Genomic DNA, 144,179 nt, shown 5'->3' on the forward strand with positions numbered 1-144,179 from the left:
AATAGGAGGTATTTATGCATGAAGGCACCAAACTTAATCAAGAGAGCACTTTTATTATTAGAGGAGATCAAAGTCCTTTTTTGTTTTAGACTTAGTTGAAATGTTGTACTCTTAAAACGCTGAGTCTGTGAAACTGGTGAGCTGCTTCAGTGTAACAGATCAGGCCATTGGCTGCTTTATAGGGCTGAAAAGGTGTTTTAAATCAGCTACAGGCCAGAACAAAGACCCAAGCAGAAGAATCAGTATGTGAAATGTTGGGAGAATCAGCACTTTGGACCTAAAAAATATTTGCAAGCTGCAAGACTACTATGGAGTACGTGCCTGGATTGCTTTTGTGAATACACAATGCCAAGATCCAGTTTTTATTGACAGCTCTCATTGTGTTGCAACAACACTATAGAGTACGGCAGGGACAACGTATTTTTGTAAGCCAAAACTCACTTTGTAAGTCAGTGGATTTTGGGTTAAATGCTGCAGACTTGGCGTCAGAACCAAGACGACTAATTCCCCACACGTTCCCCTTGAGATTTTCCAATGGGCTTTTTTACAGGTTTTATCAGTTTGAGAGTTAGATCAGATCACTGATGTGTAAAAACAATAGGCCTATTAAAATATTTGCAGGATTTAACATTTAAATTCAGCTTGGATTGCAATTTCCTCCAGTGGTTAATTGGGTAAAAATACTGCATGAAGTTATCCAACACTGAAATTGGTTTAATGTATATGTGGGCCAATATGCTTGACGTTTAGTTTAGGTCTAATCAACATTATGTTTATGTCATATTGAAATCATATTGATATCTATGATTGGTGTGTTTAATTAGGATCTGTTTAGGCCTACATTTCTGGTGTAATATAAATTAGTCATTAGTTCGATTGAGTTTCAGATGACTCAAAACACATTTGGTGCATCTCTTATGTGCAGCCATTGGGTTTGTGCATTGAGCTGCAGTTGATGGTTTTGAAAACTATTAAAAAAACACTTCATGTCCATTACTCATGTTGATTATTTAATACACTACTCGTTGCATGCAAAAGGGCAAAAAACATTGAAAGGATGGACCTCTTTTTATTCTATTCAGACGATTCTTAAAAAATAATGTATACAACTTCACACCAAACTACTGCATGCACCTAAAGCTGCCAAATTTATAAGATGAGAGCAAACTCTAATATTCATTCGAAATTTTTATTGATTTAAAGTCATAACTGCCAACATTTACATATTTGTGTTTATTCGGTATTCATCAAGTTGCCCACACAGCCACTATAAAGCAATAAAGATGAAGTAGGACTTGTATTATTCCTGAATAAGAAAATAAGATTCTTCCAGTAAGTCATCTAGAAGTGGATGAAGTCCTCAAAACACTCTTCTCTTCATAACTGTGGATCCGTGCATGCGTTTCTACTCCCATGTGGCAGATTTGGGGATTTTGAGAAAAATTACTAAATTATACAATGCAAATTTAACAGTATATGAAGTATTGCACCTGACAGCATGCAAGTCAGTAATAACTGAACTCATATACATGTTAAAGTTTTAAAGTTACAATAGCAAAAACAGTGTTTAAAGATCTCATGGTGAATATCAGTCATGACTGTTTTAGTGTAAGAAATCTTAACTAACGAGGGCCGTCTTGATAGCATGGGTTTCTATGAAAGGGACTTCCTAATAACATACTATTACACAGAACTAATTTCCTGTGTGATTCATGGTTAATCACACCCGACACAAAGAGTTTACGTTTCTTTCCTGCTACGTGCTAAAGCTAAACATACCCACATTCACTGTGAAAATCTGTATGGTGACTTTGAGGCAGCATCTTAACATTCATTTTCATTGGAAAAAAAATTCAGGGAACAATCTATTGAGGCAAATTTCACACACTAGCACAGCTAAACAAACATCCACTTACTTAAAGGAATACTTCACCCAAAAGACTCATGTCATTCCAAACCTGTATGACTTTCATTCTTTAAATGTTTAATATTATGTCATCATTTTGACCAACCACTCAGAGTTCATGCAAACTAAAGTTTTCAAGCTTCAAAAAAAGCAATAGGTAATTCGTGGTTTAATCTAAGTATTTTACATTTGTTAACGTTGTAACAAAATTACATTTTTGACGCTTAAAAATGTTGGTTGCATGGACTTACAATATACGGAAAAGTCTTATGAAATGACGCGATGGTGAAGGAAGGATGACAGATTTTTAATTGTTGGGAGATCTATCCCTTTAAACTCACTTTCAAACAACCCCTACCTCCATTATTCACTCTTTAATCACATTGTTTTTGCCATAAATCTTGATTATCTATACCATATCGGGACCATCAGCTGCAATGTGGAATTAAACAGCTAATGTCAAAGACACTGCAGACTGGAGTTAATGTCTTGAACCACAACACAAAGATTAACCACTACATAAGAGAGAGATAATTAGAATCGAAACATGAGTCGAGTACGGGTGAAGGAAAGGTCCAAATTTCCATATGTTTCAGCAGTGTTGACCAAATCAAATAATCTGGTGTAGACAGAGAACACAGTATGTAAGATACTACTGCACACAATCTATTTCTGGTATTCAGGTCAGGACTTGAAAGCAGCTTTATCAAATGACCTTTAACAATCACACCATTCATAATTAATTCTTACCTTTGTGTGAACTGACTCCAGTTGAAGCAGAAGCAAAAGTCAGATTTGTGAACATAACCAAACATTCACATTTTTAGCATGCATTCAGATATATAGTGTTAATGGCTCTTACAGTCATGTGGCATGAATGCATGTCAAGTACAGGTCAAGCGTAGATCTCACATGCTGCGAATGCTCAAAGACCATTTCAAACAGCGATAATAATGTCCAATTGCAGGTAAAATAATTTATGGTGACTACTTTTAGTAGTCTAGAGCTAATGCTGGGAAGTAACTGCTTACATGTTATCTGGATTATGTATTATATGCTCATAGTCAGATTACAGTTACTTTCATGGATTGCATATTATTCACACAGTGGCAGCAAATTAGTCATAATTTATCTAGTTTCTGTTATTATTATTTGTTTCTCATTTAAAGTGTAATTTTAAAAAAATACTGTCATATCAGTTAGCTATCCCTTATGAAACAAAAATATATTGCAGTATATCGGAAAATATCATGTAATATGTATATATTCTTATATATATATTTATTTTTTCCAATATATTGCAATATATTGAAATCATTTGTATATTTTGCAATATATTATATATGTATCATCAATATATTATTAAATGTATTCAAATATATAAAATATTAGAAAGGGAAAATAATATATTACAATATATCACAATATATTTTAAGAAATATATTGGTAAATATGTTTTCCTTTCATAAGGGATGAAAACTCTGGATGTGTAATATCATTGCTGTTTTTATTAGTTTATTTAGTTTGTTCATGTGCATGGATACCTTTTTTTTTATATTTAGTTGAATTTAAGTTATGATTTAAGTTATTATTTCCATTAATTTAACAAGAAATTTGCATGCTCACAGTTTTCTGATGTTGGTTAATGTCCCATTGATATGCAGGTGAATATTTAAATATTTAAATTTTTAGTGCGTTATTTTGTTTTTATTTTTATTTTTATGACTGCATTAACTATTAACTTTCTAACAACTCATTAAAACCCACTGCAGTTCTTACATTAGCCCAGGTTTGGGGTAACGCTGGAAAATAATGCCAATGCTTATTTTATTGGAAAGTTTAAAGCAAGTTAGGTAAAAAATTTAAAATAAATCTAAAAGTAATTTTAAAAAGTAATCGGAATAGGTTACTTTGAATGTGTAAGCTTGATTGCTACTAACTACAATTTTCTTAAAGTAATCTGTAATCAGTAACAAACTACAATTTGAAAGAAATACGGTCTAGTAAACAACAGTCCATTTGTGGAAGAGTTGTTGGTTAATTATGGAAATATTTATTGTCACTGATGAGATTTTTCATCTAATAATCTGACAAGCAAACTTAATTTGGTTTCTTCAATAAAAACAAGCAAATTTGTTTGAACAGCACTGCTATGTAAAATACCACGATATGGTACTACATTGACATCTAATTGAAATTCAAAAGAACCTTATCTGTTAAAGAGTATTTTGAAATGTGGACATTTTATATTTAATCCAGGGATCTATTGTGTGTGGCAGCACTTTAAATTGAACAGAATTCATCAAGGACTCAGAGGCTTTTAGCACTTTGTGCACGCATACACACACCTCGCTCTGAAAGAGAAAACAGACAGCATGCTTCATTGATTACTTTATCTGTTGAATGTCAAAGGGGAAGATTAAGGCATTCATTTCCATACAGAGATGAGAAGGTGAGAGGGGGGTGCTGATGACATGCTTTCCTCTAGTTGCAGAGCTGTTATGTAAATGATCCCAAAACAGCCACCGATGATGCACTGTGAATAATCTTACGTCTGTATTACTTACGACACAAAACCCACAAAGAAAATGACCAAAAAAAAAACCTCCTCTCCAGCTTGTACTCCGCATTAAGCAGAATAAAAGGAGAGTTTTTGAATCTCATCGTAAAATATGACTTGTTTAAAATCTAGGTCATGCTATTTTCTTTCCATTTTGTGCCACATCTCCTCATGATAAAGAGGCTGAAATCCCTTCGCCGATCTTAATAGCAGCTGCATTCTGGAAATACAACGTTATAGTGCAATTTGGTACAATATGAGAAGTCACACTGCCACAGCCATTTATCATTTTAGACAAATAATGCATGCATACCAACAAATAATGAGACCGATGGGAAGATTTGTGTTATTATTGATTGCCCCCAGGCAAACTATGATGAAGACAATAAAGCTGGCTGTTTCACGCTTTGTCGTTAATTTAAGGGGAATGAAGAAGAATTCGATTTATTTGTTGTGCTCATTTAGCTTCTGAGATTTTTAGTCCTAAAAATCTAATAAAAAACACTTTCAATATCAGGATAGAGAAGAAATGAATGAAATGAAATATGCAATAAATTAACAGCATATTAGGGGGCAATTAGGATGCGAAGAGGGATTTAAAAATCCATTCTTTCATGTCACAGCTTTCTCATAAAGGCTTTGCAAATGTGTCTTTTAGCTCTCTAGGGTGCACTGCACGTGTTGAAATATGAGATTTCAGAGTTACCGCTGAGGGGATGATGAATAATGAATAACATCTTAAATTTCAGTCAGTGTTCAGTCACTCAAAGCTGTTGTTTGACTTGTGCACAAGCTGTTTTAGCAAGAAACAACATTTATGGGGTAGGGCATGTCAGATTTGGTTGCTTAATGTCATGCTACTAATATGTACAAACATGTTAGCATTACGCAAAATCATGTCTACAACATGTTAAAACATCAAATGTAACATGATAAACCATCCTAGTAGCAACATGTTAAAACATAACATGTAACATGCTAAACTATGCTAACAACATGCTAATACGTAAGCAATATGCTAAATCATGGTTATAACATGTTAAAACATCACATGGGACATGCTAAGTCATGCTAGCAACACGTTAATACATAAGCAAAGTGCTAAATCATGTTTACAGCATGTAAAACATAACATGTAACATGCTAAATCACGATAGCAACATGTTAATACATGTTAGCAATGTGATAAATCAAGCTAAAACATGTCAGCAACATTTTTTTGCAAAGTGCTAGAACTTGTTATTGGCTTTGAGTAAAATCTTCAGACTTTTCAAAGTTATTTCAAACTTCTTTGCATGAAAAAAATACTACAGTAATTTATAGTAAATACTATAGTGTTTTTAAACCATACTATAGTAAAGTGTATCATGTATTATTTACAATGCTTTGTTAATGAATGCTACAGCATACTGTAATATTAACTGTAGTGAACTGATAAACTGTAATAAATATCGTGGTATACTTTAATTTTTACTACTGTAAACTGTAGGTTACTATAGTATAATATTCCCTATAGTTGTAGAAAATTTGGGTAAAGTAATATATTTATATTACTATAGTTGTTATATTACAGAATGACATCAACAAATTAATTCAAGTACTTTACTATAGTACGGTTCAAAAACACTACACTACTACACAAATCTTCTTGCGAATGACATGAAGGTATGGAAATGTCTTTAATCCTTTATTTAGTCAGGCTTGCACAGGTGATTGCATCCCTGCAGCGCTGCTCAAAGCTTGTGTCTTAAGAGACCTGCCTTTGATTACATGTGAACAACATCAGTCTGCGGTACACAAGTCCTCTTGACTCCTCTGAGCTCATGCTCACCACTGGTGGGCTAATATTCACGTGTTGCTAGGATACACAACTTTCAGATGAATCACAATCATTGTGGCGCATCATGTGCCATTCTTAAAATCTGCTCTATAAATATTAAAACAAAGGGAAATCTAGAAGTTTAAATGCATTTTTAATCTGCTATCAAACAATGCAAGCTTTAATGTAAATCAGTAGCAAAACTAGTTGCATTCATTTTAAATACAGTCAATGTGGTGCAACACAAACTGTTGGAAACAAATATTAAAATCACTAATTTGCAATGCTGGGTAGCGGTGCTTTAAGTGGGCCAGTACACACCGCAATATTGTTTATTTATAGAAAACATAAGGTTGTGTGACAACCCAGACAAACAACAACAACATAATAATAATAATAATAATATAAGCGCCTGTCGAAATTCGTTTATTAACTTGACGCTGTTGTACAGTTTCACAAGTTGGAGTCTAAACTGCGAAAGACTGAGCTATAAAACCTCCAAAAACAATACATTCTACTAATATTTTTGACAAACAACGTGAAATTTACCTTATGTGGATGAAAAGTAGGAAATAACATCAGAAACTGACGTTTGGGATAAAAAAAGCACACATTTTCCGCTTCGAAATCATGACGTCAGCAATTCACGCATGCGCCGAAGGGGAAACAGGGGAACTGAACTCACCGGAACACCGGTACCGCCACTTCCAAATATAGCTCTCGAGCGTACCACCACCTCTCCGTGCGCCCAGAACGTGCTTTTAGCGTACAGGTACGTTCATTTGGACATCTGTGTTAAGCCTGCGCTGCCGCTTTTCAGAGTGCCCTTCACAATGCACGCTTCCTAATTCTTCCTAGTTCGGAGTATGGAGCGTGAATCATTTGAACCGGGAGTTCGTAGCGGGTTCGCGAATCATTTGAGTCAGTTTGGAGATCGCGAATCATTTGAATCAGTTCGGGAGTTCGGAGCGGCTTCGCGAATCATTTGAGTCCGTTTGGGGATCGGCAATAATTTGAATCAATTCGGTAATTCGGAGCAGGTTCGTGAATCATTTGAGTCAGTTCGGGAGTTCGTAGCGGGATCGCGAATCATTTGAGTCAGTTCGGGAGTTCGGAGCATGAATCATTGAGTCATCTTTTTTGCATATTTTATTTATGTTCAGTAGTTCTTTCTAGCTCAAGCAAATCCACAAACTAATAAAAGGATTCATTATTAAGGTTGCCTGTTGACTGCTGTATATAAAACCCCTTCAGTATAGTTGTTGTTACCTCAGGGGATGAGAGGAGTCATCAAAAAAAAAAAAAAAAAAAACAGAAAAGAAAAGATTTTTATTTTTTTTGGCTATAATATAGTACCAGCACCTCTTTTGGGCCACTTAAAGCACTGCTGGGTAGTAACAGATTACATGTAAAAAAAAAAAAAAAAAAAAGGTACATGTAAATGATTCTTTTACATTTGAAATTCTCATAATCAGATTATGGTTATGTTTTATACATATGATACGATGATTACATATTTTTTATCAACTCACAAACCCTCTTGTAGTTCATACATGAACCCCAGTTTGGAAAAACCTGGCATAATGTAATGTTTAATACACTTCATGATGTTGATAACATCGAATTTAATATCTTTTAGGTCAAAAGTAATCTAAAAGTGATCAAAAAGTCGGAATATATTAACCAATATATTTTCAGCATCATTACTGCAGTCTTCAGTGTCACGTGATCTTCAGAAATCATTCTAATATACTGATTTGCTGCTCTCAAAAAAAGTAGGTCAGAATGATTATACTTATTTCTCTCTGATGCATGAAATATTTAATCGAATCTATTAAATAAATATATTCTTTATGTCAAAACAAGATCTTCTTCTCCACAATGATGCATTCATGTATTTTGAAACTGGTGCACATTTAACAGAGAATAATGGTGCATGCAGAGGTTGCATCCTCACTATTTTCATCAGTCATTGTGAATTAATATTTTATATAATAAACAGAAAAAAAAATATAAAGAGAAGTATTATGTGTAAGAGTCAGTGGTTGTGTTGGTGATGATGGGCTTTTAAAGATCAGTCTACAGTAGAGGCATCCGGCATCAGAGAGTTAAAATGATAAAACCTGAACATGAGATGTGCTGAGATTTTGTTATGAAATGGGTTTGATCTGCAAATATTTCTGTGTGCAGTTTCAGATAGCGAAATAAAATAATAATAATACTGTTCACCACATATCCCAGTGCCAGATACACGCTGTGACTGAACAAAGAGACACTTGAGAATCATGGGAGGAAAAAAAATAAGAGTTTATGATTCCGCTAAATAAATAAAAAATGTCAGGCACAATTGTATAAAGAATGAATTCATAACACATCGAATGCACATATCACAGCCATAAAACCATGTTTTCTAACAAGAATACAAATAGGAAATGCACTTTCCCCCTTGCATTTTAAAAGTGTTTATGTTTCTAAACCGTCCATTTTTTTTATTTGTTCGTCTACATGTGTTGAGAATCAATGATATCCAGGTACCTTGCTTCAATGATCTTCGGCAACAAGTAGTTCCTGCAAAGAAAGTGTTATGTTATGGCATATATGCATATACATATACCCCTTTAAACTATATAAAAACTGCCAGGATACCAAATCTGCATTGTGTGACAGACGTTATGCACACAGAAACAGTAAACAGCAGACACGCTGCTTTCTTATAATCTTCAAGACATTGTAAATATACACTCTCAGATAAAAAGGTACAATATCCTTTCAAAACTACTAAAACCATTTAGGGGTAAAAAGGGTTAAAAGATGTACTTTGACAGCATTGTACCTATTTTTCCCACTCTGATATAATAACTATGACATACCTTATTGGAATGAGCATGATCATGAGTAAAGGGAAGATCATCTTCATATAGGGCAGAGGGTACATCCCAAACGCACACAGGATGATCAACTGAACCATCTGCAGGCCTGTGAAATAATGCACCTTCCTCTGAGGCACTCTGCGGATGTAGTGCGTGGGTGGATACGACGTCTTGGGAACGCAGATTGAGATAAGAATGATCAGTGACAGATTTGTGTATTATCAACATATGTAGCTAACATAATCGTATTTACTTTCCTAATACACGAACCAAGAAGAATTTCCAGCAAAAAGCTGATGGTCTGTTTATGCTGAACACAACACATAAAACGACACTGAAGATACTTGATCTTAAACATACAGTTATAAAGAGTTGAATTTTGGGCAGGTGTTTGACTTGTGATATGTCTTGTAAGCACAAATCTAGTACAAAACCTTAAAAATTTGTCACATTACTTTAAAATTGTTAATGATTTCATGATGACTTTAAAGCTGTAAATCCGCATTGTTTTGGAATAGATTGGGATTATGTAACAACCTAGGATTTTTAACTATACAACCACAGATAATCCCTCACTTCACCTTATAGTACAGTATAGTGATTTATACTGATTTTCCTTTGGGGTTGTGAAGCCAGCACTATTAAATTACACAATAAATGATGTATTGTTGATAAATACTGAGTGATCTGGAGACTTGGATTGAACCCAGAAGAACATGTGCAGCTTTTAAATAAACTAAGTTACAATGAATGTTTAACTGTTTTTATTAAGTGTCTTTATTAACTTGTGTTGTGATGGATGGTGCTCTTAATATACAGTGTCACTCATCGACTACTTTATACAGTTTGTGGTTAATTTGAACAGACATCAGTGAAGAACGATGCATTTTTCCCCACACAATGGTGTAGTACAAATTGGCCTAAGAACTTTTTTAAAAATGCTTTTTTCTTCTTTTTTTCTTTTTTCTTTCATATTTAAATAAAAAATTGGTTTTATACCAGGAAAAGTCCCAGTGTTGTTCCTTATGTCCAGTTCATCCCCAATAGCTCTTCTCTACTCTTCAAATGTTTGGGGCGGCTAAGATTTTTAAATGTTTTTGAAAGAAGTCTCTTATGATCACCACTGATACATTTATTTGATTAGAAGTACAGTATTATTGTGAAATATTATTACAATTTAAAAAAAAACTGTATTGTCACCATCGTCGGTGTCACATGATCTTCAGAAATCATTATGATTTGCTGCTCAAGAGACATTTCTGATTATAATCAATGATGGAAACAGTTGTGCCGCTTCATATTTTTGTGAAAAGCCTGATGCATTTCATTTTTCAGGATTCTTTGATGAACAGAAAGTTCAAAAGAACAGCTTTTATTTGAAACATTATAAATGTCTTAATGCTCACTTTTGACCAATTTAATGGCGAATAAAACTTGTATTGAAAAACTTTACAACAAAGATCCTCCACCGAATGATTACTTCTGGCTCTCGAGGCTTACTTGTTCTTTAAGCAGAAGGGCCATTCGGTCACACATCTGGTTTCCATCAATAGACGTGAGAGCGATGTACAGGAAAAGGCCATAGAGAACGGGTTTCGGTATCCACTGCAGAGGCACCGGCAGCAAAAACACTGACAAACCAATCAGGATGTTCGCAGCCAGCGAGGTGAGTCTCGTCTCCTTCACGCTGACTATCCTGCAGGTGCACACAAGGACGTGTTTTACAACTCCGGTTAATCACACTTGATGTGTTATTCACACTCTCATATTTAAACATCATCTGTTGGTATCATGTTCTCTAAGTGTGACGGTAGGTGCGTGCGATCACGTTTCGTAGAGGTGGCCCCCCTCCACTCGCTGTTCCACCCGCGCTAGCTGACGCACATGAAGCGTGGAGTGTGGGAAAGCTGCGTGCATCCATGGCAAACCTAGCACTGACATCAGGATGTTGATTAACCCAGAGAGCATCAGGTCCCAGTGGTACGCCGTTCCCTTTAGCAGTCTGAAACACATGCACACACACCAAAAGAGATCATACGGCATCCCCTCAGCATCTTCTGAGACTGTGAATGACGGCTCACTGAGCTCTGAAAAAAACATCATTATAGCAAATAGAGAAGGTATGGCACAGAAGCATGGAAACAAACTTTTAATTTTAAAACTCAAATCTGTGACCTTGGACCACAAAACTAGTCATAAGGGTCAGTTTTTTGAAATTGAGATTCATGCATCATCCCACAGCTGAATAAACAAGCTTCCTGTTGATGAATCTGGAATATGAGGGTGCAAAAAAATCTAAAGACTGAGAAAATCGTCTTTAAAGTTGTCCAAATGAAGTTATTGGCAATGCATATTAATTATCAAAAAATATGTTTTGATAAATTTAGAATAGGAGGTTTACAAAATATCTTCATGGAACATGATCTTTAATTAATATCCTAATGATTTTTGGCATAAAAGAAAAATTGATCATTTTGACTCACATAGTGTATTGTTGGCTATTCATACCTGTGCTACTTATGACTGCTTTTGTGCTCCAGGGACACACATGCAGTGTTGGGGGTAACGCATAACAAAGTTATGTTATCAGATTACTTTTTCAAGTTATGCATAAAGTAATGCATTGATTTACTGTACAAGAAAATATCTGAGTTACCTTTTCAAATAAGTAAAAGCAGTTTCCATTTTGTTTCCCATTTATTGGCTGATTGCTCTCCTGTCCTCATGTTGAGAGAAACGGGGAGTAAGTGCAGAGGCGCTGTTTGAACATGATGTTACTGTAGATCTAGACTAAATGTCAATGTGCATTCATCTCACTTACAAAAAAACACAAAGATTCAGTATCTCTCAAAATGGATAAAAACAGTGCAACGCAAGTGCAGACTGAGAATCTGACACAAACCTGTAATAATTAAATATGTTAAAAAACACAAATATTCTTTATATGTATTCATTTCCATTTGATGGACCAATGTCTTTGCTGCTTACCTTCGTTGATCCAAATTAAACCATACTAATAAGCCAAAATGACTTTAGATATTTAAAAGTATATTCTTAAAAGTAATTTCCCCAACACTGCAAATATGACTTTTCCTGATTCACATAGTACTGATTTTCTGCATGGATACCTGTTCTCTGGGGCATTGGTGAGGGACACCACAATATTTTGGTCAATGAAGATGAGCAAGGCAAGGAGAAAGCCAAGACCACATGCACTTAATACGTTCATCCCTGTCAGCTGGTCAAAAGCTGCTACTTTGAATAGGGCTTCATTCTGGTAGTTGAAAACTGGAACTGTGGATGAACATATTTGAAGGAATGAATGTAAAGTTCACCAAACAAATGACAGTTCTGCAAATATGTACTCACTTTGCCAAAGCCTTCAATCACATTCAAACCTGTCACCTCAAAATGGATTGCGAAAGGTTTGACGTCAATGCCAATTGATCAGGATGTCCTGCTGTGACATGTTTCGAGGTGCCAGGTTTGAATCAAAGTCTGTACAATATCTAACAGATGTTACTGGCATTGCTGTGAATGGGAGAAAATGCAACATGCAATATGGCAGCTCTAGTAATGGAAGTCCCACCTTTTAATAAAAAAAAGTCAATTGTTAGACTCTTCACTTCCTATAGAAACCTGAGACTTCCACATTATATGCAATCTGGATTACTTAATCAGATTCCAAAAATAAGGTATATTTAATTAGATTATAGACGGTTTCAACAGCAACAACATAGACAAACGTTACTGCACGTGCCTGTATTGTGGACCTAACTTAACTTCCGGTAGACTTCCAAATAGAATAAATAACAACAGCCAAGTCCCTCTAGAGTAGATATTTTTTGATAATAATTTTTTGATCACTCACACGCTGCTTTATCAGGCATATAACATGCAAGTCTTCCTTCAGAAATACAGCGATATAAAAACACCTGTGCCTCGCTTTGATATTTAAAAATATCGTGGGGAAGTCGTGGCCTAATGGTTAGAGAGACGGACTCCCAATCGAAGGGTTGTGGGTTCTAGTCTCGGGCCGGCAGGAATTGTGGGTGGGGGGAGTGCATGTACAGCTCTCTCTCCACCTTCAATACCACGACTTAGGTGCCCTTGAGCAAGACACCGAACCCCAAACTGCTCCCCGGGCGCTGCAGCATAAATGGCTGCCCACTGCTCCGGGTGTGTGCTCACAGTGTGTGTGTGTGTTCACTGCTCTGTGTGTGTGCACTTGGGATGGGTTAAATGCAGAGCACAAATTCTGAGTATGGGTCACCATACTTGGCTGAATGTCACGTCACTTTCACTGTCACTTTTAAACATATAAATGTAAGGAATTATTATTAATACAAGTGCAGTACGTTACTCATGTTTATTCAATGAAGCCTTTTTGAAAATCAATCAGTTTTAAAATTGTGGCGAGTCTCCAAAAATAAATAAATGTATGGGAAACACATCCCTCAGCACAACCACCTGAGCCCAACTTCAGTCTACTCATCACTTCTGTTTGTAGAAGGCAAGGCACTGCAGCCAACAGACCGGAAGTTAACTTAGGTCCACGCGCGTGCGCCCGATGAAACCGTCTATATTACATTTTAAAATACTCGAAATCTACGGAGAACATGACATGCAATAAAAAATAAAGAAATTGTGCGTGCGATTTACTAATTCGTTCCCTCAATGTACTAAAACGTGCACACGAGTACCATTGCCTTCCATTGCCTAAATTGTGCGCACGGGAACTAATTAGTAAATCGTGGGCACAATTTATAAATCGAGTGAACGAAGTAGCAAATCGAGGGAACTAATTAGTAAATCGTGCATGCAATTTATAAATCGAGTGAATGAAATAGTAAATTGAGGGAACTAATTAGTAAATCGTGCGCGCAATTTATAAATCGAGTGAACGAAATAGCAAATCAGGGGGAACTAATTAGCAAATCGTGTGCGCAATTTGTATTTTTATATGAAGATGGTACAATATTGTTCTATTTAAATCAATGTGCTAAAATGAGTTAGGTCACAAGTACTGTAATCTAAAAGTAATCAAAAAGTAGTCAAATTATATTATATAATGGATTACATTACTAACTACAATTTTGTTAGGTAAGTAATCTTTGCAGCACACGATATAACAACATTTACAAGGTATTTTATGTAAAACGTACAAAAATGTGAGTCAGTCTTAATTTTCATTAAATATCCTTCTAATCATTTCCCTTTGTGCAAAGTTATGCAGGTTTGGAATTACAGTATGGCAGGTAAATAATAATGTTTGGTTGAATACTGATGGGTTGAATAATAATTAAATTACCGCGGGATGTAATCGCACCTAACCCAGAGTCTATTTTTGATCATTTTGATATAAGCAAAAATACTACATGATCATAAAGGGTTTTTTTTCTCAATGAGGACTCACGCTGAATGTCGATGAACAGGTAGGAGCCCACGAAGGAGAAGATGACCACAGATATTGGCAATGCACAGTCTGACACCACCTCCCTGACTTTTGCATGCAGGAATGGGCTGGAAAGAACCAGGAAAGTAGAAAATGTAAACCTCGAGTAATATATGGAAGCCAATTTCCGCCAATACATAAAAAAATATTAATAACTTTTTAACTCACAATACGCAATTACTATGCATGATTTGCATGACATAATGATATATATGAATAACATGATATAAAATCGCAATTCTGACTTTTTTCTCAGAATTAGGTAAAATTGTAATTGCAAGTTATAAAATCAGAATTGACTAATTTTGCAATTCTGATTTCATTCATTTTTTTGTCAGAGTTGCATGATTTTAAATGGTAATTGTGAGCTAGAAGTCAAAATTCCGAATTGTCAGAATGAAGTCAGAAAACACGCAATTGTGAGAATTTTGAGATATAAACTTGCAAAAGTTTATATCTTGTGATTCTGATTACTTTTCTCAGAATAATGAGATCTTGCATTTTTTCAGAACTGTACTTTATAACTAGCAAATGCAAAAATAAATAAATAAATTAAATTAAATACATTTATATCACACAATTCTGACTTTATGACTCACGACTTACAAAGTCACAATTGCAAGATATAAACACAATTCTAGAAGAAATGTCAAAATTAAAAGATATAAACCAACAATTCTGAGAAAAAAAGCATTGCAAGTTTAAATCTTGCAATTCTCAAAATTTTGAGTTTACATTTCAAACTCTGAATTGCAAGTTTATATCAAACAAAATGAAGGGGGAAAAAACATAAATAAAAAATAGTGCAGTCAAACTATTAATCGTGATTTACAAATTTTTGTTTGCATGATTTATGTGCACTGTGTTTATTATGTACAGTATATATAGATAAACAACATACTGTATATATTTGGAAAATGTTTACATGCATATACAGTTATGCTATTATATTTCTAGATATATATATGCATCATGTGTTTGTATTTATATATAGGCCTACATAATAAATTGACAGTACACATGCACAAAAACTTTTATTTTGGATATTCCCTTTCTATTTATTTTTTTATTCAGTGGTGGAAGCAGCCCTCCACAGTTATATGACCATTATTTACTGTTTTATCTGCTCTCTTTGAAGCCAGGTCATTCTGTATTATTTGAAACCAGTTTAGTTTAAATCAAGTATGTTAGATCAGAAGACCAAGCTTTAGCAACTGAGTTAACTAGCCTATAATGACCTTCTCTTGATGAGGAAGAGGGCATAGCCCAGCCACAGTGTTCCCAGCATCAGCAGCAGGCAAAGAATAGGGCGCTCCCTGGTGCACAGAACCACTGTTGCAGGCAGTGAGCCGCCTCCATACTCTGTTCCATTCAATCCCTGATGAAGGATCACACCCAGACCTTGCAGTTCCCCTGTGCTTCCATTGACTAGTGTAAGGCCATGATAATATTTATGAAATACTGAGAGAAAAGGAACATATAGTGGACAGCAATTAAGTGAATCATAAATAAATATATATTTATAAAAATAAAAAATAATAGTGCAACCACAACAACAAAAAAAGAAAAAGAAAAAAGAAACAAATCTGTCATAATTTAGTCTCTCTGACGGTGGATTTCCAAATGTATTTGATTTTTCTGAAACACAAAAAGAGATCTTAGGCAGAATGTTCATGGTGCTCTTTTCCATTCAATGAAAGCAATAAGCAATAATAATTCTAAAATGTAAGTTACCCTATTATAGGGGTGTGCATGAATTATCATGTTTTAGCTATATGTGAGCTAACATTATGGAGAATGCCCCCCACTTTGCAAAAAAAAAAAAATGTCTTGAGAGTCTAAAAGCATTTATTATGTGATAAAGCATATCAGAATGCAGTTAATACGAGATATGAAAGCAAAAATATCCCTGTATGGCTTTTTGTTTTTTAAATTTACATAGTTACATAATGTCACACACACAAAATTAGTGTGTGAGTTTGATTGCAAATGGGATATTAATATTATATAACAGTTCAACAAAAATGAAGCTAATATTGAGTGAGTTATATTTTGCACACAATATATTATTATTTTTTTGACCATGAAAATAGCTCTAATCAAATCCGGATCAGAACATTTGTGCATCTAAGAGCAACACGGTGGTGTTTCGTTTTATAAATTATTCATTTTTTTTTTTTTTTTTTCATTAATCATTGATCGATGATTCATTCATAAAGTCACCCAGTTGCTACATTTCTAAATGAATCTGCCGTTTCGAACAAATCATTTGAATAAATGAATCAATTAATCATTCATTAAGATAGGGACGGTTTTAGTGTCATATTTATTTATTCATCACTGGTCTAAACCAGCCAAGGTAACAACAAGAAGCAGAATATGGTTTAATTATCCCTATTTGAAAAATCACAATAAATATATATAATTTTTTTGCTAATTTTGATCATGTGTGACACCTACCCCACTATTTGCTGAAAACTTTTATGTTACTCTATGGATCATTTTATTATTTTTGGAATTTAGCAGCCCCAGTTTTGATTTAACTTCACTGAATAGAGCTGGAAAAGAGCTGCTTGAACATTTACTTTAAACGACTCTTTTTGTGTTCCACGAAATGGGATAAAATTACAGGTTTGCAATGCCATGATGGGGTTTTGGGTACAGTATTGTTTACAGTATTGCTTAGGCATAGTTCACCAAAAAAAAAATCATAATTTACTCATCCTTATGTCATTCTATATTTTGAGAAATGTCCCCATGTTTATTTTTCTTTGTCCAAACGTTTGGTCACTAACATTCTGAAAAATATCTTTTGTGCATCACAGAACAAAGGATGTTGATTTGAAGTAAGTAAATAATTCATTTTTGGGTGAACTATCTCTTTAAAACACACCAAACGGAAATATCATCAACAATATTCTAACATCAAAATGCATCAAGAAGACATTTACATTTTCTCCCCATTTCTTTCTCACTCACGTCCCTGTTGTTAAATCATCATTAATGATTTATTTCTGAGATATCACAAGCCTGCTCTAGTTTGAGTATTAGTTTCAGCAATGCCTGTGGTCCTTATACATATCAGAGCTCTGAACTTACTCTTTATGGTGCCTTTCAAAGCGTCGCCCACAAAGGCAATGGAGATGAACAAAGCTATCACTTCTTCTGTGGAGCTGAGAGGACACATAGCACACAGTGAACAACTGATCTTCCCTTTTATCAAAGCAACAGAGCACAAACCAAGACATAACAACAAAAAGGCACAGAGATTACCACACACACGACGGGACAGCACAGATTTGTGATGGATGTTTATGCTACAGAGAGGTCATATCAGAATGTGGTGTCTGCCTGAGGGGATTTCATACATCAATAAAAGACAACTAGATTGTTGCACTTTCTCAAGCAGATGAGTGAGGTGCATGTTTGTGTAAAACTTTCTGGTTTTTTTTTTTTGGCTGTCAGCAAGTTTTTTCGATGCTTTAAGAAGGATTTAGCTTTGTGTGTTCTAGCTAGTTGCATACTGACCGAAAACATTGAAAATTACCCCCAAGTCTAATCTCAAGATATGCGTTCTGTGCCTGTGTTTATGGGACTTTCTCTATCCGCCCGGCCAAAATCGTAGATCCAATTGCTTAGAAAACTAACATAATAGCATACTTCTCAACAATTCACATACAGTGCAAATGGTGCAGAACAAGTTTTGGGGTTAGTGATATGAACAATATAAAATTAATATGCACATTAGGCATGTGATCAGTTACAGACACAAAAAAAGGAGGAGAATGTATTGTTTGTCATATATATATATATAAATATATATATATATATATATATATATATATATATATATATATATATATATATACATATATATTTATAGCACTTCAGCTGTTTCAAGACACATTCTGTTGTATTTACGGAACCAGTTTAGATAATAATAACAATGATAATAAAAAATAATAATAATCATTCAAAATATAATTTTATTTTATTAAATTATAAAATGTTAATAATTAAATTGTATTAAATGGTAAATAATGAAAATAATAATGGCAATATATATATATATATATATATATATATATATATATATATATATATATATATATATATATATATATATATATATATATATATATATATATATATATGTATATATATATATATATATATATTTAATTTTTAATTTTTTTACACGAGTAAAATTACAATAACCTCAACTGTTAAACCTCAGAGTTTGGGAACACAAAGAAACTGTAGAGCTTTTTTGACAACAAATTAATAATTGATCCTCATCACAATTTGTAAATATATCATATGTCATATCTTGTGTTTCTAAATGCAATCCAGACTTTGTGTGGAGAAGCATCTAATGTAATCCTGCACAAAAAACAAACTAACAAACCCACAGTTCTGCGCTTCTCATTGTGATGCATGCAGCGCAGCAGACTATATTCTTAAATAATTCAATCGCAGCCTTTGTGATTCAGTTAATGCATATTATATTTAATTTACATATTGCAGTTTGTTTAGTAATTGTTCAAGGTCGTTTTGTGATTTCAGTCTTCAAACAGTCCCTCACCTCTTACCACCAAACTATTTTTCTTTTCTATTTATCTAATTCATGTTGGTCATACTGTACTTCTCAGGTCACAAAATATAAAAGTTGATATAAAATCACATTCCTGGCAGATACACAGATTGTACTACTCCACTGACCGTTTAAAGAGCTTCATAAACAGGCTGACATTGAAGATGCCTCCCAGTATGAGGAACAGACTGTTCCAGAGGCCAATGCAGGCGTAGAAAGCAGGAAAATCAAGGTCGTAGTCATCACAGATGCCTCTGATCACTGCAGTATGCAAACAAAAGAGAGAAAACAACTGTAAAGGCCTCTGAAAGAGACGGTCAGCTCAACGGTCTTCATAAGAGAGATACAGCACCGCTGATGAAGATGGCCAGAGGTGCAGTGGTCAGAGGAATGACCAGTGGAGAACCAGCAAATAGAGAGTAAATCACTCCTCCAATGCACTGACCAACGATAGTCTTCTGGACATCTGCAAAGAAAAGGTTATGAATTACTGAGTTTTCATTTTTGGGTAAACTATCTCTTAAAACAAAAGTTCTGAAAGGATGTTATCAAAGCAATGTCATAGACGATTTGGTTTCTCAAAGGACCTTTCAGAGATCAATTCCCTGAGAAACCTTATTTTTCTGAGAACACAGACATAGAAGAAGCAGAAACAAACAGATGGAAATGTAAAATAGTGTGATAATCTAACAAAACTGCCTAACGTTACCAAATGAAATGTCGACAAAGCTTAGGAGGATCCACTCCATCTATACTTTGATCATCAATCTAAATCACATCCTGATGTAGTCTTGCAAAAAACACGATTTTCTCAACATTTTTTTTTTATTTGAAGTTATGTATGAAACTTACCCACAATCAAATATTGACCTTAAAAAAAAAAAGCATGAAACTAGATTTGTTTTGTAAGCAGAGGCTCTAGTACTTTGCTTTGACACACTGCATGTTCAGATATTCATAGAGTAAAACATTCTGGGGACCATGAAACTTTTGCAAATGATCAGAAATGCTGACGGTGGATGGCAACTTAAAAATAAAAAAAATAAGGCAGGGAAAGAGCTAGAAATCTGAAGATGTTTCTACTATAAAGAACCTTTTGTGCGATGGAAAGTTGAAATGGATGTGAAAGGTTATTGATTGAACTATTGATGCCAATGAAGAAACTTTATTTTTGAGAGTGTAAAAACTTTACAGTTCACAAAATTTCTTTATAGCAGAAAAGGTTTTTGGATTGTTCAACTGTCAGGGTGTCTTCAGTCACTTTTGACAGAAATAAATCGAATTGAGATCACACTTGTTGACACATGGCTATGTGAGCACACAAAAAATCAAGGACATGATGTGGATGTGGAAGTTAAAGGATTAAAGCGTCGAAAATGTGAAAAATAACACTTTGTACTGTAGCAAAAAATAACAAATAAAATGACAGCAGAAAAATAAATCGTAAAAAGCTACCTTAAAAATCCCCTCAGAATTTTAAATAACAACCAAAAATATTATTGAACAAAAATATGCATTACATTTATATTGATTTTCCTGAGTTACATTTGAAGGCTTCGGTCACTTCGGACTTGAAAAGCTACAAAGTGTAAACCCAAAAATGAATAGGCACAGAGAGTTAAGAAATGTTTACAAAAACAGAAACCCAAAGAGGAACCCAAAATTGTAATTCTAAGGTATCAAAAAAAAAATAAAAAAAAATAAACCTTTTAGAACCTTTATTTAAGGACTGTTCTCTGAAATGTTCTTTGGAAAATTTTTCATCACTGTGAAAACCACCTTTTGCAATCTTTATTTTTTAAATCGTACCAAGAAAAATGTAACAATGAAAAAGAAAAAATGGTTCTTTTGAGAACCGTTCACTAAAAGGAACCCAAAATGGTGTTTCTGGTCCAAGGTGGTCCATCAGCTAATGACTATAAATGATGAAGCACAGACCTATCTCTCCTCGCGTGCTCTCATCATTCAGAGAACCGAACGCAATGGCCGGCAGCAGGATGGCGATGTAGAGGAAGATGGCTGTTGTGGTGTACTTCAACAAAGATCTGTTAGAGTCCAGAATACCTGGAGAGAGAACCACACAGCGACAAACACCTCAGCTCCAGCAACAGAGAGATTTCTGATATTTTTAGTTAAAGTGAAGTCAACCAGAGCCTTGAGGGAAACAGAGACTCGCCATCTGTGAAGTCCGACAGGTACAAGGGAAGCCTGCGGCACAGGTCTTCATAAACCCCACGACCTGCTCGGAGGAAATCTTTTACCTGCGTACAAAAGGAGATTTAGTAGTGGAAAAATATGCTTAAAATCTTAAGTGCATAAGTAAACCTTAACAAAAAAAGTGTTGTTGTAAAATATCACAAGATAGGAAACTGTAATTTATCTGAGATCCAGATGCCACATCAAAACAGCTGCGCCTGAAATGTTATAACTCTTATTATGCAGTACAAAAAGAAATATAATGGAAAATCTGTTCTTGAATCTCTGAAATAATTGCATAATCCCTGTGACAGAATACAACCTACACTTACTACAAAGAGATTTAGCAATTTTTAAAGAAAACAACCAATGTTCAGTAAAAGGAGATGCTTATTTATTTTTGAAAAAGAGTCTTATGCTCATCAAGGCCTTATTTATTTAATCACATAAATATTAAACAGAAATTGTTTGAAATATTATTATCATTTAAAATAAATTTTCTATTTAAATATATTGTAAACTTATCAAAGCTGCTTTTCAGCGTTATTACGGCAGTGTTCAAATCATTTCATGATGTTTCATGATTTTAACTGTTGGGTACATTTTTGTTGGTCAACAATTCTGAGGTTAAAGAGAGAGAAAAAAGTTGCAGTTTTAAAATAATACAAAAAAAAAAAAAAAAAAAAAAAAAATTCTGTTTAGTAGGCATGCTATGACATGTCCCTACCAATATCCATCGACTACTAAATAGTCCCTAGCAATAATTTTGAGCACATGACTTTCTGCAAATGGCAATAGGAGCACTGGGAGGAGCCAGAGGAGCTTGATTTTTTCACAGATTATCTGTCTCATATTCTACTGTCAGGACATAATGACAGGTTTAATAAATATGTAAAAAATAATTTTTTTACAAAAGTTCCCCTACAGCACCTTTAAACTTTGAGAAAGAAACCTGATGTATGTCGGTATATTCTGTTCGCGCATTTGGTCTTAAAGAGACAGCAGCCTATAAATACCTGCTGCTGTCTGTGTCATTAATGCCAATCAAACAACAAAACACAGCTTTAACAAAGTGTAATCAGTATTTAATTTATACACTGAACACTATAGTCCTATTTCACACTTTTTAGATTTCTATACATGAATACTAATGTAACTGACTATTTATACTGCATTCATCTTTGTGTATTTGGTATTATTTTATTACTGTATTTTCAGTTGTCTTTAATGATGTTTATGAGCTTTAATATTATTTAGTCCAGTAGTTTGTGCCATGGTATCAAAGTACTTAAAGTGTTTTATAAGTAACAAATTAAATTTTTGATAAATGATTCAATCCGAGACTCAAAGATGTTAAAATGATGAGTTCAGTGATGGGTTGCACCCGAGCAGCAACCTCCCGCTCTCTCTCGTGAGGCCAATAAGGAAGTGACTAAAACTGCAATTCATCGACTGGCCGCTTGAGGCTGGCTGCAAAAAGGGAGTCAGTCCCATAGACTCCCCATGTTACAATGCCCAACTTTACAGCAGAAAAAAAAATGTTTACAGCCTGGTTCAAAAAAAGATTTTGGTCTATATTGCTAATTTTGCCCTTCTTGACAACTGTGAGGGGGGTGAATCTTTTTAAAACTCATCCGTTTAAATTATATTAAGACTTAAAGTTCTGCATAATTAAGGGCGTGGCCACTTGAGTGACAGGTGGATTGCCGCTGCTGACAATGCCGTCGCACTAGGTGGGCGTGGCTTCAGCAATCAGCTCCCGCCTTTTTGCCCATTTTCGATTATCCGGGAGACCCGCTCTACACACTTTAGGCTTCAAAACCGCTAATGAGGAGTCTATGGGTGACGTCACGGACACTACGTCCATATTTCTTTACAGTCTATGGTTGCATCACTAGTGTAGCATAATGTGAGAACTGTGTGTGTGTGAAGTTTGCACTTCACGGCCCACAGAGAAACCCAACATTAAGTTAAAAGGCAGACTGAGCAGATAATTGGTCGGCCGAGTCCTTCTCGGCTCCAGACCTTGAGTGGTTTGTTGCTGTATGGGTCGGTCTCTTCCTCCAGCGAGGGTTTCTGGATGGCAGTGGACAGCCGCTGTCTTTGAATCACCAGCTCCTGCTTGAAGTCCTCCTGGGTCTTGGTTTCCAGGAGTTTTTGTCTAAACGAGATGTCTGAGAACAAGGTGGCAAACGTGCGGCCGAGCTCTATAGCGGTCTTTGTGCTTTTCTGTAGGGTATACGGAAGATGAAAATTACAATAGATGCTTAAAATAGATCTGAGATGCTAAAAGTAACACTACAGATTGAACTGAAACCGAAGACTTTAAGCGTAAACTTTGACACGGTTTGAAACCATTGCAAATTAGCACACAGCAGGGATAATTAAAATGTGTGTTTTTGTCACTCTAGGTGATGAGAAGTGAAAGGAGAAGCTTACTGTGCGAGGCGGTGCCAGGATGAGGATAACGTAGCGAACCTCGCAGCAGTTCACGCCCCAGTTCTGCGGCCGCTCCAGACGCGAAACACAGACGCAGCGTCTCTGAAGACTCTTCACATTACAGCTGAATGCAGAAGGGCACATGTTTTTAATCAGACATATATATGATTAAATGTGAATAAATGATTAAATAGACAGATAGATAGGCTCGGCTGATCATATTTAGTTTATCTGCATCAGCCAATAAATGTACTTACTTGATTGCTTCTAGGCATGTATTGTTGTGTTCAAAGTAAAATTGTGTCAAATAAATAATTGTGCACATCTCACTTGCCATTTTCTAACTTAAATAGGGTACTTAATATAAACTGGCAGCAGAAAGTTTGTAAAAAGATTTTTTTTTGGTTTGTTTTTAAAAGAATTCTCACCAAGTATGCATGTATTTGATCAAAAATATAAGAACAGAAAAAAATTGAAATATTATTACAATTTAAAATAACTGTTTTCTATGTGAATATATTGTACAATGTAATTGATTCCTTTGATCAAAGCTGAATCTTCAGCATCATTACTCCAGTCTTTAGTGTCACATTATCCTCCAGAAATCATTCTTATGCTGATCTGATGATCAAAAACATTTCTAATTATTGTCAACGTTTAAAAATGTTTTGCTGCATTATATATATTTTTGTGCCTAGGATGCTTTGTTGAATAGAAAGTTCACTGAACAGCATTTATCTGAAAAAAAAAATTTTTTTACATTATAAATGTCTTTTCTGTCACTTTAGATTGATTTAATGCCATCCTTGCCAAATAAAAATATGAATATGAATTTTCTTTTTTTGCACATATCATAACCTTGTTAATGGCAATGCATCATAAATACATTAAGTAGCAAAAAAAAAAACAGTTTTCATCAGTGATAAAAATAAGAAATGTTTCTTGACTGGATTAATAATGCTGAAAAATCATATTTGCCATAATGAATATAAATTACATTTTAAAATATATTCAAACAGAATCAATTATTTTAAATTTGATCAATAATTCACAATATTAAAATTTTTACTGTATTTTTAATCTAATAAACCTAACCTTGGTGAGCAGAAGACAGTGCTTATTAAAAAGCATTAAAAAAAAACATTTGGCCAACGGTTAAATCAATTTCTGTATGTAAATGTACTGTATATAAACAAAGTGCAATTATTATTTTAATGGTAGCACCATAAATAGACATAAAAGTATGCATGCATGTGCATATGCATCTATATTATAGGCTTAAGATGTAACAGGGTCCCTAGTCAAAAACATACTGGAAAAAGAAAAAAACTGGCAGGTGCACAACATATGGCTTAGATATGTAGGTATGTATTTTTAAGTGCTTAGTTATTGATGTTTAAGCTCTACATACAGCACACAGAGCCAGGACTGCTGGTAGCGAACTCCAGTGGCTGTCGCTGTCACTCCCTGAATGGTCTCGGTCAACAAGTGAACTTCAACAGACAGAGAGAGAATACAGTAAAACACATTCATGATTTTATTTAAAGACAGTGGTTCATCCATTAAGCTCATCCCCTGGACTGCTAGACTAGATGACCTGTGACCTTTGGGGCAGACGGCCCGCTGCTCACCGTTGGCCTCCTGTCCTCCGGCGTCTGTGAACAGAGCGTGCATGACCTCCTCTGCATTACAGCAGCCCTGGCCATCCATGGCCACATGTTCCAGCATTCTGCGCAGCACTTCATCCAGGGAGGATGCTCTCTCGTCCAGCAGGATGCTGGCCTGCGCCAAGAACCCATCCAGATCCCTGTGAGCTCTCACCTCCTCCTGGAAATCCACCAGCTTCACATACTGCAGCAGGAAAGAACAGCTCTAAAGGGGTCGCTTGGCAAGGAAAAGCCTGTATATCAATGATTCTTTGAATTTGGTTCTTCATTTAAACCAATTCTCAAGGCATTTGCATTACATTTACACATCATTTTATTCAAAGCGAACCCAATGGCATTGCTCACCAAAAACATCTGTGTTTGTTTGTAACATTATTAGATATTTATTTTCCTGGACCACCGAGTGATTCTGAATCAGTAAATCCATTAATTTATTTTTTATTATATATATATATATATATATATATATATATATATATATATATATATATATATATATATATATATATATATATATATATAATTTTAATTATTTTTAAATAAAACCAATTATTTTTAAATAAAAACCAAACAAACCAATTAATTGAAATAAATTACCCATTATTAATGGTATTGTTTGTGGCTTGCATATTGAATATGCATTATTTGATCAAAAATACAGTAAAAACTTGATGCTAAAAATTCAGCTCATAAATAGCAGAAATTTTAAAATAGAAAAGACATTTAAATATTATTTTTCCAAATTATTATATTATTGTATTATTGCACACATCCTTGATGAGCATGGAAGACTTGTCAGAATTAAAAGTGTACATTTATAATGTCTATGAGTTCCATCGCATTACTTTAGACCATAAAAATGAGAGCGATTCATGACCGAGAAAGCCCAACCATAAATACATCAATTAAACAACGGATGTAAATGATGAAAGAGCCTTAGTAAGAAAGCCTTACTCTTCTTGATGTATGCAGAAGGCCAAATCCTGAAGCATCAGCGTCTATTCATAGGAGGAGGGGGGGAAAGTGATAAATTGTTAAAACCCTTGTGCTGTTACATGGATGCATGAGTTTGAAGGACATAGCACTGAGCCAGGCCTCCCAGACGATGTGTTTTCATTCATTATCTCGGAGCCCTGAACCCTCTGTATTATGTCTCACTGGTTATAAATAGTCAAAGAGTCTCCAAGTCTGCAGCACAGACACGTCAGAAGAGCATTGTGGTCCCTGAACCCTGACACCGCAGTCACTTAAGAATAAGACCTGGCACAGCCTGCTTCCCCAGTGCCGTAAACACATCAGCCCAGATAGGAAAACAATACTGATTGTTTTTAAGGCCCGAAGTGAACACAGAGAATTTCTGCTGCAGATGGATGAGACTGCCGGGATCCTTCTATACCTCAGGCAACGATCACAATGATATATTTTATTTTTAGATTTTTGAAGTACTCCCAAAGAGAATTTTATCTGAGCCACAAACACACACAGATCCAAACCAGCGCTCAGATGCATCACACGCTCTGACCTGAGATGCTCGGCTGAACATTCGTCTCGTAGTGACTTCTGTCCGTCTGGACGGGGAGCGCGTCTCCTTTCCTCTGGATCTCTTCTCCGCTGTCCTCTGTTTCCGCGTCTCGCAGATCTGAGACATCACATGTCACAATAGAGCTCCTTAAGTAGGCCTTTCTTAGCTTTAAGATGATTATTATAATCTCATTTCCCTGCCTAACTGGGTTTGACGTGACCTTTTGCAGCTGGTAGATGAAATATAGCACTGTGCATTTGTATATGGAGGCTGAGAGGTGTTCACTTCCTGTTCAATGAATCAAGCTCGTTTTCATCTCGAGCGTAGAAATATTTATTTAACGCTATTTATGGCATGACAGCAGATGCATCCCCCTCACAAAAAAATATATGCACCATCTGTTAAAGCTACACAATGCACCCATGGCCTCATAAAAGAGAAACCTGCACAAAACCAGGCACACGGAGCAATATAACCAAAGCTGTCCCAATAAATTCTTTCTTTGCATGGAAGAGTATAATCATGACATGAGCTAAACTACGTGAGGAATTAACTGAGGTTGCAGCTGTTGGGGTGATGCACTGTGAAGTCTGTTTACTCGCCGTCTGATGCTATTTACTGTGCGTTACGGTGAATTTGAGCCGGTTATATTTAATAAATTCATGATCGTATGATCAAGACGTTTCCGCTTAAAGTATTTATCACGTCAGATCTCACTCTCAGCCTTCGTAAACCTGTTTTGTTTGTCTGCCAGTTAACAGAGAGCTTGCTAACTGAACTTGACATGGTAAATCTTATTTAAATAATGTTTGGTTCTCACCCATCCTTTGGAACGGGTGGCCATTTCTTGTCTGCCCAGGTGATGAAGTGTCTGTGGAAGAAACAGGTCTCAAATGATCAACATAAACACTGTCGTGCACATGCATTTCTACATATATTTCAAGGTGAAGTAGACTGAAGTAGTTGAAGTCTTTGGTTCTTTTAATTGTGATGTTTTTGGCTCACATTTAACTAAAACCCACCAATTCACGTTCTCAACAAATTTGAATATGTTGACATGCCAATCAGCTCATCAACTCAAAACACCTGCAAAGTTTTCCTGAGCCTTCAAAGTGGTCTCTCAGTTTGGTTCACTCGGCTACACAATCATGGGGAAGACTGCTGATCTGACAGTTGTCCAGAAGACAATCATTGACACCCTTCACAAGGAGGGTAAGATGCAAACATTCATTGCCAAAGAAGCTGGCTGTTCACAGAGTGCTGTATCCAAGCATGTTAACAGAAAGTTGAGTAGAAGGAAAAAGTGTGGAAGAAAAAGATGCACAACCAACCGAGAGAACTGCAGCATTATGAGGATTGTCAAGAGAAATCGATTCAAGAATTTGAGTGAACTTCACAAGGAATGGATTGAGACTGGGGTCAAGGCATCAAGAGCCACCACACACAGACATGTCGAGAAATTTGCTGAACCACAGACAACATCAGAGGAGTCTTACACGGGCTGAGGAGAAGAAAAACTGGACTGTTTCCCAGTGGTGAAAAGTCCTCTTTTCAGATGAGAGCAAGTTTTGTATTTCATTAGGAAACCAAGCTCCTAGAGTCTGGAGGAAGGGTGGAGAAGCTCATAGCCCAAGCTGCTTGAAGTCCAGTATTAAGTTTCCACAGTCTGAGATGATTTGGAGTACAATGTCATCTGCTGGTGTTGGTCCATTGTGTTTTTTGAAAACCAAAGTCACTGCACCTGTTTACCAAGAAATCTTGGAGCACTTCATGCTTCCTTCTGCTGACCAGCTTTTTGAAGATACTGATTTCATTGTCCAGCAGGATTTGGCCACAAATGGCCTGCCCACACTGCCAAAAGCACCAAAAGTTGGTTAAATGACCATGGTGTTGGTCTGATTGACTGGCCAGCAAACTCACCAGCTCTGAACTCCTACCAAGTATTGAGTACATGTACAATAAATAAATATACTTCCCAGAAGGCCAACAATTCACAAAATGGTGTGGTTTTTTTGGTCTTATGAAGTATTCTAATTTGTTGAGATTGTGAATTGGTGGGGTTTTGTTAAATGTGAGCCAAAATCATCACAATTAAAAGAACCAAAGACTTAAACTACTTCAGTATGTGTGCATTTAATTGACTTAATACACAAGTTTCACAATGTGAGTTGAATTACTGAAACAAATGAACTTTTCCACGACATCCTAATTTATTGAGATGCACCTGTAAATTCAGGATTGTGACTTTCACCCAAACACTTACTCTAGGCCCTCAAAGAGACTGGGATTTCATGGAAAATCTTTGAAATTCATCCAATTTACACCAGCCCTGATAGCGTCATGCATGGAAGGCTTATGGCCACATATTTTCTTCAGGGTGGATGGGATAAAGAGGTCATTCTCTGCTCAAAAACATATCACGGACTAGAGGATATTCTTAGCACATGTGTTTACATCTCCAATGACTGGAGCTTCACCATCATCCCGCCATCTTTAATTTAACAGACAACTTGCTCTGTTTCTATTAGTCCTCAGATTAGACGCTTCACGCCTCAGGGGATATTGCAACCCCACAGGCTTGGACAAATGGATTCAGTTATATCTTTGTGACAAATGATCATTTGTTGCACAGGAACGCTTGCTAAATAATAAATAAATAATTAGATGTGCTGCAAAAACGGGGATGACGTGAGTCTTGTAATGGCTGGACATCCACGCTGTGTGACAACACAGTCTCTTGAGAGTCCTTAATAGATGCCTTAAAGCGATGTCCTGTGTTCAACACAGCTTAAGATCTAGAGACAGCATCTGCAGCAAGCAGCCAAAGAAAATAATAAAGCAATATCACAAGAGAAAGAGTCTGTTATGACCACATTAGGCCGTAGGCACGAGGCTAATCACAGCTAATCACTCTCGCAAGTGTGAAATTGCATTTGATATGCATAGATTGAGCAAGCAAATATGGAAATAAGTAAGGGAAAGCAGAGAAGCATCTCAAAGACTGTTTGTGAGTGGATCTAGTACTGCTAGCTATGAGCCAAACCACTATACATTATCAGCAAAAACAGTAAATATTTGAAATATTTTGCTATTCAAAATAACGTTTTTTTTTATTAGAATATATTTTAAAATGTCAATTATTCCTGCGATTTCAAAGCTGAATTTTTAGCATCATTTCTCCAGCCACATGATCCATCAGAAATCATTATGATATTCTGCTTTTCTGCTAAAAAAACATCTATTATTATTATTATTATGTTGAAAACAGCTAAGTAGGTTTCTTCGATGAACAGGAAGTTCAGGAGAACAGCATTTATCTGAAATAGAAATCTTTGGTAACATTATAAATGTCGTTATCAAGACTTTTACTTACAGATTACTTACAAATAGTAGTCCCTTACTAATTACAATTCACATGACACAGTTAGAAACATAATCTGCTTTATAAAATGTAGTCTGACTACTTTTTTGATTACTTTTAGATTAATTAAATTAACTTGTTCATCACATAGACTTGAATGGGATTATTGTGTGCAATATTAATGAAAAACATTAAACAGCACAAAGAAAATGAAAACATATTTCCGTATTTGTCACCAACATCATGGAATGCATGAAACATTACATTACAGCAGGGTTTCCCAAACTGTATGTAAGTGGTGGGATCAATTAAGACTGGTTTTGTTGTCCAGGCTCACAAATGTGGTTGTGTATCAGTTGTTAACTTGAAAAGTCCCAGTGTTGTTATCATCAGCAGCACTCAGCTAATCAAACTCCACAACATCTTTAAATCTGATCATGTTTTCACTGCCGTCATGTAAAGCATGCAAACATATTTTGCTGACTATGCCAAATGCATCCCCTCTCTCTTGTTGTGATCTTTCTCTGCCGCTTGCCTCACTAGACTTCCTGTTGGCAGCCCGCTGACTTCCTGTTGCTGACTGTGCTGTCCTGTGCTGTTGACAGAAATAATAGTTCCATGAAAAGCTCTGTACCTTTTACAGGAACCACAGTAAATGGGAACTGACCCCAAATTAGTTGGGCCGTTCCTTAAGGACGGACAGGCAGAATATACTCAATAACCAATGCAATCAGCAGGAAACAATGAAGATTGATGTGAGAGATTAATTCTGTCAATCTCATGCTTTATTATTATTATTATTATTATTATTATTATTATTATTATTATTATTATTCAGGATTTGTTAGTCATTTCAATGCAATCATGTTTATTTGGAATATACAGATCATGAGATTTGCTTTGCATGTGAAAAAAATGTGCAATTTTGTTATATTAGCAGCTGAATCCTGTGCCTGACTCGTTCTTACACCAATGTACATCCAACTATATGTAACACGTACATTGGCTAAAAACTAGTTAGAGTTCTTAAAGATCTGAGAAAATAATCCAGTATTTCTCAACATTTCCAAGTGTTATGCTACTGTCTGTAACTGTTGACTGTTTTTATTGCATTGTCTATTTTTCTAAAAGCGTATCATCACTGTACCATATGCATAATAGGAATCAATGATAATGCACAATGGATTAAAAAGAGAAGCCTTTCTCTTGCCAGGTAATTTTCCAAATCTAAGCACGTTCAAGCAGAGCAAATGATTTTACAAATGACCTATGAAGAGACAAACTAATAGTGTGCATACAGTAAGTGTGCACAACTCTGTCCACTTACAGGTCTCCATCCCACTGAGCATGACTTGACTATCCCAGCATCTAATCAAGTCTCCAAGTTTACAGAGTTGATAAAACAGCTCAACTTACCGGTCGGAATAAAATGAAGCACTTCTTTGCTTTCCATCATTTTCCTCAGAAGTGCAGCCCATCAACCCATCACAAAGTTTACTGTGTGTCTGCTCACAGCTGTACCTTTAACCTCAGCCAGCACTTGAGTCTACAGTGAGTGGAGTGCAGTGAAACAGGGCGGGTTTGCTCTGCTTCTGGGTCCCAGTGCCTATCAGACACTAGACACGACTAAAACCCAACACATCTCAAGATATTAGCTCTTATTAAAGCCATTTATAACGACAGTGAAGAACTTTACTGGAATGGTAAAATAAAATAAAAACATTTCAGGGATATGCAGAGAGTAAGTATGGAATTTCTGGGTTATGTTTTTCATTAACACAAAAAAAAAAAGAAAAAAAAAAGAAAAAAATAAAAGAAAATATATATATATATATATATATATATATATATATATATATATATATATATATACACACTGTAACACAAAAACACAGATACTGTATTTTTTTTTAAAGTGAGGTCTCTCCTTCAAGGCTGCATTTATTTGATAAAAAAGGAAATATTGTGAAATGTTATTAAAATTTAAAACAACAGTTTTCTCTTTTGATATACTTTAAAACATAATTTATTTCTGTCATAATTTATTTATTTCTCTTAAACTGTATACTGTTATTTAGGAATTCTATTTTAAATTAATGCTGTTCTTTTATTATTATTTTATTTTATTTTTTTGCTTTTTTTAATGAATCTAATAATCCTGAAAAAAAAGTATCACATCAAAAAAAAAAAAAAAAAAAAAAAAAAAATAATAATAATAATAATAATAATATATATATATATATATATATATATATATATATATATATATATATATATATATATATATATATATATATATATATATATATATATTAAGCAGCTAAAACTGTTTTCAACATTGATAATAAATCAACATGTGTGACCATGGACCACAAAAACAGACATAAGGGTAATTTTTATTATTATTATTATTATTTAAATTAGATTTATATATAATTTGAAAGCTGAATAATAATAAAATAATACAATAATAATAATAATAATAATAATAATAATAATAATAATAAATACTTTCCATTGATGTATGGTTTGTTAGGACCTGACAATATTTGGCCGAGATACAACTATTTGAAAATCTGGAATCTGAGGGTGCAAAAAAACAAAAAAAACAAATAAATATCTAAATGACAATAAAATCGCCTTTAAAGTTGTCCAAATTAGCGATGCATATTACTTATGAAATATCGATCTATCTATCTATCTATAGACTGTATCATATTGTTTGTCAACACAATTTCTAGAGAGATTTACATAGAATAAGATATTTAGTCCAAACTGAGCCCTGCACTTGGTCTGCCTGAAACATCTGACTATAAACTAACTTTCATGAATTAAACAATTTCTTAAAAGCAGTCTTAAATGTGAGAGTGGATATGAATGTGAATTAATGCAGGATAAGTCATGGCAAGGTGGAAGGATAATTAAAATTTGCGGTCGAGATCATGCTACCAGTCCATGGAGAAATTAACCTGGCATCACACCAGTAATAACTCTAATCTGCTCAATTTGGTAAATTTACACAAAGCCGCTGTTGAATAACTGAAGAATATCCTCTTTAATAATATTCAAAGTGACCTGCACATGTGGAGTAACAAATACTGTAACAATCTGACAAAATCAGAAGATAAACTAGCAAAACTAAATTTAGTTTTGATTTGCCATCAACTTTCTTCATATCATATTTTGAGTAAAGCCCAGAAGGTTTACTGAATCAGAATAGAGTGAATTAAGAGCATAACATATAAAATGAAGCAAATGACAGTGTACTCAACATTATTTATTTTTATTTATAAAACTGTTATTATTTCACAGCTTATACAAATAAATAAATAAATAAATCTGTGATGTTCACCCCTCCCTCTTTCATTCCTTCATTGGTGCTTTCCATTGAATTCCTTTAGAATAATGTAATCATTCATGGCATACCTGCTAATTATTTTTGTAGAGGTTAGATGCCTTGTAAACCTTGATTTTCTGGTCTAAACTTACATCAAAGAGGTGCTTTCACAAAACACCTCCGGCGCTCTGTTAAATGTTAGTGAGTCCTAAGCATGATGCCAGAAAAACATGCAATGTGGCAGTAAAAGTTGTTGGTGGGCATGTTAATGTACAGGCCTCAGGTATACAGAGGTATCCTCCTGAAGCGTAGCAGTGTGTTACGCCTCTGGATGCTGCTAGGGGGCGACACACAGAAACAATAAGACAGGATTCGTAATTATATGACTCAAACACCAGCTCAACCAACAGTTATCACATTACTTCAAGTCATCCTGCGAGTATTTTGTTTAATAACAGGGTTGCATACATACATGCATAATTAAACTTGTGTACTGGATCATTTGTATAGAAAATAAACTCTTTGTTCTCTAGAATATTCCATTTGTTCACTAGCAATGTATATATACACGTGCATACTGGAGAGTTTTTTTTTTCACCATAGTGGCATTTAAACACAACTCCAATTATGTATTGTGCAAAAGGAATAGTTCACCCAAAATGTATTTACTGTACAGTATATCCCCCAGTATAATACTGCAAATTCCATTTACAGTAAGTAACTGTAATACCCTTTGCATTATGGGAATTTTATAATGCTAAATAGATGCTCTGTAGTGAATGGGTGCCGTCAGAATTAGAGTCCAAACAGCTGATTAAAACAAAACAATAATCCACAGCACTCCACTTAACATCTGGAGAAGACAAAAGCTGTGTGTTTGTAGGAAACAAACCCATCGTTATGGAGTTTTAAATCCAAATAGTTTCTAATTGCTAAGATATGAGTCCATAATCCATAATATTGCTTTCTCCAGTGGTTTTGTCTGAATCAGGAGAGAAATCTGCACAGTGTAAAATCAGTCGTAAACAGCTCTAAACGAATAAGTGGGTGGATTTTGATGTGATAAACAACAGAAGATTAACTTTATCATCAGAGGAAGCATTATAATGAATTATTGAGAAGAAAAGGTTTAAATCTAAAACGTCTTGATGGATTTATTTCTTACAAACACACATCTTTTCCCCAAGATGTTAACTGATGGACTGGAGTAGTGTGAAATACTTGTGGATCATTGTGATGTTTCTATCAGCTGTTTGGATTCATTTTGACGGCACCCATTCACTGCTAGCTCTTGCGCATTTGGGATGACACACTTTGGGATGCCTCACAATCTCACGCTTCCCAACTTAATCTCATGCCAAGTTACAAGACATTGCGAAATAAATAGCTGAATCTGCTCATGAGGTCCTCTGACCAGCACTGGACTGGAGAAATAAGAAATCTGACTCGTAATAACGCCGTTTTCTAAAAAGTTTCCAAAAAAAAGTGAGTTTCTAAAAAGTGCTAGTGTTCTAGAGTAAGACTAGGTCCAAGTATTTGGGTATTTGCATTATAACATTCTAAATTACTTGGAACCTCAAATATTTTTTATCAATACATGTCATCAATATGTCACTCCATCCAGGCAAACAGAGTGGCATCTCAAACATCAGTCCAGAGTTTGTTTTTTAAATGAAAATGAAGAAAATATAATAAAAGTGGTCACTGATTATGCTATTATTGCATATATCAGATGTGCCATATTTCATCTTATAATTTAACATCATTAAAAAAAAAAAAAAAAAAAAAAAAGATTTTTAAAGTCTGTGTCTTTGAAAGGTTCAAAGATATATGAACAATAACTTTTGAGAAATCAGCCAGAAGTTGAAGAATCCTCTAAGATTTTAGTGAATGTCAACAGTGCCCTCTACTGATGTAGAGCCAAAGGACCTCGAAGTAATTTATTAATGCAGACTGATTTTAATTTACAGGAGTGGTTTTCTATCCTCTGGACCCTTGGGACTGCACTTTTTCTTTCTCTTCCTAACACAGATCAGATCATCAGCTCATTAGCAGATATTAACATACAAATGTGCTGTAAGTCGCCATGGATTGAAGACCAATGGTTGCCTGAGAGCCAAAATAGACTCTAAAAAACACATTGTGTAGTGAAAGCAGCTTTGAGCACTCAAACGCTTCTTAAATTTAGAGTTCAGAAAAGAAAAAGCAACACATGAATCGGCTATACTGAGACACTCTGCTGCATCAGACATGAAGGACAATTATCACCATTCCAGATCTGCACTTTTTACACAGACTCTGTTAAAACTGTTCATTGTCCAGTCCGGCTCCTGAAGGGCCACTTTTTTTATTGTATTTTTTTTTTTTTTTCATTTTTTTTTTTTTTACTTCTAACCTGCTCCAACAAACCTGTCTGGATGTTTCTGGTAATCCTGAGAAAGAGTGCTTCATACAGTATTTAAAAGACTGCATCCTTCCTTTATTAGTCCTTCTGAGGCTGTCTGCAATCACTCCACGAGAATACTGTTAATATTATAATATATATTTATATATTGTATATATAAATTTTAATATTTATATAACTCCTTTTGTGTATCAGTGCTCATGAAACTTTTAGTGTTTTACATAATGGACAGTTTAGCATTACGTGATCCATTTACAACAAATCAGAACAAAACACAATGCATACATCTACAGGATCTTTTTTTTTTTTTTGGTCTTGCATCACAATAAAATTGCCGCGAATCTCTGCTCGAGTGCGGAAAATAATGTGCGGGAGCGCGAATCTCTGCTCGAGCACTGAATATAATGTGCGGGAGCGCGAATCTCTGCTCGAGCACGGAATATAATGTGCGGAGCGTGAATCTCTGCTTGAGCACGGAATATAATGTGCGGGAGCGCGAATCTCTGATCGAGCACGGAATATAATGTGCGGGAGCGCGAATCTCCGCTCGAGCACGGAATATAATGTGCGGGAGCCCGAATCTCTGCTCGAGCGCGATATATAATGTGGAGCGAGAATCTCTGCTTGAGCACGGAATATAATGTGCTGGAGCGCGAATCTCTGCTCGAGCACTGAATATAATGTGCGGGAGCGCGAATCTCTGCTCGAGTGCGGAAAATAATGTGCGGGAGCGCGAATCTCTGATCGAGCACGGAATATAATGTGCGGGAGCGCGAATCTCTGCTCGAGCACGGAATATAATGTGCGGGAGCGCGAATCCCTGATCGAGCACGGAATATAATGTGCGGGAGCGCGAATCTCTGCTTGAGCACGGAATATAATGTGCGGGAGCGCGAATCTCTGCTCAAGCACGGAATATAATGTGCGGGAGCCCGAATCTCTGCTCGAGCGCGATATATAATGTGCGGAGCGTGAATCTCTGCTTGAGCGCGATATATAATGTGCAGAGTGCGAATCTCTCTGCTCCAGTGCGGAATATAGCTAATCTCTCTGCTCGCGCGAGTGAACTGGGCGCGCTCTCAGATACACGTTGCTCTTGTAAGAATTTTATCTGGGCTGGCTCAGAGAGCCTGAACTTAAAACTTGTTCAGTGCAATCGCGATCATCTTTGTGAACCGGTTGAACTAGTTCACCAAATCGAACTGAATCGTTTTAAATGGTTCGCGTCTCCAATAAGCATTAATCCACAAATGACTTAAACTTAAATTTTTTAATGTGGCTGACACTCCCTCTGAGTCAGAATAAACCAATATCCCTGAGTTCATTTACTCAAACAGTACACTGACTGAACTGCTTTAAAGACAGAACTGAAGATGAACACCGAGCAGAGCCAGATGACAAACGAACACGCCCATTGCTGGACCTGTTCTCGTTCTCGAGTCAAGAACCGGTTTGCTTCGGTTTTCGGATCACCAGTACACTGAACCGAAAACCGTTTCTTTCAGACGCGTCCGATTTGAGAACCGATGAACTGATGATACTGGGCATGCTATAATTTTTCAAGTATTTTGTTAAACATCGGAAAGTGTGATAAAATAACTATATTTTATTTTGCTATTTATTTATTTTTTTAAGATGAATGTTTCTAATCTATATTTTGTAGATTATGTATAGGCCAAAGGAGTTTTCAGGGAAGTCAAGAGCTGGTTGCATCGATTTTCGGATCACCAGTATACTGAACCGGGAACCGTTTCTGTCGGACACGTCTGATTCGAGAACCGAGGAGCTGATGATACTGCACATGCATCAGCGTGAAGCAGACTGACTCACAGAGAGTCTTAAACTAACTGATTCTTTTGGTGATTGATTCTGAACTGATTCTGTGCTAATGTTATGAGCGCAGGTAGGGCTGGGCGATATGGAGCAAAAAATATATCTCGATATCTTTATAGGAAAAATAACCCCCCCAAAACTACTGCAAAAACAAATATGCCAAATATTACGTTTAGGGCCCTATGAAACGTTTAATTTTTTTCTTCACCATATGTTTTTGTTACCTTATTCTGTGCTTTAGCATATGTCATTTTTTTAAATGCATAAAAACAACTTAATTAGTAAAAACAATTCTTAAAATAGCCTTATGTGAAATGTTTTTTTTTTCCCTTCAGAAATTCTGTCTATTTACATTTTTCTGGTTATCAACTGAAGGCATAAAACATTCATGTATTTGATCTTTTAATTATTTAAAATTAAGCAAACTTTATTTTTTGGTGAACAAAGGGGATTTACTATTAAAAATAAAACATGGAAGAAATGTTGTGTGATTGTTCCTTAAAAAATTCGTTTCATTTTAATAGTAGTAATAGTGGGCTATGTACATTCTGCTGAACAATAGTAATAGATTTCTGGCAAAATACTTTTATTTTGACGGGTTTACCGTTACAGTTCTGTGTATGTGGTACTAGAGTCTAGGATGTGATATGAGTTTTACTCAAAACAAACTGTCAGATGCTCATGAACTGACTCTCAGTGCAGTTCTGGAGATGTTCCTCATGTGTTCACATCTTTATAAGTGAGAGGAAAGACGCTGAAATCACCGCAGCGTCCAGCGGACTTCCGTGTGTTTAATGAAGGAAGACGCGCTTTTTACGACTGGATTCCGCAATTCGTCCGTGTTTTCTGCATCGCGGAAATCATTGGGCCATACAGTAGACATCTGCCTGCTGTTCGCCCGACGCCTTAAAACCGAAGTATCTCCATATAATGGAGCCAGTTGTCCTTTTTTGTTAAACTTTTTTTTAGACTAGTTCTCTACACGAGAGAGGAGGGGGGGACAAAAGCAATGAGGCGGGGGGCAAGCGAGCGGGGGCGAGCACAGCACAAAGAAGGCAAACAAGCAAAGTGGCAGAATCAGAATTAAATATAAACAATCGATATATGTCAAAATCCATATCGTGTTTAAAAAATATCTCGATATATTTTAAATATCGAGAAGCGCGGGTAAACCGGCTTGAATGAAGGGCAATCTGGTGAAACGTAAATTCATTTAATAACAAATACATCGCAATGGATTATGTATAGTAGGTGGATCATGGTTTATGCGCTGATGACACCTAATTTATTTACTTTATATCTTCAAGACTTAAATCCTCATATGCACATTATTGCAGTTACTGTATTTGGGTGCGTTCTTGCAAAACTTAATTGTAAACTTTTCATGATTATGAGGTTTATAACTGACTAAAGTAATGATTACTGACTTTATATATTTGAATTTTTGATAGACTTGACCCTATTACATCATTATTACATACATTATATTCGGCGCTCAAGGGGAGAGATTCGCGCTCTGCACATTATATTCGGCGCTCCGCACATTATATTCGGCGCTCCGCACATTATATTCGGCGCTCCGCACATTATATTCGGCGCTCCGCACATTATATTCGCGCCCCGCACATTATATTCGGCGCTCCGCACATTATATTCGCGCCCCGCACATTATATTCCGGCTCCAGCGGAGAGATTGGCGCCCTGCACATTATATTCGGCGCTCGAGGAGAGAGATTCGCGCTCCGCACATTATATTCGGCGCTCCGCACATTATATTCGCGCCCCGCACATTATATTCCGGCTCCAGCGGAGAGATTGGCGCCCTGCACATTATATTCGGCGCTCGAGGAGAGAGATTCGCGCTCTGCACATTATATTCGGCGCTCAAGGGGAGAGATTCGCGCTCTGCACATTATATTCGGCGCTCCGCACATTATATTCGGCGCTCCGCACATTATATTCGCGCCCCGCACATTATATTCCGGCTCCAGCGGAGAGATTGGCGCCCTGCACATTATATTCGGCGCTCGAGGAGAGAGATTCGCGCTCCGCACATTATATTCGGTGCTCCGCACATTATATTCGGCGCTCCGTACATTATATTCGGCGCCGGAGCGGAGAGATTCGCGCCCCGCACATTATATTCCGCGCTCCAGCGGAGATTCGCGCTCCGTACATTATATTCGGCGCTCCGTACATTATATTCGGCGCTCCGTACATTATATTCGGGGCCAGAGCGGAGAGATTCGCGCCCCGCACATTATATTCGGCGCTCGAGGAGAGAGATTCGCGCTCCGCACATTATATTCGGCGCTCGACGCACATTATATTCGGCGCTCCAGCGGAGAGATTCGTGCTCCGTACATTATATTCGGCGCTCCGCACATTATATTCGGCGCCGGAGTGGAGAGATTCGCGCCCCGCACATTATATTCGGCGCTCGAGGAGAGAGATTCGCGCTCCGCACATTATATTCGGCGCTCCACGCACATTATATTCGGCGCTCCAGCGGAGAGATTCGCGCTCCGTACATTATATTCGGCGCTCGAGGAGAGAGATTTGCGCCCCGCACATTATATTCGGCGCTCGACGCACATTATATTCGGCGATCCAGGGGAGAGATTCGTGCTCCGTACATTATATTCGGCGCTCCGCACATTATATTCGGCGCTCCAGCGGAGAGATTCGCGCCCCGCACATTATATTCGGCGCTCGAGGAGAGAGATTCGCGCTCCGCACATTATATTCGGCGCTCGACGCACATTATATTCGGCGCTCCAGCGGAGAGATTCGTGCTCCGTACATTATATTCGGCGCTCCGCACATTATATTCGGCGCCGGAGTGGAGAGATTCGCGCCCCGCACATTATATTCGGCGCTCGAGGAGAGAGATTCGCGCTCCGCACATTATATTCGGCGCTCCACGCACATTATATTCGGCGCTCCAGCGGAGAGATTCGCGCTCCGTACATTATATTCGGCGCTCGAGGAGAGAGATTTGCGCCCCGCACATTATATTCGGCGCTCGACGCACATTATATTCGGCGATCCAGGGGAGAGATTCGTGCTCCGTACATTATATTCGGCGCTCCGCACATTATATTCGGCGCTCCAGCGGAGAGATTCGCGCTCCGTACATTATATTCGGCGCTCGAGGAGAGAGATTCGCGCTCCGCACATTATATTCGGCGCTCGACGCACATTATATTCGGCGATCCAGGGGAGAGATTCGTGCTCCGTACATTATATTCGGCGCTCCGCACATTATATTCGGCGCCGGAGTGGAGAGATTCGCGCCCCGCACATTATATTCGGCGCTCGAGGAGAGAGATTCGCGCTCCGCACATTATATTCGGCGCTCCACGCACATTATATTCGGCGATCCAGGGGAGAGATTCTTAAATCTTTTTGAGATGCTTTTTAAAATCATTACAAGTGTTGTCGAATGACTCTTTTGATCTGTTTTTGTTAGTGAATCAATGTTAAACATATTTAATAAGTGACAGTTCAACAGAAAATCAGCTGAAAGCATTCAGTCATCTCATACCATTGATGTCAATGTTCAATTTATCAGTTTTGTAATAAATATTTGAGAGATTATTGTTGTATCTGATTGTATTATCCTATATAGAGTGATAGTCAGTGTAAAAAGAGCAAATGGGAGAAACAGATGAACACAAAACATCTTAACAACCAAGTTAAAGAGAGGATAGACTTTATCATTCAAAAATGTGAAGGTATGGTTTGAATACTTTGGCTCCTTATGTTAAATTAAGTTTTTTGGATGTAAATGACTTAGTGATGTTTGCTCTATAGAGTTCTAAAGAAATAAAGATCACTTAATTACTTATATGAACTATGCACTTATTAATGCACTGAGTTCTACCTGTTGAAAAATAGTCTGATTTCCTTCATAAAACAGCCATTTTTTAAACCCTAGTGTTTTCATTAATGAAAACAAGTAGCCCTCAGGAAACATTCAGAACATCTACATTCCTGCGAGACACTGTTTATTTGAGGGAACGATTTTATGCAAATGTTAAAAAGAAATTCAATTTGTTAGGGTTTACAGTCAGACAGCTACCACAAACTATGACCCACTGTGTAAAGACAAATGAAAATGTGTAAAATTCAGTTCTCAAGCAAAGATGAGAAAATCAATAAAGCTAACAAACTAAACACAAGATATATAACAAATGTTATTAGCAATAGGTGCATTCATTTTTACATTTAGTTGTGCTTTGGAGTAAGCACTGTTTGCTCATTGTTACTGAGTGTTGCAATATGTAGAACAGACTACACTTTGTCCCCAACTCGAGAGGAAATTGGGTGGAGGGAGTATGACCATAGTAAGTAGCTCTCCCATAACTTTTACTAATATTTTTGCACAACGTTAGCTATCAGCAACCACCTTTAAAAACTAGGGTGCATGTCTCCTACCTGCAGTCCAACGGTTCCCTGTGACCTCTGCCATTTCACCTCTATGTGAAGAGGATCTGAAGCCGTGTGAGGGGGAAATGAAGTGTCCTTCAGGTTAACAGACAACCTTTAATACTTAGCTACACTGCCACATTCGTTAAACGTTTAACAGAAGAGTAGAAACAGAAGGATAAATGCACTGGCAACTTTCCATTAATTTTATGGATATTTCCGTTAAGCCTAAAACACAACGTAAACACAAAAATTCAAATATAGGTAATACTTGTTTAAAATATATATATATATATATATATATATATATATATATATATATATATATATATATATATATATATATATATATATATATATATTTATACTGTACTTGTGTTCTGTTTTATATTTTTCACAGCATTTAAACGGTGCAATAATAATAATTTTAGATCTAAACATGCAACTACTTGTATTAATTGCCGTTAAAATGTCAGATTCTTCTGATTTTCTCATTATGGTTTTGAATGTTAAAGAAAGTCTTGTTCATATTTCATATTTTGCATATGAATTAGCATGAATTTAACTGGAAAGTTTTTTTCTTACTTTTCTTATATCTTATCTTATTATCTTTTTATTTCACAAAACATGAATTGATGGACTGTGCGTTGTCGTGTGTATTACCTGTAGATTATTGTGATGTTTTTATCAGCTGTTTGGCTCTCATTCTGACGGCACCCATTCACTATAGAGCATGCATTGATGACACACTGATGTTTGCACAATTGTATGCAGCATATTTTATGGCTACTATATATCCTGCATGCCTGTTCTTTATCTTTTTTATTTATTTGCAACAGGGTAAAGGTGAGACTCTGGGTTGTCATCACTAGTCTTCTAAGTAACCAAGTAGTGAATTTGATGTTGTTGTATGTTACCTTTTAACTTTTTCCTGTTTCATGAATTATTTGGTTTCATAACCATTCTAAACTTATCTGAAAAGCCTGCATTATACCAAAATCATAAGTATTTCATAAAAATGATTCACTTTGGGTTTAGATGCATTAAAAAACAGGGATGGCAGGGTGGCTTTGACTCTATATTTGCATCTTGGCTTTTCCATTATGTCTTTTACTCTGATTCCTGGAAACAACTAATTACAAATATATGTATACTCAGAAACTTGTTCCCTTTAATATATTTTTTTCTCCCAATAGTTGCTAAAAATCTATTTCTCAGCTGTAAATACATGAAGGAGCATGCCACCTACATAAATCACTTTCTCTGGTCTGATAATTGCCATATCTGCAAGAAGTGCATTTATTCATTACACCCTGAGGAAAATTGAGTTACTTCAGCGCCTTCATTAAAATATGTGGTTACCACAATGCTGTGATTCTCAGGACAAGAGCATAATGCACACATTTCTAAAAGCATCTGTCAATGAGGTACAGGGACAAGTGTTGTGGGATAGTAATGCTCTTAGGGATTTAATCTACAGTACATTACTCTAACGCCTTTTGGTAATTACATTGGATGTAATTTCAACTATTGTTTTGAACAACACTGATTATTTTGGGTTGCTTGGCGGTTTTAAAATCTTCAGAATATGCCCTCTGTTATCATTATGCATATGACGTCGAGAAGATGTAATATGTGCTCAAAGCGTTATGAGGGAGCAGTATGGAGAAAAAAAAATAATGACAAATATCTTCGAAACAAAATAAAAAATAGTGCATTGTATTAACAGTGTTTGCATTTCAATTTCAAATATTCAAACATTTCAGGTTCAACTTGAAAACTAACTCATCTTCTGAAACGACACACAATGCTCCATTACAACACCAAATCATCTCAAAAATTGAAAAGTCATCCATAGTTTTATAAAATTTTAAATCAATCATCACTCTTGATTTCACCAACATTAAAAAAACTTGGTGCTTTGGCAAGGCTTTTGCTCTATTTTCCTTTTTCTACTGGTATATATTGCCAATTTTGCTTGTCCCAAAACAAAATTAAAAAAATTGACAAGCAGAAAAAAATCTATTTACAACAGTTAAAAATGTCTTTTGATAACGTTAATAACAGTTGTAGTCTAGGACATTGCATAAAAGCATGAACAATTGTTTCCCTTTGAAAGAAAAGGGACATTCCGAACTAACTTCTGGATTTAAAACAGAAATAAAAGAGTTTACAGCAATGATACGAGAGCTTATACGAGAAGGGTCTGGCTGCAGACTTGCACTTGCATTCTCAGGCTTGCACTTTCAGACACTTGTACTTCTGCTAGTGACATCACTTGCAGTCTTTATTTTTTTATTTTGTTCTATTTATTGAAAACTGTTTGTTTGAATCTCTCAACATTTTACAACAGTAGCCAGGTGGTGAAGACAAGAAAAATTACAATGTCACTTGCAATCGCTACTTGCACTCTCCGCTACCTGTGACGTCATTTGCAATCAACACAAATCGTGCGTGATGCCAATGGAGACATGACGCTGTGGTGGTGATTAAACGATTACACCTAATTTAGTTCTATAACGTACAGGGTCCTGCAAGGAAAAGACAAGACCAGCAAATCCGTGGCAAAACTCAATATGCTTCTCTATATTGTTAAAATACATACAGGTACGCAGGTGAGCCCAGAATAAACGCAACGCAAAGTTTCGCGTAAAGCATTTTTCCATATGAATTTTCTCAAGAATTGCTTTGGAGGACACAAGCTAACCTGTGCCACAGAAAGGAGGCAACCAGATTGTTTACAACAAGAGTACATCCTCATATTTGGAATCAATTATTTTAATTTTTCCAGACATCCTTTAATTTTTTTTCACACACCCCTTTCCAATTTTTCTGTTGAGTTACATGATCACCCAACAAAACACCTAAATATTTAATCCCTCTTTTACCCCAAACTATCCCATCAAGAAGGTTTGGTTTGCCATCAACCCACTGACAAACCAACAGTGTCTCACATTTTGTCCAACTGATTTCATCAAAGGATAACGACATAAAATCTCTAATTAATTTAAGTAAAATGTGTACATCATTCTGCCCACTAATAAAAACCATCACATCATCAGCTTAAGCTGACAAAACAATGGTATTTTTTACAATTCAGTAAACATAAGCCACACAACTTTTGTCTTATTTGTTGTAACAGTGGTTCAATGGCCAAATAATATAGCATCCCAGATAAGGAGGATCCCTGTCTTATACCCCTTTGAAACTGGAAAGGAGCGCATAAGCCACCATTTATCTTCAGTAAACTCTCAACTTTACAATAGAGTACTTTGGCCTTGTCTATAAAATCTTGACTGAAACCAAAAGCTCTCAAAGTCCCCAACAAATAGTAATGTTCGACTCGGTCAAAGGCTTTTCCTTGATCCAAAGAAATCAAGTCAATGTCTAACTTTAACAATTTTGAAACTTCTAATACATCACAAATTAGTGAAATTTTATCAAACATTGATCTACCACGAACACAAAAGGTCTGGTCCGAATGGATGACCTCATCCAATACTCCAGTCAGTCTGTTAGCTAAGGCCTTGGAGAGCACCTTCAGACAAGCTGTCATTCAGTACCTGTAATATATCCACTCCCAGCTCCTTCCAGAGTTATTTATAAAAATCAACTGGGAGACCATCCACTCCAGGAGCCCTCCCAGACTCCATGCCTTGAAAGGCCTTATGCAGCTCTCCCAAGCTCAACGCTCCTGAAAGGGCTGCATTACCCTCTTCAGACATCTGGGGTAAGAAAGTAAAAAAGGCATTTCCTTCATTGTCCCCCGACTCAGACTCACTTCTGTATAGATTCTGATGAAAACCAACTACTCTCCTTCGAATATCAACAGGTTCTACTAGCAACCCCCCATTCTCAGAGCGCAAAGCTTAAATTAAACGTCTTTGCCCATTCTGATAAAAATTTCGGAAGGTGCATCCATTTGGGCTATCCTCTGAAATCTTGACCGGACCAGTGCCCCTTGTATTCTATACCCCAGGAGATCATCTAACCGAGCCTTTTTCCTTAACCCAATTTCTAAATATTGATTGTCTCCAGTGGATTCTGCTAACTGTTGACATTCATTTATTTCTTTCTCCAAAGATCTTTTTATCTCTCTAGTAACATTGTGAGTGTACTGCTGACAGAACGGTCTAATTGGAACCTTGTCAGAGTCCCACCATTGTTGTACTGATTGAAATTTGTGCTTTGTATTTCTGTATTCCTCCCAAAAAAAAATAAAAGAGCCCCTAAAAAACTTATCACTCAACAGAGAAATATTAAAATGCCAGTAAGCACTTCTAGGTTTGAGAGAGCTTAACATGAAACACCATTGCACCATTCCATGATCTGAGGAGCCTATAAGAATAATTGAACATCTATTAAAAATATTAAGATGAAGCTTAAATCCATAAACTCTATCCAATCTAGCAAACGACATTGCATTATCTCTTGTATGAACCCATGTGTATTGTCTCTCAGTTCCATTTAATTGCCTCCAGATATCACATAGTTCATGCGTCTTTGTTATGTGGATGAGCCGTTTTTGGGAAGAAAAATGAAGTTCAATGTGGTTTCTGTCTAATATGTGTTAAGTACAATTAAAATCACCCCGCCAAAAAATTAATACTCTACTACAGTTTTGCAAGATAGAATATAATAGGTCTAAATAAACCATCCTTTCAACTGCAACAGTTGGAGCATAAACACAAATAAAAACAAACACATTATTTTCGAAAGAAGGTCTTACTTTTAAAAGTCTGCCTTTAATGATTTCATCAACTACATATGAAACTGGACAAAAACTTTTTGCAAACAAAACAGCAACTCCAGCTCCAGCAGTTGAAGTATGATGGCTCAGTACAGAAGTACCTTCAAACTCCCTCGCCCAATCAGCAGCATTTTTTACATCACTATGTGTTTCTTGTAGTAGGATATCATCTAGGTTCTTCTGTTTCATCACTTCATTCAACATGGCTCTTTTCCTAATGTTTCTGGCACCGTTCACATTCAAGGTAGCCAGGCTCGGAATGACGACCCGGAAGTGGCCCAGAACTGGATTAAAGACTGTATCAGGCCACACATGGGCCATAACCGGCCCAAATCTCAGCCAGTTAATCAGCCTTAACTGGCCCTGATCTGGGCCAAAATAGGGTTCATTATTGGTGCCAATTCTCAGCCTTAAGTATACCAGAATCCCCAAATCTGAGCCACACCTGAGCCTTAGCCCAGACCCAACCTAGACAGCAAGCAATGTCGGCCCAGATCCGGCCCGAAAGGATTTCACGCGGGCCAGATGTGGGCCGGATCTGGGCCAACACTATATTGCTGTCTGGGAATTTTAATATTTCATATCATTACCTTGTATATTACGTAAGTGAACCCAACACCTGCGCACTTTGGGCCATCATGTTTCCAAAACAGGTAGCACGAGGCCCCAAAGTCAAAAATAAAAAAGTAAAAGAACAAACATAAAAAAAAACATGAGAAAAAGAAAGATTTACTCGAGTAAATCCACCCACGCTCACAACAGTCCACTCGCACCCAACACTAACGCCGGAAGCAGAGAGAGAGAGAAGAAACCAAAGAAAACGTACTGCACACACTCCACTCACGTTAACACACTTGTTAAACCACTCTTACGTTCTACAACGTAACATAGGTGTTTTATTGTTGTGTGATCCTCCTTTACAAGGGCGGAGCTGTCATTGAGCCATAGTTCTGCTTCCTTGTGGAAAGGTAAGGAAGGTTTTTGCTGTTCTCTGTCCTTTATTCGTTATACACCCCATCCATGCAAGTTAAAGAACTATACTGTTGTTAAGATGTTTATTAATGTATATGTGTGAATATATTTGACGAATGGTTTCTTAATGGTAATATTAGTTTGTTTTATAAATTGCATGGCAGAGCATATTTTTATGTATACTGTTGTGTCTTTGAGCTTGACTTGAGTTTTGCGTTTTATTTTTTCACTGTATATTTACAAAAAAAATTAGGCAGCTGTTTGGCAGAATAATTTTGTAATAAACACAGAAAAACTGACAAACTGTACATTTTAATTTATAAAACTCATTTATAAACAAGAAAGTCTGAACCGTAAATTCAACAACACACACTGCTACTAAAATCTGTTTTGTCTCTTTAACATATACTGACAGCCACCGTAGTAACACAGGTGGTTAAACGCCACGTAAAGAATCAAAGTTCATTACAAGCAGCGATGAACTGTTAATAAACAGGTGTGTGAGTCATTCAAGGAAACACAAAACACTGTTATAGTAACACACATGACACTTCAATAACGCAACAAATATTCACTGAACAACGGAAGATGTGACGTAAAGCCCTAATGTACATACAAATCTGTGCAAATGTAAAGTGTCACACAAGGAATTCTAGGAATATCAATTAAGGACTGTAGATTATATATATATATATATATATATATATATATATATATATATATATATATATATATATATATATATATATATATATATATATATAATTTTAATTTAGTAATTTACTTAAAAATGATCAAGAAAACACGTACTGTTCCTGTAAACACTCAACAGGTGATTTATTTAAACAAGCAGTTTATATTAGCTGAAGTATTCCAAGATTTCCTTCCAAAGTCGCAAATTTAACTTATGCATAAAAATACCATTTCCAAGTCAAAGAGAATAAAATCTTCACTTCCTGATGAAATAGCCTTCTAAATCTAAATATATGAATATATATATATATAATTTTATATATAAGTTTTGATATATTTATGGTATTAAATGTACAAAATATATTCACAGAACGTGATTTTCGCTTTATAACCTAATGATTTTTGGCATTAAAGAAAAATTGATAATTTTGACACTTACAATGTTTTGTTGGCTATTGCTACAAATCTCATTGGATTTACACATCGAATTTCGAGTTTGCAGGTATGAAACTGAATTCATACAAGTCTAAAAGGTTGAAATCCATTGCTATAGAGCATTCTTGGTGGTTTCCATTGCATTGTCATGTGGTGGCTTTAGTGCATTGCTATACAGTTACTAAATGTTATGGGTGGTTGATAGGTGGTTATTTACTGGCCAAAGTAAAAATCTAATAAAATCAAATAATGCTTTATGGTATTCTGGTCTCTGCATATAGTTCAGTTATCTCTCTCAGTACAAGTGTATTTTATTTATTTTTGCCTCTATTTATCATCCACCAGGTGATTGCATCGAAAATTACAAGCACTCCTCTGGTCAACAAGCTCTATAATTTTTGCATTTATCATTCAGCTCTAGAGCCTAAACAGTAAAGGACAAGATGTGTTTTAAAATGTGTTTTAAGATAAAATGCTTTAATTGCTTCCACACTAAACGCAATGACCGCCACAGCAATAAAATGACCAACAGCAACTCCAAGGCATCAGGGGAGTCCCCTGTAAATACTCTAGCCTCACAGCCAAACCTGAGACATGAGCAACAAAGCAAACAAGACTGCAGTGAAACTGCGAAGACAACTGGATCCAAACGAGGGCAGGCTGAAGGTATCCCAAAGGAAGATGTTATTGTGCTTAAAGAGTGGAGTTTTAAGACCAGTGAGTCATCAATCACTAATGGCAAAACAGGTCAAATGACAGCAAGACCTCAACCAGTCAATGCAAAAGAGCCAATCAAGATCTTTGTGTCTGAAAAGGGGGACATGATGGATAGAAATGAAGAGAGGTCACTGGATAAACGCAGAGAAAGCAACGAATATAGTACTAATAGATTAAAGAGGAAGAACACAATGACCCAAGAGAAAGACTCAAGGAAATCATCAACCACTTCCTCAAAAAAACTAACATTAAACAGGCCCAGAAGAAAACTTAAAAAGGACCTAATACCGAACCCTGAGGTCTTCCACAAGATTGACACACATGCAATCAACGCTGGAAGAGAAGTGAGAGAGATCAGATGTCTTATATGCATGTCTTTATTTTTGGAGGAGCGAGTAGTTAATAGGTGTTTATTTGGATTTGTAATTTGCAGCTCAGAATCAAGAAGATCTTTTCGGTGCAAGCAATCACCAAGACAATCACAGAGGGGGCATGTAGTGATTTAGACAAACTACGTGCCATCTGGATCTGGCTTTGCCACAACATTGGTCAGTCTTTCTCTCACACACATACTCAAGCACAACAATTATCTTCCACATCAGCAATCAAGGGTTTGTTTCTTTTTTGAGATTTACTTATTTGATAATGTCCTTTTCCTCTGACCAATAAAAGCTTGGTGTACCTCAATCCATGATACTGCAATGCTACTGCAGGATTCAATTTATATACAGTATATTGGCAGTGGTGTATTTGTGCCTGGAGAAGTGGATATACTCTTAATTTACTTCATTTTTAAAAGACCAAGCAAAGGATAAACACCCTGTTTTACAAACAGTGACATGTAAAACTGGTCTTGCATATTTAGTTCACTCCAAAATGTGACTATAAATGCAGACATTGAGCCAAAAACTCATTATCCAAACACCAAAGACTTACAGCCATTTTAGACACTTTCAAAATTGGAAATACAATTTTAAAAATACATGAATTATGTGTCCATCTTGGTTTCCACAGATTTGGAAGTATTTCATTGCCTCATGTTCAGAAAATATTGAAAATCTTCAGAAACTTTTGAAAAGATTCTGGAAATTGACTGAAATGTTTTACTTCTTTTGTTGCTTACTTTGCAGCCCTAATGGGAAGTCTACTGTGCATGATGTTTATGTAATCTTCTCTTATATATCATTTAAAATATGCTTCTGTTATTAAAACCATTTCCCTTTAGAAAAATTATGAATCATTGTTGCAGTGCAGAGACAGACAGTAAGATATGTCAGCACTGCCATTACGTGATCCATTTAAAAAAAAAAAAAACTGCAGGTTGCCAGAATGGTTAGTGGTAAAACTTGAAAACTAGGCAAACATCTGCTGTGGTAACACAAGTTACTGTAACAGATACTGTGTTTTACTTACAGAGTATGATGTGAATGGCCTTCTGGGCTTTTCTGAGATGGTTTACTCTCCTGAGCAGGTCATTTCGACTGGACGAGCTGTGTGCTCTGGTTACTCCAGCGTCTGTTTACAGATGTGCAGGTAATACAAGCAATTTATCCAAATGTGTCTGGTGATTTAGAAATATACACACACAATTTGGACACTTTATGCGATTTATGAAAGTTATTGTATTAAATAACAAAATATCAAACTGAATGGTAAGACAGAAATAGTACAAAAACACTTTTTTCCAGAAAATAATAAATAAATATATTTATTTACAAAACTTTTGTGAATGACATACAATCCTGTAATTATCAGACAAGTAGGTTTACACTTTATTTTAAGGTGTCCTTGTTACAGTGTAATTATACATTTAATTATAAATACATAGTTACACATTTTACTGAGTAATATTAATTAACTACATGTACTTACTGCATGGTTAGGTTTGGGTTACGGTTAATTGCATGTAATTATGCATTATTTATTACAATAATAAGTACATGTAACATGTAACAAGGACACCTTAAAATAAAGTGTTACCAAAAGTCACTGTAGTCTGATTACAAGTATTTATAATGTAACAATTTATTTACAAGTACTTCATTTTTGGAATCTGATTCCATCTAATTGGTTACTTCCCCATCCTGCTGGAAACTTTTATATAGTCTTTTCCATCTTGTGGTAAAAAAAAATCCCCCCGCCATAATTGCAATCCCATTTCAGAAATTATTAAATGGTTTAGCAAAATGTACAGTAGAATTTATTGCCTGATTATTTGGTTATTATTAGTTGGTAAAAAGAGCAGTGAGAAAAAAGATGCTGAAAAAGAAGTTAAATCAAATCAAATGATTAATTCTAATACAGAACTAAACTCTTTTGTCATGCAGGCACATTGAATTTTAACGGTGTGGTTTCTTAATTACGCTATCTGTTTAGGGAAGCTGGTATTGAGTGCAGAGAGGTGTCAGGCTACGGTAAAGGTGCAGGTTACCGGCCGGGTAAGAGTTACAAGAACACAGAATCCAACCACAGCTGGAATGCAGTGTGTCTGGAAGGACAGTGGTACCTGTTGGATGCCTGCTGGGGCGCTGGATATGGGGACCTAGACAACAGAGCCTTTATAAAGAGGTGAGACCGGACCACAGAACAGACCACTTCAAGAAGTCTTTGTAACTGCATTAGTATCCAAAATATTTCCGATGTACAGTTATATACAATGCAAATGCACTGACCATTATTTCATAATGAAAATGATTAAAATTTCAGATATGAAGAGTACTACTTTCTGACCGATCCAGAGACCTTCATCGACTGTCACTATCCTGAGGAAGAGGAGTGGCAGCTATTGGAAAGCCCCATTAAGGTTGAAGAGTTTGATAAGAGGGTGCTGAAAAAGCCTGACTTCTACAAACTAAACTTAACTCTCAATCACCCAAAAAACTTCCTTATAATTACAGGTAAATCAAGTTTAAAACACACATACTATTCTCTTAGACATTAGCTTTTTGTAATCATGTTTCATATAGTTTTAAATAAATGTTTCATGGCAGAATAATAATAAATAATAAATATAAATATAAATACATATTTTAAAAATATATATAAAAACATACTATATTCATTCATAAATACCAAGTTTTTGATCCACACCACAAAACATTGCACAATCTGAATTAACCTTGCCTTGTCATAAAATGTCAAATAATTTGATACTGACCAGATTTGATCAAATCTTGAAAATGGGTTGAATTGACCCTAATTTTCTATACTATATGCCCCCAAATAAAAACATTTGACTTCGGAAATCCAAACACAGTCATTACAAAAATGGTATCAATTACATTTTTTATATATTCTTGAATGAACTACTAGATGACTTTAATGTCATTGATCCATCAATTGAAGTATTGCTGTGACTAATTGGCATCTTTTCCATCTGCGTGTCCCAGAGAACGGCGAGGCGACGGTATCGATGAGTTTCCCTCAGCTCGTCCATTTCACCTATCGGATTTCCCAGCTCAGCGGCAAAAAACCACAAGAAGTGAGCAAATCCATCGGCTTTCTCACCAGCACGCAGCAGAGCATGAAGCTACGCCTTATGCCCCCAAAGCCTGGCACGTATGAGCTCGAGCTTTTTGCTCGAGCTGGAAACGCAACCAAAACAAACAACTGGATCTGTTCCTTCCAGCTGGAATGTCCATCACCCAAGACCTCAGAAGAGCTGCCCGAGAATCCCCATGTGTGCTGGGGCCTGCAACCAGATGCAACGAGTTTAGGACTCGGGCATTGCAATTATGGGAATGACATAATTTCACTAGAGTCTGGATCCTTCAGGTTGGTCTTAAAGACTACTAAACCACTTATGGTGTTGTGTGAACTGAGCCACAAGAACCTGGATAAGACTTTAGCCAAGAAGTGCTTGGCCATTCAGACTGAGCCCGACCAACTCACATGCAGCGTTCTCTGTCCTTACTATGGTTACTACCGTCTGGCTGTGTTTGTAAGGGACTGGGCAAATGAAGCAGACAGCTTCGAGATAGCAGGCAACTTTCTTCTTCACTGCACAGCTGGTATTGTAAACCTGAATGAGCTTTTTCCCAGTGGCCTCAACAGTTACTGCGGTCCTGGTATCAAGACTATGGAAGCCGGCCTCTTTGAGTTCAGCCATACAGAAGCTCTAGTTTACACACAGCAAGGAAACTGCGACATCACCTTCCAAAACCGTAAAGATATAGATCTCCTCTGCGAATTAACTAAAGAGCAGGGTGATCAAGCAGCAAGTCAAACCACCATTTCAAACCATATCCTCTTCACTCACAATGGGAGCAAAGTCACCATAAGCATCAACCTACCTGAGTCTGGAGTCTACAAGCTTCGCCTCTATGGAAAAACATCATTAAAACAAAAATACCACCTGCTGTGTGATTACATCCTGAAGAACACTTCTATCAACAAGTGGCCTCCATTTCCACGCATGTACGGAGCCTGGAAGAAGGGCAGTGTGCTGTTTGAACCTCGTGCGGGGCGGCTAGATGCCTTGTCCTGGGTGAAATTTCGTGTACAAGTCCCAGAGGCCCGAAGAGTGAGTGTGCTCAGAGATGAGAGTGTGGATCTACAGCTCAGTGAGAGCGGGGTTTGGGAAGGGAAGGCATTCACAGGCAGAGGACCAGAGCTCCACCTTGCTGCCAGCCTGAGCGAGGCCTCAAATACTATGTCCTTCCTGATGACCTTCAGTGTGGTGGAACCAGAACATGAGAAAGCATCTACAGCTCATGCACATTAATATCAAAAGCATCTATGAGGCTAGGCTATGTCATGAAGCCCTATTGTGACTAGTTGTGTCCCAAATGGCACACTATATACTCTGCACCATCTAGAGTATGACATTTATGAAGGTTATTTTGTCATCCAGATTTGGAGTCTGATAGACTCCTCCCTTGGCTACGTAACTTGGCGACAGTGCAATACATGACATTTCCAGTATTTCATACTTCATTTTGTTTTAGTTTATTAAGTGCATCATCCTGGTTTTTGATGTGCACCTTTTCTTTTCGCAATACGCGAGCCGACATTATCGAGTATGTCACCCACTTTGCAAAAGAGAAACAAAAACATGTCGAACATCCAAAAGCTTTCACTGCATGATGAAGCCTATAAGAATACAGTTAAAATGACCCCTTTAATTCAAGTTGGAAAAAAAAAATCCCTGTATAGTTTTTTGTTTTAATTTTTAGTTATGTAATATCACACAAGCAACAGCTGTTTTCCTTAATATTAGAGCGGTAGTGTGAATGCAAAGGTGATACAAACAAACAAGTTAATACTGAGGGAGTTACATTTTAGACACAATATTTTCTGTTGTTGTTGTTGTTGCAGGGCCAGAATATTTGTGCCTCTCAGAGGAATGCTGCAGTGTCTAATTCCTGAATGAATCTTTTTATGAACAAATCATTTGAGTGAATGATTCAGTGATCCTTTTATAAAGACTATCCGTTGATTTGTTTAGAATTTAATCAGCCCTTTTAAATGAATCGTGTGAATGAATAGGGACTTTAAGCAACAGCCTCTGGTGGAACGGCAACAGCGACTGGAAGTTTGCTGTCACACCGCCGTAGCCAAGAACGTTAAAATCACTAAGCAACGGTTAACAGGACAGCGCAACGCGGCATTAATTCATTTATTGACTTACAAAAAAATGTCATTTAAAAAAGCAAGAGAAGGATTGCTTTTGGCATTAAATTACAATCTTTTGTCAGAAGATGAGTTTTTAATATTGTATGATGTAAATAAGTCTAAAAACCTAGATTTACCATGTAAGCAATACTTGCCTTTTAACCTTGATTACATGGAGGAATGCTTAAATGAATTTTGTGTCAGAAAATGTCACCTGCTCTGCTACCAATTATGGTAGATGTTCTCGGAATTCCCAATGAGATCATTTGTGATCAGACAATCATAAACTGATGCAGAGTCATATGGCATAAAGCATAACATTTATTTAGATAATCTCTCCCGCTGTAGCGACTCCGGCAAATCAGCTGTTCTCCCGTAGTAGACCGTTAAAGTAGAACGTCACAAAGTAGCAGTTAAATTCGCGCAGGCGCAATACAACGCCAGAATGGCGTTGCCGTTCCACCAGAGGCTGTTGCTTAAAGTCCCTAATGATTCAATGAATCTTGCCAACTTGCAAACACCTACTGTTGGTTTTGGTGGCATTTTTTTTTACAAATCCATAATAAACCAAAACAAGCCAAAGTATCATCACAAAAACACACTCTGCAAAAAATCGTTGAATTTTCAATTAATAATAAATAAAATCAATATTGTACACCCCCAACATACTTTATATTCAGCACAGCCTCTCATATTTTATTATTTCTTTAATAAAATAGAACACAAATAAAACATTTTAATTAAAACACAAAGTTTTATGAAAAGGGAACCATCTGTTGTACACTGAAACAAATTTAAAAAATCTTTGAGTATATTAAAATTCAAAAGGTATATTTGTTTGGTCCATTTCACATATAAATAAATATTATAAAAATCATAAAATAAAATCATAAATGTTATTATTATTTTATAATAACAGTTATGCAACTAATTGGTGTATTTGCTGCAATTAAAAAGATATGTATAGAATAATTCAATTGGAACAAATGTATACCTAACTGACAGTATTTTATGTAAATATATATTTAAGTAGATACAGCTGAATAAAGCTCTGCTTTAATTATGTAGAAATATGTGATTGAACTCATGGTGCCTTCAGGAAACTTCTGCTTTGGGGGGTCATTATTACAAATTGTCAGCCTCATTTCAGTTGGAAAGAATATGGAATATGAATAAAAATGTATGCATGATATGTAAGGGATAATGTATTTGCATACGGCCAAACAAACAGTGTAAATTTTATTCATAAATTAAAAATATGGAAGATGTTTATTTAAATCACTATGAAATGCTTTTAATGTGTCTTTTTATTGATTGTATTTTTGAGTAACATAATAGATACTAGAACAAGAATATTACCTAAAATATTATCAGTGACCCTTGAACTAATATGCATTCCTCAACATGCACAGTTCACTCCTCAACTCATTGCTTTGAAACTTTCAAGGTTGTTGCACTTACAAGATGCTATAAAGTAAAGGAATGTGAACTTAGACCTTAGACCTTAGCACTATCAAAACAATATCAATCGCGTGGTTTGATGACGCTAAGAGCGTTAAGGAGCGTGGGATGATGGGATTTGTAGTCTTCTACCCAACTGCAGACTGTCATCAATCAGACGGAAAAGATAAATCATGGATTCAACGTGAGCTCAACGATTTGCGCGAGTAGATTACATACAAAGTCAATGCAAAGACGAGATCAGACTATGGATCAGATGCATCCTTGCGTGGGTCTAGAGATGCGATGCCCTGCGTTTGGCGTGTATGCCCCATAATACTATTTCTTATTGATCTTATTGATCATTATAATAAAGAATCAAAACAACTCACCTGTCGAGTAAAACAAGTGAAAGCAGCATCTCTTTCTAGTTGAAGTTTGTTGCGAAGCTTCTTCCGCATTTGTCCACGACACTGTTGTCATGTGTTGTCAAAAGTGTTCTATGATAAGTTGAATATCCTACTTAAAGAGTGTGATACTAACAAAGAGATAATTTTATTAGGAGATTTTAATATAAACTGGAGTGATAACGCAAAAAGGAAAGATCTTAAACGTGTAATGAGTAATTTTGATTTTCAACAGGTTGTTGAAGGGCCGACTAGGATTACTAATTCTTCAGAAACACTCATTGATTTGGTCTTTACTAATAGGCCAGAAAGAATAAAGAAATCCTATAATCTTGTTACCGGTTTATCCGACCACAATATGATATTGATCTTGAGAAAACTCACAAAACAGAGATTTAATATAACCGCAAACGTTAATCAAGAACATTATAGAGTTCCTAATGGACAATTAACTAATCTTGAAAATACAATTAAAGAAATGAATTGGAATGAGTACCTTGCAAATACAAATGTGGATGATAACTGAACTTCAAACAACTATACAAAGTTTTATGAGTAAAGTTAAATATAAACCAGGCAAAAAAAATTATCTACCGTGGTTAAATGAAAACATAAGGTTACTCATGAAACAAAGGGACCAAGCTCTTAAGATGGCTCTCAGGAAGTGTGTATGATTATTTCCTCCTTAAATTGTTCAAGGGCAAAGGATGTCTACGGAATGGACACAATATTTATTAAAACTCATAAGGAGGCACTCATTCCTCCTATTACAAAAATTATTAATCAGTTAATCATTGATGGAGTTTTTCCAAGTGCTTGGAAAACTGCTACAATTACACCAGTGTATAAATCAGGTGATCATATGACTATTAGTAATTATAGACCCATCAGTATTCTTCCATCAGTATCGAAAATTGCCGAAAAATGAATCTCTGAACAGATAACATTTCATTTAAATACTACATCTTTTACATTACATCCAATGCAATTTGGCTTTAGGAAACATCATTCCACTGAAACAGCTAATTGTTTTCTTTTGGAAAATATAAAGTCTAAACTTGACCAAGGAGGTCAAGTTGGGGCGGTCTTCCTTGATTTGAAGAAAGCTTATGAAACAGTAGATCATGAGATTTTAATAACAAAGTTATCAAAGTTTAATTTTTCATCCAGTGTCATCAAATGGATACAATCATACCTTTTAGATAGAAAACAATGTGTTCACATAGGCCATAAAACTTCGCAAGTAACTGATAATGACTTGGGGGTACCGCAAGGTTCAACTTTGGGTCCTCTGTTGTTTTGCCTGTATATTAATGATCTACCTGAAGTTTGTCCTTCTGCAGTAACTTGTCAGATGTACGCTGATGATACGGTTATATATGTACATGCAAAAAACAAGAGGCAAGCTGCCAAGGAACTATCAGCTACTATGGTCAATATTTCTAATTGGCTAACAAACTCTTTTGTTTACATCTTAATACCAGTAAATCTGTATGCATGTTCTTTTCAAAATCAGCAAATAAAGATCCCGATCCAGAAGTTACTGTAGCAGGAAGAACACTGTCAGTTGTACAGGAGTTTAAATATTTAGGTATATAGACACACAACTGACATTTAAATCACAAGTTAAAAAAAGTTGTAAACAGAATTAAATGTAACTTGATCAATTTTAGGCATATTAGAAGCAATTTGACCACAGAGGCCTCAAAGTTGTACATCGATGCCATGATATTGTCGCATATGAACTACTGTATGACCAGCTGGACGCAGACAGGAAGCACTGCATTACAGTCAGTAGAAACAGTTTATAAACGGGCTTTGAAAACTATGGATAATAAGTCAAATTCTTTTCATCATTGTAATATTTTAAAGAAACATGTTTTTTTAAACTGGGAAAATATGGTCAAATTTGCTGATATCTTGCTTGTGTATAAAATGTTCCATGGTTTAGCCCCCCCTCCACTTAATGAATTTGTTAAACAAAATCTTAACGCATCCACCAGAGCGACTTCTAGAGGTGATTGTAAAATATCATATAGGAAAAGTTCCTTTGGACAGTCAGCCTTTTCCTACCGTGCAGCGCATACCTGGAACACAATACCTACAGAAGTAAGAAACATTACCTCTCTCACTGCCTTTTCAAAAACTATAAAACAGTGGTTGCTTGACAATCAAATATGTTGTCATAATCTGCAGTAGTGCAGTTATTCACTCACAGGTTGATATATCCTATGTGACTTTATTGGTGCTTGTTTGATGTTGACTGTGTCTATCTAATCGGTTTATGTTTTTAATGTGTATGTATGCAATGTTTTTTACAGTTTTATAATAACAACCTGCCAGGGACTCCAGATGAAAATTAGTCTGTACGGCTATATCTGGCTCATTTACATTTGGACATTGTCTTTATGTTTATTAATGTGCATTGTTCCTTTTAAATAAATAAACAAACAAACAATGTGGTTTCTACTTCAGTAAAAGGCGGTAACAGAGTAACTGACGAATGGGAATTTTCTAATGATTTACAAGTAGTTGAAAACATTAGAGATATTGTTAGTAATCAGCTGGACAAAATATATAACACAAGCCTAGTAGTTTTTGGATATTTTACTGCAAATATCTTACAAACTGTACCTTTAAGTTATATTTCAACAAAGAAATATTCAGATGTGTGCAGTGCATTTTACAGTGGATGAGCACTGTTTCCTGGGACAAGAGCCTACAATGCCGGTGTTCTGACAAATAATGCTGATTCTCAGTCTGTAAGTATGTTTTCACATTTAAAGAACTTGCCACTGATGATTCATACGCGAGTTTTGAGCAGTGTAGAGTAGCGCTTGTTGTTTGCCGTTTTTTCGATCACAAATGCAAACATGGTTTTAAGTTTACGCGAAACACAACGCAACGCATAAAAAGACGGTATAAGTCATTATAATCAGTAATTATGTCCTCACTGGATGCAAAAAATGTCTTGTTTGTAATGGGTTTTATTGGTTTTGTCTGGTCATGCCAGGAGACGGCATCAAAGTCTGGTAAGGGTCGTAACATTTACGTCACACGCTTGAGAAATTCGGCCAATCACAATGCACTAGATAGCTGGCCAATCAGCATACACCTCACTTTTCAGTTTTCCAAATACATAAACACTACTTTTCTTTCATTTCTGTGCCTAAAAACAGGGAAAAAGTCTCTAAATGCATGAAAGGGAATGATTGACAGTGATATCCATGGGTTGAGATGCTGCTAGAGAGGCTTTTATCAGCAGAGATGAGAAGTTTGAATATTATCCATGCAAAACACACAGTTTGGCTCTTTCATTTGCTGTCTGTGGGCACTGATACAGAAAATCACTGATCACGGTAACGTTGCTGTTGTTTGTGCAGTTACATCCTCAGCTGAAAACCTGCAACATGTGTCTTGCACTTTTACCTTCAATCTATTGTAAAAATAGCAATATTTACAAGTTTAAATTATTTCGAAATCATCACATTTTATTAAGAAATCACATATGAAATAAAAATAGAATAATATGAAAAATAACAAATAACAATGGAAACCAACTTTTCATGCATAAACAGTAATATATATATATATTTTTTTTTAATATTTTTTTTTCCTCGCAATTCAATACATGATATAAAATCAGACTTCTGACTGAGTTTGTATCTTACAGTTTGTACTTTTCAGGATTCCAAGAAGAAGAAAAAAAGCCCTAGCTATGAAATATCATCTCTGAATTGCAAAAATAAATAAACACAGTGAGGTAAATAGTTGCAAAGACATCGTTTATTTGTGTTATTCTGTGGCTTCCATCAATAATTGCTATATTCCTACAATTAAATAATGACCTACATGTGTGTTCCTAATTCTTTAGATTGTTATGACATCTTGGCACAATGTACTATATTCATTTTTTGTGTGTTTTACCTTTATTTTGAATTGTATAATGCACTGCATTGTGTTCTAATCTGATTTATTATTTACAGTGGATACTGTGTACAGCATATACTATACTACATACTGAAAATAAATATACTCTATATGGAGTAATAAAAGTAAAATCCATCATCCCTGCTGCAGTTGTGAGAAGCATGACTTTTCTCTAAATGCCCCCCGGCTTCAATCCAGAAGAAAATGTGTGGTCAACATCTGCAGGAAGGAAATTGAAAAGCTGAAACCCAAGAGGTCATTTATCTCCCTCTACACCCCTCTGATCCAGACTATCGAATGATACGAGAACGCAATCCCTCCTGAGACACGCACAGCCTGTTTATTTCTCACTACATTGAATTAAAAGCACCAGATTTAAACCTCAAGACTCAAAACTACATGATATAACTCATGCAGATCTAATTCAAGCAAATAACCCAAAGCATGATTGCATCATATGCTGAGCTTGCCGTTTCACAGAAAATCACAAGGTCACGGAGAGTTTTGGGAAATGTCAACGCTGTAGATGTGCTTTCACATTGTCAGAGATTATTCTAACAGCGTCCCACTTCAGCATTATCAGTAAACGCTTCGCTATCAGACATCCATAATCAGTGAAACCCACCAGCTATGAATATTAAACCTCACAGCTACTCGAAACGGATACATGAAATTTGATTTATAGTAGAACATGCAATAAAATACAGAATATTAGTTTGAAAATCTGGAAAGTTATGAACTGAATTGACAAATTCATTATTGGTAGATGACGATATCAGTTCAGTTTGATTTTCTTTATTGAATTGAAATGCTATATTTTTTTGCATTCCTTGTTTTTATCTGACAATTCTGACTTTTCTTCATGCATTTGTGACTTCTTTTCAGAATTGAAAGAAAAAATCAGAAACTGCCTATTAAACAGTCGATATTTTTTTCTTCCGTTTTAATTTCTCCTTTCAGAGAAACCTCATGCTTTCAGATGTCATCCATATTTACAGACACACAGATATGACTGTGGTTATTAAGAGAACCTGCCTTTCTGGGGCTGAAATACTGGTTTTCTGTGTGTTTCCAAAATATTAGCTAACAAAATAAATATCACGCAAAGTTCAACTGTCAGCAATGGAATCCCTTTAATAATAATAATAAAATAAAAAGGCTAACTGCAACTTTTTATCTCACTATTCAGACTTTTTTCTTACAATTGTGCTTTTATGTCTCAGTATCGCATGCTTATATTTTTTAATTTTGCATTTATATCTAGCATTTTAGAGTTTTTATACACATTAAAAAAAAATAACATTTAAAATGTGACATACAATTTCAGAATTTGAAAAGTCTTGCGACAGAAGATTTTCTTGAAAGAAATGAGAAAACATCTACTGAGATTAATCGCTTTCACGGGGGACTTTTGTTTTCTTTTTTTACACACACACACACACACACACACAGAGAGAGAGAGAGAGAAAGAAAGAAATTCAGATCAATATTTTTTACATATTTATTTATTTATATAGCTATGTAAAAAGCTGCTGCTCATTATCACAAAAAAAGGAACACAGTGCAAAATCGTAAGTAAACAAAATACTTGAAAATCATAATGAAAACTGAAAATGTGATAATAAAAGATCAAGTTCAACATTATAATAAATACTTCATACTGAATGAAAAGAAAAGAAATTGTGGATGGAATGTGCCCAGTTCATTAAATGCCTGAAAGAACTTCAGAAAGACATCATTAGAAGTTCTGATGCACACAAAAACATCAGAGACTGTTAGGGCTGCAGGTCGAGACGTACTGATATCAAATAAATAGCTCTGACATTGTCCTTTCAAAGTGAAACATCTTGTTGCTCGTTCCAGAGGATCATGGTTGATTTGGATCTCATGTATTAAGCTCAGATGAACATTCAAAGGTCAGAGAGACACTGGACACTGCTGAGGCCAATGCAGTCCGACTCTCATGCTCCTCCAAACACAGATTTACTGGTGTGCGTTTATCTGAGCTCCTCTAAACCGGTGTTGTTATTATTGATATCAATATTGTTGTAAAATCTGTAAAAAATACACTGAAGCTGTATAGAAAGTATCAAAATTATATATTGAAAATAGTATAATAAAAGCTATGGTTCAATATATTATTAAATACTATATATAAATAATATTAATTAACATTTTAAAATAAAAAATGTTTTATTCAATATTAAAACACTGTTAAAATAAATAAAAAAATATAAATTACAAAAGCTCATAACAAAACCTCAAAAACTTTACAACTATTACAAAAACTATGAAAATAATACAAAAAGATAATAAAAATATTAATAAATACTAAAATAGTATACAAATTATACTAAGATAAACCTTAACATTAAAAAAAATATGTTAAGTGATGCAAACAATGCAAGTAAAACATTTTTAATTAATATACATTTTTAATTAATTAATTACGTTTTTTTTTTACAATATATTGTACAATATATTGACATTTCAACCTCCCAAAATAAGGTGTGCAAAATACAAAACTAACAGAAATATGTATATATATATATATATATATATATATATATATATATATATATATATATATATATATATATATATATATATATATATATATATATATATATATATATATATCAAGAAAATCCTCAAGCACCACTGATCTTCATCTAATCATAGGGTGCAAATAATCCACCATCACCTGAGATGGAGAAACACACACTTAGAGAGCCTCAAAATGCATGACTGGAAAGCAAAGCAAACGACTGTCACATTGAGTTAGGTGAAAGAGAGCTGTATTAACATGCAGCTTGTTGCATGGTTTCCAAAAGCACTTTATTTCACTAACCATGTAATAAACCGGAGAGGCAAAGTGGCCTTTGAATGTGCTTATATAATGGGTTAGATCTTTTGTGCAATGACTGCAGCCGAAATAACCCTATGATAATAAGAAGCAATATGCAATGTATGTGCTGGGCAGCAGGGGGCAGTAGCTCAATGAGCCAGAGCAGCTTGCAAAGACACTTTGAGATGCATAAACTTTCTGGTTTTCTGATTATAAAACGCTTGCCAAATGCACTTTCCTTTGCTTGTTATTTAAGTGAATCATCATGAGAAGCACACACACACTCCTGAAGCGCTCATCATAACCTTGTTTATTTATTTAGCAAATGGAAGGTCAAGTACAGCGGCGTTTGCATGCTGGCCACTGTCCACATTCAGCCTGGCTTGGAAAAACGGACATATGCACAGCTTATAAATAATAACGCTTCACAGTACTTCTGAAAGTAATTGCATAGAAAGTGTCTAGATTGCACTATAATGGCTGGGGAAAGATCTGTACTGTTACCTACGCTTGTCTTAAAGGACATAAGAATACTTATTAGCACTTTAATGACTAATATCTCAGCCTGATTGCGCTTGAAGCACATGTCTGATTGCATTTGGCTGAGGGCTGATTGCAGCCCACAATGAAAGGTGTGCAATAAGTTCACTGTTATGTTGTGCAAAAAAAAAAAAGAGCGATGTTGAAATATTTATCTGATGGATTCAGGGATCAACACCGGCGGAAATATTCAACAAACGCAAGCGGATCAGAGGGGTTGCATTGCATTTGGTCAATGTAAATGCAAAATGTGTCGGCAGAGAAGGATCTCCCTCATTGCACGGAGGTCAAGCGAGTTTGCATTGCTCATTATTTTCTCCTGACAGAAGTGCCTCTCGCTGTAAGCCCAGGGAAAGTTTGGGAGGAGGAATCCATCAGGCACAGCCAGGCTTCTCTGAGAGTGTGCCCGAGGCCTGACTGGATAGCCCTGACCACATGTGATAGACAGCTTACTGACAGACAGACAGACGGTCAGACCACATGCACCGGATGACGACTGCTGTGCATGAGAGAGAGAACTGAGACTGAATTCTGCAGATGATGAATCGAAATAAAAGAGAGGCAAAGAAAAGCAAGAAATCAGAGACAAAGAAGTATATTTTCTATTGCTGTGATGCATTCTGAACAGCATTCCTACATCTCCATCTACCCTCGTGCAATTTATTTAGTAGACAGCAGAACTAGTCTCAGGCTCAGACAGCACGACCGTGAATAGTGTGCTCATTTAAAGCTGCAGTAGGTAAATTTTGTAAAAATTTATGTTTTACGTATTTGTTAAACCTGTCATTATGTCCTGACAGTAGAATATGAGACAGATAATCTGTGAAAAATTCAAGCTCCTCTGGCTCCTCCCAGTGTCCTATTGCCATTTGCAGAAACTCCATCGCTCCCGGTAAAAAACAACCAATCAGAGCTGCGGTCCGTAACTTTGTTTGTGTTCAAAATTTAGAAAAATGAACATAATAAGCGAGTACACCATGAATCCATTTTCCAAACCGTGTTTTTAGCTTGTCCTGAATCACTAGGGTGCACCTATAATAAGTGTTTATATTCGGACTATTTTAGATTGCTTCGGGGATACCGCGGCGGAGTAACCCAGTACCTTTGTGATTCTTCATAGACATAAACAGAGAGAAGTAGTTCCGGCTACGATGTTCTTCCGCAAGACGCAAGCAGTTCTGTTTATTAACCGCTATTAAAGCGCCAAAAGTTACCTACCGCAGCTTTAAATATAGGTCAATGACATATCACTCTTTATATCATGTTTGTTAATATATTCAAAAAGCATAGAAAATGCAATTGATATAGTAACATTCTATGATGAGCATGTTTTTAAAAGGCTCATTAATAGATTAAGTTCTTGAATCCTTGTAGCCAATCAGCAGTAAGGGGCGTGTCTGCTCATGATGTGGATGAGAGAGCGCTCAGTGCACAGGACAGAGATAGCAGATGAATAAACAAAAAAGGGAAACGTCCTTGTAAATTTCGGATTGGCTTTCCAGCGATGGAGAGAACTCCAAGGTTTTTTTTCTTTCTTCTCGTTAGGTGAGTACCATTGGTTTTGCTTTGTTTCACAGAACTAATATATATGCTGGCTTTTGCTTGAATATGCTTTTTGTGTCATGATCACTTGTTTGTTCATTTGCAATCGTATTGTTGTTCCCTATTTCTATACACTATAAGCCTGGAGCATCTAAACCTCTTGGGTTTTTTATTTAATTAAAAATACACTAAAAATAAAACAGTGAAGGAAAGGTATAATTCTAGGTGGAAATTTGGAAAATGTTTGAATTTTTTGCAAATATTGGACATCGGGTGCCCATTTTCCAAAAGATGATGTGATTCTCAATTAATATGCTAATATGCTTATATGCTAAAAAACTAAAGGTTCCTTGTCTTGTCACATTCTTTAAAAAAAATCATATAACATAAATGACACCACATTTTGCATTAAATATGGCGAAATTAAGGATGCATGATAAATCGGATGCAATTATCATGTGCAAATCGCCAATAATGCCGGTTCTGTGACTAGTAATAAATCTCCATCACGTGCTTTCAGATGAAGCAGCATTTCATCAATCAAATCAATCAGATTTCATCAAAAATTGGCGTTGCTAGTAACAAGAGGTCAAGATTTGGCTGGTTAACATACACCCTCTGGTTCCAAAAACCATTTTTACCATTTGCATCCATGAGACGTGAAATAAAACCCATAAATTAGTAGGCTATCCATGTGCAAAGATGGCCGGTTTCAGACTAAACCAGCTAATTAACTGCCATTGAATGAGAATGCTAACGCTATTCACAATGACCTGTTGCTAACATAATGTTTCTATCTGAAATCCAGATATATTAACATCAGTTATCCACATTAGAGAGATAACAGAATGTTTTTACAGACCACCGTGTCATCTGTGTGCAACCAAAATGGATTGCATTAATTGCCTGCTGAATTTTCTGTGAGCGATCTGAATAGCACGACTCATCATGACGATCAATCTACGAACGGTTTTAATCACAAAGGTTTCCAGCATTTATGGGCCTTTTCCAGTTAGCAAGAGTGCTGTTGACATCTCTCATCCCTGTTTGTCTGTTCAAGTTGGTGCCGGAGTGCATTCCAATTAGCAGTTATGTAATGAGAGAGAGGTACTTCAACACAATCATCAAATAAAGTGATTTCCCCTCATCTCAAAGGTGAGCAGAAACCATTTTCTGCTTTGAGGAGCCGTAATATTCTTTACTCACCGTCTGTTTCCATTTGGTCCATGTATTGACCCACGTTACCTCATTCCAGCAGTTATTGAGCACAACCGCACATCTGACCTTGAGTTTGCTAAACTCCAGCAAACAGGTAATGCGTGGAATAAGTTATAGCACAATCGCTCCATCTGAGGTGTTTGTGAATGCATTCGATGCAGAAACGGGTTTATTGAGCAATGCAGGACAAAAAAAAAAGATATCAAAGAAAGGAATTTAGCTATTTAGTTAATGATAGAGAGGAGATGGTTTGTCATGCATTTACTTCAATCAAACTGTTTCAAAGCACAATCACAGTAATAAACCGTGAACTGTAGAAAAAACAACAACAATAAGAGGGTGATAAATTATCTTTGTGTGTTTGTTTTTGGGTGAACTATCACTTTAAGCTACAGTATGTGAAGAATAAGGAGGTGCATAACACTAATGCTGGTTGTTGGTTGTCCTGTTTTCTTCTCCAGATTTGGAATGGGGTTAAATGGGGTCACCGTGTTTTTATTTTCCAGTGGATTGGCAGAGGGACGGCTGGGGCAGAAGTGCCCGAGGTCTCAGGTGGAAGGGTAGCAGGACACGGCTCCCCAGAGGAATAAAGGACAAGAGACACGGGCCGGGGCGATCAAGCTCATCTCCTTTACTCTTCAGAGTTCAGCAGAGTGGAAGTTTGTACAAACATCTCCAATCACAGGCGTGAGATTGCACACAAATGCACACAAAGAACAAATTTGCTTTTGCTGACGCACATGAGATGCTTTAGAAATGATACTCCGGGGATGCGTTTTTTGGAAAAAGTACCACTTCCCAGTATTCACAAAATAGCAATGGAAATAGCTTTTCAAGTTGGGCAGGTGTCACATATTTTCTTGCATTCTTATTGCCTTTTATAAATCTAATTCATCATATTTTATCTGATTGGAAAGTACACTGCTGATGATAAATCAATAATTAAAATACGGTGAACTCTGGCCCACAAATTATTATTATTATTTTGTTTTTGGTTTTTTTCTGAAGAAAGAAAAACATGTTTAGTGATGAAAACCCAAAATATTAAGAAGGAAACGAGATACATCTCTAGTTTCAGCATTAATTGTTCTTCACACATTCTTCTTTAAAAGAAAAGTAGCATCGTATTTTTGGAAAGTGACCCATTGAAAATGTGTACAATTTAACTATATACCCCTGGAGTCTCATTAAGACCCATGTAGGGACTTAAATATGAAGATGCCAAAGAGAAAGTTTCTTAAGACCCAATTTCTAAAAGGGCATTATGACATTCTTACTTTTATAGTTATATCTTAATACTTTGCGAGTAACAGTCCTGCAAAATTTGGAGGTAAAAACTTGAAAAGTGCATTTTTATGTAATTTGGCTCCGAATTTCAGTTGAATTTCCCCTCTACAAAAAGCAAATTACTCATATATATTCATCCATGACATCCCAATTTTTGTTTATCTTTCTTCAGAAAAAAAATATTAGCAAAATCAAAAACTTGAGCCAAGGACATTTCTAAAATTTGGTTGATTTGACACAGAATGAGCCTATTTGTATAACTCTGTATGCCTGTGTTTGTGCGACGCAGACCATACCTTACCATGAAAATGACTCCATTGCAAGTCACCAATTCCAATATGACTTGTATAAAATTCTGATTTTAACAGAATTTAAGTATTGTACTCATACTGAATGTAGGCTCAAACATGCACTAGTCTTCAACACCTAAGAGCAATGCCAGTGGAAAACCAGAATGATTTTATCTGTGAGGAGAGCAATCACGTTTGGACACCTAAAACTGGAAACCTCAAAGTTGCAATATATCAGAATGTCTACAAACACTTAAGTCTCTGATTTTTGAAGGCAGCATAGATATATCCTCCGCTGCCTTTGATATCCCAAAATCCTGTGCGTTGCATTGTGTGACGGTTAAGCCAAAAAATAAAGATGGCGTCTGAAAGTTGCGGTCGATGGTCAGTGTAAATATATGTTTATTATTAATCTTTGTTAATGCTAGTTAATAAACATACCACTGTACAGTACGTCGTTGGTATTGTTGGAACATTGTTGTAAAGTGTTACGGTGTTAAAATCAATAATATTACGCTTGCAATCATGGTGGTCTAGATATCAGCAATGACTGACTGCTTCCAAATCATTTGTGGTCAACAGCACTCATGCTAATGCCATAGTTATAAATTCAGCAACAGTTCACGTATTGGGATTTGGACTGAATTAACTTGAAATAAAGTACATACATAAAGTACAGTCCGATGCAGTCATATGTTTAGATGTGTGCAGACTGCTAACAGATGTTTCTAATCATTGCTTGTGTTCACTCCGCTGTTTTTCAAAACACAGCTTTGGATTTGTATTTATGTAATTATGTAAAGTGCACAAAACTCAAAATTTCAGACTACTAGGGACTCTCAGTCTCCTCTACTGTATGTCTACTGTAATTGAAACTGCCTATTATAAAACATTTGTTTCTAATCTATTTCACGGCTTTATCTCAGCCTGGTACACTGAATGCTCTTTATATTTGTACATCCACAGACTATTTACTCTGCTGGGCTGGTGAAATATAAAAGTGTGTAAAGGGGTGGTCTCATTAAATGAGGACCAAACCAGATTGTGCTCAGAACCCTTTTTTTTTTAAAAGATGCATCAATATAAATGTAGGGTGTAATTGTCTTTTTCTAGCCTTTTTCAGTGTTTGAAAGCAGCACCCTTTTCTTTGTATTTGCAATTTGTGGGGTTTTAATCAACAACTCCAAGGAAGCACACAAACACCAGGTGATTTCAACAATGGTTTAAAGAATTGAACGTGGGCGCTTATATTGGGTTACACAGTTACGCTTTTGAGCAAGAACTGTTTGTTTTAGCCTTAAGACAAAAAACCCCAGGAAAATTAAGTTGACATGCAGCATGACTTTGCTTTCAGCTTTGTCTCAATGTTTACAGCAATGAGATATAAATCGATCATAATTCCTTCTTCGCCGATGCTGGCTTTGGAAATAATGGAAGTTGTGTATGTGAGTTGCTCCGCTGAATGCAAACACACCACTGGGAAAAAGACAGACAACATCCAGAAGAGACAGATCTACAGTGCAGACACGGCTAGGATGCTCTTATAATGGCGAAAGGTTTCAAAACCCTGCCAGCACACTGCTCAATCGTTTTTATTGATCGTGCAGGGATTTATAATCACAGTTTGGGAGGAACTTTAAAAAAAAAAAAAAAATTTGGATGCTACAGAGATTACTCCATTTCCAAGTTCAGATTCAGCTTCTGTCAGTGCAGAAGTAATCTAGAGAAAAAACAGCACTGAGAGCTGACATTTCTGAACAAGTTATGAATATTGTGGTATGTTTACCATCTAACAGAACAATCTCTCCAAATGCTCATGGCAGCCTCTCTTTTTCTATCGTAATCAAAATGAAATGTCAAACATAAAATCAATCACATGACAGGTAAAACATAACAGGACAAGCTCCTGACAAGCAACTGACCGGTCCATTACTCCAACAGAGGTTATAGATCATTATTACTATTTTTTTATCCATGTATGCATGCATGTATCTATGTATGCATGTACAAAGCAGTCACATATATAGTAAAAAAAAAATATATATATATATATATATATATATATATATATATATATATATTATGCATATAAAAGCGCCATTAACAGACAGTTTATGAATTAAGTTACATAAAATTGCTTACTCACACTTTTAGATTGCTGCTGTCAGATCTAATACCGTTGGATGCTTCATCTTTCAACAAAAGTTTCTTTACACTGTGCCTCGTTTACTAAACAATGGTCTATGTTATGTTTGTTTAACAGGTGTGAAATTCCCATAGACAGTAAAAGAAATGGACACAGCGACCCCATTGGAACTCAATTGAGACAAATGAAGCCCAGTTTTAGCGTTTTTTAGCACTTCCGTTTCTGAGCAGACTCAAACGAAGCTTGACGACGTCAGCAACCTGTCTGACAGATGTAGATCTTCTAGTAGCTGTGCGTGTAAACTGCCATCGTTAATCTTGCAGAGACGGCGAGCTTGAGCGGGGAGTTCTTTGTCGTGAGTGAGCAGGAGTAAGTATTCTGATTAATTATTTTGTATAGTATTTTAAAATGTAACGCCAGTACGCCATATTAAGTTAATTGCCTGCGAGCTTCTCCTCCTGTCTGTACGGTAATGCGTCAGAGAGTCAAGTGGTTATGACGCAATCGTTAGCCTATTTTTTACAAAAACTGTTTATACGGGGCCATAATGTAACATAGAAGGTAATGGAGCCCTTTATACATTGTTGTGTATCTTTAGAAATAAATAATGGACAAACAGAGTCTTTAAACGCCTCAGATGTAAAGTTATTCGCTGTCAAAGTGACGCCAAAATGAATGGGAGTCAATGGGAATGCTAAAAGTTCTGCTAAAAGATGGCAGCCCCCACCCGACTTCAACTTCCGGTCGAGTTCCTTGCCCCTTGGAAATTCCGCGTTAAGGGTGGATTGCTTTACGGCAGCAACAAAATCAGGTGTGATTACGACAGTGAGTTCCGCTTACTTAACTGTAGGGGGCTCCAAAGTCCCCAAAACATACAAAACTGCATACAGTTGTTTTAAATAAATGCTCTTTTTGTACTGAGAACGAAGTTTTAAGCTATCACTGCAGAAAAAATATAAACCATCACAGAAATTATAATGGTTTCCACTCCAAATAACATTATTAGGCTACAAACCATCAAACCATTAAAAATGTAATGAATGCAAATGGATGAAACTTCCAGGATGTTTTAATGGTGCAAAGACCTCTTATATATGTCAAAAGATCAATGAAATATCATTCAATGAATTTTTCATTCAGGGAGGAAAACTGCCATTACGACAATTAACCATGGTTTTACTACTTTTGCTACACTAACCATTGTATTTGTAGTAGGGCCGGGACTTTAACGCATTAATTGAGATTAATTAATTACACACAAAAATAACGCGTTAATTAAGATTAATTAGTTACAGAAAAAAAATCCCGCATTTTTTATAACTTATTTTTGCACCGCGGAACGTTTCTCACTGGATGAGTTTCGGCGGGACCGATTATACTGAAGCACCAACTAGCGTTCGCATATCACCGCAGCACATGATCGAACCTCAAGTATCATCTAAACGCAAAACATATAGCAGCTAGCGTGGACTTTACACTTTATGTTGAACTATGTATTATTTTGTTGGTGCAACAGTTTATGTTGAACTCTTTATTGTTTTGCCCAAGGTTATTGAGAGTTGGAATTAGTATGTTATGGCCAGTGTTGGGGAGTAACTAGTTACATGTAACAGCGTTACGTAATTTAATTACAAAATTAATGTAACTGTAATTAGTTACAGTTACTAAGAAAAAATGAGTAATTAAATTACAGTTACTTATGAAATTTTTAACGATTACAAAGGGGATTACATTTGAATATTTACACACATCCACATACAGATTTAACTGATTTATTTCCAAAATTGCAATGACTATTCTGAGACATACCGCCCTAATAATTTCCGGGATGCGGAAACACAGTCTGCTTCATAGAATCCAGTCAAAACTAACGCGGACGGAATATGCCACATTTTGGATGACTAAAATCAAAAGTAGGTCAGTACACTTGAATCAAAACATGACATGGACTAGTGTCTGTGAATATTAAGTCCCAAAAATGCAATATGTGACTCCTGCACGTTCTGCGTGTCTGGAAATCAGGCGCGGACTGGACACCGGGAGAAACGGGACAATTCCCGGTGGCGTGGCAGCCGATTTGGCCCGCTATTTTAATGTCATTATTGTATAATTGCCTGCCGAATGTAGGCTGCTAAAGCGATCATTTGCGAATCCGCCATTTGATAATTAAATCTCTAATAAGTCATGAAGTGTTAGTCGTGACCGCGCGCTCTCCGCGCCTCCGCCAAACGGTTTGGATCAGACCGTTCAGAGAGAGAGAGAGAGAGAGAGAGAGAGAGAATAGAGTTGACCGTGGAAGCGCACAGCTGGAGCAGAGAAGAAGAACTACTGTTGAGGGTTTCAGGTCAGTTTCATCTGTAAAGATGCTTTTTTTATTTTTTTTATTTTTTTTATTTATTTAATCAAGCAGCAGCACGTTGCTCATTAGTCATCACTCAAAATACTATATAAAGGACATCATTATTATCTGTTGTAATGTTACAGTAGTAATTTAGCTGAAAAAAAATCTGATTTTTTGGGGGGAAGCTACGACAGACAACAACACACCCCTTACGAAAATTTACGTTTTATTATTTTACTATAAATCCAGAGAAAATGGTTACTATTGTTTAACTGTGATAACCAAAAATGTTAAATTATTTTACAAATTTATTTGTTTAAAAATAAATACAAATCCATTTGCAAAACAAAAAACAAAACAAGGTTATTTTACTTTTATATAGGCTAATAAAAGCATGGTCAATTTTTGTAAGGGAAAAACATGACTCGTGTACAGTATGAGGATTTTTCTATAAAGATATTGTAGTATTGTAGAGTATTGTATTGTAAAGTATAGTTTTGTTCAATCTTGAGTATTAAAGTCATAAGAGAGATGGATAACGGGGAAAAATAAAGAGACTGAAGAGAAAAATGGAAGTGAAGGTGCCGTTCAGGAGAGAACTTTTAATTATTTTGCATGTCCCCAAATTAAAGATTTAAACCTTTTTTATGTCAGGTCCATACAAAAAATAGTTTTGTCCATGAATTTGTTTGTATGAGTTTGAATTTTCCAGTCTTTTCCCAGTCCACACCTCCTGTAAATTAATGGCAAAGACATGGTTTCATCTACTACACATAGGCCTACTGAAGCTTGCAGTGTTTTCAACCTCTGCCACCTCAATATAGGAGTACACAAGCACATAAACATAATTTCTAGAACTGCTCTGTCACTTATGCATTTTACTTATTTTGAGAAAACTATCATCATATCATATACAAAGAGACAGCAGTTGGAAAAAAAAAACACAAATGTTTCAGGAGTTTATTTTACAGAATATGATACATGCTTATTAGATAACTGTATTTGAGTTGATGTATATGCTTTTATTTATTATTATTTAATTTTAACAAATTTAGAAAAGTAATCAAAAAGTACTCAAAAGTAATTAGTTACATTACTTTAATAAAGTAATTGAAAAAGTTACACTACTATTACATTTTAAACAGGGTAACTTGTAATCTGTAACCTATTACATTTCCAAAGTAACCTTCCCAACACTGGTTATGGCCTCTGAAGCAACAGAGAGATGTTTTCTAATAGTCAGTGTTTCCAATGTTCTGAATGTAATTGACAGTATTGTATTTTACTTAAAAAAACACTTTACAGAAGGTTCCAGCACCTATAAGCTTCCTGAATTTCTGAAATGTACTGTTTCTAAATTGTTTCTAAATATGCTATTTCTACACTTAATGGCAAAAATTGCACTGGTCTGCTAGACTTGGTTGAACAAAAATAAACAATATTTTGTGGCTTAAGCTTATGTATTCAGTCATTATTCAATGGGATACTATAAATCCATGTGAAAAAAAAAATACTTCTCACTGTTCTAAGGTCAAATATTTATATGCGATTAAAATGCTATTAATTTCGATTAATTAATTACAAAGCCTCTAATTAATCAATTATTTTTTTTAATCGAGTCCCGTCCCTAATTTGTAGTAAAACTGTTGTTATACCAATGGGAATCAGTAAGTCAAAAAAAAAAAACTTTTAATATAATAAAACAATGTTTAATTTCGGTAAGGGAAGGAGTTTTGTCCTGGCTTTGTGATGAAGGAGGCCTAGTAATGTTCTCTGTAGATCTTAGTCTGGATAGATACCATATTGAATTCAACATGCTGTAGATGACACGGATAGAATTGAGTATTTGCAATGGCACACACTTTATAATGGTCCTAGACAATAAAATTCTTTTTTTGTCAGCTAAACAATCAGTATATTGTTTCAAACAACAACAAAAGTACAATCCACTGAATGCACTTTATTTCTATAACTCATAACCTTATTTTCATATCTGTCAAAATTAAACATGGCACTACTCTGATTAAAGTCTATTGGTTGATGTCTTGCTCTAGACGCAGTCATATGCAAATGTATTGATTTACCTGAGTGTAATAAAAAATCCCACAAACTATCCAGACAAGCCTTTCTTGGAGCTCAGTGCAATAAACGCTCTTTTTGAAATGAGAAAGAGTTAAAAGCAACAAAACTTGTACGTTTTGCAGTTTAAACGTGTTTTAATGGTAGACATTTTTTACTCATGACCCTGTAAAGACTTTTTTTTCACAGCTGGCTTCTACTTTTCAGGGTGAAATATGAGGCCTTTTGTCCCGGGCCTCATGATGGAGGAGGTCCACTGAAGTTCATATGGTATATTCTACTCACAGGACACAATGGAAAGGGGCTCAACCGTAAAATTTATGTCCCTAGTCGCTACTATCCAAGTTTGCCTCACATAACCACACTTTCTCAGATACTCAGCGGGATCTGATGAGAGCTCCTGGAGCCGATCGCTCCTCGGTGTGTTGACACATTACAGCCTTGCATGTCTACCGTGATGAAATGGTTACAGACCATAATTTAGGCAGGAGATGACGGAAGGTCGGACACCTGAGCGTCTTGACATCCTCATTGTGAGATGAATGAAACAGGTGCAGGCACGCCGCATGCACCCACACTGCACTCTGGGAAATAAAAGATGGATTTAAACGGTAAAGGGTACTGGGATTTACATGGTTTTTAAGAGTCATAAATGTCAGCGACACAACCTGTCACCTTCTTTTTTATCACCGAGCCCAATTCTATTTAAAGCAGAGCGGAAAGGAAACAAATTGCAGCATGCATGTTTAAATATGCAGAGCTGTATTTCACACACATGGAAAGTTATAGAAGCTCATTTAAAAAGCTGTGAAATGACATTAGGCTCTTTGCTGTAGTTCCCGAACTGAACCCACACACTCACACACACACACACGAAGTCACAGTGACAGAGTTTATTCAGAATGAAAAACAGCATCCCAGATCTCTCTAGAATACTTCATTCCAGCACATATTCAGATAAATGCATCCAACAATTACCTGTGATGGAGACGTCGGTGGTGTATTACGATGGATTGCTGTGTGATGATGTGGATCAATGAGCGGTCTGGGATTGAAAATGGACAGATGAGGGCTGGAAAGGCTGTATTATAGCACTCTGCCCTTTCAGGATGAGGCCTTTGGCTTTTTTTTTTTTTAAATGAACTCCTTTTAACACACCTCGGCAAATAGATTTAATTGATTTTCCCCCAGCACCATGATTATATGGGCTTAGTGTAAATATTTTGCGACTGGTCCAAAATGGGATGATGTGCTTGCTGAAGCAGGTTTCCAAATGTCAGCTAAAGCAAATGAATTAAACGTGAGCCTTCGAAACCTGTATGTACCTGTACCGCATAGAACATTTGAATGGTGCACAATTAGTTTAAATGACTTCTCGTGATGAATAATATAAATATTTGTGCTTTTTGCAGGCTAAAAATATGAATGAACGAGTGAACACATTTACGAATGAGGACTAAATTGTAATGAACTGGAACATGAGCTGAGGAAAAATGAAATTAAAAGAAAAAAAACACCATAATTCTTGCTTGAATATGGGCGTTTTTATTTAATAAATCCAGATCTGTGTCTGGGATCTAATCGATAAACGTGTTAAATAGGATTGGAATGGAAAGGCTGCATTATAACTGGGCACAGGGCCAAGACGGGCTGCAGGATTTCTCCATGTGTGTCTGAGGATCGTGATATCCTGCGTAATTGTGTAACAGACCATGATGAAAGCGGCTGACTGAGTTTTGACACTCAAAATCATCTTCAGAACATCACTCAGCCCTGTGTATGAAGACCGACCAACAAGACATGAACTGACATTGTAATAGCTATAGAAATATAAATGGTTTGCCTCTTTAAGACTCTTCAGAAATATGCGTATACAGTTGTACACAGCCAAGTGAAAATAAATATATAAATAAATGCAATCTGTGAATAAATGATATGAAACATTATATGAATCAAATACAACAAAACTGTAATGTGGCTTGTAGCTTGTCATCCTCGTTGACAGATTGCATCACCAGCATTCATTTCAAACACATTTATTTTTAAATTATGCACATTATGCTAATAACACAGTTTATTTTATATCTAATTATATATCTATGTATTTATTAGATCTATTAATTAAAGAGTAAATGTTATTCTGTAACTCTGTAGCACAAACGCAGTCTCTGGGGTGTATTTGTTGCAGTAGCCAAAAATACATTGTATGGGTCAAAATTATTGATTTTTCTTTTATGCCAAAAATCATTAGGATATTAAATAAAGATCATGTTCCATGAAAATATTTTATCAATTTACAACCATAAATATATGAAAACTTAATTTTTCATTAGTAATATGCATTGCTAAGAACTTAATTTTGGACAACTTTAAAGATGATTTTCTCAAAATTTAGATTTTTTTTTGCACTTTCAGATTCCAGATAGTTGTATCTCATTCAAATATTGTCAATGGAGAGATGATTCATTCAGCTTTCAGATGATATAAAAATCTAAATTTCAAAAAAATTAACCTTATGACTGGTTTTGTGTTCCAGTGCCACATATTTAACATATATTAGGAATTATAAATATAAAATAATCTTTAAATTTCATTTTATTACATTTTTACACACACACACACACACACATTTTCGTTTTAATTTAATTATGTATTTCATTTTGTTATTTTTTTTACCTTAACACTTAAAATTATATATTATATAACTTTATTATTATCAATTTTGTTATTATCTTACATCAGATATAGGCTTTAACATTATTTGTAGTCCGATACAAAAAAAAAAACATATATATTTAATAGAGTTCTCCAAAAAAAACAAAAAATACCTTGACCGTGCTAAAGCCATTAATATATATATATCTTAGTGAATTAATGGCTTTAGCACGGTCAAGTTTTGACAAAATGTTCTTCCCTTCCTGAGATCCAAATAATCCCCCTGCCACAGTTCACTTGATTTACCTGGCCATAAACCATCTCTGTGTCGGACGAGGAATCTCTATAGCATCTCTTCTCTCTATGAATAACCAGTTCTCTACACTTTTGGCCCCAAGCATGTTTTTGACAAAGACACACACACACACCTGACTAACTTTTCCATATTTTTGTGCCAGTTTGCTCAAAGTTTCTGAGGCACAAAGGAACAGCAACAGGCTTGAAATGAACCAGCATCTTTTATTAGTGCCATATGATGAACCAAAGAATGTTCCATAATGAGATTCCCAGCCTTCCTTGAGAAACAACAAGAGCTTTCTTAGCAGCGTCTGGAGCGGGAAACACCTCCCTTACCCCATTCCCACAACACCAGCCTTCATATTCATGATCAAAACCACAGGGACTCCTCATAAATACATCCTATTATACATAAAGACACAGTACTGAGCCAGGAATCAGCTGTGGCTATGCCACAACAATGTTGAGTCTCCAAGATCCCTAAAATGAAGTAGCTTATGTCCCAATAGCACATTATGAGCTCTGGGAAGAGGACTGTTTACTTCCACCCAAAGCATTACCCCTCTATTATTGATCAGAAATAGCCTTCGTCTTCTCTTCAGTCAAGTTGAACAGAATGATATTAAATCGCCGTTTCCTCAAGGGGATCTCCAAACGGTTGAACTGATGCATGAGGAACTATAAAATAAAAACTTCTCTCCACATTTAATCAGGAATTGATTTTGGAGTGCTAGAAGGTTATTTGGCTTTCAGAAACTTTAAGTCTTTTGAATCGGCTCCCCACCCCACAAAAATATGATTTTAGACTGAAACTCTCGATGAACAGCACAGTTTCATATTGACTCTGTGTGACGCTATGTACAAATGTACAGGTAGGTTTCCCGCTGGCCTTTGTGTTTGACCAGCCACATTCATTTCTGGAAAAGTGCCTTCAGATTCTGTAGGTTTAACTAGTTCTTCCACGGAAACAGAGATAACACAATGAATTCAATGTTAGAGAAATGAGGCCGGCGAGGACAGTTTCCACAGCTCTGGAGCTGAACAGATTCCCGTTGGTCCAAAATCACGAGCATGTCAGAATAGATGTCCCGAAAGTCTTGAGTCTGTTTACTGATCACAGTGAAGTAAGAAGCTGAGAAACACATAAATCCAGACGGGCAGCGATGTAGCAGCAAACACACGAGCCGAGTTCTGCTGTGTGTCGAAGGATGCGGTGGAGTCAGACCAAAGCCTCACCTTCGCAGAGTCCTGAGGAGCGAGACGAGAAAGCATGGACAGTTTGGTTTAGAATGGGATTTGCAAACCAGACTACATTTGCATTTCCCCCAGAAAAAAAGTTAAAGTTTTGTGGAAGTTTGGTCATGTGCACATCAGGGTCGGATATTTTGTTTTTCCATTAAAATATTATATTTAACCCCTGGAATTGATTTCCAGTGCCATCTTTTTGATTATACTAAAAGTATCTATGAAAGCTTGTTTCTGCCACTGAATTTAAATTAATAAAAAATAAATAAATAATCTAGACTTTTTGACTTAATGCATTACAATATGGTGTTATTCCATAAAAATGCATTGTTACTTTTGTGTTATTTTTATTTTTTTGCCACCTGGACTGGGCTTGCATTTTTGTTTTTTAATAACAAAAAAAGTTGGGAACTGTAAAGGCCATTCAACACCAAAACTGAAATTGATAAGCCTTGGGCTGATAGAGGTGTTTCTGTACCTCACTTCTAATCTCTCTGAACGCAGGGACAGGAGAGATGTCAGGAAATACATGCGAAACAATGTAACTTGTGTTATTTGAAAAAGTTAGTCAGATATTTTGTTGCAAACTAAAAAGTAATGCAATACAAGAAAAAGTAATCTGATTACGTAACTCCCACTATTTGTATTCTTTACCCCCGAAACTAAAAGAACACCGTGATGCACTTCACTCTGAAACATTCCATTCACTCTTTTTATTCCATTTCAGTTTTATTAATCACACAGCCCTGGATTTACTCCAAGAGACTCCCTATTTGCAGTTTCATACAGAGTTTCATACTCTAGAAAAATCGCCCCAATTTTGCAATCTCTCAGCAGCACAGATGAAATGGCTCTATATTTTGTAAAGCCGGTTCCTTCAGAGTCACACTACAATCAAGGCAGTTATAAACCCATCACTGAACTGCTCCCCATCTCTAACCCTCACCTGCGTAGGTTTGGCTGGGCTCAGAGCGTTCTGTTCTGTCTCCATGGTCACAAACACAGTGGTCCTCCGTGGCCCTCGGTCTGTCACAGGGATGAACCGTGGCAGTCGGGTGGGAGTGGGCGTCAAGTCCATTCCATTCCCAAACGTCAGGAGAGCGTTCTCTATTCATAAAACAGACAAGACGTCCACATCTTAGAGCTGCGTTCGACACTATTGACAATAACGTTCTTTTGCACAGACTAGAACACTTTGTTTGCATTAATGGAAGTGCATTAGTATGGTTAAAATCGTACTTATATGACCGCCATCAATTCGTAGCAGTGAATGAAGAGGTATCATATCAATCACAAGTGCAGTATGGAGTACCTCAAGGCTCAGTACTAGGACCGCTACTCTTCATGCTTTACGTATGCTTTATTGACATGCTGTTTTCCTAATTAATGTTCAGTTGCTTTGACGCAATGTATTTTATTTAAAGCGGTATATAAATTAAGGTGATTTGACTTTGTGACAACATTTTCATTTGCAACTGCTGGTGTTATCGGACGCTTATTTGAATTCTGGTCTAAGCGGCGCTCAGTATTCTGCTCAGGCCGTGCTTCTGCACCTGCCTCTCCACATCCTCTCATTAACACACAGATGAGTGGCTTGACCAAACATCACTCTCATCCGCTCACATCGCTCTCTCCGAGAGCTGCCACTCGGCTGTCTGAGGAGTTACTTCATGTAAGAGATCTCTGTTTGAACAGGACCAAGCTGAATATTGCCACAGAGTCTGCAGTAATGATAAATCGTTATATATATATAATACATAAGGACCTTCAGGAACAGGACTGGAGGAGAGTGACTGAGAGGGGGCTGGATATCCATCAGAGATTCATGTATGCTTGTGGCTCAGAATAAGCTTTGCACTTCAGATAGCTCTCTACATTTTCAAACGTCTGCAGCCTACTTGACGTCAGATGGTAAACGTCAGTAGAAGATCTAAATACAGACTGTTCATGGGTGTTTCTTCTATATAGGCACAGTGAAGTATAAAAAAACAAAGCTGAATTTATTGTCATTTTTGTAAATTTTATTTGAAACAAAAATATATCTTTGCAACATCTCAAATCATATTTCAGTCAGTGGTAAAAAATTATGGTGGTGGGAATGAAACATAAACTTTTTTTTTCTTTACAGAGAAGCATTTTATGGATTCTAGGTAGTTTATGTTGTAGTTAATCCTTTTTATGTAATTTGGAATAGAACAGACAATAAATATGTAATAGTGAATACAATTTTTGAAAAAGTAAAATGGTGAAATCTATAAAATATTTTAACTGCTGTACCATTCAAAAGTAAGATTTTTTTTATTAAAATGATACTTTTTTCATTAAAATTGACAAAATATTTTTTTGTTTAAATAATTATTGTTCCTTTGAACTTTCTGTGTATCAAAAATCTTGAAATCTAATCTCAGTTTCAACAAAAATATTAAGCGGCACAACTGTGTTCAACATTGATAATAATCAGAAATGTTTCTTGAGCAGTAAATTATCATAGTAGAATGATTTCTGAAGATCATGTGACTCTGATGCTGAAATTATGCTGAAAATTCAGCTTTGATCACAGCAACAAATAAAACATTTTTTTATATTATTTTAAATTATATGAACCATTTAATAAAAAATCATTTGCAAATTAAAAAAAAAATTATGTAATTATATAAATAACAAATTACTATTTTAGCAAGGATTTTTAAGATATAAAATGTTTGAAAAACTAAAATGAAAGCATGTGATCTTGATAACAGAAAAAGAAAGTATGTTCTTAGGAAATCTTTTAGCTTCGATAAGCTTAGTTTGGAAATCTTTTATTTTTAAATATAAATCAACGCCTGGGATAAAAAAAAGTGCACATAGTTGAAAAACAGCCATTTATTCTGTCATCATACATTTCAAGGTTAGTTTTAAAGGTTAAGCAAACTTTATTATTTTTTTAAAAGAATTATTATAATTGTACAGTTCTTATCATAGTCATACATAGACAAACCTTGTTATTAAATATATCCCAATTCAAACCAAAGGCAGACAATCCTAAAGTGTGACACTCTTCAAATGCTTTTCTAACAGTATGTCCTGGTTCTGCTTAAGTGGAGAATCAGAACGCAAGCAACGAGAGACAGATGAGCTGATTTCTGAAATCTCCTGTCGTTTGAGAGACTGTTTGGTCTTCTGCGCAGCGGCGGTGAACGCTAGGTTGATGTGACATACAGAGAATGTACAGTATGACTAATGGTGCAGTGAATAGCTAGAGGAGACTTCATACTGTTCTGTGCTGCTGTGAAGGACATTCAACTTTAATACAAACTTTAAAGAATTATAAAAGTGTTTATGGGTGGCTAAAAGTAATTATATATATGTCAGCATTGCCTGTATAGAAAACGTCTCCTGTGGCCTTCATTTGTAAATCTGTACACGTTGTTTAAATGCATACAGTGTTTAAGATTCATTCCTGAATTTAAGGTTCAGAAACATCTGACTATGATAAATAGAGATGCATCCATACCAAATCTCTCAGCCGATAACGATAGCCGATTATTCTGAATAATATATGCCGATACCGATAATGATAGTTTTATAATGACATTACAATGTTGACTAACAGTAACCAGAGAGTCCTCCTGCCAGACCACATATCACATCGAGACTCATACATGACGGCTGACACAGATAAGGTACAGTACAGGAGCTTTGACTCACTGAGACAGACGTTGTTGGTGAAATATTCCAGGAACTCGGTGCACTGATCTTTCAGATTCCCGCTTGCTGAACACAAGCACCAGGGAGACACGTTGGATGTGGAGTTGTCCACATAGTTTGGTGTAATCGGGCTTCCTGTGATATAAAAAATGCATTCAGACATTTCTAATTTCCCATAATCTGTTCAATGCACAGAATAGCACTGAAATACTGCATAACAGATATATGGATTTCAACAATCTAAATCTAAATATAGACTTGACTTATGAAGACCTATAAATATTCTCCCTATTTATAGAGAAGTAATGAATTCTTAATCATGATTATATATTAAGAAATCTATTTTATATATATATATATATATATATATATATATATATATATATATATACACACACACACACATACACAGTATATATGTATATGTATATATGTATATATATATATATATGTATATATATATATATATATATATATATATATATATATATATATATATATATATATATACATACAGACACACAGTATATACTGTGAGTACACTGATAGCAAAAACTTATATTTTAGAATTAAAAAAATAACTGAAAGTTGTCTCTTCAGCTCAAGGCTGCATGTATTCGATCAAAAATACAGTAAAAACTGTAATATTGTGAAATATTATTAAAATTTAATATAAGTGTTTTCTGTGTGAATCTCTGTTAAAGTGTAATTTATTAGTAACTGTATTTTCAGCATCTTTACTCTAGTCTTCAGTGTCACATGATCTTCAGAAATCATTTGAATCATAAAAATTTGAAATCATATTATAATATGCTGATTTGCTGCTCAAGACATATTTCTGATCACTAGCATTGTTGAAAATAAATGTGCTGCTAAATAATTAATGATAATAATAAATAAATAAGGGTAATTATGAATAAAAAAATTATAATAATTTTCTTTGATTTCTGAGAGATCATGTGACACCGAAGACTGAAGTAATGCTGCTAATTTAATTAATTAATTACATTTTAATTTAGCTTTGCATCACAGAAATAAATTACATTTCTAATACGTAAAAATAGCAAACAGTTATTTTACATTGTAAAAATATTTCACAAAATTACATAAATGCAGCCTTGGTGAGCAAAAGAGACGTCTTAATTCTTAAAAATCTTAATTTCAAACATTTGGCAGCCAGTGTATAAACATATAGATTTAATATAAGACAAGTATGTGTATTCAGAAAATCAAACTTCCTGTCAGAAGTATACTATCAGTTGAATTGAACGTTTTGTTTAAAAAGAGATTTATTTAAAAAGGATTATCTTTGCTCAATATATAGCAAATGAGCATGAAGCAGAAATAAACAAACAAAAAAAGGCTCTATGTAACAGAAAGCCTCATTAAAAATTATTGCTTTCAATCTATTTTATTGGGAAGTGAAATCAATCTCTCCATGACTTTAAAACTGTCTGGGTAGTTTTATAGTCTCTCATCACAGGTGTCCCAGTGTTTCTTTGAGTAAGAGAATAATCAAGGTATGACTCTTCAAACCAATTGCATCAGCCTCACTCCAGTTTTAATGGGTGCCACAATCATGCATGCAATTCCTTTTCCAGTTTGCTATTGTCTAAAACAGCTTTAAATCACTCACCTATCAGTCCAGTGTAAGCAATAAGACATGCGGCGTAGTTTCTCTGTTTGCAGCCGGTGGCAGACTGCTCTTCTGGCTGGCAGTCGTACTGAAACTGGGCCAAACGGGACCTGCAGAAGAAGCACAGCTGTATATATGCATGGAAAGCAGCCAAGCAGACTGAAGTCTCCTAATAAGTCTGTCGGCCATACTGACAAAATCATGAAGAACGATCACCGGCGTCTAAGGGGCCGTTCACAATATGCTACATTTCCATTGATTTTATATGTAAACGCACAAGACAGACATGTATGACCGATACACTCATGTCTTTTTAAGCTTCTCATACATGAGTGCCACATTTTTAAGACACTGTGTCAAGTTAAAAGAGTTTAAATTAAATTAAATTAAATTAAATGTATGCATTTAGCAGACGCTTTTATCCAAAACGACTTACAGAGCATGCAGGCTATAAATTTTTACCTATCATGTGTTTTTTTTTTTTTTTTTGATGGCAACATGGCAAAGAGAGGCTCTCCATCCCCTAAATGGTTCAGGTCATACTTAGAAGGGAGAGGATATTACTTGAGTCTAGGAGAGCAAAAGTCTAAGTGGACATCCATGACATGTGGAGTCCCACAAGGCTCGATTCTTGCACCGCTCTTGTTTAGCTTGTATATGCTTCCACGAAGTCAAATAATGAGAAAGACCCAAATTGCCTACCACAGCTATGCTGATGATACCCAGATTTACCTAGCCTTATCTCCAAATGACTACAGCCCCATTGACTCCCTCTGCACATGCATTGATGAAATTAATAGTAAGATGTGCCAGATCTTTCTTCAGTTAAACAAGGAAAAAACTGAAGTCATTGCATTTGGAAACAAAGATGAAGTTTTATTGGTATTAAAATCAGTATGTAAAGAACACATTTAGAATTGTTTTTCTTAAGTATATACATGCATGTGTTTGTATTTATATACCTGTATACATAATAAGTATGCACACATACATTATTTAAACAAAAACTTTTATTATGCGATTAATCGTGATTAATCATTTGACAGCACTAAAAATAAAATGATCATCAAACATTACGAATGAAATGTCGATCCTCTTGATTTTCTCAGCTTTTTGTTGCTTTTTATGAAACCCACCCACATTCAAGTGTTGATAGAAATTGTGCCTGAAGTTTGTTTTTGTTTGTCTTTCTTTTAACATTTTGCATGTTCAGATATTTATACAACAAATTATGAAAGTTTGTGAAAATTCTGAAAAATGCTGGAAGTGACTGCAACTAAAAAAAACGCTGGCAGGGAAAGAGTTATTATTAACAATAAAGAAATCATTTACACTCACTTTTAGAGTCACTTTACATTTTGATTGTTTAATCAGAGTCCATTATGCAGTTCTAGCACTGTTTCCCCTATTGTCTGTGATACTGCTAGAATAGACCATGTCTGATTTAAATGCCAACATCCTGACAACGTCTTTGATATATAGTCATCATCATAATCATAGCCTGCTATTTTCTTAATGCCACTGAGTCCGTTAATCACCCACTGGAAGTCAAAAATGCTACAAATGCAAGCAAATATTATTTTTCATAGCAGAACTGATTTGCTCCCATCTCTATTACCAATTAATCATCAACAGATGGCTTTCTCTTGGTTATTTATAGCCATAGACTGAATTAGCGATGCATGTGACTCTCTGTCTGAGGATACAGAATATTACTTGTCATCATATGTGACCCTGGACCACGAAACCAGTCTTAAGTCTCTGGGGTGTATTTGTAGGAATAAAAAAAACACGATATGGGTCAAAATTATCGATTTTTCTTTTATGCCACAAATCATTAGGATATTAACTAAAGATCATGTTCCGTGAAGATATTTAGTAAATTTCCTACCGTAAATATATCAAACCTTAATTTTTAATTAGTAATATGCATTACTAAGAATTAATTTTGGACAACTTTAAAGATGATTTTTTTCAGTATTTAGATTTTATGGCACCCTCAGATTCCAGATTTCCGGCCACATGTTATCCGATCCAAATAAAACATACATCAGTGGAAAGCTTATATATATATATATATATATATATATATATATATATATTCAGCTTTCAGGTTATGTATAAATGTCAATTTGACAGGTTTTGTAGTCCAGGGTCACAAATGAGGGCTGGATTCGACTTCATCTAACCTGCGCTGCTCAATATTTAATGCACAATCGTGAAGTTTTATCTGGACCATTCAGACTTCTGAAACATTTCAGGGTCTCACAGCTTTAATTTGTCTGTCCAATGCCCATTTATACAGACAAGGATTACGAGGAGTGTGAAGAAAAGCTCTTTTCTTATCGGCAGTAATACGTGCACGCTCTCTTTTCTCCAGACAGCTATAGAAAAGTCAAGGCTTTCTTCACTCAGAGAAAAGAGTGAATGCAAGGTGAGTTGTTTAATCCAACGCCCACGAGATACATGGCTGTCCGAGTCTCTGAAACTTACCTGCAAACATAGTCAGCCTTACAGATCCTCATCTGGGAAAGACAGCTGGGTTTATCTTCTCCCTCATAGGAGCAGCTGGGCACGATGGTCTGTCGTCGTCTCTCTGAGCAGGCCATGTCGCTGCAAGGGCAGAACAGCAGCTCGTGGGTGTACTCCGGAGGCACACGGTCGAAGAACCGCCGCAAGGCTTTGTTGCACCTCGATCGGTTACACAAACCCGACTTGGTGGAGGGCTTAATGCATGTTGACACGTACTCGGTGCGCAGTTTCTGGCACACATCGTCGACGTTGCAAGCTTTGGCTGCGTCCAGGCAGCGGTTCACTGTTGTCAAACCGAGTTCAGAATCTGTGGAGAATTATAATACAGTCATTCAGACCGACTGAAGTGATCAAATCTGCTCAGTCGATATCCAGTTAGTGTCAGCCTCACTGGATGAACCAAGCTTGTAATGACAGTTTTTGTACAGCCATTTTCGTTTATATTCGTCATATACGTTTTTACAATATTTAGTAGTAGTTTATAAGTGGTGACTATCAGTTTGTGCACGTATGACAGGATTTTTAGAAAATGAATTCAAGACGTAGTCAGCCAGACGAATGATGTTAAAGAAGCGTGCTTGATTGCGTGATGTTAAATGGACTTACTAAGCACAATAAGCAGTCAAAAAGAATTCAATGCTCAATGCTTTCTTCACGATCCTGAGTTCAGATCACTTTTGCATCTTATTGTGTTAATGGTCAATTCATGTGGAGTATTCACATAAACACAGTCAGTTAAGAGATCAATGAATATAAACATCTGGGTGGAAAGCAGTATATTGAATCCGTTTCAGTCGGTCTTAAAGTGACAGCAGCCTAATTTACCTGCTGCAGTCTGTGACATTAATGAATAACAGAAGGCAAAGAGAAAATCACTCGCTGTTTCACTCTTGACTGAATCACTTTTGTATCTTTAATAAGAATCAATTCATATTCAATTCATACAGTGAAGCCTGTGTGGTGTTTAAGTACATTTAATTATTTAATTTCTATAACATGCCTATTTCTGACTACTGTAGCTGGAAAACTTAATTCGTATTTTATGTTCTATTGTCTGTGTGATTGGCTTCTATGTTTTTTATTTTTTTATTTTTTATATTATTTTAATTTATTTATTTTTTTAATCATTATGCAATATACTTTCATTCCATAAAATAAGATTTTGCTCATATCGCCCAGATGTATAACTGCAGTCCTAGATCACAACTTTGACAACTCTCAAGGAGTTTTTGTCTACTGACGTTTCTTTTTCCTAGAAAGACGTTTTATCACCAAGCGATATGTTGTTAATCAACAGTACAACTACTGAACACACACACACACGTCGATCCCTCATAGCCTCGTTTTAATTAAATCTTTTTATTTTAGATATGTTCAGATATCCAGTTTCTTGCACAGACCTATTTTTTCACTTCATAAGACCTTGATATATCATCAGGAGCCACAGGGATTAATTGTGTTTCTTTATATGTTTTTTTTTATTCTCAAAAACAGGCGGCTGCTGACTACAGGCATTTTACGAATGATCAATTATCACGGTTTCAGCTAAAAATCATGTTTACTGTTCTAGTGAAGAACAAACATCGCCTACATCTTGGATGGGTGAGTAAATTAACAGTAAAGCACAACACATATCAAAAGGATGAGGAGCTGCACATTTTCTCACACACATTGTGACACAAATTTAAGTTCATCATCATACGGCGGCACAGAGATGAGTGCTGTTGTTAATTCATAAGGACTGACGATTGAGAGAAGCAAATGTAAAAAGCATCAAAAAGGTGAGAAACTTTACATTTAAATGTGAAGTGAAGAATATGGACTGATCTCTGCGATGCTTTTTGCTGTTCAGACTTCAAACAACTAAACAGATCTGAGTTGGACACATCAAAACATCAGACTTCAATGGGTTTTTTGCAGCTCCTTATGATCTTCTTATCAAGACCAGTTTTGGCTGAACCAGGTTCTTGTGTTTATAAATTGCTCTTTGGAGAGTAAAAGTTATTCATCTTACATTATGGTTTTTCTGATAAGTGTTTTGATTTTGGGGTTTTGTGAATAACCAAAACATGGATCGTTAAAGATTTAGAGAATAAACTTTTAAACTTTTTATGTGACTTTTAAAGATTTGCCTTTGATATTAGGCCAGTGTTATTTTAGTATCATGTATATATTACTATTATGGTATTTATTAAATTTTTTTTAGCTTTTATTTTTTTATTTTCCTTTTTTATTTAATGTTAATAATAACAATAATGTAGCTTTTTTGAGTAATTTTTGTTTTTGATTTTGAAATTTTTGTTTAAATGTATTATTTTAGTTTAGTTTTAGTAATTTAAAGTGTTTCAATCTAAACACATTTCATTTATTTGCTTTTATATAATTTATTGTAATATATTATATTAAATTTAATATTTAAAGACAGAAATGTAAGTATGATCTTGTATCTCAAAATCTTTTTTCTTGTTTTTAAATCGCTTTAAACTATTTATTCGTATTTTTTTAATTAGCTTTTATTTTTATATTTTCCTTTTTTTATTTAATGTTAATAATACAAATAATTAAGCATTAATTTGGGTAATTGTGTTTATTTGATTTTGAAATTTTTGTTTAAATTTGAACTTATTTTAGCTTCAGTATTTCAATCTAAACACATTTCAGCTGCTATTATATCATTTATTGTACTATATTATAATCTAATATTTAAAGACAGAAAAATACAGAAAGTATGATTTTTGTATTTCAAAATCTTTTTTCACGTTTTTGCATGGCTTTAAAACATCGGTAACACTTTAGAATAGGGAACACATATTTACTATTAATTACTATTATAAATTCCTAATTTGTTACTTATTAATAGTTAGGAATGTAGTTGTTATGTTTAGGTATTGGGTATGATTAGGGATGTAGAACAAGGCATTAATATGTGCTTAATTAGTACTAATAAATGGCTAATATTATATTATTAAGCATGCTTATAAGCAACTAGTTAAGAGACCCTAAAATAAAGTGTTAGCAGAACATCCGCTTTGTTGTAATTGCATGGAATCATTATTTTTGGGATTACTGGATTCATAGATGTCCTGTTGGATGAATGCATTGGGCCATCTTTGCATGTGTTGTTGAAAGGTAAAGAGTAACATGACCCGAGGTTCAGATAACTCACATGGGCAGACTAGTTTGAGTCACAAATCATTACGACCAAAGGAAATGCCTCATGATGTGAAAGGAAGTCAGGAATGAAAATGAGATGGAACAAATTAAACGGAATGCTGCTGAAACGTCTTTCCAAGAGATCATTTTAGCATTCCGATCGACATCATCCGACTGAACAGCCGGCATCGTGACGGTAATGCAGAAGCACAGTAAATAACTCAGGCTGAGGTCAGTAAAACCTGAGGAAAATGAAAAGAAGCAGCTCACTCAGACTCTTGAAATCTCTCTTTCTCGATTTCATTGCGATTAATAATCACAGCAGAGCCAAGAAACGTCTGTCCAAATCATTCACCTAACAGCTTTGTTGATTCTCACAGAGCTGATGAAAGATCCAGTCCAGACAAACCGAGCATCTATGACTAATTTCCATCGGACAGCCGAAACAAAAACAAGAGTAGAACTAAAGGAGATGACAGTGAGAACAAGTTTCAGAGCTACACTACTTTACGTTTACACTGCTAATACAGATTTGCAATGCTAATATGATGTCGGGGCACCATGACATTTAAAGTAAAGATTATTGTACTAGGGTCCCTGTGTGTGCCTTTTTATTTCAACTTAGTTAAATAAGTCTATTTCTAAGTCCTGAGCTCCATTTTAGTGTCTAGTCAGTCAAAATACAAATAAAGACACATTGATTGGAATTACATGCAGTATAATAAGAGTTTTCCTTCACTTCACTTCTACAAGATAAAAAGCATTTGATTAAATCTTTGTAATATACATTTATCCTTGTTTTGAAAGGTCGTAGGTCGCCCTATTGTATGATCATCTTACCTGCAGTGATGGAGGCCAGACGCACAAAGTCATAGCCTTTCTCGATCGCTTCATACGGATAGTTCTCTACCAGGTTAAGCCCTGCAAGAACACACAACCTTAAATCATATATCTCAAGTGCAGTATATCTCAAGGGGTCACAGTCTGATTATGAGTATTTTAAAGTGCAATATAATCTAATTACAAGTTCTCATTTAATTTTGGAAAATTGTCTGTCATGTTCTTGTTTTTGTTAGTCCTGTGATTTCCATCATTACAGTTTTACTATGCGAAGTGATACGAAACTAATGCGGTCAGGAGAGCTGCCTGGAACTACGTTCGCCGTGCATTTCCCAAAAAATTATTGCACACCTCAGACCGTTCATCAGCCAATCAGATTCAAGCATTCAAAATCCCCATAGTATAACGATTTTATATGACATTAAGTAAAGATCATGTTCCATGAAGATATTTAGTAAATCTCCTAATGTTAATATATCAAAACTTAATTTCTGATTAGTAATATGCATTGCTAAGAACTTCATTTGGACAACTTTAAAGATGATTTTTTTCAATATTTTGATTTCTTCGCATCCTCAGATTCCAGATTTTCAAATAGTTGTATCTCAGATAATGTAAAGCCTATTTATCAGATGATGTATAAATCTCAGTTTTGAAAAATTCTCTACGCACATGCATGCATATATATATATATATACATAGTTCTGTGCATTTCTTGGTATTTAGAGATAAAGTAAAATACTATCATGTTACTCGCCATGCATCCCGGACTGGTGGAGACTCCAGTATATGCTGAGGCAGTTTTTCTCTCTCTTCATGCCTCGTTTGCATTGGCAGCCGTGCAGAGGACTGGACAGCAGCGCAGAGACGGCGTTTGCACACTGACTGCGGGCTCCGGGGCCGAGCTTCATGCTGCCGTTACCGGCCACACACTGACGCAGGGTCCGCAGACGCGGGCTGCACGTCTCATCACTGGAACAGGTGTCTCCCGCTATGAGACAGTCTCTCCCCGCAGAAAGCAGGACCTGCAGAGCTAAGGGCAATAAAGAAGGGATTTCTGTCCAATTCACCATCAAAGCTTTGCCAGATGTGGTTTATTACAGGTGTACAGTGTATTTTATTTAGAAAGCAAACATCCAACACGGCAATATCCATCAAGTCAGCATCAGAAACAGTGACCACCAGACACAAACGTCTCAATTTCCATCAAATAACCATCAGGTTTCACAGGCTACCCATAAACAGCTGCACTTCATCAGATATAATCACATCCCATCTGCTGTTCAAAAGTAATTATTCACTTTCACTAACTACAGCTCGCTGATCCAGGTCTTGTCTGTTACCATACTCTCTCTGTTGTTTTTACAACATGCACTCTTCATAAATTGCATTTACAGTATCTGCATTCTGTAGTTTTTATCCCTCATGTTGCACTATGGTCATTTTGACTATAAAAATGCTAGTTGATGTCATTACATTGGACTAAACCGTGTTATGGTACACCTGTGGTGTCCTGCCAAAGTTAAAACAAAAACCAAAGTAACTGGCTTTACTTGTTTGAAAAAGTAATTTCAGATATTTTCATATAAATTGAAAAGTAATGCATTAAAAAGTTATCTGATTACGTAACTTGTAATGTGTTATCCCCAAACTCAGGCCTATGACTAATTCACACCAAACAGAAATATTAAACCTGTGATAATTGAAAGAAAACAAGTTGACGAAGATTGAATCCAATGTTTGTTTATAATATAATATAACGAAAGATTTGCAAGCAATTTGTAAAAGGCTAGACTGTTTAAACCAGGATTTTCAGCACAGCACAAGAATTAAATGCAACGTACATTATGCACGCTTAAGGCATAATGATTTTTATTGCAGCAAAGTTGGGAAAACATCTGACAAACTTGTGATGATTATAATAAATATAAAAAATCTTTTGAATGCTAATATTATTCAAATTCATGGGCCAGTCACAGGCGTCATATAAATTGCATAAGCATTTGCTTTTATTTTATATATCATACAACTTGGCACTGCCTAGAGAGTCCGAATGAATGCATTTACATAAGATGACACTCAGAGACGTTTCCTGAAATGACATACAGACAGATGCATACATACATAAACTATTCTACAGGTTGCAACACCATCTGTTAATCCACTGATTAAATTGCATGAGAAAAGGCCTCTGAACGAAATTCAAACAAAAGGAGGAAAAAACATAATTTCAACATCTAACAGATTTATGCATGTGCTAGTGTTTTGAATTAATGATGATCTCAAATAAGAGGTAAAATCACAACCACATTTTTGGACTCAAACAAACTCAGCTAAATGTTGAAACGCATCATTGCATGACATTGACACGGCTTTTCTTTCATCGGTGTGTTTGTCGGTGATAGCCTGATGTTTTTCAGCCTCAGTCGGGAATAGCAGAATCTGTGGGCTGATATTTTGTACCCGAAAAACTCAAAGGCTTTCTGACAGATGCAACCATATGCAGTCAGTTTTTGTGGAGGCAGGGAAGGCGATGTATCATGACTACAGACATGAGAATAAATCAACATGACAGCGGGCAAAATGAGACTTTCTATATCTTATTGGAGCATTGTTCAACATTAGTGCCTGAGCTGGATTAGGGAAGGAATAGTCTGATAAAAAACCAGCCAAGCCACCGTCTGATCAAACCAAAACACAGCGAGACAATTCATTATTTCAATTAAACAAGTCTCTCCTCTCCCTTCCACCAGACTAGGACGCATATTAATGAGGGACGCTGCTTTCTTAACTTTAGTTCCTGATGCATGGGTAATTTATTCCTTTATTTATTATTGCACAAATAATAAAGATCATGTTTAGTATCTATATTTATACAACTGCTAACGGCTATTAGACTTCAAATGATGCATATGTAAAATCTGCATTTCAGTTCATTAGAGTTAGCTGTTAAAATAAACTTGTATTTCCGTTGTGGTCATGTTAATACCATAACATGAGTAAGACTGTACTCTGGTTAAAAAAAAAAAATAAACCCTGGCATATATTTTTAAGATTAATTCATATTTACACTTTCAAATAAAAGTAGCTCTACAAGCAGCTGTTAAAAATCAAGCATCAAAATAAAAACATTTTTGTAGGGCTATAATGATTAACTGCGCACTAAAGGGACGAAAACATGCACATTTCTGCACATTTTAAACACTTCTTCCAAAGCAAAAGCTTAACATCAAGACTCTGTATGATCAAATAAAGAAAAACAAAAATCAAAAAACGAATGTGCTGCTATTATTGAATAAAGGGTGTCTTTGACTCAATATTTGTCCTTCACACTCTTGCAATCCACATTATTACCAATATGTTCTCTGTTTGAGGATGCGTGTCAGTCAGGCTCTGAATAACTATACATGCAATCTCTTTTCAGATGATCAGAGGCGAGAGAACAGAGATGTGTGAAGGTGAAAATGTAATGTTAGCTGCCAAATCACAATCTAATAATATGCCAAATCATAACCTAAAAAAACACGTTAGCTAACGTGACATTTTCTGAATGTTGAATCATGAATGCTAATAATATTGGCGTATATATATAACGTTCCCTGCTCAAGTTTGAATGTGGACAAGTGTGAACTGAGATCTGAAAGCTGTGCCAGAGGGCGAGATTTCCAAAATACTAAAACCTTTACTTTCATCAGAGACATGGAATACATCGCACTAGTCATATAAACTACTTTTATGGTGCTTTTGACTTTTCCTCAGAGTCAAAACTTTTTTTTCTTTTTGTACACCTCTTCTAGTGCATATATTTATCTTGTAATTCACTCTACCATTTCAAACAATGTTCTTGAAAGAAGTCAGTGTGGTAGTGGATTAAATATGATAAAGCAAGTCTTTACATCACTGCAGCCAGAAAGCCTTCCCAAACTGAAGATGTTACGGATTCAAAATTACATGACAAAAAATTACATTACACATTTAAGGGCATATAATACAGTGCGCTTTTTGATTGCTTTTAGATTACGTTTGACCCAAATTGTTTATCACATTGACTTTAATAATCTTGTATGATAAAAATACCAAAAGAATAATTTATTGCTATTGTGTTAAAAATATGTAATCCTGGCTTTAACCAATACTGCAGTCTGATTAGGACTATTCTAAAATGTAATATAATCTAATTACAAGTACTTCATTACTTCATAATCCAGATTACATGTAATCTATAACCAACCAGCACTGTACACTATGTGCTGTAACTATAAAACACAAACTCATTCTTAACACTTGATGCACATAATTCAGACAATAAAGAGCAAGCACCAAGCTCTAGTCACTTTTCTTTTAGTTCATAATTGTCATCCACGGCACATCAAATCTTATGGACTTCCAACCTGTAAATTATAGCTTTTGTTTCTATATTTTGTACACACTCACACACACACACAGTCTATTTCAAGCGGCTGGTGCCCTGTCCGTTGTGAAACATGAGAAGCAAAATTGCACAGCAGGACTTCTATTGATCAGCAAATGACAACCTGTTGTGTGAGAGAGCCCTAAGTGGGCTGTTATTGTAAAGATGAATGGTGCAATTCTACAGTCTGTGTCCACCTGATGATTATTGTCCAAAGTCAGCATGGGCTTATAATCAATATCTGATCCAAACCGACATGTCTGATTTTAGAGTTAGCTCAAACATATCCCATTCAAACAATAAGACTATAAGAGTCACTGTTTTCACTTATTCCAATGACTTCTTTAAAGGATGTTTGTGCAATTCAGGGCTCAGTTTATGAAGATTGTGAAATTTCTCTGAAAAACGTTATGTGTCAGTTTCACGGAAACGTTGACTCTCATGAGTCGGTTCTTTATAACGGACCAGATAAAAAGACAAAAACGCTGTGAATCGCGAGTCATTTGCCCAATTCAGGGTTGCCAACTTTCACACTTTTGACGTGAGTGTGATTTTTGTATCTTTGAGATACTATTATAATTGTATTTTTATTTACATTTGACAGTTGTTTTTTTAATTTTGTTACTATAAAACTATTAAATTGTACAAAATGTTTATTACTTTTTATTTCATTTCAGTTTATTTAATCTAGTTTTAGTTATTTTAGGAGATACAAGTTAAACTAAATGAAAATAAGAAGTGTTTTTTTGACACACACAGTAAGTCAAGATTTTATATTTTATTTAATTTCAGTAAATGCTAATTTTATTTTAAGTAACCCATTTTGGTCACACTTTATTTTAAGGTCCAATTCTCATTAAATATGACGTTTGACTCGATATGCATCCTATTAATAGTTAATAATGTAGTTGTCAAATTTAGGTATGAAGTGGATTAAGGATCTAAAATATAGTTTTGCAGAATAAGACATTAATATGTGCTTTAAAAGTACTAATAAACAGCCAATTTGCTAGTAATATGCATGCTAACAATCAACTAGTTAAGCAATCAATCCCCAAACTACAGTTTTACTCTATATTTGTTTTAAAATGAAGTGCTTAAACTACTTTGCTGCCAAACAACTATGGACAAACAAGCTATATGCAGGTTTCTATTGTTTTCTATTGTTTTTAGCCATGTGTTGGATCCTTAAAACCACAAGTAAACACGTGATTCATTCAGTCCATATCATCAACATATCACTTCAGCTTGCTGCAATTGTTAGTTTATTAGTTTGAATAAACCAAATCACTTTTTAATTTATGTTAATAAATATGCCAGGGCAAATAATGGTGAGTAATTACATACTTCTCCATCCATCCAAATACCTGATATTTTAGGTGAGCATGCAAAAAGCCAACATTGCAATCAAGTGTTTATAAACCTTCAGAGCTGAAGTTGTGAAAAGACTGATGGTCAATCGCGCGACTCCAACAGCAGCGTGAAACCCCAGCCTCTCTCCATCGAAGAAAGTGTCCACTAATGCTGCATTGGCAGAAGCCAGAATAGACACCATACATCATGAATGCAAATGAAGTGCTTGATTTGACATTTCCAATAAGCCTGTCTCAGTGTACCAGTGGGTTTAGCCAATTAACCATGTCAGTCATCAATTCCTTCAGAGCCCTGTGCTAAGTCCTCGCTTCTCCTTGCACATAAATCAAAGACAGATTAGCCGATCAGTTACCCAGATGCACCAAACTAACGACCCACTTTAGAATGGATGAGAGTGGAAATGAAAGTTAATGGACTCTGTTAGGATAACACCGACAGAGCCTCTTTATACCTTCACAAATGCTCTCAGTGAGGAAAGAAAATGATTTTGTTCAACAAATGTGAATGACATTTTAATTACAATCAAACAGAGATAACTATTTTATATGACTAAGGTGATTTTTTTAATATAACACATAGTACACTACCTTCACACACATCTGACTGACAGATAAACCACACTTTTCATTGTTGTTTTATCTTGCGGATATTTCAGCAAATAGGTTGCTTTGTACATTCAGTTTAATAACATAAAGGGTAAACGTTATAATTCAGCTGAACTGTGCATGAATGTTTCAAACACTTTGGAAACCTCATATGTTTTTACTATCTATCATTGAGATTTTGTCACTGAAAGATTTCTTTAAGTAGTTCACCCAAAAATGAAACTTTGCTGAAAACTTACTCATCCTCACGCCCCCCAAGATGTAGATGAGTTTGTTTCTTCTCCAGATTTGGAGAAATGTAGCATTGCATCACTTGCTCACCAAAGGATTCTCTGCAGTGAATGGGTACCGTCAGAATGAGAGCCCAGTCAAGGCAAGGCAAGTTTATTTATATAACACATTTCGTACACAATGGAAATTCAAAGTGCTTAATATAAAAGAAAGTAAAATAATCACAAAAATAAAAAAAGGAATTAAAAAACTTTGAAAATGATTTAAAATTTGATTTAAAATATATTGAAGGCAATTGCAGACATTTCTGTTTGCATAAAATACAGTGCAATCATTTCAGACATCGCACAGAGCTCAATCAATAAATGCACAGCTAAACAGATGAGTTTTGAGTCTAGAAAAAAGTTCTGGCACATCCAACTGTTAGTTTCATCATTACATTGGCAGAGGGAGTCAATGGAGCTGTAGTCTGTATTTGGAGATAAGGCTAGGTACATCTGGGTGTAATCAGCATAGCTGTGATAGGCAATCTGGTTCTTTCTCATTATTTGACTTAGTGGAAGCATATACAGGCTAAACAAGAGCGGTGCTAGAATTGAGCCTTGTGGGACTCCGCATGTCATGGACATCCACTTAGACTTACAGTATGCTCTCCTAGACTCACATAATATCCTCTCTCCCTTCTAAGTATGACCTGAACCATTTGATTACCATCCCAGAAAGCATACCCAGTTTTCCAGTCTCTGTAGAAGTATCTTATGATCAACAGTGTCGCACGCAGCACTGAGATCTAGCAATACCAGCACTGATATTTTGCGAAGAATCAGAATTTAAACGAATATCATTTAAATGAATGAGTGCTGTCTCTGTGCTGCGATGCGGTCAGAAACCAGATTGAAAATCTGTCAGTGGATAAAAACATCACAATAATCCACAAGTAATCCACACAACTCCAGTCCATCAGTTAACAGCTGAGAAACCAAAAGCTGCATGTTTGCAAAAGACAAATCCATCATTAAGATGCATGTAACGTCAACCTGTTGCTTTTTACAAAAACATGAGTCTAAAATCCATAATAACGCATCCTCCAGTGAGAAAATCTGTCTCCTGTTGTCCCTCACATCAATATCCACTGACATACAGTATGTGTTTAGAGCCATTTTGGCTTGTAAACGGTTCTTTATTTGTGCTTATTTCACTCCTGATTTTCACTGGAGAAACAAAATATGAGCAGATGATTTGTATTTTTATTGATGACTCAAAATGATGGATTTTTTTCTTACAAACACGCAGCTTTTGTCTTCTTCAGACGTTAACTGATGGACCGGAGTGCTGTTGATTATTGTGATGTTTTTATCAGCTGTTTGGACTCTCATTCTGACGGCACCCCATTCAATGCAGAGCCATCCAACAAATCTGATGAGAAAAAAATAAATTAATCTACATATTGGATAACCAGAGGGTTAGTGAGTTCTGAGCACATTTTCATTTTTGAGTGAACTATTCCTTTAACCTTGAGTGCTATTTTACTTTGTGTGTCCTCTTGTGTAATTCTTTCAAAGTTTTGTCAGGATTTTACTTTTTAATATATAAAGTATAATCTTCCATTTTCTGTCTAATATTTTTTTAGACAGTTAAAAACAGCCCTGACCATGAAGAAGATAAGTTGGAGATGGTGAGAACTAACTAACCTGTTCACCAATTATTAGTGTCATGCAAACTATACATTTTATACGCATGGCAGCCAGAGGCCCAATGAATGTTCGTTAAATCTTAAAGACAGCATGAATCTTGAATAAGGGTGAATTCACAGCTTAAATATAAGGTGCTGGCTAATGACGGCCTAACCGCACATTGCTGACATTTATGTCACCAGTGGAGAATCGTGTAGAACTTGATTCTCGCAAAATCATTTCATTGCGCACAACACTGAATAAGATATTATAAATTTAGAACAGCCAATCAAAAGTTTGAGGGCTTTAAACATGAACATGCTGAAAATACAAGACATCACAGACACAATTACTCAACTGGGCACAAAAACCACTTACTGACATCAAAGGAAAATAAATTGCTGTTAGAAAATTGAAACAGCAAAACATTTTAAGATGTTTAAAAAAACTGTAGGCATCACAACTCTTCCAATCTATATGCAACGCATCACGCATGTTTTTTTGTGTACCAGAGATACAGCCCAGAGCAAAGACAGATTTGCTTGTACAATGTTTTGATAGAGAAGCAATTTCAAAAAGTCAGTTCCAGGGGAAATATGTCCTCGTCTTCCTCTGCATCGCAGTTTTAGGACTGAAAATAAGAGATTTTTTATCGTCTGTTCAATATAGTGAAAACATTTCATAGTTAATAAGTGTTTCTCCAACCTTTTCATTTGCAGAGTATTACTACATACTGTTACTGTATAATCAAGACACGCTCCATGATTAAAAGACTTGAATTCGACACAAAAAAGTCACTTTCCTCAGTTATAAAAAATGTGCAAGAGAATAATCTATGAAAACCCATATTATTCACAAGTCAGGCGTATGCACCTAATGCTGCATATAAATGCAGATTCTATCACATTTCTATCAGGAGTTTCCTATAAACACACAATGAACAACGAAGAGAAGCCAGTAGCATTTCATCACAAAACAATGGTAGAAAATGCATCAGACACAAGCGGAATGGAAACACATTAATGTCTTCTAACAATCCACATAAAATAGACCTTGAATCTCGTAAATGCCGTTATAATATAATGTTGATGGCTCTGGAAAGTCAATGCTAATCAGCTGATGCATTGAACACAGTGGCCTTCCTTTAATCATGTATTTTGTCAGTAGTAGATGCCTATTCCCCACGGCTCACTTCCAGCAACAAAACACAGGCTGGTGATTTATCTGTGGATTCACCTCGAGACACGCAACTCTCGTAATCGCACACAAAGGCACAGAAGCATGCGGTTCCCTGCAGAAACATGAAATCACCTGCTGCACAAACATTTACACGTTCACATTTCCTCACATACCTGACCGCAGCTTTTAGATCAGATCAGCTTCTGTACACCTGATCGAGGATTTGCCACTGCATGTTTATGAATGTCTACATGTGCGGACTAGAGACATCAACAACGATTTTTTAGAAGGTTCCTCAAACCAAATCAACCAGCTTTGAGAAGAATCGCATTACACACTTTCTTTTAAAGTAGAAACTTGACAACTACTAATCCCACAAAGTGTTGCAATTTACGTCACTGATTTAAAAAGTACTGTATTATGTATTACTGACTTATTGTCTATAATATAAAGTAATATAATATGTAAAAGTTTAAGATCAGTTTTTTGTGTGTGTGTGTGTGTTTTTGAAAATCAGTGCCTTAAAGCTCACCCATGCATGTATTTGATCAAAAATACAGCAAAACAGTAATATAGTGAACTATTATTACAAAATGTATTCATTTGATGGCAAAAGTGAAATATTTATTAGTGTTTTCAGTGTTTGTTGCTTAATATTTTCTGTGTTACATTTGATTGGTGATACATTTTTTTCAAGATTCTAAAAACAAAATGAAAAAAAAAAGATACATTTTTGTAACATTCTAAATATCTATTGTCACTTTTGAATGCATCATTGTTGGATCCTAATAAAATGTGCATATAAAAGTTTAAGTAAAAATATGTGTTTATGTATATACATAATCATATAAATAAATTGTTTATTGTAAATTAATTATTATTTTTATTTATTTATTTAATAACACTGATTTTGTGGGTTTGTAGCACGTACTATCACATAATAATATCAGAGGTCATGGTATGTTCATCTTTAAAGGTACAAGCATATGTTGTCATTAAAAATTCATCTCTCCATGAAGAAAATGAATGCGATTTTTGCATCTGGAACCGCTCTGTAGCGCTCTGTAGAGAGTTAACACTACAGCCTATCAAAGTCAACTTGTTTTGTGTCGCAGTTCAGTTGAACCCTAAACACCTTCACTGCATGGAGGATGACTTACAAGAAGCAGATATAATCCGTTGAAATAAAGCTTGTAATTGACCATGCATGGGGTTATTTACAAGTTGTCGATCGGTTCACTCGCTGCATGGACTAAGAGTTCATTTCATACAATGAACTCCGGGCTGCTTGCCAAAGTCTCAGGACAACAGGCGCACGCACACGATCGCAAGTCAAAACAACACTTTCTTATTTACTGACCGCAGAGAAGCCGAAAACAGGAGGAACAAACAAAGATGGCAATTAGTTACACACAATTGACTACCTCAGAAGGTGAAATGCAACATTGCATTCGTTGGATTCTGACAGTGAGCATTTATCCTCGTTGCCTGAAAGACAATGGGATGAGAAAGGGCAAGACTTGATGGTTTGGTGTGTTTTGGGAGGCTGCTCTGGTAATGCAGGAATTCTGCATGCCTTGTGGCTTGAATAGATTTAAATCCTCCCCAAACCCAAAACCTGAGAAGTTTGGGAGCTGAAATAGATTGTGAACATTTGAATGAATAATAGAATAAACTCTTGTTACACATGCAGATTTCGTACTTATCCGTTCTGGTGTAATTGCCACCTGTACACCATCTCACCGACTGACAGAAACCCGCAGGATATATAAAACACAAGAGAGTGTAAATGCGTGGGCGCTTTCTATTTGTATTCAGAAGAGAGTGCGTAGCGAGTGAGCGACTGTTTAATTTCAGCCATTCTGCCGAGTTATAAAACAAGCATTAATTAAAAAATACGTCTAGTTAAAATCAGGTGTCGGCAGATTCTCATATGCACCGATGGCTTGTCAAGCCTCAACACCCCCAAAACAAAAGGCTTTTATCTTAAGACAGGGTGCGATGACATTACAGCAGCCGCAGAACCTGTTGCTTCATAAAGCTAGCAATTAACTTATCGGCATTTTGTCCTTCACTGAGCGCGGAGCAAGAGCGTGACTCATCTCATTTTTTCCGGCCGTTGGTGTGGTTGAGAGACTAATGTCATTAAAAACAAGGACTAGCATCAGTCCTCCTCTAATGAATGACTGTCAGGGTAAGAACGGAGCTCAGGACTCGACCTCTTTATCATGCAAATACACTCATATAACCCGCACTCCGCTCGTGGACAGGTTAGAGGTTGGTCATTCTAACTAGCGAACTACTGTAGCCAAAAATGTAAATGTTAAATGGTTTTTGAAAAGTACAGTGTACAAGTCTCCATGTTAAACTGTTAAACACTGTCACAATAGCTTTGTTTATACATTATCTAACGGCTTGACCTCGGGTTAGTTCACCATAGAATGATAATTCGTCCATCTTCTACTCATCCTCGATGCATCCTACGTGCACGTGACTTTCCTCTTTCAGGATAATCCAGTCGGAGTTAAATTAAAAACTGTCCTTGCTCTTCCAAGCCTTTCAATGGGGGTAAGCTGGTGTTTGTTGAAAACCGTTCAGAATACGTGAAATAAAGTGCGTGCATCTGTAATAAAACATCCCACACACGGCTCCGGGGGTAAATATAGTCGCCCTGTAACAAATCCATGCATTTTTGAAGGATAAATATGCAGATTTCAAACGTAATAAACTATTTTTTTTCTAACATCTGCTGACTGTGGGATGTGCAAGACGTGCAGGTGGAAGATGGAAGGTGTATGCATCGTGCGTCACTTCGTCTCCTCTTGGCTTATTTCTTTAAATCCTTGTTTTGTTCTTCTAATTCATGATAGGCTTTTTATTTCGTTCTCTCTCAATGCTCGTCACTAACCACACAACGCTGACGAACTACAATGACTTCCGGTTCCCCACAGTCAGCAGAGGTGAGAAAAAAAATGTTTATTATATTTGAAACCTGGATATTTATCTTACAAAAATGCATGGATTTGTTTGTGAGGGACGTTTTATTACAGATGCATGCACTTTATTTCACGTCTTCTGAACGGTTTTCAACAAACACCCGCTTACCCCCACTGAAAGGCTTGGAAGAGGACAGACAATTTTTTATATAACTCAGACTGGATTATTCTTAAAGAAGAAAGTCACGTGCACCTAGGATGCTTGGAGGATGAGTAGAAGATGGACGAATTTTCATTATATGGTGAACTAACCTTTTAAAATACACAAACAAAAACCTTGCAAATTAGCAATAAATGAATACAGTTAACGTTTTCTGAAAAGCATTTCTGTAGCTATACGGTTGTAAATGTGTTTTGTGTGGTTGTTGGAGCATTGCTATATGATTGCTGGAGTATTCTGGTGGTCATCGGAGTATTTCTGAACAGTTGATTCGATGTTTGGGTGGTTTCTGAAGCATTGCTAGGATATTGCTATGCTATGTTTTAAATTTGTCTATGGGATTTTTCACTCATTTGTGTTAGTTAACCTAGAAAAGAAACAGAACATCTCTGTAGAACAAACAATTGCAGGAAGAGTTACATTCGCCATTTGTTCAAATCCCAAAGCCTAATTATCAGCTATCCAAACAGTGATGCTTGCCTCAGCAAACACCTCTAATTAAGCATGATTCATTATGGTAAATTAGTTTTTTTTTCCTTAGGGAAAATTTTATTGACTATATAATTAGTTGCACCATATGATGGCATCAGTCTGTTTTGCATTTAAATTGTCTTTCTGTCCACATCCGTATGAAATAAAAACATATTTGCCCCCCCAACGCAGACTCCTTTAGGTGTCGTATGTTTAGTCATAGCCATTCCTAAATGCTTTACAGACAAAAGTGTGTGTAGTCCCAAAGTATACTTCAGTTTTTATGTACAGTCCGGATAATGCATATTTTGTAGTCTGTAGTCCATAAATAATTACAAATTACTATCGATAACACATATTAGGTAATGTAGTCTGCCAACTTTTGACATATGACCTTTATGACCTTGACTATTGTGCACTGATTAAGAGTTTTTTAAAGAGAATTTACTAGGAATTGTGGATTAAATACAGCAGTCCGCATCTCACCTCGTCTTATTTCACAAGGTTTTCCCTTTTCTCTGAGAACAGAGCTTCAGGACGACCGCATAAGAACGAGATCTGCACCAAGAATTAGAATTGCACATCTTAATTCGATTATTTTTCCAAACTCGAAATTATTCAGGTCATGGAAAATGGTGTTTACATGCTGATTTCTTGCTGTCTGATTATTCATAAAATTCCAGCTGTCTAATTATCGCAGTCTGTTTACGCTGTGGTGATGAGCTCAGTGTTTAATCACATGACGGTGACCCCTGATGCATGTCCGATTAACCCTTGCGATTCCATTCTGGCGTCTGAGCTCCGAGAAAGCGCTGGGAATGTGAAGCACTTCTGAGCAGACGTCATCACACGCTCTGTGTCACCGAAGGCGTCTGCAGCAGAAGATGGCAGGACTTGTGTGTATGCCAAAGTGCTCCATCAGAAAGAAAGATGAGAGCTCTTTCTAATGAGACTCTTAGGAGTCTGTCACAAATTGATCTTTGTCAACCTCCGCTCTGTTCGGCAGGCTGCGTAAAACATCCAGAATGATTGCAAGTCAAATGCAGAAACCTGTCTGGCAGTTAATAGTGTTATGGCGGTTTATTAGAAGCTGCACAATGTGATCTACACCTGGACTAGAGGCGGAAACTAAGGACTGGTTCGTCCTCCAAAATGTAAAAATGCAATTAAAATGTAAATACATAAATAAACAAAAAAAGCGCTCACTGGTTCTGAACTGTAATCATATGGCTTTAGATACTCTTTGATGATACTTGTTATGTTGTTTGTCCATTTTGGAGCTTCAAAGCCTATGGTCACTATAAATTGTATAGTAAGAGCTGATACTTTCACGCTCCATGCCAAAAAAATAACTGCATACGGGTTTGATATAGCATGAATGTTAGTAAACAATGACCTTTCAAGTTATATATTACTTGAATTTTGTTTATTAATCAATATTTGCCTCCTGGAGTTTATTTGAAAGGGAACTTAATGCTTTTTGAAGGCATTTTGTTACCTTAGAAGACACAAGAATACACTATGAATTATTTTAAATACTTAAAGGCCATTATTTATAAAATATTAGATGCTACAAAAAAATGCATGGCTACACCGGTGGTTTTATTTTATTTATTGATTCATTTTTAATTTTGGTGCGATTTTATCCCATCCTGAGCCCTGTTTACCCCATGACCTCTGACCTCTGACCTTTAGCTGAACTGTCTCAATAGCAAACACTTCTAAGATGTACTGTTTGACTCGTATCTGTTCCTCCTCTGGCCAACACTGCTGATACACACATATTTATTTCTCTGATCTATCACAGAATCTTATGAGTTTGCTCTCGGTGGCAACCAATTGTAAAGGAACTAGATTGAAACAAATTACAGCTATAAATAGAGCGGAAACCAGAGAATAGAATCAACCGATGGCAGCGTCTGAAAGGTCATCCAGTAGAGGACATGGAGATGTTTGAGAGCGTGTTATCTGTCACACAGCTCCCCTGAGATCGCACAGCGCTTCGATTACACGCATTTCTCAGGTTTTATCACGACTCGCTGCATGTGAAAGAGCCACCAGCCGTCAGAAATCAAGAGAACTGCATTCAGTGGCGACTTCAACACATTTCAGTGAGCCGTGGGACGGCGTGCAAGCTCTTATCAGAGCTATTTTTTATTCGTTTAATTACCAACTCGAGATACATTTTCACTTGCTGAAAATACTGATTGTAGCTAGCTGTAATAAAAGCAGATTAATGAGGCAATGTAGTAATCGATGCTGGGTCAGAAACTAAGGATAACTTTTTAATCATCTTCCCAGGGGAAAATTATGGTCAAGAATAATTTCCTACTCAGTTAATTTAAAAAAAGAACGAGAGAAGGTGTATAGTCAAAGCTACTTGATTTTTAATTTTAGAGTTAAAACAAGTAGCGGTTAAAACAAGTGAGGTTTTTTTATAAAGACAAACAAGCAACCCAATCCCTGATCAGAAAAAGTAGTGCCAAAGTAACAATGCATTACTTTCTACAAAAAGTAACAATTTAGTTAAATGCAAAATAGTAATGCATTACTTTAAAAACTAACGTTCACCAACACTGTTATGCTGAATGCTGATGAAACAATATTTCACCCATATTTTGACATTTTCACATTTGCATTCAATTGCATTAAATGTCTTAAAACACTTGTGTAAATGCAATTTGATGCGCCTCATCTTTGACCCATGCTGTGAGAGTGTATCATATACTGTATGGCCTGTGCATGAGATAATGTTATTCTATGCAACAAACCCTTCAGAGAACAAATCCCTAATAACAAGCGGTCAGATATTGTCCAGGAGTGACATCATATCCAAATAGTGTTGCTTCATTACTTCCTAAAACATTCTTGTAGAATTAGATTGGATAATTGGAAGGAAATGAGGGAGTAAACAATCCACGAGTGTGATTTTCCATTGACTTCAGGCATGACTATATAAATACGCACTGATCATGTGAGTTGATAAATCCACTGTGTTCAGGAAATAGGTGTATCATTATGTTGAAAAGTGGCTTGCTTTGCATGCATATGAAAAGTTGTTAATTGTAGAGATGTTGGCTAGCATTACTGCACATGTGTGGCCTTCTATTAAGAGGAGACTCGTTTCCCACGTTCACCATCAATGGACCTTTAATCGTATTTCAGAAAGTGAAAAATGAATGGATTCAAAGCACTTTGGTTGCTTTTATGAAGGTTGCAGTGAGACATCCAAAAACAGCCATTCAAGCTAATTATAGAGTAGCATCGTGCCGGCGCGAAAACACGGTTTGTTTGGCATTGAGAAATATGGCACGCTAAATGAACAGTGCTCAGACTGTCAGCCGGCTCTCGAGAGCTCCTCATTACCGCCTCCTCTTGTCTTTGTCTGATCTACACAAACTGACTCGGGTCATCTGTCGGGCGCTTGGCGTGTTTCACTGGAGGAAAGAGACTTTCAGATTGTTGTGCGACGGGCAAAGTATGTCAGGACCCATCTCCATCTGCGTCTTTCTAGTATTCAGGGCATATGAACTGCCTGACTATACAACCTATCTGTGTCTGTTCGTTCCTTTGAACCTTTTCGGGGCATTTCTGTTGTCAGTCTGCAGCAGTCGAAGCCTCAGATTGTGCACTTATGTAGAAAACCCCAGAGATTGGGTCTGTATCACTGCTAGAGATGAGCAAAACAGACTCTCCTCTCTTGCCTTGTCCAAGTCATTTAATGAATAAAAATCACATCGATCTTGTGTGTGTGTGTGTGTGTGTGTGTGTGTGTGTGTGCATGCGTGCGTGTGTGTCTAAATACAAAAACAGAGCACAGAGAACAAATGGATGAATTAATTTTTATTATTATGTTTATTATAAATATTATTATTACTATACAAACACATACATCATTTTTATTAGTTTTAGTAGTTGTTGTAATAATATATATAATAAAAATGCAATGTGTGTGTGTGTTGTAGAATTTTCTCTCTCTCACTCTTTTTCACAATTTATTTGATAAAAAAGAGAAAAACTTTAATATTGAGAAATTATTTCAATTTTTAATATTGGTTTTCAGTTTTTATATAATTTAAAATCTTACTGATCCCAAACTTTTGAATGGTAGTCTGTGAGTGTATATATAGTGTATATACACACACACACACACACACACACACACACACACGCATACATACATACATAATGTGTTTATACATTGTTGTATGTATAATTTTTTTAGATTGCAATATTATTCTTGTATTTAATTATTATTATTGATGTTGTAATGTACACTGATATATATATATATATATATATATATATATATATATATATATGCAATAAAAACAAAAAAGTTGTGCATTGTCTTTTATATTTTTGTAATGCTTTTATATACATTAATGAAACTGTATGTATATATTATTAGTTGTATTTATTATGCATTTATTTAGTGTGCTTTTATTTTTGATGTCGCTCATAGAGATAAATGATGTTCTGATTGTAATAGTAAATAACAGAAAACACATAAATAAGGTGAAATATGGATTAAGGTAATTACTATCCCTACACCGTGGTACTCCCGTCTTACTTTTTCACAATGGTTTCAGCATAACTTTAAATATTAGAAGCTACGGTTTCAAAGCACCGCAGTGTTTTTAAATACCGTAAATGCTCTTCATCTGTCGACTGGCCTGTAATTTATGGCTAATGTAATGATTTAAGAGTAGGTAATTTCATGGCGTCTCCTCATGAGGAGCGGCAAGGCCGTCTCATTTTTCTCATGATGTCAAGAGATGGCAGGGCCTGGCCTCGCTGGGTGTAAAGCAGTGTAAATCTGCAGATCGCTCGGCATACGTGAGAATGTCATGCCATTTCACGCCAGCGGTGAGCTACGACTCCAGCTGTACATGATCTGAACACAACTGTAGGTGAACACAAGCTGGGCTTCCGTGCAATTAGTAAAGCACTGAAAACTTGCAAAGGGAGAATCAGTGATGTCTGATGCTTGCAAAGAGGAAAAGTATTTGGTTTACCAAAACATTGCATCTGTGCTTTCAGCAGCCGAGAAGAACACTCTCTCTGTTCAGGTCAAGACCGAACACATGGGCTGAATGCAAACGAAACAACACATAAGTCTGACCTCAAACCTTGCAGGTATTTTTTAGCCCAAATTCAGTCCCACTCCTCAGCATCACTCCTGTTCACTTGAGATAGGCATGCTTCTTCCTAACATACGGTACCAATGATTCAAGAGAAATCAAATGCATTCATTTGTAAGTTAACTGAATTAAATACGTTCCAGGTAGAAAAAAGATGACCGCTTCCAGAGAGCATTGATCCTTCTTTTCTTCCTTTGCAGTTTGGAAATCAAACACAATGCTGATATTCTTGTTTTCAACAATAAAAATGTTATTCATATTAAAATGCACTTCTTATATCATGATGTCTGTGTGTGTTTTGGTTTCTCCTTGTGTTAATTTGATTATGATGCACTTGTGTTTGCCCTAATTATGCAATAGAAAATGATTGTGTCTAAAAGATCCTTAAATATTATACACTTTTACATTTTTATGAAATGGCAAGCTCATTCAAGATTGTAAAGTGTCATTTGGTGCAACAAGAAAACATGTTCTCTCATTGAACTGTATTAACATAAAGTACTGTGTTAAAAACACTAATATGTAGAGTTACGTACAGTTTAAATGAGCTCCAACATCCTGCTAGAGCATTTAAGACCTACTGCTCATCTCTCGATGATATAATCCATCTCTGAGTTAATGGAACATATGCAGTGAGTAGACATTGATGCTGAAAGATGTTGTTGTTATTTCAGACGCACAGAAATGTGATTCACCTGCCAACTTTCACATTAGAGACAGTAAAAGGACAGTTGAATCCTGTAGAGGCGGACGCCCACAGAAACTGCATTTCACTCTTGAAGGGAATGATGATTTCATTGCACGGAAGTTTAGAGAGTATCTAAAGTAAAGTGAAAATGAGGAAACATCGCACCATATGTTGACTCTTCACCGCAGCTGAACGTCTTCTGTGACTCTTTGCCACTTCACATTTGGTGCCCACAGAGCATCTGTATCTCTGCCACAGCAGGTAATGTGCATTAGCAGGTGCGTACGTTCCTTTCCAAAATGCCTCTTTGAAACATATGGCACTGGCATCACTCCTCTGCAGCTATGTGGTACACCAGAGATAAAGTTTTCACACATTTCATATGCATTTTCCAGAACAACGATGCCAAGTCGACTGCCAATGAGTCTCATCACCCCTCACCGAGCTGCGTGATAAGGCTGTCAAGAGGATGAACAAATATGACTTATTAGGTACGACATGTACTGCATACGGTTATGTGTATATTTTTTTCTCATGCTAATGATTAATTGAAATAAAGTTGCACAACCTCTGTTTTTCTCTGCCTAAAGATGTTAATGGCATACCACAAGAAATGGCATTTGCAATATTCAATCCTCATTGTGATATATTTTTTGAGTGAAAAAATAATAATTTAGGGCAAGACTTGATTTTTGCAACACAGGCTTACTGAAAAGAGTTGGGGGAAGTTGCTTTTAAAAGTAATGCATTACAATATTGCATTACTCAATAAAAAAGTAACTAATTGCGTTTATGGAAAGCATTGCATTGTGTCACTTTACTGTTACTGTTTTTTTTTTTTTAAGTTATATTTTCAACAACTGTAAAGCCCATTTCACACCAAAAGTGAAATTAAATACTTATTTGGTAAAGTAACTAGTTACTAGTTACTTGATAAAAGTAATCTGATTATGTAACTCATGTTATATGTAATGCCTTGCCGCAACACTGGTGTCTGATGCTAGCATTTCTGCAAAATGCTATTATGCTGCTTGTTGCACATTTTGCATCACTATCTATCTATATTATGCTGGTTATTGTACGAATCGTGGCAGTTCTAAAGTCAAATAGTGAATGGCACTAAATAATGTTAATGCTTTCTCATATTTGGAAATAACATATCAAACGTGACATAAAAATACATTTGACAAAACAACAAGATTTTATCTTGTTTGAACAAGTTTTATCATGGCTTATGTTTCACAGGACTTGTACTTGAGTGCTTCACATAGGAAGTGCAATGATAAACCAGGTGCGCTACAGAGCAAGTTTATTATGTCAGAAAAGCCATACAATACATATGGAGCTGATAATGTGATGCAAGTGTCAAAATGTATTAGTTTGCAAATCATTCAATATGATGAAAGTATTTGGGGTCAAATCACAGCATCATTCAAGGAATTGCACAAAAATAAAAGTGTGAAAAGAAAAATTTGTTTGTGTTTTACTAGTGTTCATTTCCGCTAGAAACGCAAGTGAATTCTATGTATAGTGCATTTTTTTGTGGTTTTGGACCATGTATGTTTTTTTTGTTTGGGCTTGGGTTGGATTTTATACATTTAATTTTTTTTAATAAGAAAGTCAAAATAGATATTATTGGTTTTGGCCTCACTTTTAGAGCCGAAGAAAGTTATGACATATTGATGAATCATGGAAACTTTTTTTCCTAATGGAGACTTAACGAGTTCTCATTTATGTTTCATCCAAGGATTAACTTCAGATAAACAACAGTCAAAACTTACAACTACAAAAATAAATTCGAATAGCCCAGATAATTTGGTTTTGGAAGCAGCTTTGGGAGAAATGTTTACATAAATTCGTGCTGAAAAATCACCAAATCTAAACATAGTTTGTGATGTGGAGATTTCTTCTGAAAGACCAGAGGAGACAAATGTGCATGTGCTCCATTAGTCCTACATTTAATCTCATTAGTGTCTAGGAAAAAGAATTAAGTTATTAGAAAGATCTCATTTGTGATTTTTCTTTACACTTGGGAGATTTATTAAGAAGCTTAACAGGGTAAATTCTAATTTCAAGCAGTCCTTAAGGTCAGCTGTACAGAGATGTCTGCAAAGGCTCTAGGTTTCATTCGACTGTTTAAGTTAAAGTTACAGCTAATTGACTCTGGGTGAGAGAGTGTGTAAATAGATCTAATATGGAGTTGAACACTCTCCACAGTCTTTGGTTATGAGCATGGGCGGAGGGTGAACCAACTCCAGGGTAAGGCTAAAAGCAGCCATAAACACGTCTTTTCAGAACAAGAACCAAACAGGGGTGTCGTACAGGGTAAATACGAAATTTTTAATAGGACTGAATTTCTATTTAAAAAGATTACAATTGAATAATAATGTCAGAAATGTATAAAATATATAATGTTTCCTTTCCACGGCGAATAAAATATAAATATAAAATTTAAGCACTCTCAAAAAAAAAAAAAACTACCGTTATAATCGCTGAGGCTGAATAAACTGTTAAATGAATCTCTTACTTTTTACATACATCTGCGCTTTGTGTGGCTTTATTTTACTGGCAAATGTCGAGAGTGCATTATTGTAGCACGAAAGAACATTAATATAATGCTTGAATATTTTTGTCTTCAAAATACAAACATAAAAGAGATATAGTAAAACAAAGTAGTTACAATAACCAGTTTATGTTAAAACAAAAATTTTACAATAAAAAAATCAAGAAAATGCCCAGCACAAATCTGTTTTGAGACTACTTTTTAAAAGTGCATAATGATAACCTTTGACAATGTTAACTTCTGGTGCAAAAACAATTAATATCTATAGCGCATGAGCACAGAGAGATTTGTGAGTGCACAGGACACAGTTTGAATGAAAGGAGAGATATGTTTTAAGTGCGCGCTCTTTCTCCGGGTGAGAGCAGTGTATATCTGAGAACACACGTCCAGTTTTGTGCGCAAATCTGCGCATGAGCGGAGAGATTTGCACTTGTGTATTAATGTGCTTTCGCACTACAATAATGTGCTCTTGACATCTGTCAGTAAAATAACGTCATAACTTGGTTGTTTATGATTCGCAAGAGTCCAGGATTAAGTCAGCGAACACGCACGCGCTCAAAAAAACTGAGTTTCAGCGAGGACTCATCTGAACACTTCTGTTTTGCCATTGCATTCCTAAACTCAACAGAATTATGTGCGATTGGTTAAAATGCCTAACGCGGTAAAAACGCCTAAGATGAAATAAGGCGCAACATGAGCAGATTTTAATTTAATGCAGCAATCGACACTGTCTATTCATATTCTCTTTGATAGCAACAGACGTAATAGATTATATTTGTTTGTGCAGAGGCATTTTTGTCCTATTAAGTGGCATTTTTGCCCCAGGTCCCCGTGGCCAAAGACTAAACCTATGGTTCTGAGCTACTAGTCTTAAACACTATTCACACAAAACTGTCAAATGCTTACTGACATTCTCACATTTCACTTCTGGTTATATATGCTCTATTTAATTGTGTATGTGACGAATACAAATCTTGAGTCTTGAATCTTCTCTTTCCCCAGCTAAATTAGCTCCAACAAGCCATGGTAAAGGTGAGAGTTTGGGTCTTCAGTGATGCCAGACACAAAACTATTATGTACAACAGTTGCATTGTGACAGAAGTGGAGGAGACACAATAAAAGCCTTACGGTGCAATGCATAAATAACTCCAAAAGAATGAAACCCTCAATTTTATCTCAAGCACTCATGAAGAATGGCACACACACTCAAGAAATGACACATCTGCCATCGGTGTATGTGCAAATGTTATGTTGAGATAATCTAATCGTTTTTATAACACGTCAAAATGAGAGCAGTTGTGTGTGCCATGACCTTGAAGTGAAGCTCTCGCAGACTGAAAGAAAATAGTGAAATAAATTGAAGCATGATTTAGAAAATTAAAGTGGCATACCATAATAATGACTGAAGAATATTGTTGTGTACATCATGTTAGTGAGCATGGCTAGATGGTATATTAATCATGACATTGCGGACAGAGGCTGCAGCCTTTCCTGACTCGAGCAGATGTTGTAAATCCAGAATTATTTTGGCGAGGCAGGTGCCCTCCAGCAGGTTTCTGTCTGCTGCACTGGTAATGGTTTGTTTCCATTCCTGGTGCATTGGACAATAACCCCGCATGCACTTCCCCAGACCTTTATCATCGCAATATGAGGTACTGTGGCATTTCCATTGAACCCAAGGTCAGGCTCAAATGTCTCTTTCTCAAAAAGCATCATGACCCTGTGTCCAAAGAGCTATGAGTTAAACTGAAGGGAGCTATATGGGGTTAAATATATTTAGCGTATTGTATTATGTGCCCCCAGTGCTCTCTGAACTCATGATGCTTCGGAGTATCAGATTTGTCTAGTGAACATCCGAGCAATTGAGATAAGAGCTCTCCCAGGATATTTTTTCCTTTGCATTCATGGGCATATTGATTAGACATTTTTTGATGCAAATTGAATGGGGCTTTGAAAGGAAGCTTACAGTTAAAGCAGTATTTCACAAAAAAAAAAAAAACTAATTGCAAACCCATGCGGTCAGTGATGTTTTGAAGGATGTTCCTACTGCATGATGTGGGCAGGGAGTGTATTCCAATACCACTCCTATATTGTGAAATTTCTTTACATGAGAAACAGTCAAATTTAAGCTGTGATTCAGAGAACAGACATTCTGCTGTAGCACTACAATGTAATTTGTGCTTCAGTAAATTAAAAATTCTTGACAGGATAAGGTTTATATGTTAAAAAAATAAAGAATATGTGCAAGCTAAAAAAAATAGTGTTTACACACTCACCTCCCTGAACTTTGTGCTCATCCGGGTCACGGCACCAATTTCCCCCCTCCATTTCTACTCTCCTCCCTCGCTCTGAGCAAGATTTGAACTGGCATTTTCTGGCATTGGAGCTAGACAGGGCAGGGAGGTTTATCCAAAAATAAAGTCTTAAATTCAGGAGTTTAATTTTTTTGTTGTTTCAAATTTAGGGTTATTAAAATATCTTAAATAGTATAAAAAAGTATGGAAGCCTGTTTCTGCCACTGAACAAAAATTTTTTAATGTATTGCAACTTTGGCTTTAACATCTTTTTTCGTCAGAATTGGATTTTATAACTTGCAAATGAAAGTTTATACCTCATAATTCTAAGATAAGTCATAAATGTGCGATATATACTCGCAATTGATGAGAAAAGTCAGAATTGTAAGATAAAGAGCTGCTATTACCTTCCTGCATTTATTATTCAGTGAAATGGTTTTCCATACAAATGTCTTAATTATCATTTTCAGAAGGGCATAAATTTGGGGCCAGAAAACAAGCATCACAATATGGTTTAATGTGAATGTTAAACTTCATAAGGCAATGATTTAATGCAATATATACAATCGCTTTCAAAGTAAAAAGGTAATAAAAGAAAAAAATGGCGCTGATGTGCATTCTACAGGCTTGTTGTTTCAGTAATTCTTGCTGTATTTGTAGTGTTTTATCTTCCTCATCTGTTTAATAGTATATATATATATTAATAGTATATAATAGTATATATATATATATATATATTATACTTATATCATTTTATTCAAACAAATACATTTTTTTTTTTTATGTCTCATCACATCCTTTTGAAGTTCTTTAGGTTTGTTTATTTTTAAGGTATTTTATTGTTAGGTAAGATTACTGGAGTATGTTTTACAAAACAATATTAGATGAGTCTTTCTGCTTCAGAATTTCATATTTAATTTAATGTATTATTTGTTGATTCTCTAATTATTTGTGAAATTTACTAGCTTTTTCTGAGCGAAAATAAATTACATGTGCTTATTGAAAAAAAAAAAAACAGTAAGCCTTCAGACCGTCTGCTATACCATGTTCTTTTACTTTAATGAAAAGTACAGTATGTGTATTATTCAACCCATTTGTATTAGTAGGTCTAACTGAGGAGAAATGTCTTGCTCAAGTGCACATTGGTGATAAATTCACCCCTTGTCAGGTTCAAACCTGCAGTACAGCCTTCCAGTTATCAGATCATTAACCACTGTGCCACACCACTCCAGATTGATTACTTCATTACATTTCCTATTTAAAACAGAACAATCCAAATCCAAAATCTTCATATGACACTAGAAACAGTGCCATAAGAACGGCACGCCGCATTGGACCTGCACGTGCCGATAAGCATGCGTTTTATAATTTACAAATATGTGTAAACATCTGAGTGACCTGTTATTAATTAAATGCCATAGGTATTGAACCTGAATTTATGTTTATGAGAGTAAGTGATTAAACCGAAAATAATGCATGCATAGCATGTGAGTGTAAGAGCTGTTCAGCGCGAGGAGCTCATTCATTGTGGCTGTCATAAACACTGTGATGCGACTACAATGAGATCAGACAACCGCATCCATCACTGTTCTACCAGTGACATCCTCATAGTTCCTTACCCCACTATCCAGCTCACTTACTCTCTCTCTTACTCAGAGTCTGTTCTGTCAAACAGAGCCCAGCCTTCTTTGGCATGCACATCCTGCACGGGTAAATAAATCGAATCCTTTTACATTTAGTCTTGCATGCAAGTGGCAATGAGTTGAAAGTGATCAAATTTAAATACAGATAATATCCACAGGTAAGAAATACCTTGTTTAGAGGATACTGTGATCTTGTTAATATAATATGACTGTAATTTGGTTTAGTTCATTATGGTATAATATTAGATATTTAAAATATTTATGTATATGTATGTTGTTGTTGTTACTTATTGTAATATTTTAATAAATTGCATTTATTTTAGGGGACTTAAAAATATATTTATTTATTAAATACTGAAATAAATACATATTATTTATATAAATCTTGAAATAAATATTGAAATCAATAAACAACAACAACAATAATAATAACAGCCTAGAAGCAAATGCTAGTAAAATTAGGATTCTCAGTGTAAATAAAAAAAACATGATTTAAGCTAGTTTTAATTGTAAATGATTAATTATATGATTAATTATAAAAAATGAAAGACTAAATCATAAATGAATTACTGAATCATGGTTTTCAATACAGAATCAAAAATATTCGCAGTTCACACTTTTACTTTTAAAATTGTGAGATATAACAAAACCCATTTTTATTCTCGCAACTCCCAAGTGTCTTTTTTCTCTTATCTCTTAGAGTTATAAACTTGCAATTGTGAGTTAACATCTCAAAATTGCAAGATAAAGCTCATTATGAAATAAAAAAGTTGCATTTTTATGCATTTTTTTTTTATTTTGTGGCAGAAACAGGCATCCATATTATAAATCTGTTCCTCGCTGATGTACGTGATGTACGTGAAGGCATACAAATCACCTAACAAAGAAAAGAGCTCACATTTTATCTCGGAAAACTGTCTGAAAATAAATTTATTTAACTAAACTGATCTGATGATTTAAAAAAACAAAAAACTACATAAGGTATCAATGCATGCTGAATAATTCACCAAGGTAAAAATATGAAGAAAAATTCAAATGTATCAAACATCACAGTGCAAACTAAACACTGAATTGTGCTGCGGCGTGTTATGCAAGCAAATGGATTCACTTTCCTGTGGCTCGTGTTTTGCTCTCAAACAACACTTTATAAATGTTTTTACTCTATACTATATTATTAATAAAGGGCCTGTTGAAATGCTATAAAAAACTGCCTTTTATGTCAAAAGCCTGCTCTGCAAAACTCTGTGCTAGAGTCGATGCAGGAGTCCATCTCTAGGGAAGCCCAGAAGACAACAGCTCTTCATGAGAAAAACTAAAAGGCAAGAATCAGACAACGGATCTAACCCACAGTGACAGACAAACACACACACCAAATCAAAAAAACAGCTAAGAAAGACCTTCACAATCTGAGGCCCCCTTACTGAAAAATCGACTGGCTCTTGTTGAGAAAATGACCTGGCATCTATTTCAAGAGATTATTTCCCCCAGGATCCAGCTAAAGACAGAAGCTCCACTCTCTGGTCAATGGCTGACAAAAGATGTGGAGGGCCATATGAAATCTGTTTTTTTTTTTGTTTCCCCAAATTCATTTTTTTTTTTTTTTTTTTTGCTTTTATTTTTTTCCAATAATTTTTTTTTCTGGAGTCTGTTTTGATTGTTAAATGTAATTTTACTGATCAAAAAGCATGTCTTATTTATTGAAATCATGAAATTTAAGTTTACAGAAATTTATCCAAATTCAAATTTTAGGGCCCTATGAAAATTTGTATTGTTTTTTTTTTATTTATGTTTTTAACATTATTATTATTATTCATGTATTTATTTGTTTGTTTGTTTGTTTAAATTCTGTGTTTTCCATTTTATGTTTTCTAGATTTTATTTTAATGGTTTACTTAATTTTTAATAATTAATTTTATACATTTGTTTATCAATATTTGTGTTGTTGTTGCAATAACAGCATTAAATTACAAACAAACCCTTTAATTTTGGGGGGGCAAATAAAGTGCTGCACAACAGAGATTTACAGTTAAAATTAAACATGACAGACAATTTGAGTGATTATTCCTTAAAACTTAAGTTTGAATAATTTTATAGTAGTAGTAGTAAGATCTTCCACTGTACAATTGTAAAATATTTCTGTCACAATTTCCTCAAATTTAACTAAACTTTTACTTTGAATGGTTGCCTTTGAAGAGTTTTGTATGCGTGCATATATTATATTATATTTTTCTAAAAACAAATGTGGAATGTGGATTGACTCTCAGACTCGTGAAATGCTCAATTGATAATGTTCAGTTCAGAACACGCAGTATCCATTTCTAAATAGTCTTTTTGCACTTTAATATTCACAGATACTCCAAATCGCCATTAAATTCATGTGTACTGGCTTACTTTTGATTGATGCATTTAAAATTTGCCAAATTCCGTTACATTCCTCATTATACACTAAATTCTATTTTTATGACTGGATTCCACGATTCCGTCCCGTTTTCCACGTTGCCCGAAGGGACGCCCAAGGAGGATTCATTGCAAACATTAAGAAAAGACGGATCAAAACAACCACGTATTTTTCCAAGACCAAAGATCCCACCACTGTGTCAAAAAACCACATACTACGCAGAAGCAGCTTGAATGACGCAGAATCCCATAAATCCCGCTGAGGCTCTTGAGAAAATACATAAGCCCCCTGGTGTTCACCGTACTATCAGACTTCAGCGCAGACTCCGGCTACGGTTGTTTGTTCGTCTTAAACCGGCACTTACACTGTCAAACAGCTGAAGTACTCTATCTGAAGTTGTGTTACAGAGAAGTCGTCTAGGTTTACATGCAGACCAATATTCAGACTTCTGCTCTGTTCTAACTGAGCCGAGTTCCAGCCATTTCATTCCACTCACATTTGCATTTACATGGAAAAGACAACATCCTGCACCATTACTGATGCCAAAGATGCTCTGTCAAAAACTTTGACTGCCGTATGTGCCATAAAATGAGAGAATAACTACAGAAGAATGTCCAGATTATCATATAGTCATGCATGAGTCTGATATGTTATAGGTAATGCATTGCAAAGGATTTGTCGAAATAATCTGTGGATGTATGAGTAAATCATTTACAATAAGATCAATAAAATGCATTTCAAAAATGGGATGAATTTTCATTTCATGCAGACTATAAAGAACGTTTGCATGTTGATAGTCGGCTTTACTAATAGTCATCAAGCCAAAACAGTCACTCAGATCTTTATCTCTTAATTAATTTCATTTAAAGCACCATGCCCTGTCATGACCATCAAAACACTGCTTGTGTACAAAACCACCTCCTTTAAACTGAAAGACACCGACAGACATCAAATCTCCCGCTGTGATCAATGTTCCCTTGATTATGCACAATCCACAGGTTTATTTGTGAGGTGTTGCTGAGAGATTTTTGTTTATGACTTGCTGTTTATTACTAGCTCCCGGGCGTCTGTCGAAACACAGCAGTCAGATAAATGCTTCAATAAATCGCAGCACAAAAGGTCTCAACCAACAGTATGATATTGTGAACTAGATGTTTCTAACAATATTTCTGATCTAATTATAAACTTTTGAACAAGGAAGTGAAGAGCACTTTGTGAGTCCAAGAGCTCAAGTTACACTGAAGCGTATCATTCGTTGGCTCATTTTGTTTGCACTCGAAGGTGAGATGTTAATTATGATGGTCAGAAGACAGAAATGTTTGTCATCACTCCCCCAGCTGTCGCATAAAAAACACCCACGAATGTGCTTTAACTTTAAAAATGGAAATATTAAAAAGCTTTGCTTGATTTATGATGTTAATGACGGTGGAAATGCATCATCAGAGTCAGTGAAGTAGCTACGAATTGCAACGAGAGGGTCTTGGTGAGGCCAAAGATATCAACTACTAATAGAAAGACTTTCGTGTCAAAGTCGTTCACACGTCAATTTTGTCTTCTGGAAATTGTTTAAATGGGCTGAGTTATCACAGTGCATGCAAACGTGGCCGTCATTATACGTACGCAAGGAAAGGACTCTATCTGTCAATCTCTCTATGACAGGGCACCTGTCAACAATCACTCAAATAATGAGCCTCTGTTTGGCCCTCAGAGGACACCGTAGTCATCTAACCCTGGAGCCATCTCCTGAATTTCTTAACAGGACTGGTGGGGAAAGTGATCTAACCTTTTATTCCAAGCAAATATCCCTCTACACACAGTGTTTCAGGCTGCAGGCCAATTTCCATTCCACTGCTCATCGACCATTTTAAATGACCTGCCACTAAGATTAATCCTAACCAGGGAACCTTACAGTTCTCAACTGTGCCTCCATCTGACTCCTTATATTATGTACTGTTTGGAGCTATTAAGGTTTAATATTGTAGGCAGATGATAATGTGAAGAATTGAACAATGTCAGCATGAAAGGTCAAAACCATCAAACTGACTGACGTTAGATGAATGGCAGAGAGGCCGCTTAACTGCGGGGTCTAGAGCATCTATAATTAAACATAAGAACCGTTTTAGAGGTTTAAATATGAGAGCAGAATCGAGGTGGCGACAAAGGTAGCCCACGTTTCAACCCATTCTGACTTTTAACACCCCTGTCTGCCAGAGCGAATGATACGCTGGCACTCTTAAATCTGAAAGCCGCCCCTGCTGCTTAAACACAAAAAATGTGTTTTAAAATGTGGATTATGAAAGCGAATGACTCACTTGGATCAAAGTCTGGCCATCACAAAATCAGGCCATCACAGAGAACCAATGCGCTCCATTGATTATTGTGCGATGAGATACATAATGCCGTATTGATGCTAAATGTTTTAAATTCATTGTAAATGCTCAATTATTATTAGAGCTGTGTAATATTTTCTTTGAGCAGTGAGTGATATGTCTGCAATGGCTAATTATCCTGTGCAAACAGTAAAAATTGTTATCCGCTCCATGAAAAATATGACATCAGTATTGATTCTGGTGATACTGGCTTTTTGTCATTTTAACATAGATGTATATTATATGGATATGGATAAATCACTAAGCCATCAACAGATTTTAACCGTTTCTGCAGGCAGTGTCAGTAAGTCAAAGTTGCAGCCAAAATGCTATGCAATTGTTTGGGTGGGTGGATTTTTTGGGTGGGTTGGTCCATTTTAACTTCCATCAGGTATAATTTGCATCACTTAGAAAATAAACAATGTGCTTTTCTTCAACAAGTTACACGATTTGAGGTATCGTTCATATTTGGAGCACACATGCCAGTTTGATTAAGGGTTAAGGGTTTGCTCAAACAAAGTCTACTTTTAACTTATTACTCATTTTCAGAGATATCACACTTCAGGACCATCCATGGATTCAGCAGAGGAAATCTACCATTAATATTCAGTGTAATTTCCTGAAGTTTCAACATGGAACAACTTCTTCACCACCAATGACAGATAACTTCATATGCATTATTGTAACCAAATAAAAATAAATAAATAAATAAATAACTCTAGAGAAGCCTATAGTGTGCAAGTTCTATGCCGTTTGCAGCATTATTCTGTCACAATAAACGGTCTACACATTTGTCATGTAGATAAAATCAATAATAAAATGATAAAAGCGATTCATACCATGCTCTACCATCACTATCAATGCAGTTTTGCTATCATACAACAGCTGTATCACCGTTTCCCTTTAGACTTCCCACATTAATGCTGCAACCAGCCAGAGATTCAATTCAGATTTCTCAAGTTCAGCCGCTCTGAATTCTAATCAGTAATGACACTTTAAGGCATATTGTTTGATAGTTTACTGATGGAAAATAACTAATATCAGAACTACTATGGCATGTAAGGTTGTTAAGTGATAGTATACTGTTGTTTTCAACTAAAGTGAAGTGCAGTACTACAACACTTCTGATAAGAAAATGCATATGACTTGTGTTTAACAGCTGCATTTATGGTGGAAACTACATTACCCATGTTGCTCTACAGAAAAGAAATGAACCAATCAGAGAGTCACAGCCAGCAAATTTGCCAAAAGATGACCAGGGGAACTTAACGGGAGTGGATGTTGCAGGGAATATTCACTCCCATGTCTCCCTACACTGTTCAAATAATAATAAAATAAATAAATAAATAAATAAATACTTTTTAGAATCAGTGGTAGAGCATTGCATTAGCAGTGCAAAAGGTTGTGGGTTTATTCCCAGGGAACATATGTTAGCCTGAATACACTGTAATTTGCTTTGGATAAAAGTGTCTGCTAAATGCATACATTTAATTAAATTGTTTATTTAAATTACCAGAAAGAGTTTTAAATAGCAGTACTGTTTTTAAAGTGAAACCTGCTAAAGTCTCTCATTGATGTAAAACTAAAAGCATTAATATCAATACTATTCTTATCCACTTTTTAAAACAAAATTACGGTACTGCTTCCTTTCTCCACGGACTCACTGTATTATGTAAAGTAGGATATTATGAGAGACATGGAGTGAGCAAGTGTGATTACCTGCACCTTCAGCTCAATCTCACATTCACAGTAAATGTGGAGCGCGAATCATTGATTCGGATCGGAACTTCGGATCGCGGATCGCGAATCATCTGATTCGGATCAGAACTTCGGATCCGCGAATCATTTAATTCGGATCGGAACTTCGGAGCGCGAATCATTTGATTCAGATCGGCACTTCTGATTGCGGAGCGCGAATCATTTGATTTGGATCAGAACTTCGCATCGTGGAGCGCGAAAAATTTGATTCGGATCGGAACTTCGGATCGCGGAGCGCAAATCATTTGATTCAGATCGGAACTTTGGATCGCAGAGCGCTTAGCGATCTCTAAAACACACCCAACAAACACACTTTTTCGTAATATCAAATACTATTATTAATTAAATACCACAATTATATAAAATATCTGTCAATATTTATTTAATAATAATATGTAATCAATAACAGTAGGCTAGACGTTATAAATGTTGCTAATCAATTCAGTCAAGAGTACAAAGGCAGCGTTCTGATTAAAGTTATAAATAAAATCTAAAGTTTTGCCTTCAGCCATTTGCTCTGAAACAAACAAAACAATGAGATCAAAGATTGCCTGTTAGATTTATAGATTTATAGCTCATGTTTAACCACCTCAGAGCCAGCAGGCAATCTTCTTTCCATCATTTTCAGTATAAGTCTTTACTGCTGACTAGGGCTGTCACTTTTGTGAAAAAAGCATTTTCGATTTTTAAGACATAAGTGTTGATTGAATCGAATGTAAAATCGATTTTCCATGTAAAAAAAAAAAAAAAAAAAGAGAAGACGTTTCCTTTTTCAACGCCAAATAACAGATTAACGTTAAGAGAGCGCTGGAAACACACAAGTCAGCAATATTTCTTATCTATTGGGATTAGAGCTGTAATCGAGCCTTAAAAATTAGGCCCAACAGGACCCGAGCCCGACAGATTTCGGCCCGAGCCCGACAAATACATTTTGATTGACAGCTTTTTAAAAGCCCGAACCCGTTTACAGTCCGACATTATACAGCTCTTTTGCCTTTTGTCAAGAATGAGTAATCTATACATGTTTTAACATAATTTATTCATGACTAACGTAAACTAGACCACTTGGAAGTTGGAATAAAGAAATAAAATAAGTCCTCTGTAACATCGTAACATCTCAGCATTCTAGGCATAGGCTCATTTAGCCCGTAAATAGACCAACGCACCAATAAAACGAGTCTTTTTTAACAAATTAAATTAGGATAAATTTTAAATTAAGATGGGTATTTGGCAATAACGAAATTAAGATAAAGGCTGCGCCGGATATGCTTTGCCACTATCAGCTGACATTTAATAAAATAATAATGCCCAAATTAGCGTAAAAACTCTGTCCACATTATGCATTTAAGACTCAATGAATATTTAGTTATCATTTGCAAAACCTTTACTCACAAAGATTAGGCTAGGTCTACATGTTTTTGTGGAGGAAGATGATTGAATCCACTGTCTTCAGCGCGCTCTCTGATGGTGCGTCATTATTCACTCATTATTCTCATTATAAACAGGTCAAAACTTTTCCACACCTCAGACTTTGCTTTAGTTGCTGGTGCAACCAAAACATGTTCGCCAGAGGCAAGCCTCCGTTACACCTACTCAGTATCCATTTTCGCATCTTTCTCGTGCTAATCAAAACACATCACATGACCGCTGGTATATTCTGTCTAGCTTTCGCAATGCATAGGCCTACTGCACTTTTGGAATTCTTTATTTTCTTTTTCTGCTTGTTTGTGAGTTTTTAATTGTTTAACTATTTAAAAAAATAATAATAGTGTACACATTTGTTTAAAATCGATTCCCTATTTTCATTTTCGAAACTTGTTGGTCCGATCGATTGTGCAATCGATTTTCGAACGAAAAGTGACAGCCCTACTGCTGACTCACTCATAAAAACTGTTTGTTGCCATCTAATGACAGAATAATGTAAATAAAATCATTGCAGAGCAATGTATCATTTAATTCGGATCGGAACTTCGGATCGCGAATCATTTGAGTCGGATCGGAACTTCGGAGCGCGAATCATTTGATTCGGATCGGAACTTCGGATCGCGGAGCGCGAATCATTTCATTCGGATCGGAACTTCAGATCGCGGAGCGCGAATGATTTGATTCGATACGGGACTTCGGATCGCGGAGCGTGAATCATTTGATTTGGATCGGAACTTCAGATCGCGGAGCGCGAATCATTTGATTCGGATCGGAACTTCAGATCGCGGAGCGCGAATGATTTGATTCGGTACGGGACTTCGGATCGCGAATCATTTGATTCGGTACGGGACTTCGGATCGCGGAGCGTGAATCATTTGATTTGGATCGGAACTCCTAAGAAATACTTTCAGAGCCAAGACAGCTTAAATAAAAATAGCAAGGCACTAATGCATGCTATAGCATATGGATTGGATATTTCTCTATAGGATATATACGCTTCTATAAATACTTTAGCTACAGAAAAAAAATATAATTTGATCATGACCATCACTCAGTTTCTATAATCATAATGTGAAAAATCTTAACTAAGTATGATTTATTGATGTCTAAATGACACTTTTTCATTTATTATGTCTTTCATAAAAGTTTATGCAATTCACTTTATTAAGAATCATATTTCTCTGAGTGCAGATTATGCGTATGGCATCAGTGGGAGAGAGACACACTGTCGAGCATAACGGCTGCTGGAGAGAGGCTGATCTTTAGCTGTCGGCTACAATTCTACAGTTTGATTATGGCTTTGAACTGCATATTTCAGCTGAAGCCTATGAAGCTATGAAGTATAATGCTCTGAAAACCCCAAACCATAAATGACCAATTGAGGTGTAAGTCAATGTCAATACTGATAATGGTATTATTCTTGTAACAACAAGGTCAGAATTAGCATATGTCAGTCATGGCTTTTGCTAATGGACATTGAGTTCCTAATTTACAAGCTCTCAGAGCAAGAATCGATCTTTACCTTGGCTAATCGCTGACAAATGGCCTGCTTTTCACTCACCTTGAGTGACAGTGGAATTACCTGCAGAACTGGAGCTGAGCCCTATATTCACAGGTTCACAGAATGAATATGTGGAGCTTGAAAAAGGGCTTGATTGATGGTCATAATGAAGGGAATCAGATATGGACTTCACTCAGGCTCACATAACTTTTTGGAAAATAACTATGAAGTTTGGAGAAAGGTTGGAAGAACAGCATAATAGTTGCATGGTCAAACTTCATAGTGATGAGCAATTCAATCATGTTACTAAAACGGCATTATACCTTTGTGTTTTTTGTTTTGATTCAAAGTTATGATTTGATTCAGAGCTGGCTGGTTTGGTTCAAGGTTTCAAATTTCTTACTGAAGAATTATCTATACACTGAAAAAATAAATAGGAAAACTGCATTCAAAGCCAAGGCATAAAAAGCAGGTGTGTCACTTTCGATAGGGGAGCTATATTGTTGAAATAAATAAGGTGAGGATGATTTTAACACATATTTTCTTAATGTTTCTTAGAAATCAATCTTTTTTACTGTTCTAGAGATTTACTTTGTTCTGTTTGCAGATGAATATTGAATGATTGATCGCCTAAACAGACAAACCAAAAGGTGAAAGTAAAATGAAATTAAATAAAACACATTGTACTCTTAAATCAGCAAATGATCAGCAATCAGGCTTACAGCTTTGGGTCCAGTCAGAAAAGGCTCAGATTTTTAAGATTACTGAAGTTTTCACACTGCCCTATGAATGCATAATAATATGCTTCAAAATTAAAAATGTTAAGTATGTTGCAAAGCTATGGTTATGTGTCTTTGTTTCTCGGTTTCATTTGTGAATTCATTTTCAAAGCTTTCATCTGTGAATCAATTTTCAAAACATGCCAATGCAAATGTTATGATGCATGCATGCATACATCCTCTGATTCATACACACATTTATATTATAGTACAATCATATTAGCAGCAACACTGAAACATCCTCCACAAATTCAATCTGCTAAAATGCACATGCTTTTCAATCAACTAGGCTACACATTTCAGGTCAGTGACAACACATCGTATCCTTTCTAAAGGAACAGAGTTAACATGCATACCGTACTTCACAAAAGTGATTGCATTCAAAAAGTGCAATGAGCTTATCACAGGTTGTAAGTTTGGCACCCCTTTATATTTAAGGACGAAATTAAAAGTTTAGTGGGTTAAAATGTATATAGCTCTTTTAACAAAGATTTTACTGACTTTTAGAACAAATGTCAATGAAAGCAGTAACCTTTCACACCCGAGCAAACACCTCATTAGCTGACTAATAACGCAAAATATATGGATTAATAAATTCAAATGAGAAGAAAGCAGGTTATCGTGCTCACATTTCATTAATTCGAGCTGTTCTTATTAGACCAAAGTCTATAGAAAGCCGGTTCTCGACGCACAGCCAATAATGACAGAAACTCTCAGCATTGTATCAGCTTTGTGTTTTGCGGAACTTTGATGTCGGTAAACAGAGAAGATGAAAGAAACGCGCGTGCCGCTCATCACCTACCGGCCAAGCTGAGATGAAGCAGGTAGAGTCCCATAAGATCCATTTCTGCGCGCTTCTCAAGAGAACTGGCTCGAAATGACTCGAAACTGTCTCTGTTATATTCTGAGGTTACCGACAGAGAAATGCCGTCCTGCACATATCAATTCAGCGTGTTATAAACCGGTCAAAAACGAGATGAACGTCCGCTGAACACAACAGAGCAGTGTCAACCTGTCAATCAGGACGTCAGGGAAAGCTCGAAATGAAATGAAAGCACTAATGAAAGTTCCCGAGCTGCTCCATTATCTCGTATTGACATTTGTTCCCTCCGAGAACAAGAACACGAGTGAATGAAGAGTCGGATTTCATTGAGTGAAGATCAAACTCTGAGCACAGAGAGAGAGAGAGAGAGAGAGAGAGAGAGACTGGTTTGTACTCAGCTGTGTCTCAAAACCTAGTAAGCTGCCTACATAGTGTCCATACTCTGACCCTCAAGATGCTGTCTACTTAGGCAGTTCAGTATGATTTGAGACACAGCCGTAGGGTCAGAGAAGCTATCAGACTGTCTGCTACAAATCCTGCACTTTGATTCTGGCTTTGAACTGTGGATCTCAGAAGCCTGTGCTGAAATAGCAAAAAAAAAAAAAAAAAAAAAACTTCAAAGTTAATCTCCTTGCCTTCTATTTAGTAATACTGAATGAATCCCACGGCCGGACTGAAAGGACGATCACTATTGTGATGGAAGAAAAAGTTCCATTAACTGTACTTTTAAAGGATACGGTTCACTTAAAATTAATTTGTTTTGAAATTTGACCCAATCTGTAGATGAGCTTGTTCCTTCATCCAGTTTGGAGAAATGTAGCATTGCATCAGTGTCTCATCAATGGATGCTCTGCAGTGAATGGGTGCCGTCAGAATAAGAGTCCAAACAGCTGATAAAAACACCACAGCACTCCAGTCCATCAGTTAACATTTTGTGAAGCCAAAACCTGTATTTCAGTAAGAAACAAATCCATCATTAAAACATGTTTTTTATCTTCAAACCATTTCTTTCAGCTAAAATACAAATCCATAATAACACTTACTCCAGTGAAAAAGTCGATCAAGATAAAGCAGCGCTTACAAGCCAAAAACAGCTCTAAACAAATATGTGGGTGGAATTAGACGTGAGAGACAACAGGAGATTCCTACACTGGGGAAAGCAATATTGTAGATTATGGGCTCATATTTGAGCCATTAGCAATGGATAGAGTTTTAAAATACATTAATATAGGATTTGCTTCTTACAAACACGAAGCTTTCGGTTTCTTAAGATGTTAACTGATGGACAGTAGTAGTGTGTATTACTTGTGGTGTTTTTATCAGCTGTTTGGACTCTCATTCTGACGGCACCCATTCACTGCAGAGCATCCATTGATGAGACACTGATGCAATGCTACATTACTCTCATGAAGAAATAAACTCATCTACATCTTGTATGGCATGAAGGTGAGGACATATGTAGCAAATTTTACATCTTCAGGGATCACGATCTGTCCTGTATCCATTGATCACAAATATAAATGCCTTGTGTGAGGGGAATGTCTTGTGGTTATAGCTCTGGCTTATATTAGCAATCAAAGAGTGCCTTGGAGAACTGCTAACCTTCTGAACAAGGCTGGGGTGCTACATTATAAGCCACGGCCTTCATTCTTAATGAATGCATACTAGTGCAAGCGTAAGCAATGTAGAGCTCATTAAAACTGGACGTTATGACTCATTATCACAATCATGTATTGCTTTTTTATCAGCCATGTCATTATGACATTCATTGTAGTTGTTATGTTAACAAACACGGGAACTTCTGTGTCATCACTGCTGTGTGGAAGCTTTATTTTTAAGAGTGTGGTCTAAAGGCGTTGGCATAATCAATCCATCTCATTGACTGAGTCTGTTCATTCATACGCGCTGATGACGGGACTGACGAGTCTGTGCGCTCTCCTCATGGCTCTCTGGAGTGAGCTCTATTGTTTAAACTAGAGCTCTTTCAGGATCGGGACTTCAGGGTGTTTCTGACATGAGGGGAAGAGATGTGGTAAGAAAGCACTGACAGCTTGGATAAATTATAAGAGGATTTCAAGGGAATAAACGTAAAAAGAAGTAAAACTGCCTGTGTGTTGCCGCTGGAGGGAAGAAAAGCAATAAAGTATGTGCAACTGACTTTGAAAATCGGTAGAAAGATGTTTTAGTATAGGCCAAAGTGGCATGTAATACTATAAGCATTGCTGGACTGAAAACCAACTTGACAAGTTGAAGCTCCTATATTTTTATACTGAGGGTGTGATTGAAAAGCATGTCGTTTCTAGACCACTGGGCTGCAGCTGTAAAAAATGCATAAAAAATAAATTGGAAACACATATTTTAAACATTTAAAATACAGTTTTTAAATATACTGTACCTACCTCTTCATTTTTGTTGGTTTAACGGAAAATGTAAAAATGCATATTTTATGCACACAAAAAGAGAAAATATTTTTAGCTTTATGCATTTTGTTACTATGTAGCTGAGAGTGGGGTAAACTGAGTCACAAACTAGAAAGAGTATGCACATTTATTTTAAATATAAATCTTTTGTAAAATTTTAAACTAGCAATTAAATACATAATTGTTGAATAAAGATGTTAATGGTATTATTTAGGCAACCAAATCATGCTGACCTTAAACTTAACTGCATAAATTGGCATAAAAATTCAGAAAAACACGAAATGGGGACCAAGTTTCTTTGAGGAGAAAAATCCAAACTGAAATCCACAATTCAGAGAAAATGTTCAAGAGTTTTTACCCTTACGTTATGTATTGATGAAACTAACTCAGCTTCACAAAATCTCAAAGAAGCAGCATCTCTCTGCAGCCTTGATGGTCTGAACCTGAAATAATGTGCCTTACTTCACCCTCTCTAATCAAGGATCTTTTCAATAATAATAAAAAAGATATATGAAAAAATAAAGAAAGCAAAAGAGAAGAAAAAACTTGTTTCACAATCTTAAAATATACTGAATATAAAACATTTTCTTTGCTTATGAATCTATAATAAGATGTGTGCAACCAGTCTGAGGTGGCATGGAAATCTTCATTATTTCAATATAAAAATGTGTTTGATTAAAATGTACTGGACTGTTTTAGTGTCTAAAACACCACTGGGTACAATGTGAAATGTGAAAAAGACCGAAAGTCAACAGTAGACACAAATGCCAGAATATACAATGAATTATTTTATGCATTTAAATGGTTGCATTTTCGCATATTTTCTAGTATAAGTGCAAGGTTCACACATTTATGTGTGCATTAAATTACAAATAAAAAATACATCAGCTAGTGCCTTACATTGTGATTTCGAATTGAAGAATATAAAGTAGGCATATTTTGCATTTGTGTGCTGCGTATACGTGCACAGTTTGCAACTTTAATCGCCTTTTTTTGGTAATTTAGGTATGTATGCTCATAGTTTCATGTCTGGGTTATTTATGATGAAGTGATATAGAGCGTGATCCACATATTGATTATAATAGATGACTAAAAGATTGTTTTGCTTTTTTGAATGTTTTCTTATGAAGTTTGAAATGCTGAATATGAAAATGGCTTTACGTTTTGTGTATTATTAAAATTGCTCACGAAAAAAAAAATGTTGACATCAAGCTATTCTGTTATTACTCATGCATATAATTGACATGATACATGCATAATGCCTTTTAACATAAACGTCTGCAAAAAGTGAGTCATCAACACTTCAGAAGTGAACGCTGAATGATTTTTGTCTTTTATGACTTGGAACTTGTAATTGGGATATTTCTGACTCGTCTTGATCTCTAAAAAAAAAACTGAACAATTGTTTATCTTCAGCCTCCACTTTAGCTATAAAGCCTTGAGATTTATTTCTGAATTTTAAGAGTTTGAGCGGACTGAGATGTGCGAGAGGAAGGCATTAGACACCTGCCACATTCAGGATTGTTTCAATTCCAAGAGATTCCAAGCTGGGATTGCCATAGACTTAATCAAGCTCTCGCTTCCCATCGCAGCAGATGGTGTGTGTCACACCGCAGTCTAAAGACGCATTGCTCCTGTGCGTCTTTAAATATAGTCTCCCTCACACACACATGCAGGTCAACGGCACATTTTCATATGACATTTCATATCATTTATGCTTTAGTGGATGAGATATTAAACTCAAACATGGTATGAGTATTAATATATTCAGAGATCACAGAGGTGAGTTTTCAAATATTTTCACACACACATTAGGTTTGAAAACCAAATTTGAAAAATTTAAACCCAGTTTGAAAAAACTGCCAATTTATGAAAAAAATACTTATTAAAAAATAAGTTAAATGAACACAACATACAAAATTTCCATATACTCTGCCCTATAAGAAGCCCCAGATATTAAACCCATAGGGCCACAAATAAGACATAAGCAGAATGAAACAAGAAAACAGAAAGTTTGATGATAATCTAATGTTTCTGTTCTGTTATGCTTAAATAAGAAAGGAAGCTGCCCCAATATTTGACAAACAATTCTTCATGTTTTTTCAAACAAAATGCAATTTTCTCCAAAGGTGATACTTCTTTAATCCACATAGAAGTAGAAGATGGTTTAAAATCCTTTCATCTCAGAGTTATATATTTTATGGCCGCTAGCAGGGCTAGCCTAACAAATCTCAAATTAACCCTTTGTTGATCAAGAAGTGTGGAGTGCCCTAAAACTGCAAGTCTAGGCTCTCTAGACACTTTAGTACCAGCAACTATTACAGTGATCTCCAAAACCTCTTTCCAATATACTTCCAAGGCAGGACAGGACCATAGCATATATAAGAGAGTCCCTCTATCTGCTTTACATCTAGGACAGTGTCGGGGTATAATAAACCCTATGTATCACATTTAATTATTGATAGAGAAAGTCTGAGCTTCCTCACTTCCCAGTTTTGGTCTGAAGGTCAACAGGGACACAAATTACACACATACGACTGTTGATCATGACTTGAACTTTCGCAAACCTTTCTGGCCATTCAGAAAAATAAAAATACAAGTTTATCAGCGCTTTAATCAAAGTAGGTCAACCGTAACTGGAAGCCCTCCATCTATTACTTGAACTGATTAATTTGTTTGAAACAAGACATGTTCGAAATGTTTGCTTTAGGGAAATTAGTTTTAATTGGTAATAACTGTATATTTCCTTTAATTAACCAACAAAAGGCAAATGATTTTTGAATTGAAAATTGAATGATTCAAATTGAATGATTTTTTCCGACGTGACATCATTTTGGTGGGAAAACAGCAGCAAAAACGTCAATGAATTTGAAATTTTAAAACATTCTGTGTTCTCTCTCAAACGTTCCGTCCTGTACGCTAACGATTTTTCATTGTAAAGAAAATATTACTGGATTACATTTTACTAGAAAATGCCATTTTAGTCTAATTAAATTACACATTTACTTTAATGTATTTCTTGTCATCATTTGTCACTAGTTTACTTATTAGTTGTTTGCTGTTTTCTTATGCTTATATTCTTAGCAATTAATAAGTGACAATTTTTTGTTGTTGTTGTTAGTGTTTTATTAATTACAATGTGTTGTAACAAGAATTTGAAATGTATGCGTTACTATGAAATTGACTTCTTAGCTTTTCTTGTTTTTGTTTATTTATTTATTTTTGACTATTTTTTCATTTTAATATAGTTGTAGTTTAATTTTATTAGTTACGTGTTGTCCATATGTGCTACAATAGTGTATTATTATTATTATATTCTATACTTTTTACAATCCTATAATAGATTACTGTATATTGTGACAACATCCCCAATTCAAAATGTGTTCAATAACTTGTTTTAGTTTTATTTTCAACCAGTGCAGTAATCTTGTTTCAGCTAAGAATGGAAGACGTGTGTCTATAAAGAAACTGACTATCAAAAACATGGATGTTTACCAAGAAAATACTACTTCGGTTATTTTTTACTTCAAATATCACATTTAATGGATTGTTTTACTTACTACAAGCAGTTTCTGAGTGCAAATGGTTTCTACATTTTTTTCAGTGCACCCTAAGAAATATTCACCGGAGTAAAAAGTGTGACAATTAGGTCTATGCCTGGAGGAGCCTCACATGTTGTTCCTCTTTCCTCTGACGACCGCTAAAGTTTCACCCATTATCACCCCTTTAATGAAAGATTAGTCACGTCACAGGGAAATACCAGATGGATCGGATTCCCTTCCCAATGCTAGATTCATAAAATCACTTGGTTTTATAACTGGTCCCTCGCTGTCTCTTTGGCTCTTTACAGGGGGTGAAAAGGTTGCTTTCAACCATTTATCACCAATCTCACCAACACCCCTGGTGGCCAAAAATAATCAGATGGCACCTGAGTCAACAGACGCGTATTTTAAAGTCATAAGTTATCAGATGTGTTGGGGAAACAGCAGGGAAGGAGCGTCTCTGGCCCGTCTCATGTGGTCAAAATGCTGGGCTGTTTCCTGACCGCAGGACATCTCTTTGGGTTGTGTGGTGCTCGCTGTGGAGCCACTGACCTGACACGGTTCACAGCTGCGAGGTCCGAGGGGCGGCTGGGGGTTTCTACCAGTGCACTTAATTACTCAAATTAGGGGAAACCAGTTTGCAGGGCAAAAGGTCTGGAAGGTTGGGGGTTGAAAATAAAGCCTGGGGTGCAAAATAAACACTGAAACGATAACACAGAAACAGTCTGGTTTCTTGGCAAGTTAATTGAAATAGAAAAATCTGTTAGTATTCTAATACTGGCATGACTGCTGTGTGCTCGGTTGGGCTTTGTAGCCTTATTGTGATGCTTGTGCAGGGCATGAAATTAAAGAGAAAGTTCACCTAAAATTAAATCAAACGGTTCACAGTAGCCATTGGCTTCCAGAGTATGAAAAAAATAAAATTCTACAGAGTTTATTTAACCACATTCCTTAAAAATATCAACAGAAGAACATGAGGGTGGGTAAATGATGACAAATTATTCATTTAATTTTGGGTGATTCCTTTGAGCCTTCAGACAAGTCATGCACTTGTCAAGAATAAAAAAAAAAAATCTGAAATATTCTCTCTTTTTTTTTCTTTTCATTTCTGCTCACCATTTTTTAATAAACTTGATCTTTTTTATTATAGAATCGACAAAATTTGTTACACTGATGTTGGTTTAAGAATAAAATTAGCATTTTATAATGAGTCTTCCATCATGAAGTTTGACCAAACGATCAGTTCCTTGATCCTTCTGTGTGCGAAATATCCTCATGAACATCTTTTAAAGGTTTACCACCATGCAATGTATCATCAAAAATTCAGCAGAACCTGCGTGGACATCTTCATGGATACGCACCATAGGGGTTTTGCTTTACCTTGAAGCCAGCGAGTGCATCATAGCTGAATTATGCATTATTCTCAGCATTTCACAGGCTGTTTTTACTCTCCAATATGTGTTTTATCATTCCAAATGCGTATATTTAGTCTTCCGTGACCGGCGCCATTAAATATCAAGGTGGCCATTAAAATGTCTGTGTGGCTACAGAGATAGATGGGCAGCCATGAACGGATGTGAGTTTAAGTGAAACCTCTTAAGCGCAGGAGGAATAAGCACCATCCTCTAAATTTGTTAATGGTGTTTTAGTTTTCAAGAGCAAATAGATGTTAAAAAAAGCAAGAATGACAGCATGCACAGGTGAGTCAATATCAGAGAAACGACTGGACGGATGGCGTTCGGTGCGTGTTGAGTTTGTGTTGCCTTGTCCTCCAGAAAGCTCATTGTTAAGCTATTCACACTTCTGGCTTTGAGGCATTATAAATAATGAGCAACATTTGCTTGTGGTGTCTTTGCTGCACCCCATCAATAAGTATCTGTTAAAAGTATCAGAAGTGCACAACTGTATTAAAAAACAAATGTTTCTTGAATCATCCTGAAAAGCGAATGGATACCGTTTGCAATGAATGAAGAGTCTTTCAAGTCTCATGTGACTAAAGTAAACATCAAAGTGATGCAAGCTAACACAACGTTATTAAATGGAACCAATCTAGGTGCAAGTTCATCCGTCAAACCTTAATTAACCAACAGCGGCTGCGTTTGCTTTTTGGGGGTTGGTTGGGAGTGTAAAGCACTGCACTTGGGTCACGGCCAAACCACAAAACCAACAAAACTGATGGGAGCAGCTCCAGCAGAAGAGACGGGATCTGAAACCTTCAGACAACCTCTGATACAGAAACCACCTTTCACCTTTAATATCTCTCATAATCTAATTATTCACTCTCAATGGAATAATGATAGTAAATTACCCTGAAAAGCAAGCATATTGTGTCCTAACGAAACAATATATGTATTTCCAGCATCATTCCTCCAGTCCTCAGTGTCACATGATCTTCAGAAATCATTCTTATATGATGATTTGCTGCTCAAGAAACATTTCTAATCTTTATCAATGTTGAAAACAGTTAATATTTTAATGGAAACCATAATTGTGTCAGATTTCTTTGAGGAACAGAAATCTGCGGTCTTGGATTTGAAGCTTACCTCTCTAGGAACTAATTGATTAGCTCACGTTTCATCAATACAAATCTGAAACATAATGAGTGTAACACCACCCCTCAAGCCAAATCTGATTCTCTTTGTATGCGATGAACTTCTAAGTGTCATTGACATGTGGTCAAGTGTCTGATGTATCAACAGCGGCTTTGATCTATTATGCCAAAGCATTCATAGTAAAGATAAAGGACTCTGACAAAACCTAGCAAAGAGATGGAAAACCAGTTCCTCTGTGCTAGTGTTAAACGTTTCAGGGCTGGATTCCTGGAAACCACAGAGCGCTCTTTGATTCAGCTGAGTCATTGAAGAACTGTTTGTCCAGCTTTGTCCAAAGCAACACAGCAGTATGAGGCTTACAAATGTCTTATTATTTCCCTGTAAAACATGACCGCCAGAGCTCCCGCAGATGGGAATGGATTGGAGAGATTCACATCTGGTCCCTGAACCCGGTGGGCTTTGACCCCATTGACTTCCCTTATAGAGAACGAGAGATGTTATATTGAAGGGATGATTCTTTTATGTAAGCGATAGTTCATCCAATTTGTTGTTTTCTAAACCAGTATATAATTGTATTTCTTTTCAAGCTTTTAAAGGAATCACTCTTTTTTTTACAGGTATTGAGAAGATAATTGACAATATTGACCAAAAATTAAATCTCAATGTATTTTGGAAGCTTTTATTTTTATTTTTAAGAACCGTAGTTAGCAATATTTTAAGTTGAGTGTGTTTTTTTGGCTGGTAGTTTGGTTGGTTTAGACCTGTGATGGATAAATACATATGACACTGTCTTAATGAGTGATTTAATGAATCATTAGTTCAAACGATTCATTCAAAATAGATTCATTGTAGGACAAAAACGACCAGTGTTGATCTGAGATGCATGAATTTGATCTGGATTTTTTCTTTAGCAAAATGGAAAACAGACAAAATTGTGTCTGCAATGTTTGTTGAACTGTTTTATAAAATGAATATCTCCAGGGGCGGATCTAGAAAAATATTGATGGGGTGGCGAGAAGGGGGCAGGAATTTTTGAGGGGTGGCAACATATGGCAGAAGTATATATACTGAATTTAGTCACAGTTATCACAGTTTGATGATAAATATATGTGCACACTACAAAAGGACACAGGCTATCATTTAGAAACTTAATCTCATGCAATCAATGTCTTGCATTTGAAACAGTTCATATAAGAAATAAGTGACCATACCCCATAAGCCCCTCACACTCACTAATGCATACAGTATATTAATACTTCTTTGTAAATTATTATTTGAAGTAACAAACCATGGTTAATTTGCAGTTAACATGGCTACAAGAACGATGATTTGTTGTGTTATTGTTAAAACCATGGGTATTTTTCGTAAAGGAACCTGAAAAAAAAAAAAAAACTTTCACAGGAATGTGCCTGAAAGTGATAAACAGGCCTCGTTTTTACCTAAATGATTTATACTTTATTTTAATATATATTAAAAATATATAAAGTGTGCATTGTAGCTGAAACCTAAATGAACACATTACAATAGTTTTATGACTGCAAGTCTTTCTCCTCAAATGCTACTGAGCTTCAAATTTGCGTTTGAGCCCTTGTAAAAGAGTAGCATAATTTACATATGATTTACAGATTATTTTAATAAATATCAAACATTTAATTTAATTGTGCATTATAGCTGTCACCTAGATGAACAATTACAGTTGTTTTTATGACTGTAAGTCATTCTCCTCAAATGCTACTGACGTTAGAAAAGTGTATACCAATATCGCATGTAACTTTAGAGACGGTCCCTAAATTTGAGACTCGTCCAATGTCCAACTTAAAGCCTTTATGCATAAATAACTTTATGCTTGTTTTTTTTTTTTTTTTACTTTTAGTTTTCCTTTCTCTTCACTGGATTGCTGATGTAGTCTACCCGGGCATGTTCACCCATCAATCATGAACATTCAACCGCAAACATGAGGTGCGAGCGGTCGCGAGCGCGGATGGGAGAATGGAGGAATTTTTTTTTTTTTTTTTTTTTTGAAGCAACTGGGATAGTGCTCATAGACAGTAGATGGTGCAGACTGCAGTGCAGACTATGCGTGTAGGGAGCGACGATACTGAACACCTTTAATATTGCAGACACTAGTCCATATCGAGATTTGATTAAATGCTCTACTTTTGATTTATTCATTCAAAAATGGCCGAATTCCGTGACGTTCTGCTTTATACAGCAAGTTCCATTTCCGCGATTCAACCCCTGTCCCTTTTTAAACACAAATGGGGTGAATTTATGAATGAAAGTGTGAAAGTTAGTTCTGACACACAACTAAGTTGTTACGTATCCTCACGCTTTTTAAAAGTCGGTAACGTAGTAGACTACACCACTGTAACGTTAGTTATTTATCATCTCAAAGTCTGTGCTTTCATTTAAGCTTCATTTATTGATAGATAATCAATTTTTACCTAACCTTTCCTCCTGAGTCTCAGGCCGGTGACACACTGGCTGCATGTCGTGAGCGTGGCGGTTCTGCTGCGTGGCGGCTGCTTCGCATTTTCTGTGTTTTGTCTTTACACGCCAGAATCGTGTCTGACGCGGCACAGGCGCGCTGCTGCTGCTGTAGGCGACATAGAGGGAGACCGCCGACGGACCAGGATCTTGTCTTCATGACAACAGTATCTATACTATATAAATATATAAATATATAAATATAAAGCCTACTGATAAAGGACACCGTCAACCGTATTGACGGCAAAATAGACTATGTTTGAAAGGTGCAATATTTGAAAATCGAAAATTATTAATTAATTTTTTTAAATAACATTTATATCTGAATATTTCGCGAATCATTTGAGTCAGTTTGGGGATCGCGAATCATTTGAATCAGTTCGGGAGTTCGTAGCGGGATCGCGAATCATTTGAGTAAGTTATGGGGATCGCGAATCATTTATGTCAGTTTGGGAGTTCGGAGCGGGATCGCGAATCATTTGAGTCAGTTCGGGGATCGGGAATCATTTGAATCAGTTCGGGAGTTCGTAGCGGGATCGCGAATCATTTGAGTCAGTTATGGGGATCGCGAATCATTTATGTCAGTTCAGGAGTTCGTAGCGGGTTCGCGAATCATTTGAGTCAGTTATGGGGATCGCGAATCATTTGAGTCAGTTTGCGAGTTCGTAGCGGGTTCGCGAATCATTTGAATCAGTTCGGGAGTTCAAAGCGGGTTCGCGAATCATTTGAGTCAGTTTGGGGATCGCAAATCATTTGAATCAGTTTGGGAGTTCGGAGCGGGATCACAAATCACGAAAGATTCGCGCTGGTAAATTTTCAAATTGGCCATAACCTTTAATTCGTTGCTGCCAACTGGGGTGGCAGCAGGGGTGGCAAGGCTTTCTTTTAGAAAAGATTATTTTATGCCACCCCAGTAGATCCGCCCCAGAATATCTAATTTGTGATTGCTCTCATGTCCTACTTGGGAAAATGACTGTTGATAACCTAGACTGATCTAGTTATCAAGTTAAATTCACTGGAGCGAAAGATTATGAGGGAATAATAATTGTAATTAGTACACTCTAAAAATTGCTAGGTACTTTCAACCCAACTTTGGGTCAAAGATGGGTTTAAAAAACCCTGAATTTTTACAGTGTATACTACCAGACAAACATTTTTGAACAGTAATATTTGTAATGTTTCTTTTTTTTAAAGTCTCTTCTGTTCACCAAGCCTGCATTTATTTGATTCAAAATACAGTAAAAGCAGTAATATTGTGAAATATTTTTACTATTTAAAATAACTGCTTTCTATTTGAATATATTGTAAAATGTAATTTATTCCTGTGATCAAAGCTGAATTTTCAGTATCATTACTACTCCAGCCTTCAGTGTCACATGATCAATGCTGATTTGTTGTTTTATTATTATTATCAATAATATTAACAATAAACATTTTTGAGCAGCAATTCAGAATGTTAGAATGGTTTCTGAAGGATGTTGAGAAATTTGCTTTGAAATCACATGCATGCAAATGCATTTTAACATATTCAAATTGAAATCAGTTATTTTAAATAGTAAAAAAATATATATAAATATTTATATATATATTTTTGCTGTACTTTGGAACAAATAAATGCTGGCTTGGTGAGCAGAAGAGACTTCTTTACAGTTAAAAAACTTTTGACTGGTAGTGTATGACTTCAGAATATACTGGAGTTGTTGCAATGGCTATGTTTATGATGCTTTTTATGGAGTTTTGCATCCTTTTTTCTTTTCTTTTTTAAATTGCAATGCATGGAACATCAACTAGTACAATTCTTCAAAATTTCCCTTTTTGTGTTGTGCAGAAGTCCGAAAGATACTCATGGATTGGAAAAAAAAAAAAATGAGGATAAGAGAATTTAAATTAGCTGGACTGTAGAACAACAGGTTTCTCTTTTTAGCGGCACAAAAACAAATCAGATGTTAAATTCAGAGCTTATTGATTCTTCCAGCCCTCCTGTTAAATGCCTTTTCAAGAAATCCTATGCATCTGCATTTGTAAATGCACTCTGGAGGTCTCGGGTATTACATTAATTGTTAATTCATTAATATAGCTGTGCTCATGAAATGCTCAATTAAACAAGCAATCATGCAATGTTTAACATCCGTGTTTCAGAGTCCATCCATTGGGGCTGAAGCCATTTAAATTAGCTTGCATTTTGTTTTTCACTTTACTAGCCAGTCGTTTCTCCAAAGAGAGCGCTGCTTGTAGCCCAACTAATTGATTAGGTCAGAGGTCTGAGGGACAGTGGCTATGGGAGGAATGAATTTCCTGTTTCCTGCATCTATAATTCAGAGCTTTCCTGAGTGTGTGCATCGCTGGAGCTGGAGAAGGGGCACAAGCTGTGCAAAACACAGCTCTGCCAACACTTACCACAGAGCCGTGGCTTTGAAGGTCTGCTGGATCAAGTCTGCATCTCACAGTACCCCGAGACCCAGACGTACACTCAGACAGACGCCCCACAACTTCAGGCTTTGTGTGTTTGCTCCGGGACGGGTCGGCGGTCAGCTTGAAAGGAAAACAAAACCCTCTAGAACATTTCCTGAGACTCTGCTGGTGAGGATGGAGATATTAACCAATGACGCCATTGCAGATTGTTTCTGATACACAGCGTGTGATGCATGGACACACAATCTCAAAATAATGAAAACACAGTCATCATTTATTCCCCTCATGCTGTTGAAACGCATATTTTGCTAAATGTTTCTGCTGCTTTTTTCCATTTAGTGGAAGTGCATGCCAAAATTGGTTGTAACAAGCGTATTGTATTGCAATGCATTATTTGTTATGCCCTCACAATAAAACAAAGCTTCTATTACATATTATTGGGAGAAGTAGATTGACGACTGATATTTATATACATTTTATGCAAGTAGTAACAGTACTGTTATAAAATATATCATTTATTTCATGAGAGCTTTAAAAGTAAGAATTGTATATGAATTTTTGGTCATATTAATATCAACAACTGCACCAAATCACACATTTTTGCTCAGTTTACGCTTCTGAAAAAAAAAAAAAATGATTATGTCTTTACTATATTTTAAATTCATGAGCCATAAAAAAGATGATGTATCAAATATAAAAAAATAACACATATGAAATGTTATTTCTTTGTTTGTTTGTTCAATACATTTAAATAGTTTTTTTTTTTTTCAGACTGTTATTTCATGTCAGGCTTTTAAATGGTTAACATTTTCAATTCTGAAATATTTCTCCTAAATCTCATTTTGCAATCGCACAACTTCTAATTTTGGCATCTGAAGATTTGCAACATCAAATAAAAAAAATGTAAAAAAAAAAAAAAAACCCGAACAGCATTGGTTTCTGATTGTTTTCTAACTGAAAAAGACGTGCATTTTTAAAACGCATACATGTAAATAATAACTGAGTGCTAAAAAGTAAGGATTTTCAGCATATAACGACTTTTACAAATTTAGTTTTATCATTGTGCAAAACTGTTGCATGGCTTCAGAAGACTTCTAGGGCATGGGTCATTGCACCACTTGTATTTATTTATTTTATTTTGCAACCTGACAATCCTCAGTCAACTTTTACCTTCACCGTATATAAAAGAGCAGCATGGACATTCTGCTAAACGTCTCTTTTTGAGTTCCACAGAAGAAAGTCAGTCATGCGTGTTTGGAATAACATGAAGGTGTACTGAGAATCAAAAGTGACAGATGTATCTAAAGCAGCTCAGTTTCAGCAGTACATGCATGCCACACATGTGCAATTTAAGTTTCTAGATCTCAAACGTCCATATGGCCCTCAAGTTGACCGTTTGGTTGGGGGAAAGTGACCCATTTGTCCCTGAGGGGTCATTCACTCAGCAGAAAGCAACCAGTCGATACAGCCTCAGTCCAGTCGAGCTGCAGCTGCTTGTGAAGCAAGGGGAGGGTGTTTTATATCTTCTCTCTGAGGAGAGAGGAAACCACTCACAAAGTGAAGGAAATGTCAGTGTCGCTGGGGTCGCAGTTAAAAAGCAGCATTTCCAACAGCCCCGAGCGACGAAAACCCACAAAGTGTCCAAGAACTTCCTCCGAATTAAACAGAATCATCTGTCACTTAAGCTGCATTATCCAGTGTCACACTGAACAGGTTTATGTGAAGTAAACGCTGGATGTTTCCTGAGGTATTTCACGCAGAGCTGTGTGGGATTGCATGCGACGTGACTCCTGCTCGCGTCCTGAGAGATCTGAGCATCCCGAAAGATCGTGCACTTGATCTTCTGAGACGTTTTGAATGACAAGTGTACATCTAAACTAAATCTAAACTGTGACGTCTGAACATAGATGCCCTGCTGTGCAAGACTGAGTCAGATCTATAAGTGTGTACGTGTCTAGGAACTCATCAAAGAGGAGATTTTGTTTTAGTGGGAGAATCAAGGGTTATGGCTTTCATGATTATTTTCAGCATCTCACTGCTCTGATGTGAAATATATAGAATAAATTGGAAAAATCGCTCTGAATAAAATCCTACTTCTTATTAGGTGCAATGTATTTATTTTTTTTCTGCAAAAAGATTTACATCTCTTCCAGAAAGATTCATTTAAATTGAACTAAAATCCTGATATGGCTTAGTGCAATTATAAAATTGCAAAGGCTCGGTTCATAGTAAATGCTGCTCCTAACAAACTTATCTCTGCTTCTTAAAGGCATTATTTTTATTGCCTTAATTTTCTTATTTTTTATTTTACAGTGAAATATTGCAATTTATTTTGTCATTTTTAATTAATTTTTTAATTAAAAGAACATCTATTTATTTATTTCCAATTGCATAATTTATGCACCCCTATAAAAAACATCCTGGCATTTCTTAAAATCACATTCAAAATTGCAGTAGCAATTTTTATCAGAAATATGAAACTTTTTACCCCCCAACCACAGATAAAGTATCAATGCAGATACTTTAAATTTAAGTGCAATGACACAAGTAAAGATGACTGTAATCAAATGCATATTTTTAATATAAAGTGG

General features: G+C 35.9%; 3 protein-coding genes across 6 annotated transcripts; 1 reads left to right on the top strand and 2 right to left on the bottom strand.

The window, feature by feature from the left end:
• Positions 1-8,572: 8,572 nt before the first annotated feature.
• On the bottom strand, positions 8,573-71,242 carry LOC113114313 (sodium bicarbonate transporter-like protein 11). Of its 4 annotated transcripts, none has more exons than XM_026281224.1 (20): positions 71,223-71,242; positions 27,849-27,899; positions 27,029-27,145; positions 26,461-26,504; positions 25,471-25,690; positions 25,251-25,332; positions 23,840-23,963; positions 23,426-23,629; positions 21,381-21,465; positions 21,143-21,268; positions 19,557-19,670; positions 19,333-19,465; positions 17,710-17,783; positions 15,849-16,071; positions 14,572-14,678; positions 12,284-12,449; positions 10,984-11,157; positions 10,656-10,851; positions 9,156-9,325; positions 8,573-8,853 (listed from the first exon to the last, which is right to left on the bottom strand). In XM_026281224.1, the coding sequence occupies exons 2-20, from the start codon at positions 27,850-27,852 to the stop codon at positions 8,787-8,789; spliced, it is 2,430 nt and encodes an 809-aa protein (XP_026137009.1). In that variant the 5' UTR covers positions 27,853-27,899; positions 71,223-71,242; the 3' UTR covers positions 8,573-8,786. The 4 variants fall into 4 exon arrangements, with proteins under 4 accessions (XP_026137009.1, XP_026137007.1, XP_026137008.1 ...); XM_026281222.1 differs by lacking the exon at positions 71,223-71,242 and adding an exon at positions 42,404-42,504; XM_026281223.1 differs by lacking the exon at positions 71,223-71,242 and adding an exon at positions 31,806-32,136 and having other exon boundaries at positions 15,849-16,038.
• On the top strand, positions 49,582-55,863 carry LOC113114312 (hillarin-like). The gene is made up of 6 exons (XM_026281220.1): positions 49,582-50,305; positions 50,395-50,509; positions 51,377-51,494; positions 52,338-52,529; positions 52,668-52,858; positions 53,351-55,863. The coding sequence occupies exons 1-6, from the start codon at positions 49,688-49,690 to the stop codon at positions 54,682-54,684; spliced, it is 2,568 nt and encodes an 855-aa protein (XP_026137005.1). The 5' UTR covers positions 49,582-49,687; the 3' UTR covers positions 54,685-55,863.
• Positions 71,243-78,796: 7,554 nt separating the features above from the next.
• On the bottom strand, positions 78,797-128,653 carry LOC113114315 (GDNF family receptor alpha-4-like). The gene is made up of 8 exons (XM_026281225.1): positions 128,155-128,653; positions 92,448-92,723; positions 91,691-91,771; positions 87,659-88,004; positions 85,166-85,275; positions 83,530-83,664; positions 80,786-80,946; positions 78,797-79,842 (listed from the first exon to the last, which is right to left on the bottom strand). The coding sequence occupies exons 1-8, from the start codon at positions 128,195-128,197 to the stop codon at positions 79,702-79,704; spliced, it is 1,293 nt and encodes a 430-aa protein (XP_026137010.1). The 5' UTR covers positions 128,198-128,653; the 3' UTR covers positions 78,797-79,701.
• Between the last annotated feature and the right edge of the window lie 15,526 nt (positions 128,654-144,179).

This window comes from Carassius auratus, chromosome 14 (assembly GCF_003368295.1).
Source record: "Carassius auratus strain Wakin chromosome 14, ASM336829v1, whole genome shotgun sequence".
NCBI classification, from domain to species: Eukaryota; Metazoa; Chordata; class Actinopteri; order Cypriniformes; family Cyprinidae; genus Carassius; species Carassius auratus.

Coding starts and splice junctions, on each gene's coding strand:
- LOC113114313 (XM_026281221.1), bottom strand. CDS start 31,845: ATGATGGAAAGCAAAGAAGTGCTTCATTTTATTCCGACCG. Junction 21,269..21,380: donor CCTGTCGGACTTCACAGATG/GCGAGTCTCTGT, acceptor TTCTCTCTCCAG/GTATTCTGGACTCTAACAGA. Junction 8,854..9,155: donor ATCATGCTCATTCCAATAAG/GTATGTCATAGT, acceptor CTTTCTTTGCAG/GAACTACTTGTTGCCGAAGA.
- LOC113114312 (XM_026281220.1), top strand. CDS start 49,688: ATGTGTTTTAAAATGTGTTTTAAGATAAAATGCTTTAATTGCTTCCAC. Junction 50,510..51,376: donor CTGGCTTTGCCACAACATTG/GTCAGTCTTTCT, acceptor TTTTACTTACAG/AGTATGATGTGAATGGCCTT. Junction 51,495..52,337: donor GTCTGTTTACAGATGTGCAG/GTAATACAAGCA, acceptor CTATCTGTTTAG/GGAAGCTGGTATTGAGTGCA.
- LOC113114315 (XM_026281225.1), bottom strand. CDS start 128,197: ATGGATCTTATGGGACTCTACCTGCTTCATCTCAGCTTGGCCG. Junction 91,772..92,447: donor CCACCAGTCCGGGATGCATG/GCGAGTAACATG, acceptor GTGTTCTTGCAG/GGCTTAACCTGGTAGAGAAC. Junction 79,843..80,785: donor GCCCAGCCAAACCTACGCAG/GTGAGGGTTAGA, acceptor CTCGCTCCTCAG/GACTCTGCGAAGGTGAGGCT.